General features: G+C 44.0%; 1 protein-coding gene across 2 annotated transcripts; it reads right to left on the reverse strand.

Annotated features, from left to right (window-relative positions):
• Window positions 1-2,723: 2,723 nt before the first annotated feature.
• LOC115146194 (kinesin-like protein KIF26A) lies at window positions 2,724-121,274 on the reverse strand. 2 transcript variants are annotated; one of them, XM_029688117.2, is made up of 16 exons: window positions 121,022-121,274; window positions 120,472-120,711; window positions 62,562-63,038; window positions 56,095-56,303; window positions 29,876-30,068; window positions 22,602-22,811; window positions 21,297-21,390; window positions 20,503-20,765; window positions 19,433-19,616; window positions 16,945-17,104; window positions 14,682-14,844; window positions 10,328-13,604; window positions 9,200-9,393; window positions 5,615-5,635; window positions 5,156-5,306; window positions 2,724-4,963 (listed from the first exon to the last, which is right to left on the reverse strand). In XM_029688117.2, the coding sequence occupies exons 1-16, from the start codon at window positions 121,079-121,081 to the stop codon at window positions 4,779-4,781; spliced, it is 6,081 nt and encodes a 2,026-aa protein (XP_029543977.2). In that variant the 5' UTR covers window positions 121,082-121,274; the 3' UTR covers window positions 2,724-4,778. The 2 variants fall into 2 exon arrangements, with proteins under 2 accessions (XP_029543977.2, XP_029543976.2); XM_029688116.2 differs by having other exon boundaries at window positions 5,615-5,638.
• Between the last annotated feature and the right edge of the window lie 7,860 nt (window positions 121,275-129,134).

Genomic DNA, 129,134 nt, shown 5'->3' on the forward strand with positions numbered 1-129,134 from the left:
CGGCGCAGGTCCTAATCCAGGCACTTGTCATCTCCCGTCTGGATTACTGCAACTCGCTGTTGGCTGGGCTCCCTGCCTGTGCCATTAAACCCCTACAACTCATCCAGAACGCCGCAGCCCGTCTGGTGTTCAACCTTCCCAAGTTCTCTCACGTCACCCCGCTCCTCCGCTCTCTCCACTGGCTTCCAGTTGAAGCTCGCATCCGCTACAAGACCATGGTGCTTGCCTACGGAGCTGTGAGGGGAACGGCACCTCAGTACCTCCAGGCTCTGATCAGGCCCTACACCCAAACAAGGGCACTGCGTTCATCCACCTCTGGCCTGCTCGCCTCCCTACCACTGAGGAAGTACAGTTCCCGCTCAGCCCAGTCAAAACTGTTCGCTGCTCTGGCCCCCCAATGGTGGAACAAACTCCCTCACGACGCCAGGACAGCGGAGTCAATCACCACCTTCCGGAGACACCTGAAACCCCACCTCTTTAAGGAATACCTAGGATAGGATAAAGTAATCCCTCTCACCCCCCTTAAAAGATTTAGATGCACTACTGTTCCACTGGATGTCATAAGGTGAATGCACCAATTTGTAAGTCGCTCTGGATAAGAGCGTCTGCTAAATGACTTAAATGTAAATGGTACTGGGTGGAGGCCGGCTAGTGATAAACTTTAACAGTCTGCTGGCCTGGAGATATAAGCTGTTAATCAATCAATCTCTCGGTCACAGCTTTGATGCACTTGTACTGTCTCTGCCTTCTAGATGGTAGCGGGGTGACTAGGCCTTGCCTCAAGTGGCTGACGTCCTTGATGAGCTTCTTGGTCTTACTGTGACACAGTGTGTTGTAGATGTCTTGGCAGGCAGTGTGCCTCCGATGATGCGTTGGGCTGACCGCACTACCCTCTGGAGAGCCCTACGGTTGCGGATGGTACAGTTGCTGTGAAACAGTCCGACAGAATGCTCTCGATGGTGCATCTGCAGAAGTTTGTGAGGGTCTTAGGGGCCAAGACACCGAGGATTTTGAACTTTTCGAACCTCTCTGTGGGTGGGAGCGTGCTCTCTCTGATGACTTTGGTTGTCCACAATCAGCTCTTTCGTTTTGTTGATGTTGAGGGAGAGGTTATTTTCCTGTCACCACACCGCCAGGGCTCTCACCTTCTCCCTGTAGGCTCATCGTTGTTGGTAATCAGGCTTACCACTGTTGTGTTGTCATATGGTGCCATATGGTCCCTCCCTGTAATATACTTATGCTAAAATGTGTATTCTATTCCACTGAGTTATTTACTTTATGTTTGTGTTTCCTTTATTATTTCTTATTGTTGTTGCATTGTCGAGAAGGAATCTGCAAGTAAGCATTTCGTTGGACGGTGTATCCCATGTGCATCCTGTACATATGACAAATAAAACTTGAAACATATGGTACTCATCACCAGGAATCTAATGTGCAAGAGAGTGGGGCACTTCTGTTCACCACTGAGAGCTCTGAGTTGGCCCTCCTTCCCTCTGAGTCAAAGAGCACCCAGACCCAGGGCGGGTAAAGGCAAAATGCACCCGTGGGTGGATTTGATTAAAAATACAACAACCAGCTTCTCCTGCCAGGCCACCAAATCATTCTACTACGCTTTTAATCCAATTAAATGAACAGGGAGGAAGCAAGATGGTATCACTCAGCATGGTGGACTTCAACATCTCCACTCATCTACGAAATATTGCACACCAGGAGACCTGGCATCACACGGAGTAGAAAACCATATTTGATAGAGGCATCATTAATCTTGCTGCACCTCTAATATCTATTTGATGGCTGCATATTTCATTCTTGTCAAACTCCCTCCCCAAAAACTTTTATTCTTCATAAATCATTTCACAAAAATGCTTACATATGCACCTGGGAGATGAATCATCACAAGCAGCTCTTTGGTAGCATTAATCAGATGGGGAAAACGTATCTGTGGGAACAGGTTGTTGTTAAATATCGCTGTACTGCTGTACTGTACTATCATACTGTACTGTCTTTGGTAAGGCCTTCATTACATTCTCCTCAATCTAACCCTTCTGCACTGTTCAACCAATCAAGTAAATATGGAGGAGTTAAGATGGAGTGAAATGGTCCCTTCACATCAACAGAATGGTGAAGTATGTGCAACAGCGCCTCTTCAACCTTAGGAGTATGAAGATATGCAGAAACTGCTTCTCCAATAGAAATCCCCAATCACGCTTTTAGGTGATGTCATGGTGACGTTGTCTAGCTAAACTCATGAGCAGAAACACGTCATTGACTTGAATCTAAAGGGGGGGATACCTAGTCAGTTGTAGAACTGAATGCCTTCAACTGAAATGTGTCTTCCGCATTTAACCCAACCCCTTCTGAATCAGAGAGGTGCCTTAATCTAGGTTGTGCATTTAGATTGCGAGAAAATGAACGACTAAGGAAGATGTTTCACTTCTCTCACTGACTTCTCTAACTCCAAACACCAGCCTGGTTTGCTTGGTCTTGCGATGTTGCGCCTCTGGGTTTAGAAAATCTGTGGTGTCGCCTTGTTATTAATTAAAGTCCAAAAGTAGAAGTTGCGTCACAGGCTCTCTTTTCCCCTGAAAACCGGAACATCCAGTTGTTTGGTAGAGGCTAGGATACCAATGAACAATAGGTCACGTGGTTTTGAATTATGTAGGCCAAACATAATGGTTTATTTCAAAAGAACCAACGAAAGAAAAATCATTCCAAGTCAGCTATAAGAAGAAAGACTTTATTCACAGAGAAAACTCAACACGAGCTGCCATATCATACATTTTTACACAGGGTCAGAAAATCCTTTACAAAACCAAAGACATTAGAAAATATGGGTTTTGATATGAAATATGACATACATCAACTTTCCTGAAAAAAATGTTTTAGTTTGCTAATAGTCATGAAACTAACCCAGCATGATCGAGAGCCAAAGATATTATAAAAATCAAAATGGTAAAAATGGAATAGAAATCATTCTTACAAATTAATAAAAAAAATCTCATGCAGCATCTTCAGAAAGGGCCTGAGGGTATATCTTTGTAAGAGGAAAGAAAACAAATGAATATTTTAGTTACATAAATCAAACACATCAAAATACAACCAAATCCAGTTTCTTACTCTAGATAACCAAAACCAGTTCATCTTCTTTGTCCACACCATTTTCAGAGAAGTGTTAAAACACAAACATTCTGGCAGCTACATACAGCTAGTTGATTGATTGTATTTGCCAAACAACGTCTAAATCTGATGGCGGCAATTTCTTCACTGCATGTAAACAAGGGACACTGTGGTTTCTCATGGCCTTTATTTAGGATACTGTCATCTTGGAGCCTATCCTAGTCTTTGATTGAGACATCCGGTTAAATTAGTAAAGAAAGTAGAAGGTTGGAGAGAAGTGCTATCTGTGTAATATGTGTAGCTTTGAAGCATAACTCACAGAGGGTTCTGAGTCATTGCAAACTGTCTGTGCTGTTGATCTTAGTGCTTTGTGGAGGTTAATCTTATAGTGGAAGTGAGAATGTTGGAATGCATAGAACCAAAGGCTTGGCACCACTTAAAAGAGCACACCACAAAATAGCCATAGAATGACCCTTGCTTGTGGCATCTCATCTATGCCCTTTTGTTTGTGTCAGTAGAACCCAGTAGAGGCCCATCTAGGGATAAAATAGGCGCACTGACGAGCACCTCTGTGCCTTGGGAATAATACTCAGCATGCTTCCCCATCGCTCTGGGGGTACAGGGAGGGTGACAGAGGTCTGTCAGGTTGACTCTGGACACCCCTAGCACAGAGCACTGGGGAGAGCCAACTGTCACACCCATGAATCATGGCGTACACACAGCCTGTTGGGAGCAGGTCCTGTATGTAGACCCCTCTGATTGATGTGTTCTGCCGTTGCCACATCTCCAATTAAATAAACAAGGGCAAACACATCTCCGCCCCACATACCACATACTTTCCTCTCCCCTTCTTCTACACCTCCACCATCACCCATCTCAGCACCTCCACTGGGGCCCCTTGTGATCAAGGCAACTGGAGGGAAGAAACATTTACTCAACCCTGCTAGCTTTCAGCTGGCAGTGGCTGAGTGATAACAGTAAATTGAGTCCTTGACAAGATAACACATACCTGTTTTAAAAGGTAGACGACTGAACCAGAAAGATAACATAAGGCGCAAGAGGCTGGATGAAGATGGGCAAAATGCTGACTGAGGTTGGTTTGAAACATGAGAAAAGGCCAAGTTTGGGAACGCAATAACATTAGCTTATTGCTCTTCTTTTTTGTCTTCTTTTTTTACCTAGAAATTATATTTTACACACAGCATAATCATATAAATACACTATACAATGCAATATAAAATAATTATTTCTTAAAAGGAATATGTTCAGGGTTTGCTTAGGTATGCTGGTTATGATACTAGCACCATACAAAAAATAATGACTCAAAATAAGTCGAGTGAAAAAGGCACTTCCGGGTCTCGTTGAATGACTCTTGGGTAAATGATGGCCTCTCTCCCATCATGCTGGAAAACAGAAACTGTTGTGTCTGTGCACATACTTAACTCCCATTCCAACATGAACATGTCCAGAACGAGGCACTGCAGATAAGTCGGTTCAGATCTCCTGTCTCCATGCAAAGACACCCAACCCGTTTGTCTCATCTTTTGTCTTTTTTGTTTTTCTTGTCACTTCATTCCAGCAATAACTATGAACTGGCTGCTACATTTCATAATTCTTCCTTTCTCACTTCCTTGATTCTCCATCTCTTCTTTTGCTCATTGTCAGACTTCCACTTCTCGCAGTCCCTCTTGAGTGTTGGGCGGTGATGCCACACTGATGTCGAAGCAGGTCACCATCATGACACGTGACTTGCATAGGTTGACACAGAACTCCAGCTCCTCTGTGACCTGACCCAGGGCCTGCAGGTACTCCTGGGACTCCTTGTCCAAATCCTGGTCCACCTCAACTGGAAGAGAAGAAACACGAGAGCAGACAGGTAAAGTCCTGGTCACACACAATCAACTGAAAACTGGAAGACAGAATCAAGTTAACTTTCAATAGGAAGATAACTTTCTATTTTTGTAGGGAATATGAATAATAAAAAGGTGTACATCTCCATATGCTCCAACCCTAGTAGAATAATGTAGCAGACACTCACACTCTCCTATCCACTTGCAAGGGTCCATCATCAGCAGGGTCTTGGTGTCCTCTAGCTCTTCCTTAAGTGCCTCATGTTTGACCTTCAGCTCCCTGATCTGCTGCTGCCGCCGCTCCAGAACCTTCAGCTTACTGTTGAAGTACAGCAGGCCCTGAGAGAGAGAGAGAGAGAGAGAGAGAGAGAGAGAGAGAGAGAGAGAGAGAAGTGAGTGACTGACAAACTGTTTGAAATAAAGAATAATAATAGTCATTCACGAGCATTGTTGTTGCTGCTGAACAATTGCAGGATATACAGACACAGTCGTGTGTATTACCATTTCCTGTCACAATAGAACAAACCTCATTTCAGATATGTGCATGCAACTCCAACAATCCCTTACTCCAAACCCTTACTCCAAACTATTCCCCAACTCCCATTAATGTATAATCAAGCCTCAGCCATCCAGCAAAATCAACATACCTTCTCAACATCCTGGAATGGCTGCTAAAGATGAGAAAAGAGAAGAAAATAAAATACATATTGTAAAAAATATACTTGTACTCTAGAGATAGTAATAATCTCACAGTTAGAACTCAAACAAATACAACACACAAACATGCATGAATATACAGAATCCTAAACCCTGTATACTGTATGTAGACAGAAAAAGCCATGTGCACACAAATAGACATCTGAGAATACAAGCACGGAAACCAGCCATGATGCACACATTGCATGGTATTCCAAAACTGGCCCGGGAACAGTGGGGGATGTGCGAGGCAAAGCACTTCATTACCAGCCATTCAGCCAGTGATGGTTGGGAAAGACAAATTGAAGATCATCTTTTCCTAATTGAAACTAAATCAAACCACCATCCAGCTGATTTAAAATCTCTTAACAAATTCCTGTCTGGCTGCCTCTAACTTGTGGGAGCAGTTAATGACCCGTGGCAAGTGGAGCCAGCCATAAAGAGCCATCAGGCAGCCAGGGATGGGCCATGGTGATGGCTGATAGGGTGTGGGGATGTAGAGGGGGGATGCACATTCATCACACATTCCTGGACTGCTCTTTCCACCACCACCACTCCATCCCCCTCTGTCAATCAGCACCAGCAGTGAGCCCCAGCGATCAGTCATATATAAAGCAATTAACGCCAGACAGTAATTGCCTCCTGATCTCTTCACATTCCTGGTCACACAGACACATACAACTTTGGGATTCACCATTGGCCAGAATAAAGATCAAACATCTCAGATGCATATTTTCACCTTGTTCTTTAATAAGAACCTGAGAAAGAGTGAGCTAAGACCTTCCCACGATGTCATGCCTATGGGCCCGACTCCACCAGGGGGCAAAGGGAGGTTTAACACTCTCAGTTAAAACTTGTGCCCCCTCAGTTTTAGTTGTATGTCCCGATATGAAAATATAAAAAATTATTGAGTGATAGGTATCTCCGCTGCGCTGTATCAGCACAGTGGACAGAGTGTGCCGCGGTGTGTGCAGGGGGGCTATGGAAAGCCACTCGGGCAGTTAGATATGACTCCTTTGGGTTTCCATAAAAAGCGGGGAAAACACTTTTCATCTGTGGTAGGCTAAGCGAATAACGTAATACGCCTCTACCTGTAATATTTGATTTTGATTTATACGGGCGTGGTCAAGTTCACTGTTGAAGCTGCCTCACTCAACTCTGCCTCACGCCCTACCATGACAGAGTTTAGTTAGCTTCTTAGCTAGCTGTTAAAAACATTAGTGTTATTAACCTTAGCCTATTTAGCTAGCTCACTGCCACGATGGATATCAGAAATTGCCTTCGCCAATGTACCCACACAAAGCCAAAGTGTAAAATAATTTTATTGGATGCTGTCAGTGGTGAAATGTCAGAACGATTCAGAGAACGCAACAGCCAATTGGTGGAGGCCTTGTGTGCCCTTGACCCAGAAAGCCATGACTTTCTAGATTGAAAAAGTTGAAGCCACTGCTAGATTTAATTAAAACCAGGCTGTATCACATCCGGCCGTGATTGGGAGCCCCATAGAGCGGTCCACAATTGGCACAGCGTCGTCTGGGTTTGGCCGGTGTAGGCCATCATTGTAAATAAGAATTTGTTCCTAACTGACTTGCCTAGTTAACCTTTTTGTGATAGGTGGCAGCATTTTCACTTTTGGATGAATAGTGTGCCCAGAGTGAAGTGCCTCCTACTCTGTCCCAGATGCTAATATATACATATTAGTATTAGTATTGGATAGAAAACACTCTGAAGTTTCTAAAACTGTTTGAATGATGTCTGTGAGTATAACAGAACTCATATGGCAGGTGAAAACCTGAGAAAAATCCAACTAGGAAGTGGGATATCTGAGGTTTGTAGTTTTTCAAAGCTTGGCCTATCGAATACACATTGAGATATGGAAGAGTTTGCACTTCCTAGGTCTTCCACTAGATGTCAACCGTCTTTAGAAACTGGTTTGAGGATTCTACTCTAAAGGAGGGGCTATGTCGCTCCCGACAGATTTACTTCACGTTCCAGTGCTTTTCTGAAGACAAAGGAATTCTCCGGTTGGAACATTATTGATGTTTTATGTTAAAAAACATCCTAAAGATTGATTCCATACATCGTTTGACATGTTTCTAAAGGACTGTAATGGAACTTGGAGTTTTTGTCTGGACGAAATGCTCGCGTCTCATGAAGATGGATTACTGGGCTGAACACGCTAACAACAAGTGGCTATTTGGACATAAATGATGGAACTTTATGGAACAAATCAGTCATTTATTGTCGAACTGGGATTCCTGGGAGTGCCTTCTGATGAAGATCATCGAAGGTAAGTGAATATTTATGGTGTTGTTTCTAACTTTGTTGATTCCAAAATGGCGGATATTCCTCTGGCTGTTTTGGGTTCTGAGCGCCGTTCTCAGATTATGCTTTTTCCGTAATAAAAAAAAAAATCTGACACAGCGGTTGCATTAAGGAGAAGTCTATCTTTAATTCTGTGAATAACACTTGTATCTTTTATCAATGTTTATTATGAGTATTTCTGCAAAATCACCGGATGTTTTGGAATCAACACATTACTGCACGTAACGCGTCAATGTAAACTGAGATTTTTGGATATAAATATGCACATTATCAAACAAAACATACAGTACATGTATTGTGTAACATGATGTCCTATCGCTTGCCAGTTGTGATGTTGGTGTCGCTCGCCAGTTTTTGCAGACTGAAATTGCCCGCTTGATATCCTGCAACGATTCTCTTGGCCTCTCTCCGCTATGCCGACCGTGCTTACAGGACTGACACATGGATTGACCTTCGGGGCGTTCACAGCTACATGCGAGAATTCATTTCCACTGAGCATAAACGTGTTCAGTCAGCACAGGAGAAGCATGCTACACCTGAGGAAAGCTCAACTAATCCAACTGACATTTGAGGGGGATCATACATGAAGATTTCGGGGAGAATGGAGTGATCGATTACTCAGGAAGTTCCACAGAGAATCAGCTGCAAACACTTCTGAAAAGGTAAGAACAATCTAGCTGGTTTAAAAAAAATCTAAATCTTGGTGGTATAGCCAGTGGTATCATTTCAGCAAAAACCTAGGGTATGAAATGGCAAAATGACTTCCTTAGACACCAGCATAGATTTTCAAAAGCCTCGCTTTAGCATGTAGGGTGCTGTCCATGGTGCCGATAGAGTGCAACAATTTGTCACTTCTTGGTCAAAAGCACTCTATGGTCTCTGTATTTGAATTTTTATGTTTATTATGGTATTGTGTGACATAAGCAGACTTTAATATAATTAAAATGCAAGAACCCCAAATAATTGTGCCCCCTCACCGATTTCCACTGCCCCCTTAGTCACTTTATCCTGGCGCTGGGTCTGCATGCCTGACGTAGCACATTCAGAATATTGCTGAGATCAATGTGACACATGCAGACTACTGCTGAGCTTGACATTGCTAAGCAGCATGTACTGTATGTAGTGATGAACTTAAACCTAATGACTAAAATAAGTGGAGTAACAGTATGGGGAGCTTGTATTACAGACAGTAAGCATGACCCTTCACTCACCTCAATCAGGTCCTCCTGTCGTCGCCTCTGGAGCCGTTCCACATCGTCGATCTCGTACACCTTGATCTCGAAGGGTTCCTTCAGTGGTCCTGACATGGGCGGGAGGTCCACCCACTGGCCAGCTGTGCCAGCCTTCTTCCCCAGTGACGAGGTGTCTGGCAGGGGGGCTGGGATGAGCCGCCTCCGCTGTAGCCCTGGAGAGACACAGACACAGACAGACAGGCACCTCAATTACTGCTGGAAATATACAATGGTAATATTTGCCAGGGCCGAGCTGTACAGCTCCATCTATTAGTAAATATGTATGAAGCTGAGACTGAGATGTAAAGAGATAGCAGGCTTTACACAGGCCTCCTGAGCGTGCTGTTGATTGCATATGTATAAGGCTTTCACCACTGTCTATTTTAAATCCCTACCAAACAATATGAATTTAAAAGATTGACTGCATAAATCTAAGAGAGCTGTAACAAGTGGCATTTTTTGCTGCTGTTCAAATGAGTTCAAAGTCATCTAATTTCTGCTGAATCAGAACGGTGACAAAACCAACTATAAGAATCACATTTTAAAAAGTTAGATTGATGAGGTACAAGATTTCCTGGGGGGTTTGGGGAAAGTGACAGTTTGTCCTTGATGTTGTTTGGATATTATGTGCTATACTTCTCTGGCATACTGCTTCATTCAGTAGATCTGTATAAATGTATTTCTTATTTCAGATGGGCACACCACTCAGTCTGCTTTCAGCATGACACATCTAGTTAAAGTCAACAGCAGTGAACCTTGACCCTTAACAACCCTTAACAAGAGATTGTCTAAGCTGATCTGCACAGCAATCAGGGGTATTTATAGACATGCTGTAAACAGTTAGGGCTTATGACCTCCATGAACAACCTTCTCCATTATTTAACAAGTGGACTGTTTGACATCACACAGTTGCTTGTAAATAACAACAAAGACGGGGCTTAAACAAGACAACTTGTAAAAGGACCTGAGTAATGCTTAGGATTTTATGGAACTTTCACATTTTTTAATGCCTCAATTAATTCCCAGACTAAACCTACAGTATGTTGTTGTTCAGGATATTATCAGATAGATCATGTATATTGATGTATACAGATTCAGAGCTATTACCATTGCGTTTCTTGGGGGATTTGGATGTCCTGGGGCGGCCTGAGGAGGACATTCCACTCTCACTCATTGAGTCGTGTGCAGAGGAGGCGCTACCTGTGGCCTCGCTGTCCCGGATCATGCTCTCATAACCACTGCTGCCCCCGCTGTGGTAGAAGAGGGCTGTGCGGCCCATAGCTGGGGGCAGCTCTCCACTCAGAACACTGCTATTGTCACTGCCATGGCCACTGCTGTAGCGCTGCGGCCTTCTGGGGGCTGTGATCTTACTGTAGGGGGAGGGCAGCATGGCCACGGGGGACTTGTCATCACTCAGGTTCACCCCACTGTCATTACCACTGTCAGAGTCCCCTGAGCCCCTCAGGTGTTTGCCTGATGTGCTGCCTGACGCCAGCTCACTGACCCGGCTGTTGGCTGCCCGCATAGCATGCTTGGTGCCCATGATGGTCCCCCGGCCAGGCTTGCTGCTGACGGCTGCCGTGGCTCGCGGGGCGGAGGTCTTGCCAGTCGGGGGAAGGTTGGCATTGGGGTTCCTGGTTGCTGGCGCTGCCAGGGACTTTGTGGAGGAGCTCAGGCCCTTAGAGTTGCTCGCTGACAACGAACGGTCCTTACTTCCATTGACCGCTCCTAACGCTCTGGGGTTAACACTACCTTTGACCTGCCCAGGTTTACCTAGAGCATCTGTAGCACAACATGGGGAAGTTGGGGATGTAGCAATGGGAGAGCTGGTTGAGTTTGGTACACCGAATCTGGGAATGGATCTGCTGGACTTGCTGCAGCCCAGGGTGGCTCCACTGTTTTCTCGACTGAGAGTGGGCTTGGAGCCCACCATGGACATGCTGTCACTCCTTTCCAGAGACATCTGACTGCCGTAATGCTGCCGACTAGCATCTCCTCTGGCCCTCAGACTGGATGTAGCTTTGGCCGGGGTGTAGTCACCTCTGAGGCTGGAGGTTTTGAGACTGTTAGAGTTTACTCTGCAGCGGATCTCTAGCTCATCCTCTGACACCGCCCCTCTGGTAAGTTTGGGCCTCCCTGCTTCACCGGACGCAGACTTTAAGGCACTTTGGGGCAGCAGAGGCCTGTTCTTCTGATCCAGACTGGACTTGCGCACTGGAGGTGGAGGAGGTGAGGTACCACCAGGTTTGGGGAGCATGCTCGCTTGCTGCCCATTTGCCTTTCCATTCTTCCCCAGAGAGGAGAACTTGAGAATGTTGGTTGTAGTGGTGATGTTCTGGGTTGTGGCCTTGGTCTCTGGGGAGACGTGGATGACAGGCACAGTGCCCAGAGTGGTGGCTCCTCGTCTGAGCTGAGGCATCTTGCTGGGGGGCTCCGCTTTCTTACTGATGGACTTCTCACAGCCGTCCACCACCCTCTGGGCTGAGGTTGAACCCTGCACCTTGGGTGGGCGAGATACACCATTGCTGTTGACAACACCAGCTTTGCGGCAGGGAATGCCACTTACTGGGGTTCTGGGGAGCTTGCTGGTGGCGCTGGAGTCTGGAAGCTGAGGTTCAGAGTGGTTGACGATGCGCTGCCAGGGGTCCTCCTGCTTGACTTCCTGTCTCTGTGGTTCACAACTGCTGCTACTACTATAGGCTATTAATGAGGTAGGTTTCACTTTCCTGGGAAGACTGGAGTGGACTATGTAAGGGCCCTGGGAGGTTTGGGAGGAGGAGCTGAGAGAGTTAACTTTAGCTGTTTTGGATGGGAATCTGAGGGATCCTTTGGTTGACTCGGGAGACATAGGGCATTTTGTCAGGGACAGTTTGCTAGATGCTGTGCTGTCACTGTCCAGATCAGAAAAGCTAAAGCCACTGTCGTTCAGGGAGTTCTTGGCATCCCTTCGGGATGATTCACAGTGGAACATACCCAGGGAATCCAGGTAGAAGGTGCCGTCTGGGCCGATGTGCTTCGTCTGTGGGAGGAAAACGTCTGCAGAGTGTACCCTTTTACTCTCCAGAGTACAGACGCTAACCTCGCTGAGCCAGGAGCTGATGGACGAGCCCCTGCTGCCCACACACACAAATGAGTCATCCTGTAAGGGGGTGAGCACCTCGATGTTGACCTCTGCACCCCCCACAGCAGATGTGTAGGCGTCAAACTCGTCGTTGATGCTGCTGATGATGCTGACTGGCCGGGAGCCGGAGGCAAGGGCCTGCAGGGAGCAGTCGCTGTTGAAGCTGATGATGCTGGAGGGCCGCCCGCTGTCTAAGATGCTGCCGATGGACAGCTCCTCCACCACAGTGAACACCAGCTCATCCTCTCCATTCAACTCCACAGGCTGCTGCAGGGTGACCGTAGCCCGGAGGATGTCCCTGTCCAGGCACCTCTCTCTCAGGGTGGAACGTAGCTGGCACACCTCTACAGTACCCCTGGTCTGGGTCCTATCAAGGAAAGGGTCCCCAGACTCCCCCTGCTTTCCAACCTGATGGCTCATTCCCACGGGGGGCATTCTAGTGGGGGACCTCTCCTCTGCCTCTCCGTTGCCCCTGCGTGAGTCTCTCTGCTGTGGGGGAGGGGGAGCAGGCTTGGGTAAGGGCTTCTTGTTGAAGTAAACCTTCTCCCGTACTACTGGCTCAGAGGATGGCACCATGGCCATACCCTGTTTGATTGGGCTTGCTCTGCTCTCTGATGTCATTACCTTCTCACCATCAGCACTTGTTCTACATATGCTCTGTGAAACCCCTCTGGAATGTTCCAGTTTAGACTTAGAAGGGCTGATATGGGGACTACTGGATGGAGGAGTGGCTACAGATTTAGGAGCAAGTTTAGGTGATATGTTCTCCTGGGAGGAGGAGGCTTTAGTTACAGTCTTTGGGGAAACAGAGCCAGGGCATTCCTTTGCTTTGCTGTCCACCTTGGGGCTGGCCTGACTTCCCCTGCCCTCTCCAACAAACGCTGTAGGCGCCTCGCTGCCGTCGATACACTCCAGGCGCTCCTGCAGCTCAGCAAACGTGTTGCACTTGAAGAAGTGATCCCTGTCCAGGGGACCCTCCTTCCCAGATCGCTTCCTGTTCAGGGAGGGGATGATGGGAACAAAGGTGGGGGGGCCCTCATTGTCACTTAGCTCCCGGTCTGAGATGGCGGCGCCCCCCGGCCCCACATAGATGACGGTGTCACAGGACTGTTCGCTGCTGGAGCAGTAGTCTGGGTCGCTGAGCAGGGAGGGCAGGTCTGGGTCCAGGGCCACCGTCCGGGGGTGGAAGGGTCTGAGGTGAGGTGGCCGACGGATCCTCCCCTCCTCACAGGAGCTCTCCCCTCCAGAGGAACTGGATGCATACTGCAACACAGAAACATACAGAGACTTACAAAACAGTGTATATAGGAAATGTGCTTAGCACATGAATGTGCTACATACTTAGACTTTCTGCATAATTCACATGTTCAAGACATAACATTATTACTTTAGGACTTATTGGAAAAGTCTATATAATTTTCTCCACCATTTTCCCATTTCCTGCTGTAGATTTACAGTTAATTCAATCGCATAATGAATTCACGGTGGAATACATCGTAAGGCAAATATAAATTACTTTAAAATTGCCAGTCAATACATTTAAAGGTTACATGTGAACATCAATAGACACACTGAAATTAATGTCAATAATATGAATCAGTGTCCGTAGAATGCATTATAATTACACCGAAGACAGATGCAAAATAAATACATGCTGTCATTACACCTAATTATCTGGAGTATATATTTCCCGAATCCGAGGGCATGCATTACACACATCCTTAGGCATTAGCGTTGGGATCAATTCTAATTGAAGGCAGTCAATTCAGGAAGTGATTTGAATTTAAAATCCCACATTCTTGTTTTGACATAAATAGCTTCTCCTTTTCAGTTAATTGAGAAGTCAGTAAAAATGTATGCTGATTTTTTTCAATCATTGAATTGGAATTTCAGTTTACTTCCTGAATTGACTGCCTTAAATTGAAATTGAGCCCAACCCTGTTAGGCAGCCCTATTGATGACATGATTATGTGTTGAGCAGGCAAGAAAAACTAACTCCGAATTATGGAATTAATAACCTTGCATTAAGAGAGGCCCTGATTAATTTCATACCATGGCCTTCAATATACAGTAAAGTGGGAATAGCTTTATCAAGATCTCAGTTACGAATAGGCTACTACATGAAATGGTGAACAGTGCAACTTCTGCTAATAAAGTCACTGTAATACACTCTAGAGATCACTAAATACTTATTATAACTGTGAAAATCTACGGCTTTCCCTCATCGAAACAGTTCCCCGAACATCGAAATATGCTACTGTTCAAATGGAGGATACCCATGTCTCTTAATCAATGTAAACAATGTATGATACTGAAAGCTCTGCAAGTCCAGACACAAACCTTGGACTTCTTCTTCCTCATGCGGTGGATGCGTGAGGCCAGCTGGATGGTGGTGAGGGAGTCAGTGTAGTTGGCAGGGGAGTCCGAGATGTGGGCGATCATTGTAGTTCTGCAGTTAATGTTCCCCAGCGACTCTCTCAGCAGCATCGTCAGTTTGCTGTCCCTGGAAATGATACGTTCACACACTATCATCATCATCATCGCTGCTCGGGAAACGCCAGGATGTTTCAGTGCCTTATATCAGTGTCGGTTTACATTCAACCACGGGTCTCTACGCCTTATATTAGTCTGGGTTGCCAGAGATTTTTTAAATATCGCATTTGGAACAACTGGTTCTTTGACTGTTTACAGTGCCTTGCGAAAGTATTCGGCCCCCTTGAACTTTGCGACCTTTTGCCACATTTCAGGCTTCAAACATAAAGATATAAAACTGTATTTTTTTGTGAAGAATCAACAACAAGTGGGACACAATCATGAAGTGGAACGACATTTATTGGATATTTCAAACTTTTTTAACAAATCAAAAACTGAAACATTGGGCGTGCAAAATTATTCAGCCCCTTTACTTTCAGTGCAGCAAACTCTCTCCAGAAGTTCAGTGAGGATCTCTGAATGATCCAATGTTGACCTAAATGACTAATGATGATAAATACAATCCACCTGTGTGTAATCAAGTCTCCGTATAAATGCACCTGCACTGTGATAGTCTCAGAGGTCCGTTAAAAGCGCAGAGAACATCATGAAGAACAAGGAACACACCAGGCAGGTCCGAGATACTGTTGTGAAGAAGTTTAAAGCCGGATTTGGATACAAAAAGATTTCCCAAGCTTTAAACATCCCAAGGAGCACTGTGCAAGCGATAATATTGAAATGGAAGGAGTATCAGACCACTGCAAATCTACCAAGACCTGGCCGTCCCTCTAAACTTTCAGCTCATACAAGGAGAAGACTGATCAGAGATGCAGCCAAGAGGCCCATGATCACTCTGGATGAACTGCAGAGATCTACAGCTGAGGTGGGAGACTCTGTCCATAGGACAACAATCAGTCGTATATTGCCCAAATCTGGCCTTTATGGAAGAGTGGCAAGAAGAAAGACATCCCTTAAAGATATCCATAAAAAGTGTAGTTTAAACATGTGGAAGAAGGTGCTCTGGTCAGATGAAACCAAAATTGAACTTTTTGGCAACAATGCAAAACGTTATGTTTGGTGTAAAAGCAACACAGCTCATCACCCTGAACACACCATCCCCACTGTCAAACATGGTGGTGGCAGCATCATGGTTTGGGCCTGCTTTTCTTCAGCAGGGACAGGGAAGATGGTTAAAATTGATGGGAAGATGGATGGAGCCAAATACAGGACCATTCTGGAAGAAAACCTGATGGAGTCTGCAAAAGACCTGAGACTGGGACGGAGATTTGTCTTCCAACAAGACAATGATCCAAAACATAAAGCAAAATCTACAATGGAATGGTTCAAAAATAAACATATCCAGGTGTTAGAATGGCCAAGTCAAAGTCCAGACCTGAATCCAATCGAGAATCTGTGGAAAGAACTGAAAACTGCTGTTCACAAATGCTCTCCATCCACCTCACTGAGCTCGAGCTGTTTTGCAAGGAGGAATGGGAAAAAATTTCAGTCTCTCGATGTGCAAAACTGATAGAGACATACCCCAAGCTGTAATCGCAGCAAAAGGTGGCGCTACAAAGTATTAACTTAAGGGGGCTGAATAATTTTGCACGCCCAATTTTTCAGTTTTGATTTGTTAAAAAAGTTTGAAATATCCAATAAATGTCGTTCCACTTCATGATTGTGTCCCACTTGTTGTTGATTCTTCACAAAAAAATACAGTTTTATATCTTTATGTTTGAAGCCTGAAATGTGGCAAAAGGTCGCAAAGTTCAAGGGGGCCGAATACCCGAGATAGGCACTGTATCTCGGGTTCTAAGCTGAACGCTCCTTTTACAGTATATTTCCTCCCGTTTTAGCTCGCTTTCCCCATTTCACACTTTGTCTGCACTGCATTCCCCAAATTAAACATTCTAGCTCTTCACCTCATTTCTGATTCCATAGTGTAGCAAACCACATAGCTAAGACTGAGATATTTCTTTAAGTATATAGCACGCTAGATAAACAAAGCCTTGATAGTCAAGTTAAATGTACTTGCAAAAACTTGTCTCAAACATTTTCATTACATGACTCGACTCCTTTGCATATGACATATTCAAGGTATAGATAGAAAGTTCAGTACTAGTTCCCCTACCTGTAAGGTACGTGCTTGGCTCCATTGGCTAAAGCCATGATAACGTTTCCCAGTGCAGTGAGAGACAGACACAGGCCTCCCCCTCCGTCTCGGCTCTTACTGAGGACCTTCTCACAGCTCCCCAAGTCTATGAGGTGCAGCCTGCTCCGTCCACCCGACACTGTAGATGACACAGGAGGAAGAGCCAGGTGAGGTTATATCTCAGCACAGACACAGTCAGACACTCCCTCTGAGGGTTTCCCACATGCTGCTGCTGCACCTTACAGGCAGAAGTGGAACAGTCCAGACCAGACCAGACATGGCAGTCTGATTTATTCATGAGTAAGCCTCTCGGTCTGAAGTGATTCAAAACTGGGCTGAGATTGTCTCAGTTTAACAGACAGGTAATAACGTTCCAGACACATAAAAGTATCTTGTTGTCACATACATACAAAGCAAAGGAGGACAATCACTGTATTTGGTACCTAAATAGTCATTGGAGAGGATGACTAGTTTGGTGGGCTCTGCAATGAAAGTAAAAGTATACATTGATTCAGTTTAGACAGAAGGGGAGCAGAATTTCTCAAAATGTTTTTCAGCAGAGGGTCAGCACATTGTAATTTAGGTCACTTATATTTTATTTCAGAATAAAATCTAATCAAATCAAATATAACAAGTGTAGACTTAACTGTGAAATGCTTGCTTACGAGACTTTACACAATAATTAAGCTATATACAGGGAGTACCAGTACCAGATCAATGTGCAGGGGTATGAGGTATTTGAGGTAGATATGTACATGAAGGCAGGGCAAAGTGACTAGGCAACCGGGTAGATAATAATAAGAGAAAAATAAAGAACAGAGTAGCAACAACATATGAGGAGTGTGAAAGTGTGTGTGTGTGTGTGTGTGTGTGTGTGTGTGTGTGTGTGTGTGTGTGTGTGTGTGTGTGTGTGTGTGTGTGTGTGTGTGTGTGTGTGTGTGTGTGTGTGTGTGTGTGTGTGTGTGCTGGTATGGGGTGGCAGGTAGCCTAGTGGTTAGAACGTTGGACTAGTAGCCGAAAGGTTGCAAGATGGAATCCCCGAGCTGACAATGTAAAAATATGTTGTTCTGCCCCTGAACAAGGCAGTTAACCCACTGTTCTTAGGCTGTCATTGAAAATAAGAATTTGTTCTCAACTATTTAAATAAAGGTCAAATAAAAAAAATTGTGTATGTAGTTTCTGTGTCAGTGTAGTGTGAGTGTGTACATATAGTCAGTGCAAGATATGTAGCGGTCTTGTGGGTAGTGCTGTTTCGGAGCTTGTTGGTTCGGTACTGTTTGGCAGACTGAACAGTCTTTGGCTTGGGTGGCTGGAGGCTTTGGCCATTTTTCGGGCCTTCCTCTGACCTGATATAGAGGTCTTGGATGGCAGGGAGCTCGGCCCCAATGATGTACTGGGCTGTCTGCATCACCCTGTGTAGCGCCATGCGATCGAGGGCGGTGCAGTTGCCATACCAAGCAGTGGTGCAGCCAGTCAAGATCCTCTCAATGTTGCAGCTGTCAAACTTTTTGAGGATCCGAAGTCCCATGACAAATCTTTTCAGCCTCCCGAGGGACTAGGCGGCAGCGGCGAACCATTAAACTCTTGTCAGCAAGACGTAGAAACTGTGTGCTTCAAATCCACGCTCTTGTTCCGCTAAGCGTAACCCATGAATGCAAGCAAGTCTATTTTTTTCACCCATCCATAAACATTCCAAAAGAGAGGCTGGAGGCTTGTTATCCATTCAGATTTATTTATATCCACCATCTAGCCCAGTGCAGTACAGTCTCCTATGGCTATGATGGTAATCTCTGACCTACCAGGTATCTATAGTACTACTATTCTCAGCAGCAGAACTGATGGGGGGAATTACATCTGCTAAGTAACACTATCATTAAGGCATAATAAAGTCATCATCGTTCAATTCTTGGTCATTTCTTTTACTCGATTAAGTCCGTCATCAGCCAGTGAAAACAAATGTTCTGTTCATGTGTAGCAATATGGTTCAGTGCATTCATCTCTGGAGGATGAATCGAGAAGGCCAGAGCATTTGTTGAATCGAATGATAAATAGTATAGTAGAATGATGAATGAAAATACGACACCATCACTGTCAAAAACACACAGAGTGACACTGGAGATCAGAGAGCGCCTCAAATCATGTAGTAATGATAGATATGCTTAGTGTAGAATGATAGTAGTGGTAGTAAAAGGGATTCCTAGTCAGTTGAGCAACTGAATGCATTCAACTGAAATGTGTCTTCCGCATTTAACCCAAACCCTCTGAATCATAGTGATGCATGAAGCTGCCTTAATTGACATCATCGGTGCCCGGGGTTGTTGTTGGGGGTTAACTGTCTTGCTCAAGAACAGAGCGTCAGATTTTTCCACCTTGCCGGCTTGGGGAATCGAACCAGCAACCTTTCGGTTACTGGTCTAACACTCTTAACTGCTAGACTACCTGTAGAAGTAGTAGCAGTTGTACTCACTGCCTCCCTTGCCGCTCTTCTCCATGCGGTACTGGTAGATATGCAGTGTGAACAGCATGTGAGAGTTGCGTCTCTCTTCCTCATCTGAGTCGGGCCTGCTGGTGCTGCGTGCTGCGATGGCCGCGTCCAGGAAGAAGGCTGCCTTCTCTGCTGTGGGGGCACGGAGCTCACTCTGGTTCTGGAGCTGAGGGGGGAAGAGAGAGACGAGGTAAGGGTAAGTAAAATAAAGAGAAGGAGAGAGTATGGGGTTAGAAAAAGAGTTGGAGGAATTGGAGGAAGGAAAGAGAAAGAGGAGAGAGAGAGAGACAGGATAGCCAGGTAATTGGACCTAGGCACACATTTCTTACCCATTAGATTGGGTCTTGGGGGCAATTAAAGAAACAGGTATGCACACAGAGGGAGGGGGATTATGGAAGGTAATGGAGGAGCAGGAGGCAGGGGCACTTCCCTCCACACGGATGTTGTGGTGGTGGTGGGGTATGGAGAGGGGGGAGTGGGGAATGGGAGGAAAGGGGGGGGGGGGGGTGTCTAGTAGGGGACCCACACCACGTGGTTGGAGGAGAAGCCTTGAGAAGCTTCACAGGACTCCAGGCAGCCTTTGAGGTCACGGTCCACACAGAGGGATGGGCTCTGGTCCACACAGAGCCCAAAAAAACAACATCTGACGGCAACACCTGTCAGTGCCTTCAAATCCCCCCCACTCCCCAATTAGTCCCATTGCTATCCAGAGGGCCAGAGCTAATGCAGGAGTAATAGATGCTCAAGCATGCTGACAGGGGAGTCAATAAAAAGGTATGAAGAAAGACAGCGATATTGTGGATGGCTTTGGTGAGAATATAGCGCAGGGATTATTGAGATAAGTAAGACAGGGAAATATGGGCTCAGAGTACACAGAGGAAAGACCTGAGATATGAAAGAAAACAGATCATCTTTGGGGTAGACAGAGGTAGGTAGTAGTGAGAATCAGAGCATTACACAGACACTAATATATACAAGACAGAGATAAATAGAGAGTGAGAACAAAGAAAGGGAGGAAAACAGACACGCATCTGGCCACCTTTTTCCCTCACCTGAGTGCCACAGATAGGGTCCTCACGCAGGTAGACCCCTGGGGACTGACCGTCCTGAACGCTTCCCGTGGACACCTCAGACAGAAGGTCCTTCAGCGCCTCGTCCTTCCCACAGATCTCCACGGCAGACACGCGGACAGAGAAGCGCGTGCCCGTCTTCTCCTTACGCTCGTTGATGAGCGTGAAGAGCCAGGAGATGGCGCAGGGCACGATGCCGAGGTTCTGGGTGGAGCTGTCTTTGCCAATCATAGTGAATGTCTTGCCTGAAGACGGAGGAGAGGGTGAGAGACGGCGGGGAAGGGGGATGGAGATATTAATATACAAGTCCTGTGCTGTTGGCAACAGCATGCTGCTAATTTCCCTTCGAAAAACTAAGAAACACTAGTAATACTGTCTGGAATGTGTAGAGGAGAGGAAAATGCATTACACCTGTTGATTGGGAATCTACTGTATCTCTAAGAACTTACGACGGGGGTGATTCAAGGAGCATTCCCTGGAGGATGAGCACAGTGGAGAAGAAAAGGGTGACTCAATTAGACTTTTCTCCCAGACTGGGTGAAGAGTCCAGGTCAATTACAGTGGTTTTAATTCAAGACTGTTCCCTGCAGCCTCTATATAGAAGTCTCCCTCCCTCCAGCCTCCACCATCTCCCACTGCCTTCTTTTCTCCTCAGACCACTCCACTGCGCCACTAATCCATTTGTGAATGTGGGCATCAAACCGATAAAGGGAGACTTTTCTTTGTCTAACAGTGTCCTTTTGCCCGATTTCAGTTGAGTAGCGGGGCTTGCTTACCAAGCTTGACATGCCCGAAGCAGAAGATGCAACCGTCCGCACCGTTCACCACAGACTGGATGACCTCAGACACTGTCCCTGAACACACCTCTGCCTGCAAGGAGAGAGGGAGAAAGAGAGATAGAGAGAGAGAGAGATGGAGTGGTTAAAGAGCGTATATCTGCCATTCCCCTTTTAGAATTGTGTACATTCCCACATAATAGGAATATCAAGTCATTGACAAACACATACACGTACAAAGAATTTTCGATTTGAGAATTCCAATTATTTCTACAAAAACATTATTCGAGCTATCAAACACAGGAGGGGCATCAGGAAGACAGGCTCTGATCACAGATTCAGAGGGCGGCGTCAAAAGGAACAAATGCTGCAAAGTGTGGCTCATCTTTACAATCTGTTTCACCACCATGGCTCCACTGGGGGTAGGCTTCTGCTGCAGACAGAGATCTCCTCCCATACATAACACAGATAACAAGGCCTCTTACTGCAGAACAGCTTTCTGTTACTGTTAGCCGCCAGCAGTGTGGTCCCAGCGGCACAATCTGGCAGCCTCGTCTCAGTCTGCCTTACTGGAGCAGAAGCAGGGCTATCAGCTCATATCAGCTGGCTTACTGTGGAGGAGATGTATCTGATGGAGGAAGCTCTGAACCTTACCCCCACTGTGGAGACACTGATCCATGCTGTAGACCCTGTAGCTACTGACTCTACCAATGCTTGATGAGATCCCTAATGGTTCAGCTTCTCAAACATAAAGATTGTACGCTCTATGGGGAGCAACACAAAGCTTGAGTCGATGGTTCATGTTCCCTTTTTAGTAGGTACTAACAGCATGTTACCTCACTGCTAGATCTCATCTCTTCAACAATCAGAAGACACTGAGTGATCAATGGAAATCTCAATGGTTTTGTTGAGAAATGTTTCTAAACAGACCTCTATGGAACATTTTTGTCTGGATGTTACATGTCCTCAATGTCTGACCCTTCCATTTTGATCTTAATTTGGGCATGGACTGGGAGAAGAGAGATTAGATATAACTGGACTATGAAAGGAGAGGTTAGATATAAGTGGACTGAATTAAATGAATTCCCCAGACTTAAAAGGGCCAGCTGTTGAGGCCCATAATGGGAAGAATGCCCCCAACCAAAGACAGGCATTTTTCTACTAAGCCCCCGGACCGCACCCAGCCAGCATGAAGATATCCTCCTACCCTTGAAAGAGTGCCCCCCTACACACACACACACACACACACACACACACACACACACACACACACACACACACACTCCTCAATTGCTTGGTCTTTACTTGAGAGGCATCCTGGGTAAACACTGCGTCGAAGGCGAAGATCTTTGGGACGGCCACGGTGGCTCTCCTGTGCCCTGAGTTGGCGCGGTCGTTGACCGAGGGGTCGTAAAGGGTTAGCTGCTTCTTCCTGGGGTCCACCTTCAGGAAGGACATGGACTCTGACGAATCAGGAGCCTCCAGGGATGGGCAGATACGCATCATCACTTTTACCTTCAACACGAGGAGAGAGGAGAGGAGAATAGAGGGACAGAGAGCAAAGAACATACATTTAAGCAAACATATGGTGAAAAAACACATTCATTAAACACAGATGAAGCGGGCACATAAAATATCTAACATGATACACACATAGAGCTACAGGGGACATAGCATGAATTTGTAGTGGGGAGAAAATGGACATCTTGAAATCACATGGCAACGCTGAATCTGGATAAACATAATTTCCATCAGGTCAACGATGATGGACACGACAGTGCCTGTTACCGTGGAGACAAAGGTTACCCCTGACAAATGGACCACCATTGCAAGTTAAGCTGCCACTCGTGGGTCAACACATGGGCCTAATGGTGTCAATGTAAGGATGATATTGTAAATCATAACAGTGAATGTAATATGGGCCCTTAATGACTGTGACTCTGAGCCGCCCACCATGCTCAGGGATTATCCAATCAGCAGGCTGCTCTCTGGACCAAGAGCAACTCTGCCTGCAGCTCTGCAACATGGGAACATATGGTCCCGCTTTCTCTCTCCCTCTCTTTCTATCTCTCTACGTCACTCTCTCAGGACAACTCTGAGATCTGTATTGTCTATACTTAGTCCCTAGATTCTGTGTCATTTCCGTTGTCACGGTACACCATGATCCTAACACAGTATGGTAAACAGGATGGTATATGTCACTGGTCATGTTTAACGTGTTCATTTACTACACCTCTACCATGACATGTCTCCTCCAGTCTAATGCTGAAACTATGTTATGGCCATGACATGTCACTTCTAGTCTAATGCTGAAACTATGTTATTTATGGCCATGGCACGACTCCTCTAGTCTAATGTTGTAACAATGTTATTTATGGCCATGGCACGACTCCTCTAGTCTAATGTTGTAACAATGTTATGCCCATGGCATGTCTCCTCTAGTCTAATGTTGTAACAATGTTATGGCCATGGCATGTCTCCTCTAGTCTAATGTTGTAACAATGTTATGGCCATGGCATGTCTCCTCTAGTCTAATATTGTAACAATGTTATGGCCATGACATGTCTCCTCTAGTCTAATGTTATAACTATGTTATGGCCATGACATGTCTCCTCTAGTCTAATGTTATAACTATGTTATGGCCATGACATGTCTCCTCTAGTCTAATATTATAACTATGTTATGGCCATGACATGTCTCCTCTAGTCTAATGTTATAACTACGCTATGGCCATGACATGTCTCCTCTAGTCTAATGTTATAACTATGTTATGGCCAAGACATGTCTCCTCTAGTCTAATGTTGTAACTATGTTATGGCCATGACATGTCTCCTCTAGTCTAATGTTATAACTACATTATGGCTATGACATGTCTCTTCTAGTCTAATGTTGAAACTATGTTATGGTCATGGCACGACTCCTCTAGTCTAATGTTGTAACAATGTTATGCCCATGGCATGTCTCCTCTAGTCTAATGTTGTAACAATGTTATGGCCATGGCATGTCTCCTCTAGTCTAATGTTGTAACAATGTTATGGCCATGACATGTCTCCTCTAGTCTAATGTTATAACTACGTTATGGCCATGACATGTCTCCTCTAGTCTAATGTTATAACTATGTTATGGCCATGACATGTCTCCTCTAGTCTAATGTTATAACTACGTTATGGCCATGACATGTCTCCTCTAGTCTAATGTTATAACTATGTTATGGCCAAGACATGTCTCCTCTAGTCTAATGTTGTAACTATGTTATGGCCATGACATGTCTCCTCTAGACTAATGTTATAACTATGTTATGGCCATGGCCTGTCTCCTCTAGTCTAATGTTATAACTACGTTATGGCCATGACATGTCTCCTCTAGTCTAATGTTATAACTATGTTATGGCCATGGCCTGTCTCCTCTAGTCTAATGTTATAACTATGTTATGGCCATGACATGTCTCCTCTAGTCTAATGTTATAACTATGTTATGGCCATGACATGTCTCCTCTAGTCTAATGTTATAACTACGTTATGGCCATGACATGTCTCCTCTAGTCTAATGTTATAACTATGTTATGGCCATGGCCTGTCTCCTCTAGTCTAATGTTGTAACTATGTTATGGCCATGACATGTCTCCTCTAGTCTAATGTTATAACTATGTTATGGCCATGGCCTGTCTCCTCTAGTCTAATGTTATAACTACGTTATGGCCATGACATGTCTCCTCTAGTCTAATGTTATAACTATGTTATGGCCATGACATGTCTCCTCTAGTCTAATGTTATAACTATGTTATGGCCATGACATGTCTCCTCTAGACTAATGTTATAACTATGTTATGGCCATGGCCTGTCTCCTCTAGTCTAATGTTATAACTACGTTATGGCCATGACATGTCTCCTCTAGTCTAATGTTATAACTATGTTATGGCCATGGCCTGTCTCCTCTAGTCTAATGTTATAACTATGTTATGGCCATGACATGTCTCCTCTAGTCTAATGTTATAACTATGTTATGGCCATGACATGTCTCCTCTAGTCTAATGTTATAACTACGTTATGGCCATGACATGTCTCCTCTAGTCTAATGTTATAACTATGTTATGGCCATGGCCTGTCTCCTCTAGTCTAATGTTGTAACTATGTTATGGCCATGACATGTCTCCTCTAGTCTAATGTTATAACTATGTTATGGCCATGGCCTGTCTCCTCTAGTCTAATGTTATAACTACGTTATGGCCATGACATGTCTCCTCTAGTCTAATGTTATAACTATGTTATGGCCAAGACATGTCTCCTCTAGTCTAATGTTGTAACTATGTTATGGCCATGACATGTCTCCTCTAGACTAATGTTATAACTATGTTATGGCCATGGCCTGTCTCCTCTAGTCTAATGTTATAACTACGTTATGGCCATGACATGTCTCCTCTAGTCTAATGTTATAACTATGTTATGGCCATGGCCTGTCTCCTCTAGTCTAATGTTATAACTATGTTATGGCCATGACATGTCTCCTCTAGTCTAATGTTATAACTATGTTATGGCCATGACATGTCTCCTCTAGTCTAATGTTATAACTATGTTATGGCCATGACATGTCTCCTCTAGTCTAATGTTATAACTATGTTATGGCCATGGCCTGTCTCCTCTAGTCTAATGTTGTAACTATGTTATGGCCATGACATGTCTCCTCTAGTCTAATGTTATAACTATGTTATGGCCATGACATGTCTCCTCTAGTCTAATGTTATAACTATGTTATGGCCATGGCCTGTCTCCTCTAGTCTAATGTTATAACTACGTTATGGCCATGACATGTCTCCTCTAGTCTAATGTTATAACTATGTTATGGCCATGACATGTCTCCTCTAGTCTAATGTTATAACTATGTTATGGCCATGACATGTCTCCTCTAGACTAATGTTATAACTATGTTATGGCCATGGCCTGTCTCCTCTAGTCTAATGTTATAACTACGTTATGGCCATGACATGTCTCCTCTAGTCTAATGTTATAACTATGTTATGGCCATGGCCTGTCTCCTCTAGTCTAATGTTATAACTATGTTATGGCCATGACATGTCTCCTCTAGTCTAATGTTATAACTACGTTATGGCCATGACATGTCTCCTCTAGTCTAATGTTATAACTATGTTATGGCCATGGCCTGTCTCCTCTAGTCTAATGTTGTAACTATGTTATGGCCATGACATGTCTCCTCTAGTCTAATGTTATAACTATGTTATGGCCATGGCCTGTCTCCTCTAGTCTAATGTTATAACTACGTTATGGCCATGACATGTCTCCTCTAGTCTAATGTTATAACTATGTTATGGCCATGACATGTCTCCTCTAGTCTAATGTTATAACTATGTTATGGCCAAGACATGTCTCCTCTAGTCTAATGTTATAACTATGTTATGGCCATGGCCTGTCTCCTCTAGTCTAATGTTGTAACTATGTTATGGCCATGACATGTCTCCTCTAGTCTAATGTTGTAACTATGTTATGGCCATGACTTGCAGAGCCATTCTGCCAGCTGTGTCTGATGGTACTTCCTGAACTGGAGAAAGTGGAGTAAGGTTTCATCTGCATGCACACCACGTTATATGCAAGCTGTGTGTGTGTGTGTGTTTTCATCTGTCATTCTTTCTGCCAAGCCTCCTCAAACACAATCACACCTTTTTTATTGAATGACAACTGCAACACCATTTATAAAGAACATGTAGGAGTGGATGGTTCTTCTGGTAAGAAAAACATCCTCATGTCAACATTTGATTGTGAAAACTCAACCTTGACTATCTTGTAGGATGACAGACAGGAGACATAAACATCTGTGTTGTCAGGAAGAGGAATGGATAGTGGTGTTTCTCCTCCCTGACAGCTCAGTGTGTGTAGGGTTTAGCATAGTGATAGTCAATCCACTAAACCAGTGCATCGGCAGACAGCTCAGTGTGTTTAGGATTTAGCATAGTGGTAGTCAATCCACTAAACCAGTGCATCGGCACGCTTCCCCTCCTCCTCCATGGTTACAAACAGCTCGAGCTTTAACAACCATGCATTGATAACAAATTAAATCTATGACAATAAAAATATATATATAAAAACGACGACGATGCCAGTGAGAGGCTGCGCGATATAAGACAGCCGATTACAACTCCAACTGTTCCCCCACCTCCCCTTTCTGCAAAGACAGCAAAACTGACACAGGGCTGGTCCTTTCATCCTCTGTGTGTCTCTCCTGTGCCATCCGTGCACACACAAAAGGCCCATTCTTCCCCTGGCTTGTTTATAAATATTGCCACAAATCCTGGCTCTAGCGTTAAGGAACAATGTGTGGTGGTGATCCCATTCTGCCGCAGAGGGAATTCCTCTCTGGCTTTCCGGCAGCTGAGTGCAAACTCTCTTTGTGCTCCATGGGGGGGCTCTTACCATGACTGACGTGTACATATGTTAAGCAAATGACATTTAAACAGGTTTCCATATATGACTGCTGAGCCTGGCCGGCCCACCAACCGGGCGGGGGAGCAATAGCTAATGTCTAGAGCTTCTATATTTACATTGGCAGAGATGTGATACCAGTGGCCGGTGTGGATCATCTGGAGCCTCTGCTGCATTTTAACACCTCGGGCCCCTCTGCTAATGGCCCTGTTCTCCTATGTCTTGATCCCACTAAGAAATCCATTAGCTGGGATTTTACCCCGGCAGCCACCTCTCCTCATGTCCAAACCCTCCACTTGACACATCACCTGGGTCCGCAATGACATCAACTACACATGGATGGACATGTGTGTCTTAAATAAATACATAACAAAACATCACCTATGCCTCTCAGTGTTTCAGTCAATTCTTGACCACAGAAAATGCATACTGTAGATTAGGGGGAAAGGAGCTGGGATGAATTGTCTACCGTAGACAAAAGAATGTTGGCAACTCAAATCGTGTTGGCTGTGGTTCCTCAAACATGCATTGTTTCACAGCAGTGAACTCTTGGTTGTCTGAACCAGGTGACTCCAAACTGCAGTAACTGTCTGAGACACAATGACAGAGATTGAGTTTCCCATAACAGCCGAGTTAATGAAGAGGTAACCTGAGGTTTTAAACACAGAACAATGCTGTAAACAAGCTCATTTTCCTTTTCAAAACAACCCTGTGGTTGTCACATACATCATGTCTAGCTCAGTAAAAGGTTTAGGGAGAGGAAGCTTGTTAATAATGCTGGTGTTTTATGAAGTGAGATTCACAATATGGAACCATTTCTCAATGGTGTGGAAATTTGGCAGAGTAAGCAACAACTTCCCAACCAGGTGGGACCTAATCTTGTTAGGGGACTTCTTCTGCTATGTAAATACAGGATCTCAGCCCAGCAAACAATACCCAATAAACCCTAGAGGAAGGGTGTGTTTATACAGCACTAACGCTATTGACAGACCAATCATCGCCATCCTGCTCGATTTCATCAAGAGGTTTATGGAACGCAGCTAGCAGGAATTGTATTTCACTTTTATTTAAACAGGGTGGGTCACCATCGAGACCAGGCTCTCATTTGCAAGGGAGCCCTGTGAACATGAACATACAATAAATAATATCAATACAATACATACACCAAGGATAATCAGAACAAACAACTCTCACATATCACCTCCCTTAAACTCCATCTAAACTGTCCAATGGAGACCAACGAGTCTAATTTCAAGGTGGCCTGAAGCCTATTCCATGAGCTGGGTGCATAAAACTAAAATCATTTCCCCCCCAGATCAGTGGACACCCGCAGGACTTCTAGAACCACGGGACCTCTAGAACCACGGGACCTCTAGAACCAGCCAGTCCAAAGAGTAGGTCTGAAAATGGTTCCAGTTGATACGTGAGCTGAGGTAGTGGAGAGTCTCTGAAGAACTGCTTTATATACAAAAAGTAGCCAATACTGGGCCCTTCTGGTAGTCAGAGATCCCAGCCAATAGAACTATAAAAAAATGCAGTGATGTGTAAGAACATTGGAATGAATATTGAAATATGCTGTTGTAATGTTTGCAAACGTTTAGCTTTTAAAGGGATACTGTGAGATTCTGTCATTGTTCTACTTACCCAGAGTCAGATGAACTTGTGGATACCATTTTTATGTCTCTGCATACAGTATGAAGGAAGTTAGCGGAACTTCCTTCAGGTACAGTAGCATTGCTACTATAACAGTAGACTTCCAGTCATTGAGCTAATGCTAGTTAGCATTGGTTCTCGAAACTATCGCTAATGTCCTTAATACTGCAAGAATAGACATAAAAATGGTATCCACAAGTTAATCTGACTCTAGGTAAGTGAATTGGATTTAAGTGTTGTGTTTTCTTTCCCTCACAAACTGTAGTCCATTCAGAGGGAGGAATGCGGCCATAACAAACTGAGTGAATTCATGACATTCCAGCAGGCTTATCTGTCTGCATCTGTATGGACTGGACCAGACGACTGGCTGTCTATGTACTAATGCGTTGCCACTGTGCATTCTCCCATTTAAATGTCACTCACTCATAAACATATGCGTGTGTGTTCATAATGTAGGCCTGTTTGCGTATACAAGCAATGCCTGTTGCTCTTTACCTTTCCCATCCCAGGGTTCTCCTTAACCTTTGAGACAGCGCGGAGCAGGCATGGCGGGGCGGAGGGTGGCGAGAGCTGCAGGATGCCGCTGAAGTTGGTGGGGTAGATGGAGGGCTCCTGGGCTCCAGGGTGCAGCAGGGAGGGAGGCTGGTGCTTCTTCCGCTTGGACGAGAGGTTCAGCTTCTGAGCTGCCCTGGGAGGAGCAAACACAAGAAGAGTTCAACCTGACTTCAAAAACATACACATTAGCGAGTCATTTGTATTGTGTTGGGCAGGAAGGACGATAAACTTCATAGGAGCCACCAGGCATTTATCTTTTTCATAGTGAGGTATCCAACAGAGAGAGGGCTGTATAATCATTCAGCTGATTGATTTAATGGTCAGGGTTGACATTTGTGAGGGTGTGCAGAGCCTTTAGAAGCCACACTGAGATTGTAGCGGAAAGGTCAACAAGCTCCTTTTTCTCTTTGCCAAAGTAAACAAAGTCGACAGGAGAAGGGCGCTGTGCCACCAATCCCAATGCTACCTCTCTTTCAACTCCCCACTCCCTACCTGTGGCCAAGGCTTTGTAAAATGCTCCAGTCCTCCACTTCAAAACAGTACAAACATAAAATTCTCAAATGCTTTAATTTCAGCACTGCAATTGCTAACGCACTGCTATGGAACTAAAGACACAATCAAGCCCAATTCCGCAGCAGGGCTTTGCAGGTTTCTACATACGACAAGCCGCCATGACAACTGTGTTATTAGTAGGTCAGCTGGTGGTTGTCATGGTGCTTATGTACACTAAATGAATTAATGTATCTTCTTCAAACAACACAGGAACAGGACAGGAACATGACAGGTAAGGATGGCTGGCACAATGTTGCCTTTTCAGGCTATGGAAATGTTTGTTCTCATTATATAATTGAAGTGATTGTGATAAGAAATGTTCTGCTATTTCATATGTTACTCAGGTATATAGGTGAAGCTTGTTAGGGGGACCATGAAAAACATGACTGGTCCCTAGATCCACCATTCACTGAGTCCCCTGATAGACAGACTTGGTGAGGAGAGTGAGAAATACAGTGGCTTGCGAAAGTATTCACCCGCCTTGGCATTTTTCCTATTTTGTTGCCTTACAACCTGGAATGAAAATTTGATTTACACAACATGCCTACCACTTTGAAAATGCAAAAAATAAATAAATTGCGAAACAAACAAGACATAAGACAAAAAATAGAAAACTTGAGCATGCATAACTATTCACGGCTCTTGGGGTATGTCTCTATAAGCTTGGCACATCTAGCCACTGGGATTTTTGCCCATTCTTCAAGGCAAAACTGCTCCAGCTCCTTCAAGTTGGATGGGTTCCGCTGGTGTACAGCAATCTTTAAGTCATACCACAGATTCTCAATTGGATTGACTTCTAGGCTTTGACTACGCCATTCCAAGACATTTAAATGTTTCCCCTTAAACCACTCGAGTGTTGCTTTAGCAGTATGTTTAGGGTAATTGTCCTGCTGGAAGGTGAACCTCCATCCCAGTCTCAAATCTCTGGAAGACTGAAACAGGTTTCTCTCAAGAATATCTCTGTATTTAGCACCATCCATCATTCCTTCAATTCTGAACAGTTTCCCAGTCTCTGCCGATGAAAAACATCCCCAAAGCATGATGCTGCCACCACCATGCTTCACTTTGGGGATGGTGTTCTTGGGGTGGTGAGAGGTGTTGGGTTTGCACCACACATAGCGTTTTCCTTGATGGCCAAAAAGCTCAAATTTTAGTCACATCTGACCAAAGTACCTTCTTCCATATTTTTTGGGAGTCTCCCACATGCCTTTTGGTGAACACCAAATGGGTTTTCTTATTTCTTTCTTTAAGCAATGGCTTTTTTCTGGCTACTCTTCCATAAAGCCTAGCTCTGTGGAGTGCATGGCTTAAAGTGGTCCTATGGACAGATACTCCAATCTCAGCTGTGGAGCTTTGCAGCTCCTTCAGGGTTATCTTTGGTCTCTTTGTTGCCTCTCTCTCTGATTAATGCCCTCCTTGCCTGGTCTGTGGGTTTTGGTGGGCTGCCCTCTCTTGGCAGGTTTGTTGGGATGCCATATTCTTTCTTTTAATAATGGATTTAATGGTGCTCCGTGGGATATAAAGTTACGGATATTTTTTGTAACCCAACCTTGATCTGTACTTCGCCACAACTTTGTCCCTGACCTGTTTGGAGAGCTCCTTGGTCTTCATGGTGCTACTTGCTTGGTGGTGCCCCTTGCTTGGTGGTGTTGCAGACTCTGGGGCCTTTCAGAACAGGTGTATATATACTGAGATCATGTGACAGATCATGTGACACTTAGATTGCACACAGGTGGATTCATTTAACTAATCACGTGACTTCTGGAGGTAATTTGTTGCACCAGATCTTATTTCAGGGCTTCATAGCAAAAGGGGTGAATACATATGCACGCACCACTTTAAAAAAAAATTCACTACACCAATTTCGACTATTTTGTGTATGTCCATTACATGAAATCCAAATAAAATCCATTTAAATTACAGGTTGTATTACAACAAAATAGGAAAACCGCCAAGGGGGATGAATACTTTTGCAAGGCACTGTAGATAGACCTCTCCTAGTACTGCGGGCTAGTTAGTCCATCTCGTTAAATGGTTGTCTTAACGCAGTTCCGCTGTTCTGGCATTTAGCATGCCTCTCAGGGTAAGATCCGACTGTGTGATGGGACTCTACATAAATCCACGGTCATCCTGTGTGTGCTCTCTCTCTCTCTCTCTCTCTCTCTCTCTCTTTCTCTCTCTTCTCTCACTCTCACTCTGTCTCTCTCTCTGTCTCTTCTCTCTCCCTCCCTCCCTCCCTCCCTCCCTCCCTCCCTCCCTCCCTCCCTCCCTCTCTCTATATATATATATATATATATACAAATATATATAAGTCTCTGTCACTATCTCTCACTCCCTCATTCTCTCTCTCACTCTCTCTCACTCTTTCCCCTCTCTCTCCCTCTCACTGTGTCCGTCTAACAGATAGGCCACAAGGCCAACAGAGCGAGACGCACACATTCCTTTTAGTCTAACTGCAATATTACCAGCTATGTAAATCTGTAACATTAAGCCACACTTATATGGCACTACTGTGTGTCAGTTACAACCACACCTCAACTTAAAAGTCAAGGTCAGAGTAAAGGAACATCTACAGGTAATTCATATGCACTGAACACTTTTCAGACAGACAGTTCAGAATTGGAGAGTCGCAAGGACAAAAAATGGTTGTCAACAAGAGGAACAGACAGAGAGAAATTAAGATGGAATGAGAGATGAAAAGAGGGAGGGCTACAGCAAGAGCGAGAAAGAGAGAGAGAACCTGTCCATCCACGTGTGTCTGTCTCAGCGAGAGACTGTTGCCTGAGAACCTAGCAGCCTGAGCTCATTAGTGCTGCTCTGGGCTCCGCCGGACAAGGTGGGCGGCTATCAAAATATACCCTCGTCTACCCCACTGGAGTGACAGCCCCACCCCTCCCCACCTCCCCAGTACAGCACAGCACGCCCCCTGCAGCGACATTCCAAGAGCACAATCAGGGAACACACCGCTGGCTGATGAAATTATTATTATATCCAAGAGGGCTACAGGAGGAGGCTCTCCCTAGGGACCAGTCTGTGTATGATAGCATGTGAGAAGGAAAGTGTGAGGGAGAAAATGAGATGGAATAGATGAATGTGAGATGAAGAAAAGGAAAGAAAAACTCAGCAATGCTCTCTCTCTCTCTCTGTGTGTGTGTGTGTGTTCGCTGCCCAAGACAAAGGCTCTCTCTCTCTCTCTCTCTCTCTCTCTCTCTCTCTCTCTCTCTCTCTCTCTCTCTCTCTCTCTCTCTCTCTCTCTCTCTCTCTCTCTCTCTCTCTCTCTCAGAGGTGCTGTCATAGAGATGAAAGGAATCTGCCAACATGATAAAGACACACGACAACAAACAGTGAACTACAATTAACATTTGGTTAGCATTCACAGGTTCCATTTTTTGCTTATTCCCCTGTCCCTCTAAGTGCCCATATGGCATCGCAGGGTATGCCTGTAACCTTGAGGGTTAAAACCAGTCACACAATGAGAAGAAAAGGCAATTTGAAAAGAGGGAAAGAGAAAGGTGAGAGAGAGAGCAGAGAGAGAGTCAGGGTTGGTTCTAATTCTGTTCCATCAGAACCACTCAATGGGTGATGAGCAATAACAGTGAGCGCTCGCCTCTGTAACAATGCACACACACCCTAATGGGGAAATGAATTGCTTGTCACATGGCTTTCCCTTTCTATTTTCTCTCTCTTTCTTTCTCACTCTCACCTTCCCAGTAAGAGGGAGCTGCCTGTGTGCGCTCAATGGAAAACGTAGAGGGAGGAGAGGCTCGGATTCCCTCACCCACTACAGCTTGCCCACCTGTTCATCACCCATCTCTGTACTAATGAAGCCGTTTCAGTACACACCTTGGGTCTGAATATCTGAATGCATCCTCACATACACCAAATACATTTCAGACAGTTTAGAGGATTATCAAGCAATACAGCACTGCAGGTAGGCAGTTAACAAGAAGCCTCAGTCCCTCTGACATTTTTTCATACATGGCAAATTAAGGTTTACTGAAGAGTAAATTGTCCAATAGTGCCTAAATACGATCTAATAAAATGGCAAGATAGTGCAAGAGATGGAGAGAAAGAGAGTACTTACAGCTCTTTCCAATCCATTATCTAATGAAAGTGCCCAAGTTCAACTTTAGGGTCCATGTCTCCATGTCCAGGGTTCTCTATTACTTTAGCATCAGAGACGCAGGGAGAGAGCAGAAAGAGGCGGGGCCGTCACTGACGGGGGCAAGGGGTGTCCCTTTTACCTCCGATCGCAATCACTGAGGTTTCCACTTGATTGCACAGCGGTTTGTAAGGAGCCAAGGGGACAGAGGAAGGGGAGAACCAACGTCATCATAGCGGACTGAGACAAATACAAGAGGGTTGAGAGGATGGGGTGGATAGCAGCAGTCCCAGTAAGGAGGTCCAGGGGGTCCAGACAGGTTCTCAGGATGGAGGGAGAGGAGGAAAGGAGGAGAAGAGGAGGTCAGAGTAGAGCGAAGCACCTCCTCCTCTGTACATATTCCAGTGAAACAAACGCCTGTTCTGTGTCCACACCTCTCCACAAACAAAAGTTCAGTCTCAGTTCAAAGATGCAATTTCTCCAACAGAGGCAGGCTCTCCAGCAGTCTGGCAAGACAGTCCTACTCAGATCTCTCTCTCTCTCTCTTTCACTCTCCTTTTCTGTCTTCTTCTCTTTCACTGCCTTTTCTCTTTTCATCCAATAGCCATTGGTTTGTGTTTATTTCTTCCCTCTTTTTCTCTCTCCCAGGTAATCCATGCTGTTACATCTCTGCCATGTGGCTGTAGCAGGGAGTCCTGATGGCTGTGTCCTTTCCTGTGCCCCGTGCCACAGGTTGAGGGAGGAGTGCTCGGCAGCAGGTATCAGTCAGAGACAGCCAGGAGGTGGAGAGAGAACCAGTGTTAGTCTAGGCTGGGAGGGGGGGATTGGGAATGGGGAGAACTCCTGTTCCGGCTTTCAATTCTGCTCCTTCTGCCGGAGAAATGCTGGTAGCTGTCCTGCCGTGTCTTTCTCTCCTCTCTCGCTCTCTCTTCTCAGCCCAGCCCCTTTTCCCTCCGACAGCCAGATGAGGTGTCAGTGTGCTACTGCTGGCTGCTCCCGGTCGCTCTCTCTGTCTCCACACACAGACACGCACACGCACACGCGCACACGTCGCATGAATACTTCATGCATAAAGGAACCCTCTCTTCTTTTGCTTCAAACAGATTAGGTTAGTATGCCTACAGCGCACACGTGTGTGTGTGTGTGTGTGTGTGTGTGTGTGTGTGTGTGTGTGTGTGTGTGTGTGTGTGTGTGTGTGTGTGTGTGTGTGTGTGTGTGTGTGTTGCATTTGTCTTTAACTGAGGATGTAATTAGTTAGTTGAGATAATGTAATTAATTGTAAGGAGTGACAGATAGATAAGAAGGGAGATACTTAAGTGTGTGAAGATGGATAGACCACTGAATCAGATGCTGGCTGAACGATGCTTTCACTCAATGGAAAGAGAGAGAGGAGGACACAGACAATGAACAGATGACAGGTAGAGAGGCAGATTTATTCAGGGCCGACAGAGACAGACAGTGCACTCACTCAGTGGTCTGGTCAAGGGTAAAAAGGGGAAAGCTTAGTGTGTGAGTGGGCGAAGCTAGTATGAAAGTAGCCTGTATTCCCACAACTGCCAATTTACCAGCAAGACTTTTAGCTCTCCTCTGGTCCTGTTTAATAGTCAGTCTGATTTCGACACCATTAGGGTGAGCAGAGTGGCTCTGCCATTGAGCAGACATATCCAGTGACTACAGATCTTTCCTTCTGACACACTGCCCCATATCTGAGGCTACAGTCAAGTGTGAGACACAAAACTATCTAGAATATATCATCTATAATACCCCCATAACGCATACAACAATTATTGTGCAGTGTCTTACATTGAGATAAATCCAATTCATTTCACATATGAAACCTTGTTGTTTTGGGCAGTGATAAGGCAAACCCCACCCACCCTTGGCCACCACCAACCTACAAATCCACAGACCGCCTTCAGACCAATACTGACAACGATCAATAACTGTAAGAACAACCTAATGTGGAAATTAGTCATTGTGACATGTTCACCCATTGGGATCACGCTTGGTGTGGTTTCAGTATAGGGAGTCACCATTGGGCCAAACTGTCCATCCAGCCCCTCAACGTCACCCTCTGCATAGACCCTTTGGACAGATAACTATTGCAATATATACATATACAGGGGCAAAAAAGTATTTAGTCAGCCACCAATTGTGCAAGTTCTCCCACTTAAAAAGATGAGAGAGGCCTGTAATTTTCATCATAGGTACACTTCAACTATGCCAGACAAAATGAGAAAAAAAATCCTGACAATCACATTGTAGGAATTTTAATGAATTTATTTGCAAATTATGGTGGAAAATAAGTATTTGGTCAATAACAAAAGTTTATCTCAATACTTTGTTATATACCCTATGTTGACAATGACAGAGGTCAAATGTTTTCTGTAAGTCTTCACAAGGTTTTCACACACTGTTGCTGGTATTTTGGCCCATTCCTCCATGCAAATCTCCTCTAGAGCAGTGATGTTTTGGGGCTGTTGCTGGGCAACACGGACTTTCAACTCCCTCCAAAGATTTTCTATGGGGTTGAGATCTGGAGACTGGCTACTCCAGGACCTTGAAATGCTTCTTACGAAGCCACTCCTTCATTGCCCGGGCGGTGTGTTTGGGATCATTGTCATGCTGAAAGACCCAGCCATGTTTCATCTTCAATGCCCTTGCTGATGGAAGGAGGTTTTCACTCAAAATCTCACTATACATGGCCCCATTCATTCTTTCCTTTACACGGATCAGTCGTCCTGGTCCCTTTGCAGAAAAACAGCCCCAAAGCATGATGTTTCCACCCCATGCTTCACAGTGGTGTTCTTTGGATGCAACTCAGCATTCTTTGTCCTCCAAACACGACGAGTTTAGTTTTTACCAAAAAGTGATATTTTGGTTTCATCTGACATTCTCCCAATCTTCTTCTGGATCATCCAAATGCTCTCTAGCAAACTTCAGACGGGCCTGGGCCCCAGATCGAGGGAGATTATCAGTGGTCTTGTATGTCTTCCATTTCCTAATAATTGCTCCCACAGTTGATTTCTTCAAACCAAGCTGCTTACCTATTGCAGATTCAATCTTCCCAGCCTGGTGCAGTTCTACAATTTTGTTTCTGGTGTCCTTTGACAGCTCTTTGGTCTTGGCCATATTGGAGTTTGGAGTGTGACTGTTTGAGGTTGTGGACAGGTGTCTTTTATACTGATAACAAGTTCAAACAGGTGCCTTTAATACAGGTAACGAGTGGAGGACAGAGGAGCATCTTAATGAAGAAGATACAGGTCTGTGAGAGCCAGAAATCTTGCTTGTTTGTAGGTGACCAAAAACTTATTTTCCACCATAATTTGCAAGTAAATTCATTAAAAATCCTACAGTGTGATTTTCTGGATTTTTTTCTCATTTTGTCTGTCATAGTTGAAGTGTGCCTATGATGAAAATTACGGGCCTCTCTCGTCTTTTTAAGTGGGAGAACTTGCACAATTGGTGGCTGACTAAATACTTTTTTGCCCCACTGTATATAAATGAGTCACGGTAAGATTAATGGAAGAGCAGCACTGGTATCAGAAATAAAGGCTCTGCTAGGCTTTTGTTAATGACAGAATGGACATCTATATTTGGGGCTGCCTGCAGGGGGGTGCCCTCCTGCTGTTTCACAGTTTGGCCTGTTGTCAATAATGTCCCTAGCCCCCTATTCAGGCTTTGTCAAATTAGCAAGATAAATTCCTCTGGACCGGAGAGTCATTAGCCGGCGCACCCATTAACTTGTTTGGGGAAATGTGTCTCTGTTCCTCAGCCCAGCACCATGGCTCTTTAGGTAACATGGCCTTTTCCAGCCTAATTACCATGTTGGCCCCATTTACCATCCTAGACATTGCCTTTCTCTAGTTCCCCCTCTTTTCTCCCCAGACAAGATAACGGTGCTTTGGCCATTCATGCAGGGATCAGATCACTGGGGCTGCTATCAGACTGCATTAGCCTCCCCGGCGTGGTTCTGCCTTCTCTGGTGATTAGCAGCAGCCAAGCTCCTGTCTGTCTGAATGAAGATGGAAGCTCTACGCCCCAGTCAGACTGTACATGTACAACACATTGATAACAACCACATCACAATGAACCTGGCTCAATGTAGAAGCAGACCTGCTGGAGTCTCTGCTGCTCTCAACAGGTGAGTCTGGAGGTGAAATGTTTATAGGTTTGTAATGAATGAAAGGAATGGCTAAAACATTGGCTTATGGGTAGCAAACAAAGAAGTTCCACATGTGTTCAGGATTGATTGCATGCATGTGTTAGTCAATCAGTAAAGGTGTGTTTTTAATTAAAGGAACAATCAATAGGATTTCCCCCGCTGGAGGGCATCTCCCTAGCCACCATAAGTGTGAGAGAAACATACTACTATGTGTGCTTTCTGATGGTGTCAAGTCTAGTTTCCTCAATATTATGAAAGGTGTACCGCAGGGGTCAGTATTGGGACATGTTCTCTTTACTATTTATATAAATAACATTGGTCTATGTATTAGATCTTGTAATATGAATTTGTATGCAGACAATACGGTCATGTATGACATTGCATTGACTGTTGACCCAGCTATGTTAGAGGCCAATCTGATTTAGTTGCATTACAGAAATCCCTAGTTGATTTAAAGCAAAATTAAACATTGTTCTCTAAAAATGTCTCAGATGGGCTACATATTCACTCATTGGATGGCTCGCTCATCGAACGGGTTCCCGCCTATAAATATCTGGTCGTTTGGATTGATAAAGATCGAATGTTTTAAAAGCTAAGATTTAAAGTGGACTACATTTTTTTTAAATTGATCTAGCCTCTCCCTAAACAGCAGGAAGCAGATTGTATAGTCAACTTTCCTGCCAATTCTTGACTATGGTGACACCATTTACCAGACTGCAGCAGCCACTACTTTTAAACCATTGGATGCCGTCTACCACAGCGCCCTTCGCTTTATTACAGGTGACAGTTTTAATATTCATCACTGCATCCTGTATCAGAAGGATGGCTGGACCTCACTTGAATCCCATAGATCACATTACTCCCTTCTTGTTAAGAAAAGCTCTGCTCTACAAGCTTCCAACATACTGTACTTCACTTTCCTGTTGTTATATAAAAATATGAGATACCAAACCCGTTCACAGGGTTGGTTAACTCTTGAGGTACCGCTTGTCTCCACAAAGTTAGGTAAATCCGCCTTTAGTTTAAAAGCACCACTGTTATGGACAGCCTTACAAAACAAATTACACCTGGATTCTCTGGTGACGATAGGGCAGTTTAAAACTATTTTGTTCAATGAGTTCTCTGAAGAGTGCAATTGTTTCAATTGACTATTAGAACTTGTCATAACCTGATGTAATGTATTTATAGCTGTCTTCTAGTTTTTTATATTTTGTTGTTGTATTGATTGAACTTTTGTCCTCAGGCCACCATTGCAAATGAGACACGTGTCTCAATTGGGCTCCCCTGATGAAATAAATACATGCATGTAGTATGAAGTCCTATGGACAGCTGACACAGTGGCTCACTGTAAAGGTGAAACAGAGGGTTTGTGAGGCTGCTGAATTAGATCATCACATCTGGGCACTAAAACAACGCCAATCGTCCACCTCTACAGAACACCGACAGTGTTGAGGACAACAACAGCTCGCCAAAATTAAACAACATCTGCATCTCTGCAGTGGCCTGGATGGCCAGAGAACCAGGTCACATCCAGACTGACCCAACAGACAGACCATCACTAAGCATTCCTCTGATTAAGCTGAGATGACATCGGGACAGGCTTTGCCAGGGGACTGGATATAGAGATGATGTCATAGTGTAGCCAGGGTCTGCCAGCAGACAGAGCACACCACTGCACAACGCCAAGATTTAGTATCAAGGTCATCAGGTTGATCATTAAAGAAGTCCTCCAGCAATTTGTTTAACTTTTACAGTTGAAAAGCGATATCCCAAGTATAAATACCATAAAGTACACACACTAAAGAGTAAGAAAGTATCTATTTTTTGCAAAATAGTGTTTTTTAGATACAACTGCGAAGTTCAAGGAGTAGGGCATTCGAGGAGTTGATCTGGTGGTAAGTCGTGATGTCATCGGCCTCCCCCTTGCTTGAGGATCAAATTAGAACCAAAGTATGTGCTATGTCATGACTTACCGTGACCACCTACTGAGATGTGACTTTTGTTAACTAAATCGGGTGTTAAATTAGTTGAAAGTTAAACTGGGGTGCCACATTAAGGACAGGCAAAACACTCACATACCTTAACAAGTATTTCACCACAGGGAATTGAGGTAGCTAGCTATAGCTCAGTGGACCAGAGACTTCATCTATTTCACCACAGGGAATTGAGGTAGCTAGCTATATCTCAGTGGACCAGAGACTTCATCTATTTCACCACAGGGAATTGAGGTAGCTAGCTATATCTCAGTGGACCAGAGACTTCATCTATTTCACCACAGGGAATTGAGGTAGCTAGCTATATCTCAGTGGACCAGAGACTTCATCTATTTCACCACAGGGAATTGAGGTAGCTAGCTATATCTCAGTGGACCAGAGACTTCATCTATTTCACCACAGGGAATTGAGGTAGCTAGCTATATCTCAGTGGACCAGAGACTTCATCTATTTCACCACAGGGAATTGAGGTAGCTAGCTATATCTCAGTGGACCAGAGACTTCATCTATTTCACCACAGGGAATTGAGGTAGCTAGCTATATCTCAGTGGACCAGAGACTTCATCTATTTCACCACAGGGAATTGAGGTAGCTAGCTATATCTCAGTGGACCAGAGACTTCATCTATTTCACCACAGGGAATCTTTGTTTCCACCGAGGGACAGTTTCTCCTGATGTATGTTGGGTGATGTGTAAATACATTCATTAGCCCCAACACTGACTACTTGTGGACTGCATAGAGTGGGCTCTTTAAATAACCTGAAGGGATGTGGGAAAATTGCTGCTTGTATAGTGTGGCGAGGGCTAGTGTTACCTGGGCCCCCATATGGATTGAGGGAAGGAAAGGGCACTGTTCATGTCCACTTCTCAAATTGGAGGCGGGAATGAAAAGGCTGACATGTGACAATGTGTCGCCATGGTTTAGTCTGGCCATGAACTCTGCCTCCTCTCTAGCTGGGATGTTAACGTCAGTGCAATCACGGCAGCTAAATTAAACTCATGCCTAAAACGGCAACTCATCAAAGAAAATTCACAGAATTTGTAAAATGTTCATTGAGGCCACAAACCTCTATTCTTATCTCTGTTTTTACACACTATCCCTATCTGTTCCTCTCTTGCATCAGGTTCCCTTAAACTAACCCTTCACTAACAACTCTAGATCATTACCTTCTTGGTCACTATAGAGGAGTGTGTGTCTCTCCAGTCGGCTTTCTGCAGAACATTAAAATGGAGGAGAAAACTAACAGGCTTATCTCACTGTCCATCAAATCTTATCAATTTGAAGCTTCTACCTCTTAACTGACCGCCTGCTTCCATCCCGCAGTCCATGTTTATGGTGGTCTAAAGGGATGGTTCTCTCTCCTAGGCTCGTCCACACAGCATCTGGGAGGATGTGGACAAATACCTCTAGGCTAGGACTTACTGAGTTTCTATAAAGCCTAACCAGAAATAGATAGATGAATCCCTGGCAGGCCAACCAGGCAGCTATGAATGTGATGTCCTGTTACCTGACCAATAACCTGTTTACCGCATCACAAAACCACATGTCTGGCCTTGTAGACAGAACACCAAATGGGGCATTATATGTGTGCTGACTGCAGACGTTATTGTGGATGTAGCGAAATATACAGACTGTTGGCACATATTGTTGCACGATAATGCTCAAATACCTTTCTTTTTTTTTGCTATCCCCTTTTGGTTGGGTAAAGCAGAAATGTGTAAAGAGAGAGAGAGAGAGGGAGAGAGAGAGGGGGAAAGAGAGAGATAGAGAGGGGAGAGAGAGAGGGGGGAGAGAGAGAGAGAGAGAGAGAGAGAGAGAGGGAGAGAGAGAGAGAGAGAGAGAGAGAGAGAGAGAGAGAGGGAGAGAGAGAGAGGGGTGAGAGGGGAAAAAGAGAGAGAGAGAGAGGGGGGGAGAGAGAGAGGGAGAGAGAGAGGCGGAGAGAGAGAGAGAGAGAGAGAGAGAGAGAGAGAGAGGAGAGGGAGATAGGAACAGGGGTTCAGCAGAAATAGGGGGCATAAGGAAAATACAGTGGGACAGAGGAATATGGTGTAAAAGCAGAGCAAGGTAAAGATGGGGAGGAGGGTAAATGATGGAGAGAACAGAGATGAAATAGGTGAGAGAGAACTAGATGGTAGAAAACAGACTGGGACCACAGGAGTGAGAGAGGAAGAATGAAGGAGATGTTATGTACGGTGTTCTGTATAGCCTGGTCCTGGTCCCTGAGTTGGCCCAGTGCCAGTGAGGGGCTGTCTGAGCGGAGGTAAATAGTGTTATGCCTGAGAAAGAAACAGAAAAATGATTTGGAATTGATTTATTTCCAAAGTGCACCAAGACGGGAATCCCCTGTTGACCTAAAATACATGAAACAGTTGGAGACTAAATGGAAAACATTGTAATTACAATGTCATTACTCCTGGTTCTGTGTTGCACTGGGCACAGGTAGACGTTGTCAGTTGCTTGTATCCACTGAGTCTTTTTTCAACTTTGTTTGACTTTATTCTAAATTTGAAGACACATTTTCCAGAATGTTTCAACAAATTCCTGTTGTCTAGGTCCTGGAGCCATTTTGTTGGATACTAGATCAAGGAGAAGAGGTTTATGCCAACAATGCTAAAAGAATCAATCCCAATGAATGTAGCATGAAACAGACTCTGGGATGCCAAGGTTAACCCCTTAGCGATGAGGGAGGGTGTGTTGATGGAACTGCAGCCAGGTTTCTATAAGCGATGTGTGAGCTGAAACTCCTCCCTGGTACAGCTTCCTGTGCCTGTGTGTTTCCCCCACTACCTATAAAGCATATAAAGTCTCCAGAAGTCAAGCCCAGAACTCACACATACCCAAACCCTAAGGTCCCCTCCTTCCCTCCCACTCAACCCCCATCCAATTGAGAGGCCAAGCACCCCTCTAGCCAAGCCATGGGCTTAAGGAGGGCTTAGGGTGGCCACAGGAGGGATTGGAGGAAGGTACAATATAATTCCATTTGCAGTTCGTTTTATTGTTTCCTAAATTGCCTCCTTAATGGCCTCTGCAAACATGTTGTGCTAATGTGGCCTCTCCGAGCATCTGCTTAAGCCCTGGTGAGACAGTCCAAGCAGAGGTCTTTAGCTCAACAGCCTTTATTTGTCAGTCAATGAGATAGAGGGACCAATTCAGGGCCTTGGAGGAGAGAGCTGAACCTCTTTACAGTGGAGTCAACAGGTCTTCATACAGTAGGACAATCTCTCTTCTACAGATTGACAATAGCGTATTTACTAAAGTCACACCAGGAGAGGAGAGAAGCTTGGGAGGAAAGGGAGAAAATACAGTCACCATGCTGATTTGATGTAAGCTGCTGAGTTTGGAGAACATAGTGTTTCCCCCCTGATTTGATGCAGCATGTGACAGACGATAATGAAGATATTCTCTCCTTCTCTCTGGGCTGTAGCATCCCCAGCCCTGCTGCTACTGACAGAGATTAAGAGCTACTTTCATCTCCTGCAGAATATTTCCCACACTGCTTCGCGGACGTTGTTCCCTGGTACTCCACCACACTGTTATGTCGTCTTCACAGGTCGTAGACTATGTGGAATAAAATGACACTCCCAACACTTCCTGAGCTGAATCTCACTCACCCACATCTTCGCTGTAAGCCTTAAGAGCACATTTTTACTCCGAGCAAAACTCCTGTAAAGAAAACGTTCTGTATTCACTCACATATCAGATCATGTGAAACATTCATTCAATACCAAAGAAGACAATAACGTCAAGCTGTCATTGGCTGATTGACATTTCACTATGTCTCCAATAATCAATTCCACTGACCAATGGAGAAAACATATCTGATGAGATCATGAGAGAGCAAGACATCTAATATTCATGTTGGATGCCTTTTCTATTGAAGACACTTGCTCATCTCCTTATTAATCAACATATCGGAGAGAGACAGAGAGTTCTCTTGCTCCACTTCTCTACATCATTAATCAGGGCCGGTCAGGGTAAGACACCAAGCAATTATTTATTCGCTCTCCTCCACGTCGAGACTATCACAACGACCAGTCCTGGTCGAGCCCCGCGTGCCGCTGGGAACATTTGGGAGAGATTAGTCAGCAAATCGAGGGGAGGGATTCAAACATTGATATACTGTAGGTGGCAGATTAAATTCTTCCTAAATCTGCCATCTATATCCTAGTCAATATGTACCCCTTGGAAAACATGAGGGATCCAACTCCAGTGAAATGGATTTGGGATTCCACAAGGGTAGAGGAATTCCTAGGTTCTGAACAAAGCTATTTTGAGAGGCTAAGGAGAGGTAGAGAAGGACTACAGAGCTGTACCAAACCAACACATGAGGCTAGAGATGTAGACATTTGTAAAAAAAGAGCCAGGGGTCAGTGACTTCTACAGTATTATTCAGGTTAATAAAAGGTTTACACTCACCCCCCCCCCCCACACACACACACACCTAAATCACACTCACAATGTCGCCTACTGACACACACATCCTCATACACACCTACACACACTCAAAGTCACATAGTCAGCTATGAAGCAGATTCTCACGTGCTGGGTCATGAACTGATTACACGCTATATAATCCACTACACCTAGACAGTCTGCATGGAGCCAGTGGCAGGCAGGCTGTAAACAGAAATACAAGATAAACCGTGTTCCCACAACTGTTTTTATGTGGATCCAATTTTAGATCCTTTACCAAGAATAAGAGACACTGTCCCATCTCTGGTTCAAAACTCCAACCATGACCAGTGTTACGCAACACAAAGAGGACCCTGTAGCAGAACAACAGTAGCGACCAGCCAAGGCAAGCTGAAAGAACAGCAAGTGATGTACGTAAGTGCATTCCCATAGTGGAGGTAGACAAACACAGTCAATACAATCCCTGTCCACCTTCGCTTTACTTGGTTTCCTCTCTGCAGAGAAGTATAATTCTCTTTACAGCTGTTTGTAAAGTCAGCCAGGCCCCAAGCCCCCGAGCCAGCTAGAGAAGCAGGAGGACAGTAGAGAGGTGTTGGTGGAGCAGTGGTAGAGCAATTCACTCTGTTCGTGATGATGAGGTAAAAGCTTAACTGCCTGACAATAGCTCTCTTGTTCTCTATCTAGAGAACTACAGTTTGGGGAAATCAACTCACACAGATTAGGCCTAAGCAGCTATTAATTATTCATATGTAGTGCAAGGCTGGGACCTGGGACAGACAGGGCTGACAGTGTGGAACAGGGGTCTGGAGGACACAGAAACACAGCAGCACACCGGAAGCCATCTTGTTTCTGCAGACTGAGGAAGTAAAGCCAGAGTGAGCTCATGGGATCAGGGATCACAGGGAGACAATAGGTCATAACATTCTTCAACGCATATTCCATGCAGGCAGCTACTGGTCAATTAACTTGTATTCTCCAGCTTTTCTCTCTTGTCTCCAGAACAATTATAATAGATTCACATGATACCTCTAACTGAGGGATGCCATAGAGATTTACACTGAAAACTAATTCCCAGATCCCTGTAGCCCACCAGGATTCCCATGTCCCTCCATTAGTGGCCTCATCGTCTGAATGAACGGTGAAGTCCTGGCTGGCCGTGGGCAGAGGAACAGCCTAGCAGGCCTGGTCAAGTACTGCCTAAATGCTGAGGCCACAGTCTGTCTCCTGCCCACACACCGTCAAACACAACCTGGCCTTTCAGATCATCACCAACAGCACACGAAGAGACAAAGACACTCTTATGTCAAGTGGCAGGCACACAGGATGTAGTGGGTAGTGGGTCTCCATTCGAACATTCTCTCGTTTCCCCCTGTGTGAAAGGGATCTGTCACAGCCTGTCGACTGCCTCCCCTGTCATACAGGGCTCTCTATGACCCAGTGTTAGCCATAACTCTGCCTTGAGTCAGCGTTTCAGCCTTTGTCTGTCAGCCCCCCTATGTGAGTGGGCCAGGCCAACCAGACTTACTGACTCAGGAGTTTAGGGGAAGTAGACATGGTGGTAGTCAGCGCCCTCCTCGGGGGTCTCTCTCCCTTCAAACAGCCAACTCACAGTGGACCCAGAGCACAGCCCTCGAGCTCCCTCTGTTCACCCCTACACCAGTCCTCTCTCTTGATGTGTTTACCATGCAGGGTGACAGCCACAACCTCCTCCACCATGGCCGTCACAACACCGGCCTTCACACAGACACCCAGGGGGCACAGCAGAGTCGCGCCAAGGGAAGGCAGAGCCAGTCTATACCACAGCAGTGGTAACGGGTGGTAGAGCTCCTCAGTGATGGTCTGATGAGGTGGCGCTATCTCCAGTGTGCAGCAGACTGTACTGCCCAGGACAGCCAGAGGAAGTACGACTGGCTTGAGAGGGAGTCTGTATTTGGGATACACTCGGGTTGTTTGAAGATGACCTAGCACCCTCAAATTTCCTCCAAGAAAACAAGAACCAAAACTATTTAAAGCTGCCAATACTAAATAAAACCTCAAATATGAATTAGCAAATGAGGGGATCTATCATCTGACATTATAACAGAAGGGGACTGGGGTTGAATCTGAGAGGTGGGTAGAGGTGTGGGCAATAGACAGGGGCTTGAGAAAGGGGTGGAAGGTGTGATATTGGGGTAGAAGGGATGTGGGTGATCCATCTGGTTGGTGCTAGACTGGGTGGTAGTAGTAGGCCCCTCAGGAGAGGAAGGGACCTACCTGCTGGTCTGCTTCAAATCCCAGAGGCGGTGGGTCTAGGCTGGATCTCCATCAACACCTCCCCACTGATGACGCTAGAAAGGGCCCTGATAGCTTTTCACACCTGGCCTTATCCGGAGGCTATAGGGCTAGAGTCCCTTCCCCAGGCTCAGCTGCTGCTGCTGCTACGGCTGCTCAGCTCTGCTCTTCACTGCCAGACATTAGCCCCAGCAGGCTGATAGCCTGATTATGACAGGAAAATACCAGCTGGTATTTTATCCGACAGTAAACAAAGAGACCAAAAGCATCCTCTACCAACCATCATCTACCAACTCTCCAGAGCTTCTATTGATCTATTTAGGGCCTTAGACGTGTTCAACAGCTAAGAATCAACAGATTCTATGTAAAAAAAAAAAACAAGGAAAAACAACAACAATACAACTAAAGGTTTGGATAAATGAATCCCTGCCAGTCAGGCAATGCTCAACACAGAAGCTAGCATTAACTATGCAGCTCCACTCCGCTTACTCTCTTCATAATAAAGCTGAGGCTTAACTTGCATTTCAACAGCGTTCTCTCCTGACTAAGCATTCTGCTCACTTTTTCCCATCTGTTGAAACATCCATCTCTGTGAAGCTCAGCAACCAAACCATTACCCTTTTACCATGGAATCAGGGATCACACAGAGCAACTCCACCACAACATCAACACTACACACGGACTGCAGCACTAACATGAGGAGCGCAAACACCCAAACACTGCAGCTGCATCGCCCATCTAAACTAAGATCTCCTCCAGCCCTGAGTTGGTATGTGTGTGACTTACTTGATTCCCATGGTGGTGGTGTGTCCGGTTCTCCCCTCCACAGGTCCTGACCTCCTCCTCCTGAAGCTGGCCGTCTGGAGCATCACCCCGAGCATGCTGACTGTGTGTGTGTGTGAGAGAGTGTGTGAGGCTCAGAACTCCACTCCCCTGCCTTCGTCCACTCAGTCTCTAAATCCCCTAGCCAGCAGGTCCAGCCCAGAGCAGAGTAAAGCCACTCTGCAACTCCACTCAGCATTAATCTGTCTGACAATTTATCCCTGACACAGATCTCCACTGTCACTCACAGCACAGCCGGACAAACACACTGCATTGCCCTTCTGCATTCGCCTTAACAGTATCTCCCTCTCTCTCCTGTGTCCTCTGTAGTCAAAGTGGAGTGTGGGTGTGAGTGGCCCATGTTACACTTCACCCCCACATCCCTGCCCCCAACACTTACCCCCACCACTACAACAACCCCAACCCCAAACCAACCCCCACCCACAACCTCACACAGGAAGAACACAAGGACATTAGCACACAAACACGCACGCACGCACACACACACACGCACACACACACACACACACACACACACACACACACACACACACACACACACACACACACACACACACACACACACACACACACACACACACACACACACACACACACACACACACACACACACACACACACACAGCATAAGAACAACTTCTAGAAACTTCTCTACAGCAACAATCACTTGATTATACTTTAATGAATTGTAGTTCGGGCCCACAGCTTTTAAGAGGAAGTTGTTGCAACAAAACTTTGATTAAGGTATTTGTATGGAGATCTTCTCATAGTTTGATTAGTGCATCAGGGCTGGAGATCCCAACGGCCAAACATGACCCATTTGTAAGTCAAACCAATACATTCACCATGGATCACAGGGAATCATGTCAAAAGGTGAAAGCACCAATTTGTAAGTCGCTCTGGATAAGAGCGTCTGCTAAATGACTTAAATGTAAATGTAAATGTAAATCATGTGTTCTGAGTACATCTACATATTTCTGCATGTTCATTGACCAGCTTTCATGTTAGTCATAAGGAGGCAAAACAGTTGTTTCTATGGTTACTTTCCACAGCCTCAGTAATGAAGCAGCACTTTACATTTCTGACACAAAGACCAGGCAGGTCTTGTCTGGGGAGAGGCTGGATTGTTCGACTGTAATTACAGGATAATGCCTTGCCTTCCCCAACCCACAATCACAGTGATTACAGCAGTACACACACACACTCACCTAGGCAGCAGCAGCTGCAGGGCCGCACAGGGCCGTAAAGACACTTCCTCCTGTGCTGACACTCCTCCAGGGCCACATTCCTAACAGCTGTTATCCCTGTTCCTCTGGCCGCTCTGCAAACCGCCTCTGCAGCAAACACTCCTCTTAGCTTTACGGTTTGCTCTCTGTTACTCAGAACAGCAAATGTAGTTCAGAGCATTGAGGAGAACTGCTCTGTGGTTAGTATTCCAGTTGCTTTCCCTCGCCCTCTCTCTTCCATTCCCCCTCTCTCTGTCTCTTTTTCTCCCTCCCTGCATGGGTCCTTAGGGATAGAAACACACCTCATTCCCAATCAGCAGGTATTAATGGAACAGAGGGATGAGCAGGGCGGTCAGTGCGGCAGCGGAGACACGTCATTTAGCTGAGCTGCCAGGGCCCCTGCTGTGAGCGGTGCCTGCTCTCATTACTGAACGCTGTGTCAATGGACTAATCACATGTCACAAAGCAATCAGTGTTCAGCACGCTAGTGAGCTGAATGAGCACTCCCTACTGCCCTCACTCTCTATACTGAGATACAAACACTGGCACGTGCGTGCGCGCACACGCACCCCCCCCCCACACACACACACACACACACACACACACAGACCACTCTGCTAGGACAGACCCTGACCTTTAACACCTACTGTCTTCAGGCTATTTTATTGGCCATCTCATTATTGATCCGGATCAATCTTTCTTTCAGTACACTCTGGTTGATAGGGCAAGAAGAAGGGTTGAATGGGGATTTGTAAAAGTGTAACACTAAACTACAGTGCCTTTGGAAAGTATTCAGACGCCTTGATTTTTTCCACATTTGGTTGCCTTCTTCTAAAATTGATTAAATAAATAGAAATCCTCAGCAATCTACACACAATACCCCATAATGACAAAGCAAAAACAGATTTTAAGAAATAGCTTATTTACATAAGCATTCAGACCCTTTGCTATGAGACTCGAAATTGAGCTCAGGTGCATCCTGATTCCATTGATCGTCCTTGAGATGTTTCTACAACATGATTGGAGTCCACCTGTGGTAAATTCAATTGATTGGACATGATTTGGAAAGACACACACCTGTCTATATAAGGCCCCACAGTTGACAGTGCATGTCAAAGCAAAAGCCATGATGTCGAAGGAATTGTCCATAGAGCTCCGAGACAGGATTGTGTCGAGGCATAGATCTGGGGAAGGGTACCAAAGAATGTCTGCAGCATTGAAATGGAAGAAGTTTGGAACCACCAAGACACTTCTTAGAGCTGGTCTCCCAGCCAAACTGAGCAATCGGGGGAAGGGCCTTGGCCAGGGAGGTGATCAAGAACCCGATGCTCACTCTGACAGAGCTCTAGAATTCCTCTGTGCATATGGAAGAATCTTCCAGAAGGACAACCAAATTTGCAACACTCCACCAATCAGGCCTTTATTGTAGAGTGGCCAGACGGAAGCCCCTTCTCAGTAAAGGGCACAACAGCCAACTTGGAGTTTGCCAAAAATGCACCTAAACACTCTCAGACCATGAGAAACAAGATTCTCTGGTCTGATGAAACCAATACTGAACTCTTTAGCCTGAATGCCAAGCGTCACATCTGGAGAAAACCTGTCACCATCCCTACGGTGAAGCATGGTGGTAACAACATCATGCTGTGGGGAAGTTTTTCAGTAGCAGGGACTGGGAGACTAGTCAGGATCGAGGCTAAGATGAACGGAGCAAAGTACAGGGAGATCGTTAATGAAAACCTGCTTCAGAACGCCCAGGACCTCGGACTGGGGCGAAGGTTCACCTTCCAACATGACAACAACCATAAGCACACAGTCAAGACAAAGCAGGTGTGGCTTCGGGACAAGTCTCTGAATGTACTTGAGTGGCCCAGCCAGAGCCCGGACTTAAAACAGATCGAACATCTTTGGAGAGACCTGAAAATAGCTGTGCAGCAATACTCCCCATCTAACCTGACAGAGCTTGAGAGGATCTGCAGAGAACAATTGGGAAACTCTCCAAATACATGTTTTTGCAGCTTGTAGCGTCATACCCAAGAAGACTCAAGGCTGTAATCGCTACCAAAGGTACTTCAACAAAGTCCTGAGTAAAGGCTCTGAATAATTATGTAAATGTCATATTTCCTTTTTTATTCCTTTTTGAATAAATTAGCAAAAAATTCAAATAACCAGTTTTTGCTTTGTCATTATGGGTATTGTGGGTAGATTGATGAGGGGAAAAAACAATTTAATACATTTTAGAATAAGGCTGTAACCTAACAAAATGTAGAGAAAGTCAAGGGGTCTGAATACTGAATACCGGTATTGATGTAGGGACTGGTTTGGGTTTTTACTTTACCTTCTATACCAGGATTAGAATTTTTGGTTTGTTAAATGTGATATTTTATTTATCTTTATTTAACAAGTCAGTTAAGAACTAATTCTTATTTTCAATGACGGCCTAGGAAGAGTGGGTAAACTGCCTGTTCAGGGGCAGAACAACAGATTTGTACCTTGTCAGCTCAGTGGTTTGAACTTGCAACCTTCCAGTTACAAGTCCAACGCTCTAACCACTAGGCTACCCTGCCGCCCCTGCCATGTGTAATGTCAATTTGTATAGTTTACTTCGCTACTTAAGTCATCTCTCTCCACTCTCTCTCTGTGCTACTTTCCACATAGTTAGTCACGCCCCCTGTCACTCAAGGAGCGCATTGGTTGTTCCTCAACGAGACACTTGCGTTCAGTCTGCATGGTCAATGCAGCACATGCAACAATGTTGCAACTTTTTTATTTTTACTTCACTACATTCCTAAAGAAAATTCTGTACTTTTTACTCCATACATTTTCCCTGACACCTAAAAGCACTCGTTACATTTTGAATGCTTAGCAGGACAGGAAAATGGTCCAATTCACACACTTATCCAGAGAACATCCTGGTCATCTACTGCCTCTGATCTGGAGGACTCACTAAACACACATGCTTCATTTGTAAATGATGTCTAAGTGTTGGTGTGCCCCTGGCTATCCTTAAATAAAACAAGAAAATGGTGCCATCTGGTTTGCTTAATATAAGGAATTTGAAATGATTTATACTTTTACTTTTGATACTTAAGTATATTTAAAACAAAATACGTTTAGACTTTTTCTCAGGTAGTATTTTACTGGGTGAATCACTTTCACTTTCGTCATTTTCTATTAACGTATCTTTAATTTTACTCAAGTATGACAATTGGGTACTTTTTCCATCACTGCAACTGAGTGAAGGAAATGTAGAACTGATAAAAGTGCTGAAATATGTTTTGGTTGAAGTTGAATTGAACAGTATAAAACAATCAACAAATTAGAAAAGGTAAAGCAGACATCCACCTCAAACTGGGCGTGAAACTGCATATAAACTCTTATTCCATAAATGAACTTGAAATGCTATCTGGCCATGAAATGAGTCCAGCCAAATGTGTGCGCTCAGCTACAACATTGGGGATTGAGGGGTGGCGGCTCGGAGCAAGGCCTAGCCAATCAGTCTTCCCAGAGGGCACTCCCTCAGGGTCCAGCTGAGACACACTACTACTCCATCAAAGTGAGGGAAAAAATAAAAGTTGACTTATCCAACACATTGGATAACTCTTATAACGTTTGAGCTGAAGCTCAACAAAAAAACAACCTCCGGCCTCTAGGTCACCAGGCTGCTAGTTATGGCGCACACCTGTCACCATCATTACGCACACCTGCTCATCATCAGACTCACCTGGACTCCATCACCTCCCTGATTACCTTCCCTATATATGTCACTCCCTTTGGTTCCTTCCCCAGGCGTTATTGTTTCTGTTCCGGTGTCAAGTCTGTGTGTTGTTTGTGTTTCTTGTTTTGCGGTTATTTATTAAAACACTCCCTCTCTGACCTTGCTTCCCGACTCTCAGTGCACATCGTTACAGACTCATTGATATCACCTAGAATGTATGTGTTGCCACCCTAGGATCACTCATTACTCATAAAACAAATGTAGAACTTTTGTTATTCAAAAACTAAAAATACAGTCATACCATACCGTCCAAATTTTTTTCTTTAAATACCGTGATATAATATTTTGGCCATATCCCCCAGCCCTAACTGTATGTGACGCATCTTTATTAGCTTTGACCAAAGCTTTCATTTCATTGAACATTACCTCTACGGTAATGTGAACATTTTATTTTTTACTGGCGCTATAAGACCCATTCTTCATGTGTCTGTAGAAAATAACTGATTTATGAACAAAAAATGAAAAAATGAAAGCTTAGGAGAAGAGGTTTGATGAGGAATCAGCAACTAGTAATGAAACGGTAGCAATAGTTCAGCTTCAATTGTTGAATTCATACTGAGGCACATTTCCTGTCTACATAATGACTAGAGACATTCAGAGGGGTTGGGTTAAATGTGGAAGACACATTTCAGTTGAAGGCATTCAGTACAACTGACTAGGTATTTACCTTTCCCATTATGGAGAGGGGACTCAACCTAAACCATTTTACCTGGGCAGAGAGTAGGGGAGCCACATGAGATAATGCTCCGTGGGAAAATTTTCCCAGCAGTTGACAAGAAGAGTAATGGTAGTTGGAGTTTATGGGTTACCAAATTAACATTTATAATAAAATGTTTTTTCAATGGAACAGACAAGTTTAAAATAATTTCAAATGCTTGATTTTTATTTATTTATCTGCACCAGAGGCAATCACTGAGAGGAACCAGTATTTTCTTTCATTCTCTTTCCCTCTCTCTCGTTCTTCTCTTTCTTCTCAGAATCTCCATAATTGCATTCTAACAAAAATGTAATCTGTGAGTTGAACAGCTTTCCTGAATGTCTGTGGAGCTACACTCCAGAGGGAAGCAGACACTGGTTATTCAGCTCAAATATCCTGCTCTCTGAGCACATTCACATGGATTTAACTCATTTTATCTTTGGAAGCCGCAAAAAGGAATATTAATTACAAATTAGTTTTCAATCAGCCTCAAAATGTGATTAGGCCTCAAAACGCTCATTTGGTCTTCAGATTTTTACATTGTTAGAGTAAAGATGAAGATGATGACGATGATGATTACATTCTAATAATGGAAGCAGTGGAGGTGCTTGTGGAGGCAACAGTTGCAGTAACTGAGGAAGTGGGTGTTCTTCCAGTCCAGCCCAGTGCATCCCCACCACCTAGCCGTCCCCCGTCCTCTCCTGTATCTGTATCTGTACCTGTGGAATGTGATGCTGTTTAAAGCTGACTGAGCCCTGTTATCACCATGCGTCTCCTCGCCAAGAAAAACAACGCACATTCTTGGCAGGGAAGTATCTCTGGGATGAAATGAAAGGAGGAACCCTTCAACGCTTACACCACCTCCCCTCCTATCCCACCAGGACGCAAATGAGGGGGAAAACAAGTCCCTCTCCCTTCTTTTCCCTCTGTTTCCCTCTGAGAGACACACACAACATGGCTGTTCAGCCTTCGCTTTTTGAGCCCGTGTCCAAAGAAAACAGTAGAAATAATAAATCACCTTCTGAAATTAACCCTGTCCATACCTAGGTCACAGCTCGCCGTTGTTCACGCTTGACCCACCGCCTCGCTCACAGGAAGTGACATGTACAGGAAGTGACACATTTAGAAGAGCATTTGGAATATCCTCCCTGCCAAAGGAGAGGCCCTACAGTCCCAGTCCTATTCTCTGACCCCGCTAAAGTTGACAAGAGGAGCTCATTTGAAGCATTTGGAGAGAAAGCTGAGCCATACTGTCACACTTCACAACGTCCCCCTCGCCTGTGTCCTCTGCCTCCCAGGGTGCAACACGCTAACAGCCCTATGCATCATCCTTACCAGCTTCCCCCAGTTTCCCTCAGGCTAACTTTCATTGGGGCACACAGCTCCTTGGGGAGTTGAGGCTGTACAGGGACGGTGAATGTACACACTGACCAACCTGCCTGAGAATCTACCAATGACATCCTTCTGCATTAGAGAAGCCATTGGAGAGCTGTCTGTACTCCCAGTGGAGGCATACATATCACCCAGAGCATTAGTGTTGCCACAGCCAAATGGAGCACTGAGTGTCTGCTTAGGCTGACTACATACACGGAGCAGTAGACACCTCATTGGGAATTTAGACAATAGCAAGACTGAATACAAGCTAAACTGCACGAGAGGCAAAACTGACTGACTTTAAATAGAGCCAAACAAAGAAAACACAGCTGTACATCAAAGAAGAACAAACTGCTTGAACCTAAGCCCTTTTGTGAGACATTATCCATTCATAGGCACTGGTGCCTTGATAAATGTTCACTCACTACATATTCCACACACTGTTCCAGCACAGCCTAAAATCATGCCATAATTCAACCATGGCAAGGACAACATCTTCATGGAATAGGACCACATCACGCTAGACTCTAGCTCAATAATGAACCATGACCTCATTGTGTGAAGACAAGTCACCACACAGATCCCTTCCACAGAAGCATGCCTTACAGAGGCAACCAACCAAACATGCCTTAAAGCCAACATGATACAGCACAACAGACCATAATCATCATCACTCTCAGCCCTGTGTCAGACTCTCTTCAGGTGTGATTTGAGTGAAAGGCGGGTTTTGTGTACTGTGGGGTTACCTGATGAAGAAGGAGGCTGCAGCGGATGCACTCTGAGTGGAGGTGGTTGTGGAGGTGTGGCCAGGGCCAGGGGGGGTGACGTCACACTGTCCCAGCTGGACGGAGCTCCTCTGTCGGCTGGGGGTCAGACTACAGTTGGAGCTGTGGACAGGGGCCTCCGAAGCAGGGACAGGAACATCCCTCTCTACGTCCCCCATCAGACCCTGTGCCTGCAAAGACACAGACCGAGAGAGACAGACAGAGAGACCGACAGAGAGAGACACAGAGAGTTAGCAATGAGTGGGCCTCAAGAGTTAACCACCACTGCTGGACCCCAACACCTCTCTTCCAGCCCATTTACTCCCTCTCTCCTCTCCTCCGCCACAGATGGGCAGGCAGCTGCTCTGGCAATCCCAGTAAACGGGTGTCAGTTATTCACCTCAGCAACAACTAACTCCCCACAGGATGGCAAGGGCGCTGGACTGGACTGTCCTAGACTGGACTAGACTGGACTGTACTAGACTGGACTGTACTAGACTGGACTGTACTAGACTGGACTGGACTGTACTAGACTGGACTGTACTAGACTGGACTGGACTGTTTGAGACTGGACTAGACTGGACTGTACTAGACTGGACTGTCCTAGACTGGACTAGACTGGACTGGACTAGACTGGACTGGACTAGGCTGGACTGTACTACACTGGACTGTCCTAGACTGGACTGGACTAGATTGGACTGGACTATACTGGACTGTCCTAGACTGGACTATACTGGACTGCCCTAGACTGGACTGGACTACACTGGACTGTCCTAGACTGGACTGGACTACACTGGACTGGACTACACTGGACTGTCCTAGACTGGACTAGACTAGAGACTGGACTGGACTAGACTGGACTGGACTGCTTAATTCTGGCAACACTAAGGAGGATGCACGGTGTGAATGATAATTAAGTGATAGCCAACATCTAATTACAGTTTAGCTGTTAAATCATTGGCCATATACATACATCAGCAGCTAATTTGGCATGTGTGAGCAGCTTTGTAACGCACAGCTTGATTTAAACAGGAAAATAAATATTTACTATCCAACAACAAAAGACATCTCCATATCTACACACAAACCATAAGCAGTGGAATACCATAGTAGACACAACCCTTTTCTCTGATAGGCCCATGATGACTACTGCTCTGTGAAGGTATGCTTAAGGTGCAGATGTAGAGGGGTAACAGAGCATAGCCTGTCTGCAGCGCTGCCTGCCAGCTGGGGTATGAGTCAGGAGCAGAAGGAAGCTGCCTCAGCCTGGTCCCAGGCCCCAGGGGTGGTAATGACTAGGGGTGATGAGGCAGGTCCCAGACTGCTCTCGGAGTGCTAGTCTGGGGGAAGGGGGCCAGAGAGTTGGTCCACTGATCACCCAGGCAGCCCATAATACACATCCCTGTTCCTACCAGGTGCACCATGACAACACAGGGTTAATCCTCACCCTAACCACGAGTATATCCAACTGTACAGTGATCAATGAAACTTGACAAGAACCAGTTTTGTGGGTCAGCCCAAAACAAATGGTGGAATTAAGCCTCTAGTTTTCATTTACATTTATCCTGGTGACACCTCCACACTGGGTAACCAGCAACCTGGAGTCAAACACGGCATGAGGCTTCACAGTATATCTTTTGTCAACGCTATCCAGTCCCTCTGTAAATGTACTTACTCAATGGTTGCCCTAGATTCATGTTTGGTAAAGTAAAATAACATAATTTACAATATTTGTATAAAGTGTTCTACCGGCGTGCGCCATCTATCAACGGAGGCTGACAGCTGATCTAGTTATATGACATAGCTGACATGCGAGTGCTATACATCAGTATGCAGGGGCATACATTCAGACATTCACAGGAACACAGGCACCTCCGGCAGTAGGGTTATATCTCAGCACAAGCACTGACACTATAAGCTTGTCATGATCACCACAATCAAATGTGGTTGTTTTGAATCCCAAGGGAATTGCTCATTGACTGTACCTCAGAGAGCATTAACCAGCTTGCCACTTCTGCTTATTAATAATCACATTGACTTATTTTGTTTAGATGCCAGACACCTGTGTTGTGTTGTTCCGGATATCCATGGAAATAAGTCTAATCATTGAACATGCTTATTTAGGCACTTTGGCTGTGTTGAAAGTCCAACATTGTGGTTGGTGGGTTGTGAGACAGCGAGGGCCTCTTGTACGTGTACATGTCAGGGTTATGATTTGTGAAGTGCGTGATGGAGAGACGAGGTGCAAACTGAAATGAGCCGAGCGTAGATTCTTCACACGCACCTGGCGGAGTGGAAAGACTCACGACAGCAGATCGGGTGTCCGTGACAGAACAGGAACTCAACCCATACCAGAGAGGTGTACCCATGTCACATCATCCAGAAAGACTGAAATACCTCACACACTTAGGCAGGATGTCTATCTGGACAGCTCATCCACAACCCTGTCATAGATTAAGCCAATTCTGGTGTCAGGTTTTAGAATAAAAATGGCAGCAGGTTTGAGGAGCCCATTGAGGGTAGAGTATGAGGGTGGCGGAGGGATGTTGTGGGGTGTAACCAGAATAAACAGCTCACTGTAACACACACAGACACCCATATGATTTTGAAAAACACATCATAATGCCTGTCAGGAGAGAGACTCAGGACTTAAGATCTTCAAGTAACCTCCTCTACAAGGCGGTAGGCCAGTAAGGCCACTGCTGTCCCTGGTTAAGGGCCCTGGTCAGGTAATTAGGCACTGACAGTGGTGCCATGTGTCCAGCGCCATTTACACTGAGTGTCAGTAATGAGGGGACCTACCACCCTTCAACGCCCAACCCCCTGGCACCCCGCACAGCCGATAGCTCCTGTTTCCCAGCAATGAGGGGGAGAAGAAGAGGCAGCATGATTTCAATACAGACTGTCTCGGGCCAGTGACTCCCTTCCCATCAGCATTCTAAAGAGCATTCGCTTCTCAGAGCCGGAGCCTAGTAGGGATCCCCGGTGACCTCTGATCCCACTGTCCCACAGGCCATTATTGCTGAGGTGAAATAAACCCTGCTAATCTGGGCCCATCCTGATCCAATGGCTTCAGCAACAACTACAAATGGTGGAGGAGGAGTGTATACAGTAGATGGATCACTGGGATGCACAACAATAAATCAATTTCTTTCTTGATTCTCCTTAAATGTTGCCCTAGAAAATGTTTTTTGACTGAACAGTATAGGATGGACTCATCAGAAAAGAGTTCAAATAGAAATGTGCCTCCTCTATCCTTCACGCTCTCTCTCTCCCTCCTCTATGCTTCACACTCTCTCTCTCTCCTCTATCCTTCACTCTCTCATTCCTCCTCTATGCTTCACTCTCTCCCTCCTCTATCCTTCACGCTCTCTCTCTCTCTCTCCTCTATCCTTCACACTCTCTCTCTCCTCTATGCTTCACTCACTCTCTCATTCCTCCTCTATTCTTCACTCTCTCTCTCCCTCCTCTATCCTTCACTCTCTCTCTCTCTCTCCTCTATCCCTCACTCTTTCATTCCTCCTCTATCCTTCACTCTCTCTCTCTCTCCTCTATCCCTCACTCTTTCATTCCTCCTCTATCCTTCACTCTCTCTATCTCTCTCCTCTATGCTTCACTCACTCTCTCCTCCTCTATCCTTCACTCTCTCCTCTATCCTTTACTCACTCTCTCCCTCCTCTATCCTCCACGCTCTCATTCCCTCCTCTATCCTTCATTCTCTCTCTCCCTCCTCTATCCATTCTCTCTCTCCCTCCTCTATCCTTCACTCACTCTCTCCCTCCTCTATCCTTCACTCACTCTTTCCCTCTATCCTTCACTCACTCTCTCCGTCCTCTATCCTTCACTCACTCTTTCCCTCTATCCTTCACTCACTCTCTCCGTCCTCTATCCTTCACTCAATCTCTCCCTCCTCTATCCTTCACTCACTCTCTCCGTTCTCTATCCTTCACTCTCTCTCTCCCTCCTCTATCCTTCTCTCTCTCTCTCTCGCTCGCTCTCTCTCTCTCTCTCTCTCTCTGCCATCATTCACTCTCTCTCTCCCTGTGTGGCCGGGGGCCATGCAGGCCCAGCTGTACTGTGGCAGACAGCAGCCCAGATGGTCCATTGGGCGTCCAGTGGGTACCAGACGTGTGAGAGGTCACACAGGGCCACTAGCGGCCAACAACACACTCTAAACCCCCAGGGTCAAGAGCACTCGGTTTTAGCAGATTAGCGTGCATTTGATTGTGGAGCAGAGGGCAAATCACAGATTTGTGTCAATCAATTAGTCATTTTATTGTGTCCACTGTTAAGTTCAGTATTCACTACTCACACTGTTGTCTGCACGGCTTAGAATGACGGAGTTGTTAATCTAACTAAATCCGACATCAGAGGTTAGAACTCATAAGTGTTAAATTATCAACTGAGGGGGGAATTCAACAACAGATGCTTTGATTTTGCTTCATCAGGTTTTTGGGAGACTGGAGTTCTCTAGCAGACCTTCCAGAGGACGGATGTGTTGTTTCCTCCATTTAACCCAAATATGACTCAGTCTCTCAGTGAGCCCATTGCCCCAGCTGTTAACTGTAGTGTAAATGAACACACATTTAATTCCAAGCCAGAGCCTTTTCACTGTGTGAAAGTTTCATGGTGTCCTATAATGGGCTGTGTGCTGGTAGACTAGATAGAGCCTTGAGGCTGGCACACATCACACCGAAAATGAATCTAGCGTTCGTCTGCCGAACACGCAATTTTATTTGTAAAATCGGTGAGCACACGGTTCACAAATTGCGTTCACGGGTGCTAAGTACTCCCGGCCAGCAAACGCTATTGGTGTGTCTGAGCAGTAAAGCCCTCGGAATAAGACACTCTGTAAGATTGCTGTCAAACAGGTGGCACCTATCTGACATTCTTTGTCTGCACTACAGAGCTCAACACTCGTCCCACAAAGTATTCAAGTGGGGAATTGTGAATTAAAGCACTTGCCTTTAGGGCACAGTGCAGCTCCATATCATCTATGGCCTGTGCGGGTTTTTGTCATTCTGAGGGATCTTGTTTTAATGAAAGAAATGGACTTTCTGCTGTTTGTATCATGGTATCCTGAAGGAACATGTGTCTCTGAGAAGGCCCAGGCCCAGCCGTGTGGCATTGTGCAAAGCTTCATCCTAGTTACCATCGGCTCTAATTGCTTTTAGACACATAGGAGAACACAAGTCAGTCTCTCTCCCTATATGCAAGGCCTTTTGATTTGCCCTAGATTGCACACATGCTGTTAAATGATTCTGGAAGCCTCACATAAACTGCCACTAAAAGCACTTGTTGACAGTTAAAGAGAAAAACCTGTTTGTAATCTTCAGAGTTCAGAATGAGGAATAACACTGACGGATTCCGTAATTGAGTGCAATTTTCGAGACAGCGATTTTCAATGCCATATTAAGTAGAAGCACCCAAAACAGAAATAAAATGGAGGAGCCACAAACAGCTTCTGATTGAGAACATAAAAATGACAGAAGTAGAAAATATTAGCAATTGACGACTGCTTTTTGCTCAGTGCTCTCAGACTCCCTAGTGTAGAATGCCACAGCAATGTATAAAAGACAGGTTAGAGGCTTGGTCCAGATGTCCCTCTCTCTCTCGTTGCAGGAAGAAAACTCTTCAATAAAAAGGACAACATCCCATAATGATAACCCTGGAATAAAGTATATTACAAGACATGGTGAAATGTCATGACTTCCGCTGAAGTCTGTCCCTCTCCTTGTTCAGGCGGCGTTCGGCGGTCGACGTCACCGGCTTTCTGGCCATCGCCGATCCACTTTTTATTTTCCATTTGTTTTTTCTTTGTCTTACACATCTGGTTTCAATCCTCCAATTACTTGTTCATTATTTAACCCTCTGTTCCCCCATGTTTGTTTGTGAGTAATTGTTTATTGTATTGCGGTCCGTATTTGTGGCCTTGTATTTATACGACGTGTATTGTGATATATTTGAGTAAAATTGCTTTCATTACTCATATCTGCTGTCCTGCGCCTGACTCATCTCACCAGCTACACACAGGCGCTTTACAGGAATATGTCTGTATGGAGCAATATACTTTAGTATGCCTGAGACAGGATTTACAGCAAGATTGTAAGGTGGTCATTGGTTCAGTACATTAGTCTTGGTCTCCCCAATTAGCCAGTACCACCCAGGAGCCATGACTCCTGAGGAATGAGAGGTCACCTCTCCTGCAGAGTTCTGAGGCCCAGGGTCTGAGTGAGATTCTTCTCATTTCTCTAAAGGTCTGAGATGTAATCATTCCATTGTCAGACTTTGTTCACTCAAAGTTCTCAAGCCAAGGTTCACAAATAACTTTGAAAACAACATTGACAAGAGTAACAAGATGTCTATACAAAATATTCCTAGATGTGCTTTGCCATAGTGTATCTGTATCAATAGTGATAATGATGAGTTTTGAAGGTCTGAATACATACTGGGCTGGGCTGAGGGAGGAAGTTGTTGACTCTGGAGATGCTCCACATGCCCTCAAGGTACTGCTGGGCCTGGATGGTGACCGATCCCAGGGTCCCAGTCAGCTGCCCTCCCCCCACCGTCACCTGGACACTGGTCTTGGGCCCAGCAGAGACAGAAGAGCCCTGCGGACAGTCCTGCCCCCTGTGCCAACTCTCCCTCAGGGGCAGAATGGTGTGGGCTTGGGCATGGGCTTTGGAAGGCTGCCTCACTTGGGCATTGGAGGAGGAGAGTGTCAGTTTATGAGGTTGCCCAGAGAGGGTGGTGGAGGGCAGAGCAGGCATGTCATGGCTCAGGGTCAGGGCCGCGTGCGGGGCGCCTACTGTCTGCAGGGCCTCCTGCCTCAGCTGGTGGAGAGGCGTAGAACACACCTGACAGCAGCCCTCATGGCTCCCAGGCACTTGGAGCTGGTCGAATAGGAAGGCTGCGTAGCCAGGGTCCTGTAGAGGAAATAAAGAGAGATACTTAACATGGTCCCATTCAGAAAAAAACATGGTAGACTACGTCATATCTCCATATCAGTGTGATTGGGAGGTTTCCTTGATGTTGTTAATATTTTCCAGGTGTTTTCCAGTGGCTGTTGGTGTGGTCCCTCCCGGAGGCTGCCCTTGTGATCCTAGCTCTACCGCCCTCCCTCCCTGCCTCCCTCCCTGCCTGCCTGCCTGCCTCCCTCCCTCCATCCCTCCCTCCCTCCCTCCCTCCCTGCCTGCCTGCCTGCCTGCCCCCCTCCCTGCCCCTGCCTGCCTGCCTGCCTGCCTGCCTCCCTCCCTCCCTCCCTCCCTCCCTGCCTGCCTGCCTGCCTGCCTCCCTGCCTGCCTGCCTGCCTGCCTGCCTCCCTGCCTGCCCCTGCCTGCCTCCCTCCCTCCCTCCCTCCCTCCCTCCCTCCCTGCCCTGCCCCTGCCCCTGCCTGCCCTAACCACATTCACATCCTCCCCCTAGGAACTCAGTTTTGTTTGGAGCTGCTCTGCCTGCAACCAGAGACAGCAGATTATGTTGCTGGGTGATGTGCCTGCCTGGGCCTTGGACCCAAGTCAAACAAACAGGGGCAAATCAGAAGAGGTAACCAAAAAGGGAGTTTGAGGGATTAGTGGGAGAGACTCCAACAAATCAAAGTCTGTGCATTCCTTTGGAACACCAACTCAGCCAGACTCTTCTCCAACTTTCTCCAAGGCTGCTTAAGGCCACAGAACCTGAATAAGGGTTTTGCACTGCATCAAATTAGAGAAGGAAACCAGTGGAGGTTTGTCCTTTCCCTCTGCCTGTTAAAATACTTCCTGGAGTGTCCCTCACAGTTGGGTGGGAAGGGAGTTGTGGGGGTTTAGAGAGGGAACCACAAAATAAAATAACAGCTGAGCCGATCCTAGGAGCTCAGAGCGTGCTATTTACATATTATGATAGTCAGTGTGAAAACATACGATAAGACGCCCAGCGTGAAAAAATAATCTTCTCCTGACAGCTAGAGGCTCATAGAGTCTCTGACGATCACTCACATCACCCAGCCTTTCACTAGTGATTACAAGTCACGTCATCGTTGCTTTTCCTCATCATGCAAGTGAAGTTCTAACACCCCTTTTTTTAAATTATTATTATAATTATTATAATTATTATTATGTTGTTGTTGTTGACCCCTTTTTCTCCCCAATGTCATGATATCCAATTGGTAGTTACACTCTCAAATACTCTGTGTATATAGACATAAACGCAGACACCCACACACAGATGCGTACACACACACACACACACACACACACACACACAAACACACACAGTCCCAGTCTCTGAAGGGGTATAAAGGCTCGGTAACCTCCCACCCATTGGAGTGGAGCTCTAGGACAGAAGCCCACAGATACATATTGTTTATGAGGCCTCTGTCCCAGTGAACCTCTGTGGTGATCAGGAGGAGTGAGACGGCCTGGCCAAACAACAATCCACTGCTTTTAATGCAGTGCTACTTAATACAGCAGGTCCAATATAACAGTCTCCATAGAGACACAACCCGTAGCCTTTAAATCTCCTCCCTCCGAAGGCAAGTCAATACAGAGACTTTTAGGTGACCTCTATCTTAGAGCCCCTATCCTTATACCTACAGTATAAATGGGTATCATTACAGAGAGAATACAAACTGACCAGTTTCTCTATCCTTATGTGTATATTGCACTTCACATCCTTTTATAAGGGCCGGGACGATACCAGTATCACAACGTTTTTTCCATGGCAAAAATGAAAACACAAAGCAGACCAAACTCTTTTTAAAAACCTGCTGTATGTCAAATATTGTGTCCTATAGCTTAGAAAATAAATACATGTGACTCTGGATGCTTCTAACATTAAGCATGAAACACACTGAGAATCTCACAGCCGATAGACTGATGGCTGATGGTACTTATCACAGTGGGAGGCCGTTCCTTCTCTTGCTAAGTCAAAAGCGGTACCTGCTGCGTGCCGACCCGATAGCGACAAACCTGCCGTTTCTATTTGTAGAATCGCAATGTTCCTCAGTGGCCAACAACTTCACTTTGAGCCTATCAGAGAGCACGGGAGAGCCAACCCATTTTTTTTTTTTAATAGAGGGCATTTTCTACGTAAATCCACAGATGAGCCAGTCACACTTCATATGAAATGTAGGCTATGGGATGGTAACTAGCTAATTGTAAATATGCAACGCACACAACCCTAAATACTTCCTCCAAGCTAGCTAACCACTTTAGCTAGTATTGACATTATAATTAAATCACAATGGATTAGCTAGTTCCAATGAAACAGCTGGCTGTATTAGCTGCCAAATTAGTGCAGTGTTCCTAGCTAGCTCGCTATGTTGTGCTAACTAGGGGATATGCTAATGTTAGCTAGCTAAACATTTGGCTATTGGCTGGCACTGGCAGTATGGGATAATCATCTTGCTAGGTAGTTATCTAGCTGTGACCATCTGTGACCAACAAGGGCTTTCTAAAAAATTGCAACATTTGCGCACATAGCTTGGAATCTAGACCATAAGCAATACGCATGGATATGCATTACTAAACAACGCTACATACACGTTCTGGTTTGGAGTATTTTAACAAGGCTGAGTGGCTGACGACTTCCAAGGTCTTTGCTGTGTGAACACAAAAGAGATTGACTGCCAACACTGTTAAGGGGTGCAAAGTACTGTCGGCAGGAAAACGTTTGACAATTCTACAGGTGTGTCTGAGATTTAGGGCTGTTTTCCTAAAGTGAAATCTGCTTCATGTTTTGTTTACTTGTCACGATACTAACGAGTATTGCGATACTTACCATCTCAGGATGGTTAGTTGGTGATTGAAGATATCCCTCTAGTGGTGTGGGGGCTGTGCTTTGGCAAAGTGGGTGGGGTTATATCCTTCCTGTTTGGCCCTGTCCGGGGGTATCATCGGATGGGGCCACAGTGTCTCCTGACCCCTCCTGTCTCAGCCTCCAGTATTTATGCTGAGGTAGTTTATGTGTCGGGGGGCTAGGGTCAGTTTGTTATATCTGGAGTACTTCTCCTGTCTTATCCGGTGTCCTGTGTGAATTTAAGTATGCTCTCTCTAATTCTCTCTTTCTCTCGGAGGACCTGAGCCTTAGGACCATGCCTCAGGACTACCTGGCCTGATGACTCCTTGCTGTCCCCAGTCCACCTGGCCATGCTGCTGCTCCAGTTTCAACTGTTCTGCCTGCGGCTATGGAATCCTGACTTGTTCACCGGACGTACTACCTGTCCCAGACTTGCTGTTTTCAACTCTCTAGAGACATCAGGAGTGGTAGAGATAATCTTAATGATCGGCTATGAAAAGCCAACTGACATTTACTCCTGAGGTGCTGACTTGCTGCACCCTCGACAACTACTGTGATTATTATTATTTGACCATGCTGGTCATTTATGAACATTTGAACATCTTGGCCATGTTCTGTTATAATCTCCACCCGGCACAGCCAGAAGAGGACTGTCCACCCCTCATAGCCTGGTTTCTCTCTAGGGAGTTTTTCCTAGCCACCGTGCTTCAACACCTGCATTGCTTGCTGTTTGTGATTTTAGGCTGGGTTTCTGTACAGCACTTTGAGATATCAGCTGATGTACGAAGGGCTATATAAATACATTTGATTTGATACTGGTATTGTCCCGGCCCAGCTCTTTCTAACTAACAGCCAAGCAAGGGCAGGGGACATCATCATCTTAATTTCGTCCCTGAGTCTCTAAGCAGTGTAAGGAGTCCCGATATCTCACTGATCTACCTACAGTACTGATCCAGCCCTCATGATGAGAGAGATAGATCACCAAGCAGATTATCTAGAGAGAGGACCACACAGCACATAGGCCTGCCCAAGGAGAGGCAGCTGCTCAGATTGGCCCTGGGCAGGACACGACTGTGCTGGTCCTCTTCCAATATGGATTTTCATGGGATAAAATGGGTTTAATACTATATACTTAGTGATATACTCTGATAAATGATTAATTACATGATAGTGACACTATTGGCAATGCATAGCTAGTATGTAAAGCTGGGATAGTTGGGATAACTAGCTCCTTCTGTAGATCATCCTACAGCTCTTATCATAGTGTTGGGTGGGGTTATGTTGGCTAATGCAGGATATGTTAGCTACAATTATCCTCTTAGGAGGATTTAGGAGAAAATTCACATGAACATGCATTTATGTAAAGAGGCTTAAAATGTAAACACCATTGAGCTTTGGAGAAAGACACTGATACCTATGAGGGATCTAATGTGAAGGCATTCTATTTCAACCCAGGTCTGTGACAAATCAGGGGAGCAATCAGAGAGAGAGAGAGAGAGAGAGAGAGAGCGGGGATAACATATCACCACGGACACGCTTCAGTCTAGAAAACGGTTGTGTGTAGTCATAATCAGAGTAACCCACCCTGGTTTCTTTGGCTCCACACCCCTCACCCTCCCACCAAGCCAACCCTATCCCACCTCGGGGCATGACTATATGTAATAAATCAATTCCTCTTTCCTTCTCTCTCTCCCATACATCCTATACCTTCCTCCCTCCATGTATTGTTAGGTGTTGATTTAGGAGTGCCAATAAAACCAGCCACAAAGCTCAGCCCACCTGCTATTCTGGAGGTTCTGGAGGTTAGCGAGTGAGTTTCCCTTGTAAAGCTGTCTGTCTGTGAGCATTATGCTCTGGGGAAGAGTGAGCTAGAGGTCAAGGGTAGGAAGTGGATCATGGTGATGCTGATGGTGATGATGATGGTTATGATAGTGGAGATGATGATGCTAGCCCATCTTTGAGGTGGAGAGTCTGAAGGGCAGATAATATGTGATTATCTCCACATCAGGTATGAGGAAAGCAGGCCGTAAATCAAAAATAGGCATGACCTTGACTCTCTGTCTGTCTGTTGTTTTAAGATTCCTTAAAGGATTTCAGCCTGAACTGCAGCCTGTCAAAACTCTCCGAAATGCACACCTCAAAAATGAATGCTGTCTGTAGGAAGCGGTTTCCAATTTCTGTTTCCTAGGTGATATCTGATTCCGATGTACAGATAACAAAATTGGATTGTATAGGAAGTTGCAAGATGTTTTTATCACAAACCGATGACCCAAGGAAGTTGTGTAATTCATAATGTGGAATACATGAGACATGACATACTGTACTATGCATGTATTGAGGCCTGATGCGTTTATTTTATTATCCATGTGATCTATTGCTGACAGGTCCAAGTGAGTGTAAAAAATAGTCCAGTTTGAGAGCTGCATCAACACAATACAAGTGTTCCATCCATTGAGAGGGACATGAAGGCCTGAGCGTCTTCGACCATTGTTGGGTACATGTGGAAGACTACTAGGCTTCAGAGCACAAGCACTCCAGAAAGAGAGTGAGCATGAGTTAGGGACATGGATAGAGAGAGAGGGAGGCAGGTTGAGGTTGTGCCCCTTGCCTGGCGGCTTGTGGGTCATTGTGTTGGTTTACTGCCTGTCAACGAGGATCTTTATTAAACTCTGGGGACGAATTAAGTCAGATGCTGTGGCCTTATTATGGAAAATAGGCCAGCATGCAATGGAAAAGAAGTGCATACGTTTGCCGTCTGATGAAATTCAGCCATAGATCGGCCGACCGGATACAGAAAGCCGAACCATGACTTACTTAAATAAGGAAGCGGTCATAGCGATTTCATATGCATGAGGCCCCTTGTCAGACTAAAGACTTTCAGACACGCTCCATTAAAAGTAGAACACTCTTGGAAACGATATTTTATATTCCATTGAGTTGCGGAGCGCCTGTCAGATGGGGAGCAGTGACCTTCACCACAGAGCAGGTCTCTATGTTGTGGTGGCCATTCAGTTAAAGGAAGCAAGAGGCAGTACAGCCACAGCACACCCAAAAGTAGACTTCATAAGATTCAATTGTGCAATCTCCTGTTCCTTCCTTCTTTCTTCCAGTTTTCTCCTACACTATTGTACAGGGAAACTTTCCCCCGATGACTCAGTAGGTCAACAAAGTGCTGTCTTTCCACACTAGAGCCCATTCACAACAGTATTATTGCTGTTAACACAATAGAATACGGCAGAGTTTTTCATACTTCCTATAACGGCGTATAAAACCAACAGGACCACACAACAACACAGCTGCTTCATCTAACACCTTTTAAAAACTGGAAATCCTCCCTTCTCTTATTTCTCCATAAGGACAGCTTAAGAAAGTCTGAGCCGTATCTGTTGACTTGTTCTCTGACACCTTTGGCCCTGTCAGTAGTACTGTCCCAGTGTGTTTCAATGGGACTAGGCCCCAATAAACCACAGGAGCCTACAGACAGATCCCACAGTGAGGACGAGAGCTGCCAACAGGCCTACTTTCCCACAGGTAGCCTGGGCTCTCCCTGACAGCCAGGCCAGAGAAAAATGAGCATAGCTGCAGGCCTGCCCTGGGTGACCAAAGGCCATTAAGACAGATTACATTCCCAGGGTAAAAGGACCACATCTAGCGGTAATCCCTCCCCTTCATGCCCTCAACTCTCTTACCCCTCAGCCATCCCGTGGAGCAGCAGTGGGCTGGACAGCCTCAGCAGAACCGTAGATCTAATTTGACTTCAGTTAATGCTGAACCACCAGTAGAAGCAGAGGACAACAGATCATTAAGTTTAACCACCCAGGTCCTGTGCTGTGGAGCTAGAGAAGACAATGAGTCAGGATCTCACACTAGCATGCTGTTTACCTCTATGGAAACGTCTCCTGTGCCACACAAATTGGGAGGGTCATCAAACCACATCAAATAGATGCTCACTGCTGCCTGCCTGTCTGTGTGTAGCACACGGAACACTTTCCCAAGTATAAACTCTGTATTAGCAACAGCATTGGAGTTGTGTTATTTGTCTGCATGACAAAATAAGAACATAATTCCAGAGATAGAATATCCTTAATTCACACCTGACTAAACAAAATAACTAAGTTCTCAGTTGAAGTAGCTTATTAACATCGCTACAGTACTCTAAACTGCCATATTTTCATGATTCATGATGATATCTGGACCCCATTGCCCCAAAAATCAGTCTTCTCACAAAATCACCTGTAGTGTCGAATGGTTTGGCCTACAAATGTTTTGCTCTACGACCCCCAAAAGCGTCTGAAGTCGGTACAGCTGATCTGCTAACTTCTGTCTGTAGTGTCTGAACAGTTTGGGCTACACACTAATATGACCCCTCCGTGGAAAGGTGAGACTCATGAACACGTACATGTTTTGCTCTAGGATGCCCACAGGCCTCACAAGAGTCGTCTGAAGGTCCCCCGGTACCAGTTGAAAAAGGAATTGAAGTACAGTATATATGGAGACTGTTTGGTGCCAAAAATAAAGGGGTTCAATTCTCAAAGTATGTTTCCTGACCGTTCTTATATCTCCCCGAAATAGGACAGACACTTCAGAACAAACTTCCTTTCCATTTGTTTGGGGACTATCTGTTATTCCATGTAGTGAATCTGTTATTCAATGCGTTTGTATGGGCTAATAGCAGTAAGGCCCAAAAATTATCATTCTTAAAATTCAAAATCAAATAGTTAAATGATCTTTGGCCTGACCTTCTTAAAACATTCCATATAACTTAGTAGAACCCCCTCCCAGCAGGCAGAGGTGTTATTTTACTGTTCTAATTGTGTTGGTAACCAGTTTATAATATCAATAAGGCACCTTGGGGGTTTGGGGTATATGGCCAACATACCACGACTAATGGCTGTATGCAAGCACTCTGCGTTGCGTCGTGCATAAGGACAAACCTTAGCCATGGTATATTGCTTAATTAGCGCTGTGCAAACATTCATTTACCTGTGCTTTTCAGATGACAGCGGGGGGACTTTTTGAGTTGATTTATCCCTCATGTACTTTGATGTTGTTGTGAGCATAAGAAGACTGCAGCTTGCGCTGAACTTTCTCAAGGCGCTTCTGCACTCTGCATTGGAGGGGTAGGTCATCGTGCAGTGCAACCTATTGACTGGGGTGTTTTGGGAACCTAAGACGCAAAAGACCCACTGACTCAAGGCCTATACAAACGAGTCTACTTACTTAGTACTCAGAATCGATTCTACCTGTCATACTGTGTCTGGAAGAAACATCATGTAGCAGGATGGGTCTACAAAAACAATTTATGGCTGTTTTGACATTTTTCCAACATCAAGCCTAAACTTCAAGGCAAATGGAAGCACTGACAGTTATTAAAATGAAGACAAATATGTCAAGCTATTAGTTCCTGCCTGCTGTGCAATTAAAATAAAAAAATGATTTCACATTTATTTAACCAGGTAGGCCAGTTGAGAACAAGTTCTCATTTACAACTGCGACCTGGCCAAGATAAAGGAAAGCAGTGCGACACAAACAACAACACAGAGTTACACATGGAATAAACAAACATACAGTCAACAACACAATAGAGAAAAAGTATATATACAGTGTGTGCAAATGAGGTAAGATAAGGGAGGTAAGGCAAAAAATAGGCCATAGTGGCGAAATAATGATGATTTAGCAATTAAACACTGGAGTGATAGATGTGCAAGTAGAGATACTGGGGTGCAAAGGAGAAAAAATATATAAATAACAGTATGGGGATGAGGGAGTTGGATGGGCTATTTACAGATGGGCTATGTACAGGTGCAGTGATCTGTGAGCTGCTCTGACAGCTGGTGCTCAATTAGTGCGGAGATCCCGGTAAAATCGGAGCGCGCCACATTCAAAATACAAAATCGTAATATTAAACATTCATGAAAATACAAGTGTCATCCATGATTCTTTAGCTTAGAATCTTGGTAATCGAATTGCGTTGTCAGATTTCAAAAAGGCTTTACGGCGAAGCATAGCATTCGATTGTCTGAGGACAGCGCCTCATATTAGCATATTTTCCAAACCAGCCAGGGGTCACGAAATAACAAATAACGATAAAATAAATCACTTACTTTGAAGATCTGTTTGCAATCCCAAGGGTCCCAGCTTCACAATGAATGGTTGTTTTGTTCAATAAAGTCCGTCTTTATATCCCAAAAACGGTGTTTAGTTGGCGCCATTGAATTCAATAATCCAGTCCTTCAATATGCACACAAAGGATTCCAAAAAGTTACCAGCAAAGTTTGTCCAAATGAGTCAAACAATAATATTTTTGATCAATCCTCAGGTTGTCTAATATCTAAATAAATGATAATATTTCAGACGAAGATTACTATGTTCAATAGCAAAGGAAAAGAATGAAGAGCGTGCCCACGTTCACGGGCGCAAAAAAAGCAACCAAAACAAGCCTAAAACCTTGTATAAAGACTGTTGACATCTACTGGAATCCATAGGGACTGCAATCTGGGAGGCGGAAATTAGATCTTTCAATAGAAGAAGTCATTCGGAGCTCCAATTTTTTTTCCGGGATCGATTTTCTTCAGGTTTTTGCCTGCTATATCAGTTCTGTTATACTCACAGACATTACTTTAACCGTTTTAGAAACATCACAGGTGTTTTATATCCAATTCTACCAATTACATGCACATCTTAGCTTCTGAGCCTGAGTAACAGGCAGTTTACTTTGGGCACGTCAGACAGGCGGAAATTCAGGAAACTAGCCTTACTCGCAGAGAGGTTAAAGTTAGTGAGGGAGATATGGGTCTCCAGCTTCAGTGATTTTGCAATTCGTTCCAGTCATTGGCAGCAGAGAACTGGAAGGAAAGGCGGCCAAAGTAGGAATTGGCTTTGGGGGCGACCAGTGAAGTATACCTGCTGGACCGCAGCACCCACCCGTGGGTGGGGCTTTGGTAACAAAATGAATGACACTGTGATAGACTGCATCCAATTTGCTGAGTAGAGTGTTGGAGGCTATTTTGTAAATGACATCGCCGAAGTCAAGGATCGGCAGGATGGTCAATTTTACGAGGGTATGTCTGGCAGCAATGAGTGAAGGATGCTTTGTTGTGAAATCGGAATCCGATTCTAGATTTAATTTTGGATTGGAGATGCTTAATGTGAGTCTGGAAGGAGAGTTTACAGTCTAACCAGACACCTAGCTATTTGTAGTTGTCCACATATTCTAAGTCAGAACCGTCCAGAGTAGTGATGCTGGACGTGTGGGCAGCGATCGGTTGAAGAGCATGCATTTAGTTTTACTTGCATTTAAGAGCAGTTGGAGGCCACGGAAGGAGAGTTGTATGGCATTGAAGCTCATCTGGAGGTTAGTTAACACAGTGTCCCAAGAAGGGCCAGAAGAATACAGAATGGTGTCGTCTGTGTAGAGGTGGATCAAAGAATCACCAGCGGCAAGAGTGACATCATTGATGTATACAGAGAAAAGAGTCAGCCCGAGAATTGAACCCTGTGGCACCCCCATAGAGATTGCCAGAGGTCCGGACAACAGGCCCCCCGACTTGACACACTGAACTCTGTCTTAGAAGTAGTTGGTGAACCAAGCGGGGCTTTCATTTGAGAAGCCAAGGCTGTTGAGTCTGCCGATAAGAATGTGGTTATTGACAGAGTCGAAAGCCTTGACCAGGTTGATGAATAGAGCTTCACAATATTGTCTCTTATCGATGGAGGTTATGATATTGTTTAGGACCTTGAGCGTGGCTGAAGTGCACCCATGACCAGCTCGGAAACCAGATTGCATAGCGTAGAAGATATGGTGGGATTCGAAATGGTCGGTGATCTGTTTGTTAACTTGGCTTTCGAAGCAGTGTTAACATGCATCAAACCAATGCATTTACGGTTACAGAAGTCAACAAATGAGAGGGCCTGGGGAATGGGAGTGGAGGTAGGCACTGCAGGGCCTGGATTAACCTCTACATCACCAGAGGAGCAGAGGAGGAGTAGGATAAGGGTACGGCCAAGGGCTATAAGAACTGGTCGTCTAGTATGTTCGGGACAGAGGGTAAAAGGAGCAGGTTTCTCGGAGCGGTAGATTAGATTCAGTGCATAATGTACAGACAAAGGTATGGTAGTATGTGAATGCAGTTGAGGTAAACCTCAACATTGAGTGACGATGAGAGAGGTATTGTCTCTAGAGACATGAATTAAACCAGGTGAGGTCGCCTGTGGGAGGTGGGACAAGAGGGTTAGCTGAGGCATATTGAGCAGGGCTGGAGGCTCTACAGTGAAATAAGACAATAATCACTAACCAAAACAGCAAGGCATATTGACATTAGGGAAAGGCATGCATAGCTGAGTGATCATAGGGTCCAATGAGTAGCTGGATGGAGACACAACAACTCAGACAGCTAGCAGGCCGGGGCTAGCAGGCTAGCAGAATGGCCTTAGAGGGACATCGCGACGGAAGAAGTCTGTTGTAGCCCCCTCGTGTGATTACGTCGGCAGACCAGTCACGATGAATCAGCAGGGGTCCGTGTAATAAAAGGGTCCAGGCCAATTGGTGGGAAAATAGGTATAGTAGCCAAAGAAATTGACTGATGGACCACTTCATCTAACAGTCCGGTATGCTCTAGACAGCTAGCAGGCCGCAGCTAGCAGGCTAGCAGGCTAGCAGATGGGCATTCAGGGGACGTCGCGACGAAGGAGCCTGTTGAAAGAAAACCCTCGGGCGGATTACGTCGGTAGTCCAGTCGCGATGGATCGGCGGGGCTCCATATCGGCAATAAAAATGGTCCAGGCCAATTGGAAAAATAGGTATTGTAGCCCAAGGAGTGGCTGATGGACCTCTTCAGCTATCTGGGAGATGGGCCAGGCATAGGCTAGCTCCAGGCTGATTGGTGCTTGCTTCGGGACAGGGACGTTAGCCAGGAGAAGCCAATCGAATAGCAGCTAGCTAGCTGCCATGATCCAGGTGAAGAAGTTCAGAGCTTGCGGTAGGAATCCAGTGATATGGAGAAAAGGGAGTCCGATAAGCTCTGGGTTGAAACACGCTGTACAGACTGGCAGGAGTTGTCCTAGCTAAAGGTTAGCTGATGACCGCTAGCAGTGGCTAGCTGACTACTAGCTAGTAGCTAGTTAGCTGGCTAGTTAGCTGGCTACCACATTGAGTGAGGCGGGTTGCAGGAGAGTATGTTGAAGTTGGGGTTAAGAACGATATAAAAAATTACATGCGAAGAAAAAAGATATAAAAAGATATATACAGTATAAAGATATATACACAGGACATGACAAGACGAAGACAAAAGATGCCTGACTGCTACGCCATCTTGGAATGGATGTATGAGTGCAGTATTTTTATGACTGTTATGTGCAGTGTTTATACTGAACAAAAATATTAACGCAACATGCAACAATTTCAACGATTTTACTGAGTTACATTTCATATAAGGAAATCAGACAATTTAAATAAATAAATTAGGCCCTTATCTATGGATTTCACATGACTGGGCAGGGGAGCAGCCATGGGTGGGCCTGGGAGCACATAGGCCCACCCACTTGGGGAGCCAGGCCCAGCCAATCAGAATGAGTTTTTCCCCACAAAATAGCTTTTTTACAGACAGAAATACTCCTCAGTTTCATCAACGGTCCGAGTGGCTGGTCTCAGACGATCCCGCGGGTAAAGAAGCCGGATGTGGAAGTCCTGGGCTGGCGTGGTTACACGTGGTCTGCAGTTGTGAGCCTGGTTGAACAAATTCTCCAAAACGATGTTGGATGCGGCTTAACATAAAATTCTCTGCCAACAGTTCTGGTGGACAGTCCTGCAGTGAGCTTGTCAATTGCACCCTCCCTTAACATTTGAGAGATTGTGTTGTGTGACAAAACTGCACATTCTAAAGTGGCCTTTAATTGTCCCCAGCACAAGGTGAACCTGTGAAATGATCAATCAGCATTTTGTTTAATCAGCATTTTGTGCAAAAATAAGCTTTTTGTGCATATGGAACATTTCTGGGATGTTTTATTTCAGCTCATGAAACCAATCCTTTACATGTTGCATTTATATTTTAGTTCAGTATAGTTATAGATAATGCTACAGCAGTGGTCACCAACCTGGTCGATCTTCAAAACATTCCCAGTCGATCATCAAATATCTCTGATGAAAAGCCAATGATAAAGGCTTTTTTTATTGTATTCATGTTGCACTGTTGGCAATAGGTGCACTGGATTCAGACACACCAGCCCAGGACTTCTCATATTGTTTGTTTGAAGAGACAAACAATGACTACCCGGCGGACCAGGAGATCTGTGGCTAAATCGAGTGTGCCTATTGCACTGGCCAAACGGATAGCTCAAAACACCAACAGCTTCCACAACTCCGGCCTCAGCAAAGTTTTATACTAGCCTAAGTGACATTTTATGACTTTTATAACCATGACCACAGAGAGAGACTGTCAAAGAACAAGTACGTTTTTATTCAGCACTGTCAACACCGTTTTTATTCAACACTATTACAAAACATAAAACGTACTTCTCCCTACTTCCACTTACGCTGCAGCTGCAATGAATGAGTGGCCAGGTGTATCGATAGTCCTGCGTTTTAATGTCGAGGAATATTTCCCTTTCTCTGGTCATAGAAAAACATGAATTTGTGCATGAGGCAGATGAGGTGCGACTCCAGCTTCGCCATCAGGTGGAAGATGTTGTCCCCTCTCTCTGAACAGTCTCACAGGAGGAAACGAAGGAGAGTGTAGGGACCATGAGAGGCGTAGCTGCTGCTGCTCTCACCCTCCCACTGCTGAGACTAATGCGGTGTTCAAAACAACTGGGAACTCGGAAATCTCAGACATACAACTTCAGTGCATTCAAAACAACTGGGAACTCTAAAAAATAATAGTTTTGACCAGTCATCCAACTCGGAATTCCAAGTCGGAAACTTTAGCGTCTTTTCTAGAGCTCGGAGTTTCCAATCTGAAGATCACTGACGTCATGATTTTACCTCGTTTTACCCCCAAGTTCACAGTTGTCTTGAAAGCAACATGACCATTAGATGCAGGTACCATCAGTCCAGTAAAATTTAAAAAACAATTACTTGCAAATTATTTACAATAATGCTCAGCTGTGTCTTGCAAGTGCTACACCAACTGATCTATTTTATTATCAAAGCTCGAGTTTTGAAATATATTATGGTCTGAGAGGAACAATGTTGCCAGGCATTTTTGCCAATATGCTGTGATAATTTATTAGGCCTACTGCACAAACCTCCTTCCTACAGAACTGTTTTTAATAGGTTAATGTTTTTTTTTTAAAGAAGTCACATTTAAAAAATATTCTGAGTGGTAGATCTTGGCTTGCTTTTTGACTGCGGAAGTGATCTTGACTCAGAAAAGGTTGATGACCACAGTGCTACAGTGTGTGTGTAATATGCTATGTATAATTTGACATATGCAAGAAGAAGCCTATTACACTACTTTTACAGTGCCACTCCCTTTCCATGATTTATACAACCAGACGCCACTCTCTATCAAACACTCAACCATAGATAGATGCTATGGGTCAAGTAGGGTGCATGAATTAATGGACCTCTGTCAAACAAGCGGCCTGCAATCAAATTATCTCATATAATGATATTGTATGTCACAACTAGCTTTCGGACACAAGACTCCCAATGTCGTGTCTCAAAGCTAGTGACAACTCCATATGGCTGGCCCATTTGTCATTGTCACTCATGTTACCAAAGATTAAACACAATAGGGTTCTAGCTAACTTTCATAGTAACTTTGTCATGTCTGTGATTACAAGAACACGCAGCGCCTGATATGAATCACTGTACAGCTGTAAAGGTGGGAGGGATGGGTGGAAATAAGAGGGTGAGTGACTGAACCTTGTTGTGTGTGTGTGTGTGTGTGTGTGTGTGTGTGTGTGTGTGTGTGTGTGTGTGTGTGTGTGTGTGTGTGTGTGTGTGTGTGTGTCCGTTTACACCACACCCATCCATCACTCCAACCTTTCGCCACTTGGCCAGTTAATTACCTCTTCTTGTTCACTCATGCACACAAAGAAAACAAGCACCTTTCAGACTGTTTGGGCAGATTTCATCCATCCCTCTCCCATTTAATGTCTCTCTCTCCCGCAGAGACCTAAGCCAGCCATCAGCACTCTGTTTTTACTCCAGATCAGTCAATCTGTCATCAGCTGGGCTAGGCTATAGGCTAGGCTGGAGAGCTGGGGAACAGTGGATACAGGCTAGACTCCCCTGTAAGAGAGTGAATGATTTAATCAACTGACATCTTCATCAAGGACATCACATCAGTGGACACTACTAGAATTACTACTATCATTCACGACTAAATGTAATATTTAGTTTAAGATTGTGAGGAGTCTTGTGTTTGGTTAAACAAGTCAGACTTTCTCTAGGTCTATAGTCCATAGAGTAAAATTCTGTTTCCCTGACCAGTAGTATACATGATCTAGCAGGGGTGGGCAACTCCAGTCCTCGGGGGCCTGATTGGTGTCACACTTTTTCTCCATCCCTAGCAAACACAGCTGATTAATCAAACTGCATTCTAAACTGAAGATCATGATTAGGTGATTATTGGAGTCAGGTGTGTTAGCTGGAGCTGGGGCAAAACTGTGACACCAATCAGGACCTCGAGGGGCTGGAATTGCCCACCCTGAGATTGTAGAGTGAGGAGACACATGAGATGTGTGAGGTCAGACCACAGCAACTGCTCTACAGCAAAGTCAGAAATGCATCTATGATCTATGATATGTGTCATGTACCTCTCTATTTCACAAGTGCAGCAGTACACACACAGCAAGTATGATTCAATATATATGTTTTTCTCTTATACCAGAGATCTTCTACTCTGTTGCCTGTGGCCAATCTGGAAGAGACCAAGCAGCAGTAGCGGCAGCAGCACTCCCACTGCTCTCTCCCACTAGGGAGACAAAGTGAGTGTATTTATGCATGCTGCTCACCAGCTACTCAGCACTTCTAATTAGAATACCTGATTTACCACTCTTGGAAACTCTCCAGATAGTTCTCATTTTTGTAATAGGTTTACTGAAACAAACAAAAAGAAATCATGACAAATTCAGCAGGCAAACTGGAGAACCAGGTGTTGTTTTAAGCACTGCAGGTATTGGGGAGAAGGAGGAGGAGAAGGAGATGGTATTGGGAAGGTGGTTAGAGCCCCCAGGGTCAGTCCAGGAGCACCCTACTAATGAGAGCTGTACTGGTTGGAGTTCTACACACTGGAAGGCCCTTGTCAAAGAACCAGTCCAACTCCATCCTGCCCCTGGAATAACATCTCTCTCTCTCATCTGTTGCTCTTCCTCTCCACCCATTCAGTTTTGAGTCTGTCAGAAACCTGCCTCTCATAGACGTGCTGTGTCTCAGGGAGCAGGAGGTTAGAGGAGAGAAACTAAATGTTGGCAGAGGATCATGTCTGCTCCCACAACAAAATGTCTGTCAGATCGGTCTGATAGCTTTCATGGTTTGGTATGGATAGTTTGGCTACAGCTGGGAAGCGGAAGGCCTTGTCCCCTGACTTAGTATCAAGGGAAACCAACTGGAGTGACATTATGAGATGTTTTATGCAGTAGCAAGTGGGCTCTCATAGCTGTGCATTAACTTTATATATTTATGTTCGAAGTCATAAACTGGGCTTGTAACGAGACCTATTACTGTACATGAGGAGAACCCACTCCAGACCTTTCAGTGCAGAGGAGGATGCTGATACAACAGTTATAGCTGAAGTGGCTCCAGCACAGTGTTTCATTTTCTACCTAATCTTTACAGAGTAATAACAGCCAGCTGCCTCTCCTCTGTGTGAATTGTCTCACTCAAGTCCCATTCCATTACAGCCATTGAGAGTTTGGAGGTTTGTGAATCTGTTAATTGTTCATTTGGGTGGCAAAACATTATCTCCAAGTAAGATTCTCCTAGACAAACTAACTTAAGAACACAAGATGATGATGTAACCTGTCTAAATGACATTCGCCCTGTAACACTCACATCTATAACCATGAAGTGCTTTGAAAGGCTGGTCATAGCTCACATCAACACTACCATCCAAGACACCCTGGACCCACCTGTTCACCCACAACTCTGTGGACGTGCATGACTCCAACACCATCATTACGTTTTCTGATGAAATAACCGCGCTAGCGCTGATCACAGACGATCAGGGAGGAGGTCAAAGACCTGGCAGCATAGTCTACAGGATAGGTCTTTAGTAGAGCAAGTCGAGAGCTTCAAGTTCATTGGTGTCCACATCACTAAGGATCGATCATGGTCCACACCAGAGTAAGTGAGCGGAGTTGAGCGGTTGGAAATCTCACTTGCCCACTGCTCCTGGACGCTCCACATCCATTCCAACCACTACGCGCTCACAGGAGAAAAGCTGCCGCTCCAAATTTGCTCCATTCACTATAATCACAATTGAACCAACACCCATCTATTTTGTGACTACCTGGACCTACCATTTGGTTTTGAAGTATTGAAACCAAACCATATGATTTGAATGAAAAGTATTTGAATAAAATGGGAAGGTGAATGTAAGAAGCGCACATCATTTCAAATAGGCCACATGTCATATTAAACAGCATATAAACACTCTAAATAGGTCAGGAGCCAGACGGGGAGTTAATAATACATCATTATTATCAGCTCCACATTTGCAGAGACACTGGGGATCCTAAACACCCTTTTGGCCAATCTTGCCAGGCTGGGCAGAGATGCAGAGTTGTTTTTTATTATTTTTCTATAGGTAGGTCTAAAGGTTTCTGCGCAAAACGACCCAATCAAAAAGGAAAGCTCCTTGAATGTGGGAATATGCCAGGCCTTATAGATAATAGAATAAAAATGAACGAAATGTTTAAGAGATTTGATTTTTTGTTTATAAATACTTTGCTACAATGACACTCTTAGTTATCTACCCACCAAATTACCTTTTTTTAGCATGTGCATGTAGTAAGTACACCATCATGCTTTTGAGATACATGTTTTTCAGATTCCACTATGGGGTGGCAGGTAGCCTAGTGGTTAGAGTGTTGGGCCAGTAACTGAAAGGTTGTTAGATTGAATCCCCGAGCTGACAAGGTAAAAATCTGTCGTTTTGCCCCTGAACAAGGCGGGTAACCAACTATTCCTAGGCCGACATTGTAAATAAGAATTTGGAATCTCAGGATCCACACATATCAACACAGTCATGAAGAGTGCAAGACAACGCCTCTCCCCCCTCAGGAGGTATGGGCCGTCAGATCCTCAAAAAGTTCTACCGATGCACCATTGAGAGAATCTTGACTGGCAGCATCACTGCTTGGTATGGCAACTGCTTGGCATCCGACCGCAAGGTGCTACAGAGGGTAGTGTGTACGGCCCACTACATCACTGGGGCCGAGCTCCCTGCCACCCAGAACCTCTATACCAGGCGTTGTCAGAAGAATGTCAATGACTCCGGCCATCCAAGCCATAGACTAATCTCTCTGCTACCGCATGGCAAGAGGTACCAATGCACAAAATCTGGATACAACAGGACCCTGAACAGCTTTCACCCCCAAGCCATAAGAATGCTAATTAGTTAGATAAATAGTTAACCAAACATGTACCCGGACTATCTACATGAACCCTTTTTGCACTAACTTATTTTGACTCATCACATACCCTGCAGCTACTGTTCATTATCTATCATGTTGCCTAGTCACTTTACTCCATGTTATATGTACATATTAACCTCAATTATCCCGTACCCATGCACGTCGACTCGGTACTAGTACCTTGTGTATATAGCCAAGTTATCGTAACTCACTGTGTACTTATTATTACTTTTATTGCTACCTGTTATTACTTTTTTAGTATTTATTTCTCTCTGCATTGTTGGAAGGGCCCGTAAGTAAGCATTTCACTGTTAGTCCACACTCTGATGATGAGCAAATCTGCAATCACATTTTTAGTAATTTATCCAGTGACTTAAGAGTAGTGAGTGCAAACATTTTCGGACTGGTCCCCCATGGGAATCAAACCACCACTCTGGTGTTGCACACGCCATGCTATACCAACGGTGCCACACAGAAGCATCACAAAAATGAATCAGCAGCAGCACAGGTCCTTACGGCTGGTAATCCACAGAAAAGCTCTCTGAAACCCCCTGAGATGGCAAACTACAGCTGCAGCCAGTAGGAGACTGACTCTGAAAGGAAAAGGTTAATTTTTGAATAAAAATGCAAATACAGAGAGGAAAATATTAAAACAGAGGTAATTGCATGAGATTTCTCCATAGCATTATGGAGAACTTTGTCTCGTCTTAATCAACACATCGGCATGAACAGAATTCATAATGTACTGGCGAGTTTTGCAACAAGAACAACCAGACTACTAAACCTCCTTTGTCTTTGAAAAACAACATGAATGATTTCATTGAAACCGTTGTGACTGTCAGAAAAAAATCCCCAACCAAATATTTCTATGTACTTGTCAGAATAAAGCTGTATGCAACTGATGACAAGGTGAAATGTTGAATACACATAATTACGCTCTCCACTCCCCTGGTGTAATGGACAGTACAGTAATTATGCTGGCATATTGCCAGTGTGTCTTATTATTGACACATTTGGCCCTGTCCTGTACTCTGCTCTACTGTCCTGTGTGCACTGTACTATAAAGCACTGCATCTCTTCGAGCTGTGCTGAGCTGCCCTGCTCCATTCCAGGCTGTCTCCACAGAGCTGGTGTGTGAGCAGAACAATAGAACAGACAGTGGAAAGTGCAGCACAGGTTAGCATGCAGGAACACTGAGGCCTGGTATAGAAGGAAATACCAATTTAACCATGAAACAAAATTGTATAACCATTCTAATAATGGATTCTAATAGAATGCAATTATCATTAATAATTTGAGCATTTAGCATCAATTTAGACTTCTCAGTCAGGAAATGACATTTTAATTAAAAGTTGCAGTCGATTTGGCAGAACTTGACTTGAATTGGAGGCATGTTAATGGTGAGAGAGTATTGACAGGAAAAATCTCCAGACAAAGTGTACTGTGGCTTACCAGGACTGGTTGTTTTCTCCTGGCTAATTGAGATGTCTAGACATACAATTGAATCTCTGTAAGATAAAGGGATAAGGGGAAAGGCAGAACACCATCTATCTGGGATGGAAACAGGACTACTAATCCACTTAATGATTGTAAAGACTTTTCTTTCTTTTTCCCAGTGAATACTACGCTTATCAAGGGTGTTTACAATGGCCATTTCACCACTTTGTCTGCTAGAACCAATGGAATACTGCAAGTGGCTGTGTAGCCCACAATAAAAACCAATGAGCTACTTCCACCATTTCACTTTGCATTCAAATGAGTTGGGGGTGGCCTGGTGAGTTGTTGTGAGACCAAATTGGTACTGAAGAGAAAGGAATAAGGGATTTTTGCTAAATGTGCATTATATGTTTTACAGGCTCATTCATGGGACATTAATTCAGGTGACAAAATTCCTCTCTAGTGAGGATTAGCTAGGTATATAATACACGAGAGCGGAAAAAAAGGCAGGTCAGTTTGCTGAAGCTTTAGACTATCCAGCTGTGTGAGCGAGCCGGTAATGTACATGTGCTTAAAGGCACTGACAAATCACTGCCACAGTAGAGCAACAGTAACCAACAGCACCAGACTGGCCTTCAGTCTGCACAACCAATAACACAGGGAAAAGAGTTACAATACAACTCCTATTATCATGGCACAGATGTAAATATTAGCAGATAAAAGCATCTGCATATGAATGAATGGGGTTGGGAGAGGGGTGTGGAGTTTTCATCAGGTTTTAGTTGACTAGATTCTGCTGTTCCCTTCCCTCCAGATCTGTCTGTTCACATCGCCTGTCAGAACAGAGCCTGTAGGAGTCAGGGATCAGGGAGTGCAGGTCAGGCTGGCATTAACACGGCGAGAGCAATGAGAGAAGCAGACTGGATGCCCTCTGCTTAGTCCTGCAGGTTCACAGCTGCTTTGTGTATGCATGGCCTTGCCACCACAGCAGGAAAATGGAATATGGCAGATGACGTGAAAATAGAAAGTCGGGCGAAAACACTTTCCCGCAGAATGATTTCAATTTCTTGCTCAAAGGTACAGTGGCATTTGTCTGGGCCTTCCGTCTACACAACCCCCCGGGCCTTATACTGATGTAAGGATTTTAGTCCATTTAAGAGCATGAGTAATAGAGCAGAGAAATAACAATCCTCACTACAAGAGGAGAGCATCACAGTCATCTGCAGCCTAAATGCTTAGTGCCGCAGTGCAAAATATCTATTATACTGTACATTTATGACAGTGGAGAACAGCTGCATTTAGCATAATGTCAGGGGTTTCTGGGAATATGCATTTCAAAGATTCCCATTTTATGCATTATGTTTGAGTGGGAAATGTGAGTGCAGTGCTATTATGTCATGCCAAATCACATACTACATCAATGTCTCCTGCTCTAAGAACATGAAAATGAGCCTGGAAATGGTTCAATAGTACCACACACACACACACACACACACACACACACACACACACACACACACACACACACACACATAAAGATGAAAGATGAAAATGGCGCTGATAGAGAGGGCAGCCGTGCTTCTGGCCCCTAGGCAACTTTGCAGTATTTAGTTTTTTTATGTGTTATTTCTTACATTATTAAACCAGAACATTTTTTGTGTTATTACATACAGCCGGGAATAACTTTTGGATATATCAGAGTGGCGGTAACTCACCAGCACTACCAGCATTACGACCAGGAATACGACTTTCCCGAATCGGATCCTTTGTTCATACCCCCCAGAGCAATTGAACTGTTTTCAGAGGCTGACCCAAAACATAGCCGGCGGAGAAGAGGCACTCAGAGTGGACTTCTAGTTCGACTCAGGAGGCGCACACACCACCCATCGCTTCCCGAGTATATTACTCGCTAATGTTCAGTCTCTGGAGAATAAAGTTGATGAGTTGAGGGCGAGAATTTCCTTCCAGAGAGACATCAGGGATTGTAACATACTCTGTTTCACGGAAACATGGCTCTCTCGGGATTTACTATCGGAGTTCGTACAGCCAGTTGGGTACTCAGTTAATCGCGTAGACAGGAATAAATATCAAAGGGCGGGGTTGTATGTTTCATGATTAACTACTCATTGTGTGATTGTGATAACATACAGGAACTAAAGTCCTTTTGTTCACCCGACCTAGAATACCTCACAATCAAATGCCGGCCGTATTGCCTCACAAGAGAATTCTCTTCAATTCTTGTCACAGCCGTGTATATTCCCCCTCAAACCGATAACACGATGGCCCTCAAAGAACTTCACTGAACTTTATGCAAACTGGAAACCACATATCCTGAGGCCACATTTATTGTAGCTGGGGATTTTAACAAACCAAATTTGAGGAAAGTGCTACCGAAGTACTACAGTCGAACACATCGACTGTAGTACTTGCGACCACTTGACCACTGCACCGCCAACTTCCGGGATGCCTACAAGGCCCTCCCCTGCCCTCCATTCTGCATATCTGATCATGACTCCATGACTCCTCCCGTCCTATAGGCAGAAACTCAAACAGGAAGTACCCGTGGTAAGGAATATTCAACGCTGGTCTGACCAATCGCAGTCAGTCCACGCTTCAAGATTGCTTTGATCACGCAGACAGGATATGTTCTGGGAAACCTCAGAGAATAACACTGACGAATATACTGATACGGTGACTGAGTTTATCAGGAAGTGCATAGGAGATGTTGTAGCAGGGTCTACAGACAATCACGGACTACAAAAAGAAAACCAGTAACGTTGCGGACACCAACGTCTTGCTTCCAGACAAGCTAAACACCTTCTTCACCCGCTTTGAGGATAACACAGTCCCACCGACGTGGCCTGCTACCAAGGACTATTGGCTCTCCTTTTCCGTGGCTGACGTGAGTAAGACATTTAAGCACCCTCGCAAGGCTGCCAGCCCAGATGGCATCCCTAGCCGAGTCCTCAGAGCATGCGCAGACAAGCTGGCTATTGTGTTTACAGACATATTCGATCTCTCCTTATCCAAGACTGCTGTCCCCACATGCTTCAATATGGCCACCATTATTCCTGTACCCAAGAAAGCAAAGGTAACTGAACTAAATGACTTTTGCCCCTTAGCACACACTGTTATCATGAAGTGCTTTGAGAGACTAGTCAAGGATCATACCTGATACCCTAGATCCACTTCAATTTGCTTACTGCCCCAATATATCCACTGCCCCTATCCCATCTGGATAAGAGGAATACCTATGTACGAATGCTGTTCATAGCTCAACACCATAGTACGCTCCAAGCTCATCATTAAGCTCGAGGCCCTGGGTCTGAACCACGCCCTGTGCAGCTGGGTCCTGGACTTCCTGACGGGCTGCCCCCAGGTGGTGAAGGTAGGAAACAACACCTTCACAACACCTCCACTCCCACAAGTGTGCATGATCAGCCCCTACTCCCTGTTCACCCATGACTGTGTGGCCACGCACACCCCCAACTCAATCATCAAGTTTGCAGACGACACAACAGTAGTAGGCTTGATTACCAACAATGATAAGACAGCCTACAGGGAGGAGGTTAGGGCTCTGGGAGTGAGGTGCCAGGAAAATAACCTCTCACTCAACGTCAGCAAAACAAAGGAAATGATTGCGGACTACAGGAAACAGCAGAGGGAGCACTCCCCTATCCACATCGACGGGACTGCAGTGGAGAAGGTGGAAACCGTCAAGTTCCTCGGCATACACATCACTGACAAACTGAAATGGTCCACCCGCAGACAGTGTGGTGAATAAGGCACAACAGCGCCTCTTCAACCTCAGGAGGCTTAAGAAATTTGACTTGGCACCTAAAACCCTCACAAACTTTACAGATGCACAATTGAGAGCATCCTTTCGGGCTGTATCACCGCCTGGTACGGCAACTGCACCACCAGCAATGGCAGGGCTTTCCAGACGCAACGCATCCCCGGGGGCAAACTACCTGACTCCAGGACACCTACAGAACCCGATGTTACAGGAAGGCCAAAAATATCATCAAGGACAACAACCACCTGAACCACTGCCTGTTCACCCAGCTATCATCCAGAAGGTGAGGTCAGTACAAGTTCATCAAAGCTGGGACCAGGAAACTGAAAAACAGATTCTATCTCAAGGCCATCAGACTTAAATAACTAGTACATTAGAGGCTGCTGCCTATATACATTGACTTGAAATCACTGGCCACTTTAATAAATGGAACACTATTCACTTTAATAATGTTGACATATTTTGCATTACTCATCTCATTTCTATACACTGTATTCAATTCTATTCTACTGTATCTTAGTCTAAGCAGCTCTGACATTGCTCATCCAATATTTATATATTGTTAATCCCATTCCTTTACTTAGATTTGTGTGTATTGTGTATATTGTTGTGAAATTCTTAAATATTACTTGCTAGATATTACTGCACTGGTGGAGCTAGAAACACAAGCATTTAGCTACACCTGCAATAACATCTGCTAAACATGTGTGTGTGACCAATAAAATGTGATTTGATTAGGTTCAAAGATGCAGAAGCACGCTCTGTCCGTGCTCTGGATTTGATTGTGGGGTCAAAGGTCACTTAATTGTGTGACTCCTGGAGGTCAGAATCACAGTGCCATTCTGCCTTAGCTGTAGAACACCACCTTAAGGTCTGTTAGGAAGACACTGAACTATGACCTCTCTGCTGATGACATCGACCTCAGTCAGCAAACACGGGCCACGTCTTAATCTGGGTAAGGAGCAGATCACTGATACCTGCAAGTTTACACCGGGCTGATGGGGCTCTCTGTGATGTATTCTTCTCTGGTCGTGTTCTCAGTTAGTTATAAAAATATGAAGGCTGAAACACAAACACCTTATTCCATCTCATCTCAGCCAGTCTCATCAGTGGCCCTCTATGGCTAGCCCATGACCAGCAACTCTCTCCAGACTGACTCAGAGCTGCAGGACAGACAGCTATATATCTCTAAATATGCTGAAATTGCTCCACTCTACCTATCTGTAACAGCCAAGAATTTCGGTCAACCTGTCACCTAAATAAGCAGGTACACAGGCTGCTGGGAGGACGTAGGACACAACGACAGGGCCGTTTGCTGCAATCTGAACAATCTAACAATGACATTCTTGAGTAATCAGCCTTTTAAAGAACTATAAATAACCTTCCACAGGAATACCTTTCAGCCATTCTGGCTGGCTCCTAAACCCTAATCTGGAGCAGAGGCAGAGCAGGAGTCAATATTTAGCCAGCTCTCTAATCAGCTGTTTGTGCAGCATACCTGTTCATGCCTTCTCATTAACCCATATGGGTGCAGATGCTGTGCCATGACCCTCCATAGCATCAGCTCTGACTCTGCTGCCTGCACCACATTGCTAGTTTAGCTCACGCTGGAATGCACACTCTTAGTGGTTTATTTGATGGCATTATAAAAGCAAATCTCCCACCGGACACTAGGTGTGAGCAGAGGAGTTGTCTTCCTGTTCTAACTATTAACAAATAGGTGTGATGCATTGAATACGATAATATAATAAGACCATTCCCTACATTGTGGAAAACGTTTTGTGTTTGAAGTTCAGGGGATCATCCTGAAAAGTAGAGTCCCGTTTAAAAAAATGATTAACGTAATGCCAGCAGTGACTTCCTTTCCTAAACAGAGGCTGAAATCACATGAGGCTGGCCACCCACTCTGGCTATAATTGGAGGATGATTACACTCATCTACCCGTGTCTGCTTTACTGAAGGGACAATTCGCTCAAAACTGTGTCAACAGCTGGGAAAAGGATTGCTCCCTGTGTGTGTTTTGTGAAAGTGATAAAAACAACGTGGTGGAGTATCCCGCTGTGGGTAACGCCCTTTACAGGCTTGTTTTCTCAGCTAGGAGGGTCACTGTCGGGGAGGCCTGCTGGACATCCAGCCAACACACATCAAGGCAGTACTTTCTTATCCTCCATCTCGCCTCTGTCATTTCCTGTTTTGACAGGAAGCCGGAGATGATAGCACATCGACACAAACAGAGAGATTACCTCCGACCCACGGCAGCAGCTGTCCTCAAGTGGCCGTACCAGGGTAGGACATCTCAATCAATAGGGGAGTACACACACACACACACACTAACACATATACACAATTACACACAAACATTGAAACACACAAATATTCAAAAACATACACACAAATGTTTAACCTCCTGCACACACGCCTTCCACTTGTTTTCATCTGCATACCCTAGATGACTTTTCAGTTTTTTTTAGCACAACACTAATACAGTCGTGTGCATGCAAAACACATCCCTCCAGCCTCCCAGCGGTTTGTCAGAGGAACAAGGCACAGACAAACCACTGGGTAATAAAACAGACCTCAAAGTCATGGAAGCAACAGAAGAGGAGATAGATGAAAGCAAGTGTGGTCTGTCAATATAGGGACCCTAAGGACAAATTTGGGGGGGGGTCAGCGATGGAGCAATGTCAATATCTGGCTGGGGCTGAAAGGAGAGCTTTGAAGGCCAAGGGAGGTGTGGACGGGTTCTGTCTCTTGTCTGACTCCGGGCCTCTTTTTGGAATGTGTGTCTTTCATGTTCTCAGGAAGCCCCTGGCGGTGAGACACAACAAGAAGAGGGACGGGGGTGTTAGGGGGGCCTTTGTTGACGGTGAGAGAGCCACAAAAGGACGGGACACTTGACTGCCCTCTCTTATCTCCCCCTCCCCTTGTTTATGAGCTAATTAACCATTGATCAGCTCTATTTCCCCAACACCCCCTCTCTCCTTCTACTCATACCACCATAAGTACCACCATAAGCATGACTTTCATTCCTTTTCGCCCCCTCTATAACATAACACCCCCTTTAGAACAGCTTTCAGTGACTGTGTGGTGCTCTACCCTCTACAGCTCACTATTTCTGCTTTTTGACTGTAGCACCAGTTACACTAGTATATACCCCCTTGTGTTACACTAGTATATACCCCCTCGTGTAACACTAGTATTTACCCCCTATTGTTACACTAGTATATACCCCCTCGTGTAACACTAGTATTTACCCCCTATTGTTACACTAGTATATACCCCCTCGTGTTACACTAGTATATACCCCAATGTGTTACAGTAGTATATACCCCCTCGTGTAACACTAGTATATACCCCCTCGTGTAACACTAGTATATACCCCCTCGTGTAACACTAGTATATACCCCCTTGTGGTACACTAGTATATACCCCCTCGTGTAACACTAGTATATAACCCCTTGTGTAACACTGGTATATACCCCCTCGTGTTACACTGGTATATACCCCCTTGTGTTACACTAGTATATACCCCCTTGTGTTACACTAGGGAAATTGTGTTTCCATAGCTAAAGCAGGGCTGACAAGTGAGGTCTTCTGAAGAGCAGAATCAACAATCTCTGCATAATCAAAACAATTGCTTTGTGAGGTGTTAAAGTTAATTGTTATGTAAAGGCCAGCTGAAAAGTACCAGTGGCCTGGTTTTGGCCCCAAGTGAGAGCAGGTCCTCAGGAGCCATGGCCCACATAGATGGAAACAGAAAAGTCTGAGCCTTTTGGGTAAAACACTGGGGTAAACCCTATATAGAAATCCGTGATTGGGAGTCCCATAGGGCGGCACACAATTGGCCCAGGGTCGTCCGGGTTTGGCCGGAGTAGGCCATCATTGTAAATAAACATTTGTTCTTAACTGACCTGCCTGGTTAAATAAAGGTTATGTTTAAAAAATATATATTAAATGAACTGCCGGGGATATTTATCTAATGCAATATTATGTAGATTACCCTGCAAAGCATGTAAAAAATCAAATGTAGCCTAAAGATATAGATACAGTGGGGAGAACAAGTATTTGATACACTGCCAATTTTGCAGGTTTTCTTACTTACAAAGCATGTAGAGGTCTGTAATTTTTTATCATAGGTACACTTCAACTGTGAGAGACGGGATCTAAAACAAAAATCCAGAAAATCACATTGTATGATTTTTAAGTAATTATGCATGCGTTTCATTGCATGACGTAAGTATTTGATACATCAGAAAAGCGGAACTTAATATTTGGTACAGAAACCTTTGTTTGCAATTACAGAGATCATACGTTTCCTGTAGTTCTTGACCAGGTTTGCACACACTGCAGCAGGGATTTTGGCCCACTCATCCATACAGACCTTCTCCAGATCTTTCAGGTTTCAGAGCTGTCGCTGGGCAATACGGACTTTCAGCTCCCTCCAAAGATTTTTTATTGTGTTCAGGTCTGGAGACTGGCTAGGCCACTCCAGGACCTTGAGATGCTTCTTACGGAGCCACTCCTTAGTTGCCCTGGCTGTGTGTTTCGGGTCGTTGTCATGCTGGAAGACCCAGCCACGACCCATCTTCAATGCTCTTACTGAGGAAAGGAGGTTGTTGGCCAAGATCTCACGATACATGGCCCCATCCATCCTCCCCTCAATACGGTGCAGTCGTCTTGTACCCTTTGCAGAAAAGCATCTCCAAATAATGATGTTTCCACCTCCATGCTTCACGGTTGGGATGGTGTTCTTGGGGTTGTACTCATCCTTCTTCCTACACACACGGCAAGTGGAGTTTAGACCAAAAAGCTCTATTTTTGTCTCATCAGACCACATGACCTTCTCACATTCCTCCTCTGGATCATCCAGATGGTCATTGGCAAACTTCAGACGGGCCTGGACATGCGTTGGCTTGAGCAGGGGGGCCTTGCGTGCGCTGCAGGATTTTAATCCATGACGGCGTAGTGTGTTACTTATGGTTTTCTTTGAGACTGTGGTCCCAGCTCTCTTCAGGTCATTGACCAGGTCCTGCCGTGTAGTTCCGGGCTGATCCCTCACCTTCCTCATGATCATTGATGCCCTACGAGGTGAGATCTTGTATGGAGCCCCAGACTGAGGGTGATTGACCGTCATCTTGAACTTCATCCATTTTCTAATAATTGCGCCAACAGTTGTTACCTTCTCACCAAGCTGCTTGCCTATAGTCCTGTAGCCCATCCCAGCCTTGTGCAGGTCTACAATTTTATTCCTGATGTCCTTACACAGCTCTCTGGTCTTGGCCATTGTGGAGAGGTTGGAGTCTGTTTGATTGAGTGTGTGGACAGGTGTCTTTTATACAGGTAACGAGTTCCAACAGGTGCAGTTAATACAGGTAATGAGTGGAGAACAGGAGGGCTTCTTAATGAAAAACTAACAGGTCTGTGAGAGCCGGAATTCTTACTGGTTGGTAGGTGATCAAATACTTATGTCATGCAATAAAATGCAAATGAATTAGTTAAAAATCATACAATGTGATTTTTTGTTTTTTGTTTTAGATTCCGTTTCTCACAGTTGAAGTGTACCTATGATAAAATTTACAGACCTCTACATGCTTTGTAAGTAGGAAAACCTGCAAAAACAGCAGTGTATCAAATACTTGTTCTCCCCACTGTATATAGAGAGTAAGAGAACATGACATAGATCAAAAAGATAGAGACAGAAAGAGAGGGCTCATATTCACACATACACAGTTCAAATCCAGTTCAAATGTGATATCATGTCTTAAGTGACCCAAAGTCTTTTATTGGGAGTTCAAGTCTGCCCCTGTCTGACCCCACTATAGGACATGGGGCCCCACCAGCCTCCCAGGAACAAAGACATGAAGGCATGATGGCTCCGTGTTAGACACAGAGGGGTCACTGGACGGTCAGTGAAGAGGACAACGTCTCAGCTGCAGGATTTCCTGACATACTGTGTAGTGTCTCTGATCGTGGAGACTGATCGATGGCCTGAAAGTCATGTTGGTGCAACATACTACTCTGAGGTAGAGTAGGAACTGGATGTTGTGTCCCTGTTAAAGAGACCCGGAGCTACATAGCTGAGGACAGGGGTGTTCTAAAACAGAAACAAGGACCCACAGAGTGAAGGAAATATTGACCTGTTTAGGAAGGAGGCCAGAGGTCAGATCATGTCCAGGAACACAGAAAGGAAAAGAAAAGACAAAGTTAGTGAAGCACAATAAATGGTTTCATAATCAGTTGAAGTTCTAACCTTGTATGAGGACTCACAGGTATCCCTTTAAATCTATTCAGAGCAAATCAACTGAAACATAATTAAAATTGACAACACAATACTGTGGCCTGAAAGGCTACTAAGGTCCAGTCAAAGAACAGCATTGCTAGGTATGACTAAGGCCTCCCTTGGAAACCAGAGCAATAGTTGGATGCCAAACTGAAGCTGACGCAACTAGTAAAACACTGCGTAAATAAACGACGCAGTTAAGCTTGACCACATAACAGTTTTATGGTCCGCTGGTTGTCTGGACTTGTGGTGGACATTACAAGATGTCCCTGGTTTGTATAGGATCTGTTTCCCACCACAGGCTCCAGGGCTCCAGGCACAGATGACTCAGAGAGGGGAGGTGGGCGGGAGGCTGCCCAGGGTCAGGGTCTATGGCCAGGCAGGACACAAACTATTTCAGATCATCATCCACCACCCCCACCCCCACCTACCACTCCATCCCCCTCCCAGCAGTAAAGTTGCGCAGGAATCCATGAAGGCCACAGGCACAGGTGTACTCCCCAAGAGCTTCCCTCCCCTCTCACTGTGCATCTGAAGAGGGGAAGGATGTCCATGTTGCACAGACACGTTCAAAGGCATTCCAGCTATGTTATGTTGGATGCATACATTTAGAGTGGTAAAAAAAGGAGTCCAAACAAATTCTCTGCAGTACACGAAACACCATGGCATGGGAAGTTCCATAGCAAGCATACGTCTAAAGATAATAAGACAGCTAGCCTTAGCCTTACTTGCCAGGCAAGTAGGTTCAATGTGAGAATACAGTGTTTGGCAAAATGCTATCAGAAACAACTTAACGGCCACTGATACCAACTCCAAAATATGCTCAGAGTAATATCTGCAGGCTAATTCATGACATCCCGTTAGAGACAGAGGCTATTATCATGGCGTAGTATAAAAACAGTATGGAGATAAGCAGGGAGAGGCACCTAAACCAGGGAGGGAGTGATGGTGATGAGGAATCAGCAGAGAGACTCTCAAAGCCAACGCCAATGGCCACTCTGGAGAGAGCAACTTACAAGCTTGGCTGCTACAGAGAGCTAAAAATAAGGCCATTAACACCCACGCACACACAGCTTGAGAGTGGGGAGTGGGACGGCTCTTGACTGAAGGGCCGGATGGTGTGTGCTGAGTCTGAGTTCCCAGGCTACAGGGAGAGGGGAATGAGGAGTAACTGGATGGCTTTTATTGTTTGTGGTGAATTGATAGTAAACGTTGAGGAAGGGAGCAGATTGGGACTCATAAAGAGACAGAGAGGTGTGAGTTTAAGTGCCCAGCACAGAGAAGGGATGACATAGGGCTCTTCAGGAGAAGCATGTGAAGACAGAGTGACATCATAAACCAGCCTCACTGTAACAGAGGGGATGAATAAAGAATCCTCCTCATTTATGTGTTAGTTACAGAGTCACAGTGAAGGGTTTGAGTGTATGTGTGTGTGTGTGTGTGTGTGTTTTGTTCACAGCTTCCTAGTCACCTTGGTACTGTATGTCAGTGAGTGAGTGTCTGCCTGTCCTCTGATGTTACACCCCCCCCCACACACACACTGGTACATAATCCAGCCAACCATTCTCTGAGCTAATGACAGACTTTGATTATCTCAAGTACATTCCACTCTCTCCTACTCCCTCTCAAACTCTGCCAAGCAATAATGTTACCCCACCCAGTGCTCTGTATAAGGTTCATCTGAGGATTCCTCATCATACAAAAAACATTCTGTCAACCAAGAAACCCCTGGCACAACCCTTAGCAATTCCATGACAGGTGACTGATAAACAGGGATAATGAGGAGGATTTATCAGGTTTATTTCTTACTATCAAAGTCCAAGGCACATCTTTCAAACACCTTCTGTGCCAATAGGAAGCTATTGTTCAGGATAAAGTGTTTAGAGAAGCAATCATATTGTGATGTTATCAGTCATCTTCATCAGTAATCTAAGGAGACTAGGGGAGACATAACAAAGTTGTCAAAAATAAAGACGTTAACGTTTGCATAACAGCATGGTCGCTAAGGAGGGAGGGAGACTTATCAGCTCTTTATGATACAGTTAATCTCCTGTTTGTGTAAGCAAAGAAACACAATCTCTCGCTGAATATCCCGGTCAGTAAAACAACGATAAGGCAGTCTAGTCTTGGCAGCTCTGGAAACGGTCCAGAGACTCCATAGCTACACTTGCCAGGGCAGCAGTAGTCAAGCATGACATTTGTAAAAATACATTCATATAACAACTAAGGAGATAGCATCTGATGAAAATCCATTTAACTGTGCAGCCAGAGTTGCTCTCTTCACAGTTCTCTCGTTCCAATAATTCAGCTTCAGTTTCTCAGTGTAATGGTGACCTTGCTTTCATTGTGAGGAGTGCAATGTCATTGTCTTCAATGGAGGCTTTTTCCAGGGCAGAATTTCTGCAGTAATTTCACTACTAACTGAGAAGACATATCCTGTAGATATTCAAACAATGGGCCAGATTCAGAAAAAGCTAAATATATACTGTATATACAGTTGAAGTTGGAAGTTTACATACACTTAGGTTGGAGTCATTAAAACTCGTTTTTCAACCACTCCACAAATTTCTTGTTAACAAACTATAGTTTTGGCAAATCGGTTAGGACATCTACTTTGTGCATGACACAAGTCCTTTTTCCAACAATTGTTTACAGACAGATTATTCACTTAGAATTCACTGCATCATAATTCCAGTGGGTTAGAAGTTTATGTACACTAAGTTGACTGTGCCATTAAACAGCTTGGAAAGATCCAGAAAATGATGTCATGGTTTTAGAAGCTTCTGATAGGCTAATGACAGGCAAATTGACATCTTTGAGTCAATTGGAGATGTAACTGTGGAGGTATTTCAAGACCTACCTCAAACTCAGTGCCTCTTTGAATGACATGATGGGAAAATCAAAAGAAATCAGCCAAGACCTCAGGAAAAAAAAATTGTAGACCTCCACAAGTCTGGTTTATCCTTGGGAGCAATTTCCAAACGCCTGAAGGTACCACGTTCATCTGTAACAATAGTATGCAAGTATAAACACCATGGGAACATGCAGCCGTCATACTGCTCAGGAAGGAGACGCATTCTGTCTCCTAGAGATGAACGTACTTTGGTGCAAAAACTGCAAATCAATTCCAGAACAACAGCAAAGGACCTTGTGAAGATGCTGGAGGAAACAGGTACAAAAGTATCTATATCCACAGTAAAAAGAGTCCTACAGTGGGGAGAACAAGTATTTGATACACTGCCGATTTTGCAGGCTTTCCTACTTACAAAGCATGTAGAGGTCTGTAGCTTTTATCAAAGGTACACTTCAACTGTGAGAGACGGAATCTAAAACAAAAATCCAGAAAATCACATTGTATGATTTTTAAGTCATTCATTTGCATTTTATTGCATGACATAAGTATTTGATACATCAGAAAAGCATAACTTAATATTTGGTACAGAAACCTTTGTTTGCAATTACAGAGATCATACGTTTCCTGTAGTTCTTGACCAGGTTTGCACACACTGCAGCAGGGATTTTGGCCCACTCCTCCATACAGACCTTCTCCAGATCCTTTAGGTTTCGGGGCTGTCGCAGGGCAATACGGACTTTCAGCTCCCTCCAAAGATGTTCTATTGGGTTCAGGTCTGGAGACTGGCTAGGCCACTCCAGGACCTTGAGATGCTTCTTACGGAGCCACTCCTTAGTTGCCCTGGCTGTGTGTTTCGGGTCGTTGTCATGCTGGAAGACACAGCCACGACCCATCTTCAATGCTCTTACTGAGGAAAGAAGGTTGTTGGCCAAGATCTCGCGATACATGGCCCCATCCATCCTCCCCTCAATACGGTGCAGTCGTCCTGTCCCCTTTGCAGAAAAGCATCCCCAAAGAATGATGTTTCCACCTCCATGCTTCACGGTTGGGATGGTGTTCTTGGGGTTGTACTCATCCTTCTTCCTACACACACGGCGAGTGGAGTTTAGACCAAAAAGCTCTATTTTTGTCTCATTAGACCACATGACCTTCCCCCATTCCTCCTCTGGATCATCCAGATGGTCATTGGCAAACTTCAGAAGGGCCTGGACATGCGTTGGCCTGAGTAGGGGGACCTTGCATGCGCTGCAGGATTTTAATCCATGGCGGCATAGTGTGTTACTAATGGTTTTCTTTGAGACTGTGGTCCCAGCTCTCTTCAGGTCATTGACCAGGTCCTGCCGTGTAGTTCTGGGCTGATCCCTCAACTTCCTCATAATCATTGATGCCCCACGAGGTAAGATCTTGCATGGAGCCCCAGACCGAGGGTGATTGACCGTCATCTTGAACTTCTTCCATTTTCTAATAATTGCGCCAACAGTTGTTGCCTTCTCACCAAGCTGCTTTCCTATTGTCCTGTAGCCCATCCCAGCCTTGTGCAGGTCTACAATTATATCCCTGATATCCTTACACAGCTCTCTGGTCTTGGCCATTGTGGAGAGGTTGGAGTCTGTTTGATTGAGTGTGTGGACAGGTGTCTTTTATACAGGTAACGAGTTCCAACAGGTGCAGTTAATACAGGTAATGAGTGGAGAACAGGAGGGCTTCTTAATGAAAAACTAACAGGTCTGTGAGAGCCGGAATTCTTACTGGTTGGTAGGTGATCAAATACTTATGTCATGCAATAAAATGCAAATGAATTAGTTAAAAATCATACAATGTGATTTTTTGTTTTTTGTTTTAGATTCCGTCTCACAGTTGAAGTGAACCTATGATAAAAAATTACAGACCTCTACATGCTTTGTAAGCAAAATCGGCAGTGTATCAAATACTTGTTCTCCCCACTGTATATCGACATAACCTGAAAGGCTGATCAGCAAGGAAGAAGCCACTGCTTCAAAACCACCATAAAAAAGCCAGACTACGGTTTGCAACTGCACATGGGGACAAAGATCATACTTTTTGGAGAAGTGTCCTCTGGTCTGATGAAACTGTTTGGCCATAATGACCATCGCTATGTTTGGAGGAAAAAGATTCTTGCAAGCCGAAGAACACCATCCCAACCGTGAAGCACGGGGGTGGCAGCATCATGTTGTGGGGATGCTTTGCTGCAGGAGGTACTGGTGCACTACACAAAGTAGATGGCATCATGAGGATGGAAAATTATGTGGCTATGTTGAAGCAACATCTCAAGACATCAGTCAGGAAGTTAAAGCCTGGTTGCAAATGGGTCTTCCAAATGGACAATAACCCAAAGCATACTTCCAAAGTTGTGGCAAAAATGCTTAAGGACAACAATGCCAAGGTATTGGAGTGGCCATCATAAAGCCCTGACCTCAATCCCATAGAAAATTTGTGGGCAGAACTGAAAAAGCGTGTGAGAACAAGGAGGCTTACAAACCTGACTCAGTTACACCAGCTCTGTCAGGAGGAATGGGCAAAAATTCACCCAACTTATTGTGGGAAGCTTGTGGAAGCCTACCCGAAACATTTGACCCTAGATAAATAATTTGAAGACAATGCTACCAAATACTAATTGAGTGTATGTAAACTACTGACCCACTGGGAATGTGATGAAAGAAATAAAAGTTGAAATAAATAATTCTCTCTATTATTATTCTGACATTTCAGATACTTAAAATAAAGTGGTGATCCTAACTGACCTAAGGCAGGGAATTTTTACTAGGATTAAATATCAGGAATTGTGAAAAACTGAGTTTAAATGTATTTGGCTTAGGTGTATGTAAACTTCCGACTTCAACTGTAAATATTCAAGTCAATGTAATCACGGTTGCCATAGAGATAACGACACAATAAAACCACCCCATCAAACCTGAATTGATTACTAATAGAGCAGCATTAACGTCTGACCTGATGTTATGGACCTGAGAAGCACAGGGAAACACTGTCCTGAGCCTGATCAGGTATTTAGCATTCAGTGTTTCATACCAAGACCAGACCTAGTCTAGTCTATTGGGAGTAATGATCAGTTCCCCACCAGCAGAGAGGTGGTGTTTGTCTCGTGTCTATCAGAAGTAGTCAGTTTGACTGCTGCTGGAGTAATCCAGGCCCTGTGAGTAGCCCTCTCCAGAGTCCTAATTACACTGCAAGGGCAAAGTGCCAGACAGAATCTCTCTCTCTCTCTCTCCCTCTCAATTCAATTTAAGGGCTTTATTGTCCTGGGAAACACAAGTGAACTAAATACTTAAACAAAAGTGAAAAACATTTTTTTAAATGTAGAGTAAACATTACACTCACATAAATTCCAAAAGAATAAAGACATATGTCATATTATGAGACATAAATATTATGTGCTAATAAATACAGTTGGGCAAGAAAGTATTTGGTCAGCCACCAATTGTGCAAGTTCTCCCACTTAAAAAGATGAGAGAGGCCTGTAATTTTCATCATAGGTACACTTCAACTATGACAGACAAAATGAGAAAAAAAATCCCAAAAATCACATTGTAGGATTGTTAATGAATTTATTTGCAAATTATGGTGGAAAATAAGTATTTGGTCACCTACAAACAAGCAAGATTTCTGGCTCTCACAGACCTGTAACTTCATCTTTAAGAGGCTCCTCTGTCCTCCACTCGTTACCTGTATTAATGGCACCTGTTTGAACTTGTTATCAGTATAAAAGACACCTGTCCACAACCTCGAACAGTCACACTCCAAACTCCAGTATGGCCAAGACCAAAGAGCTGTCAAAGGACACCAGAAACAAAATTGTAGACCTGCACCAGGCTGGGAAGACTGAATCTACAATAGGTAAGCAGCTTGGTTTGAAGAAATCAACTGTGGGAGCAATTATTAGGAAATGGAAGACATACAAGACCACTGATAATCTCCTTCGATCTGGGGCTCCACGCAAGATCTCACCCCGTGGGGTCAAAATGATCACAAGAACGGTGAGCAAAAATCCCAGAACCACACGGGGGGACCTAGTTTTAGTGATTCACCATAGTGAAGGAGTAGGCTCAGGCTTTCTGGGTCTCTATGTTTTCGGTTGGATAGGTTTCTCAATTTCATTGTTAGATTTTTGCATTCGTCATCAAACCATTTGTCATTGCTGTTAATTTTCTTCTGTTTTCTGTTTGAATTTTTTTATTTAATAGGGAAGCTAAGAGGTCAAATGTAATGTTTAGATTTTTTACACCTTCACTATTACAGTGGAACGTTTTGTCCAGGAAGATGATTGAGTATTGCTCTGTTCAAGTAGATTGTGATTTTGCTGTGATCTGATTGGGGTGTCAGTGGGCTGACTGTGAACCCGCTGAGAGACTCTGGGTTGAGGTTACTGATAAAGTAATCTACAGTACTACTGCCAAGAGATGAGCTATAATTGTACCTGCCATAGGAGTCCCCTCGAAGTCTACCATTGATTATGTACATACCCAGCGTGCGACAGAGCTGCAGGAGTTGTGACCCATTTTTGTTGGTTATGTTGTCATAGTTGTGCCAAGGGGGGCATATGGGGGAGGGAATGCTGTCACCTCCAAGTAGGTGTTTTTCCCCCTGTTTGCTGAGGATGTAAGTTTCTTGGCCAGTTCTGGCATTTAGGTCACGTACATGTCCCTGGGCCTAGAAATGATTGATTTCCCCCTCCAGGATGGAGAAGCTGTCTTCATTAAAGTATGGGGATTCTAGTGGGGGGATATACAGTTGAAGTCGGAAGTTTACATACACTTAGGTTGGAGACATTAAAACTAGTTTTTCAACCGCTCCACAAATTTCTTGTTAACAAACTATAGTTTTGGCATCTACTTTGTGCATGACACAAGCCATTTTTTCAACAATTGTTTACAGACAGATTATTTCACTTATAATTCTCTGTATCACAATTCCAGTGGGTCAGAAGTTTACATACACTAAGTTGACTGTGCCTTTAAACAGCTTGGAACATTCCAGAAAATGATGTCATGGGTTTAGAAGCTTCTGATTGGCTAATTACATAATTTGAGTCAATTGGAGGTGTACCTGTGGATCTATTTCAAGGCCTACCTTCAAACTCAGTGCCTCTTTGCTTGACATCTTGGGGAAATTTGGCTAAGGTGTATAAAAACTTCTGACTTCAACTGTAGGTAGCGCACAGGAGGACATTTTCTCTGTTGAGATCATTTCCTTTTGAATTTCTAGCCAAATGTAAAATGTTCCTGTTTTGATTAATTTTATTGAGTGAGTTAGGTCTGCACTGTACCAAATTAGCTTTAGTTTGGTGGATGGGACTACCAGCTCTCTGTAACCTAGACGGCCACCAGTGGGTCCATCTCCTCTATACCATGTTTCTTGTAGGATGACTGTTTGTATTTCTGATTTCTTTGGTGAAGTCCAGGTTCCTGCTCTTTAGGTGAAAGGCAGATGACCTCAGGCCTTGGATATTCCAGGATGAGATAGTGAAGGCTTTGTGTTCCATAAAGTATCTGTGTATCTCTCTCTCTATCTGTGTATCTCTCTCTCTCTCTCTCTCACGGAGCAGGATGCACAACAATGAAGAGAGCAGCAGAGTGAATTATGATTGGCATTTTCACACAGTACAGATTTATGATACGCAACCACCATCACACACCACAAATGCACACACACACACAGTCACATGCACTTACAACAGGTAAACCTTGCCAAACAGGAATATGAGCCAGTGAGACAAAGAGGGGGGAGCCATGCCCCTCGCAAACACACCAATGTTTGTTGTGCGGAGGGGAGCCTTGCCATTCCCAGAAAGGCTGGACTTGGAGGTTGCTGAATGCAGATCCATCTTGGCAAGGATGCACAGCGCTGGTGGTCTCTTTCAGCACATTGCTATAAGGCTGGTGATTTGTCAACTGTCACAAGGCCTGTTATTAACTTACTGCACTTCTCTGAGAATAACACTGGAAATGTAGTTCAACAATTATTTCTCCTACACTCTGAATCAGTTCCAGAGATGTGCTCCTGACAGCCAGGCTATTGTAAATCTCAGTTCATTATGTCATATGGAACCCAGCAGCAGGGCAACCTGAAAGCACACAACAATCTATGTCTCCCTCTCACACACGCACACACACACACACACACACAGAGGTTGCCTCTGCCAGGATGCTGAAACTTGGTCGCAAGTGAATCTTCCAGCAAGACAATAACCCCAAGCACACATCAAAATCTACAAAAAATTGTTGGCCCATTGAAAACCTGTGGTTTGAATTGAAGAGGGCAGTCCATAAGTGCAGATGAAAGAAATCAAGGATATGGAAGGATTCTGTATGGAGGAATGGATCCCTCCCAATGTCTTCTACAAATGCAAAAAAAAAACATTTTAGAAAAAGGCTCAGTGTCGTTATCTTCGCAAGGGGATTCTGCTGGAGTATTGAAAACAGGGAATCCAATCATTTTGATCCCTATCATTTATTTTAAATGTTTTATTACTTGTTAAACAAAATCTATTTTATTCGTATAAAATAATATATTATTTTCATTTTTGGAGCATACAATATACTTTAGTATTTATTATTTATTTTATACAGTATTTCTTGCTTATATTTATCAAAGGATCCAATAATTCCGTACCCCATTATATGTTGGCCTATGTAATAGTTTATGTGTTGGGGGGCTAGGGTCAGTCTGTTATATCTGGAGTATTTCTCCTGTCTTATCCGGTGTCCTGTGTGCTTTCTCTAATTCTCTCTCTCTCTTTTTCTCTCTTTTTCTCTTTCTTTCTGTATTTCTTTCTTTCTTTGTCTTTCTCTCTCTCGGAGGACCTGAGCCCTAGGACCATGCCTCAGGACTACCTGGCCTGATGACTCCTTGCTGTCCCCAGTCCACCTGGTCGTGCTACTGCTCCAGTTTCAACTGTTCTGCCTGCAGCTATGGAACACTGACCTGTTCACCGGACGTGCTACCTTTCCCAGACCTGCTGTTTTCAACTCTCTAGAGACAGCATTAGCGGTAGAGATACTCTGAATGATCGGCTATGAAAAGCCAACTGGCATTTACTCCTGAGGTGCTGACTTGTTGCACCCTCTACAACCACTGTGATTATTATTATTTGATCTATGAACATTTGAAAATCTTGGCCATGTTCTGTTATAACCTCTACCCGGCACAGCCAGAAGAGGACTGGCCACCCCTCATAGTCTTGTTCCTCTCTAGGTTTTTTCCTAGGTTCTGGCCTTTCTAGGGAGTTTTTCCTAGCCACCACGCTTCTACGCCTGCATTGCTTGCTGTTTGGGGTTTTAGGCTGGGTTTCTGTACAGCACTTTGTGACATCAGCTGATGTAAGAAGGGCTTTATAAATAACTTTGATTGATTTGATGTATGCAGGCCAATCAACCAAAGTCCCCCTCGAAGGTTGTTTCCTGTGGCACCACCCTTCAGCGGACAGCCGTTTCCTCTTGTTGTTGCCAGACAGGAATAGAATCCGGAGGGGCGGGATCGGGGGGAGACCAACACATATTGCTCTCTCTCTCAACCACATGCTGTCCTGATTACAGATGTACACAATCACCGTCTATTACACACTACAAATGTGACTCGTTTCAGGGAACTAGGCGTATGTCGAACATCACTACTTCACAGGAGAGGAATTTGAATGAAAACATTTTGAATGGAACACTTGAACTTTCATGTGCCTTATTAACAAACGTGTATGCTGTCTGTAAATACGAATACAATTGTTAAATTACGAGCCTAGTTGGTTTAGCCACGGAAAAAGCGAGGAACCTTCCCGCTAGCCATGTTTGGCTGAGATAATGAATAGGCTGGAAATCCCGAGAGTTGAGTTCGGATTGGTCTGCCATGTAGCATACTTCTGTCTATAACATGAGCTGCTCAGTATGTGTTGGTAATAGTTTCTATCGCAGCTTTTTTTGAAAGATATCACAAAGAACTGCATAAGTGTTGCTAATGCGCTCTACTTTCTGGAGGACCAAGTTTGAAATCAGTGGAATGCCCGATGGAAGCAGAGTATGATAGTTAAGGAGAAAATTCTGGCGTTTGATTGCAAATATGCGGAGGGAGTCAAAGAGAGAACACACAGAAGGTTGTTGTATAAAACACCTGTCTCTGGATTACAGTTGAAGTCGGAAGTTTACATACACTTAGGTTGGATTCATTAAAACTTGTTTTTCAACTACTCCACAAATTTCTTGTTAACAAACTATAGTTTTGGCAAGTCGGTTAGGACATCTACTTTGTGCATGACACAAGTCATTTTTCCAACAATTGGTTACAGACATATTATTTAACTTATAATTCAATGTATCACAATTCCAGTGGGTCAGAAGTTTACACATAATAAGTTGACTGTGCCATTAAACAGCTTGGAAAAATCCAGAAAATGATGTCATGGCTTCAGAAGCTTCTGATAGGCTAATTTGAGTCAATTGGAGGTGTACCTGTGGATGTATTTCAAGGCCTACCTTCAATCTCAGTGCCTCTTTGCTTGGCATCATGGGAAAATCTAAAGAAATCAGCCAAGAAAAGGAAGGAGACGTGTTCTGTCTCTTAGAGATTAACGTACTTTGGTGCGAAAAGTGCAATCCCAGAACAACAGCAAAGGACCTTGTGAAGATGCTGGAGGAAACTGGTACAAAAGTATCTATATCCACAGTAAAACAAGTCCTATATTGACATAACCAGAGTGGCCGCTCAGCAAGGAAGAAGCCACTGCTCCAAAACTGCCATAAGAATGCCAAACTACGGTTTGCAACTGCACATGGGGACAAAGATGGTACTTTTTGGAGAAATGTCCTCTGGTCTGATGAAACAAAAATATAACTGTTTGGCCATAATGACCATCGTTATGTTTGGAGGGAAAAGGGGGAGGCTTGCAAGCCGAAGAACACATCCCAACCGTGAAGCATGGGGATGGCAGCATCATGTTGTGGGGGTGCTTTGCTGCAGGAGGGACTGGTGCACTTCACAAAATAGATGGTATTATGAGGCAGGATAATTATGTGGATATATTGAAGCAACATCTCAAGACATCAGTCAGGAAGTTAAAGCTTGGTAGCGAATGGGTCTTCCAAATGGACAATGACCCCAAGCATACTTCCAAAGTTGTGGCAAAATGGCTTAAGGACAACAAAGTCAAGGTATTGGAGTGCCCATTACAAAGCCCTGACCTCAATCCCATAGAACATTTGTGGGCAGAACTGAAAAAGCGTGTGCGAGCAAGGAGGCCTACAAACCTGACTCAGTTACACCAGCTCTGTCGGGAGGAATGGGCCAAAATTCACCCAACTTATTGTGGGAAGCTTGTGGGAGGCTACCTAAAATGTTTGACCCTAGTTAAACAATTTAAAGCCAATGCTACCAAATACTAATTGAGTGTATGTAAACTACTGTGATGAAAGAAATAAAAGCTGAAATAAATAATTCTCTCTACTATTATTCTGACATTTCACATTCTTAAATTAAATTGGTGGTCCCAACTGACCTAAGACAGTGAATTTTTACTAGGATTAAATGTCAGCAATTGTGAAAAACTAAGTTTAAATGTATTTGGCTAAAGTGTATATAACCTTCCGACTTCAACGGTACATCTTCAAACTGAGGGCAACCATTGCATCCGTGGCAGAGAGAGAGAAGCGTTCATCCATGTATATGGGTAAGAGAGTGTAGCTATCTACATTGTCAGATATTATATGTTTCTAATTTAGTCAGAAAGTAATTTCATTGCAAGTTAAAGCGTAGTGTTAGCTAGCCAGCTAACATTAGATGGCTGGCTCGCTAGCTAACATTACGTATATGATCTGTGTAGTAATATTATTCGTATCTCAGAGCCATTTGCATTGCTAGTTATAGCTCTAGCTAACATTACGTATATCATTTACATTACATTTAAGTCATTTAGCAGACGCTCTTATCCAGAGCGACTTACAAATTGGTGCGTTCACCTTAAGACATCCAGTGGAACAGCCACTTTACAATAGTGCATCTAAATCTTTTAAGGGGGGTGAGAAGGATTACTTTATCCTATCCTAGGTATTCCTGAAAGAGGTGGGGTTTCAGGTGTCTCCGGAAGGTGGTGATTGACTCCGCTGTCCTGGCGTCGTGAGGGAGGTATATGATCTGTGTAGTAATATTATTCGTATCTCAGAGCCATTTGCATTGCTAGTTATAGCTCTAGCTAACATTGAACCTAGATGGTTAGCTTTAGCTACAGATTCATACAGGGTAGTAATGTTATGAGTTAGGATTATGGTTCATTGTTTAGCTAGCTAGCTAGTAACCAGTTCATTGTACCATTTACACCTTCTGTATCCTGTGCATGAGAAAAATCAACTGTTTTAATTATTTAATTTTGTATAGTGTGTGTTTACCAGAGAATAAGAAGAACAATATGATCTGCACCAAAGTCAAATTAGGATATAACATTAGGCCAACGAGACAGTGTCCAAGTTACGCAATTCTCTGGTAGAATTCCCCGCTTATATTTCATCACACTCACAACTGTAAAATATTTTCTGTAATTAAGTTTGCATTAACTTGTAAATAATGGTCTTGTTGTGAGTTTATTTTCCTTCAATAATGAATACAAATTAGCTAAAGTTAAGATGTTGTCAGCTATATGATATGGTCATTAACTGACCTTACCATTAGCTAGCCAGTTAACAAGATACAAGAAACAAATCAAACATTGTTTAGAAAGTTGTTTTTAGTTGCCTGGTTTGCTAGATTGACATTATTTAAACGGATGGGTTTATTGGTGTTAAAATACACCACCGGGCTGCTGATGTCATGCAGCCTGTCATTTTGTGTTTATTCTCTTTCATAACGACAACAACAAGTTTGAAGTTGGACGACAATGGAATGTTCATGATGTCACTGCGACAACTGTCTACTGACATGTCGATAAACGTAGTATGAACCAGCCTTCAGTCTTGAAATCTTTGGTCGTTTAGTACACTACCATACTCACTCTGTTTAGCACATGGCCTCAAATGTGAATCCTTAAAGAGATGGGTGGGGCTAAGTGTGAACGATGCTGAATGGGTGTAGACAAAGAAGAGCTCTCCAGTAGATGTACCAAACATTCAAGGGCCATTTTCTCAAAAGTGGTGTTACAAGTTGATCAACTTTCAAAGCATAATTACTTTCCCATTGTTCCTCAACTGTAGCGCATGATACTAGTGTATGATACACCATTTTCTAGCTCTGAGTCTCTACTTTAATCCAATGTAAAAAACACAATTTCACATTTTTCTACGTATGACCGAATCAAGCCGGTCGGTCACAATTGTGGTCATCTGTTGTGCAGACAACCATCCAGGAAAATAAACAATCAAATGGTTAAATAAAGGTTAAATAAAATGTAAATAAATACAAAAACGCACAGTACATCAATGAGGTTTTAATGAGGTGACCAGGTAAAGAAAATAGCAAAGCAAGAGGAAAACAAAAGAGTCTCTGAATGCAGAGACAGAGTGTGATGAGACTGTCCTCTGCTCCAGCTCTGTACTGCTGACTGAGCCACACAGACACAGATTGATGCCTGTGTTCCCTACACTGGTTAACATCAGAATATTGCTCTGCAGTTTAACACTGCACACATGCCATAAAGCACAGCAGCACCGCCTAGCCAGCCTCAGGGTGGACATGGAGGAGGAGGCAGCCCAGCCCGCAGTCTACTCCCTCTCTCCCTCAGCAGGCTCTGCAGGGTGGGACCTTACGCCTACACCTTCACCCCCATCCCGGACCGGTTACAACCAAACCAACAAACTCCTGAGGATCCATAGCTCATATGATTACTAACTAACAAAATGACGTATGAACCTACTTTTGTCTTGAATGTGGTTATGCTCTGCATTTACCTTTCAGCTCAGGTTTTATGACATCGCACAATCCTCCCCCAGTGTTTTCAGTAAGTACATGACATAGTCAGTTAAAAAGTTCAAAGTAGCCAGCCAGGGAGTTCTGGGTTCCATTTTCGTGTCCTCTGGTACATTCTAATGCCTTGATTCCATCTGAAATACACAGCTAAATTATTGAATACGTTAACGACTTTAACTCCCAGATTGGTCAAATGAGTTGTGGTATTTTGTAGAAAGACATAACTTTACAATTAAAATGACTAAAAATGTATCGATTCAGTGTGTTGCTAGTTGTTTTGGATATAGTCTAGGCCTAGGCCTATATGATCAGGACCATTTCCTAAGTAAAATAAACTCTTGAGATTAAAGTTCTATTTACAGTTTTGGATTGGATTGGCACAATGATTTTTGTTCTTCAAATTATGTATGTCATTGGCTCTGCTGCTGTGGATACTAAGGATAATCAATCAATCAATCTCTTCAGATACTTTACTTTCTTGGTTTGGATGCATGGTGAGCACTGACCCTGACCCTGACCCTGTCAACTCAACATGGAAGAGGCAGATGAGAAGTGAATTAAGGTTTTATAAGCTCTGAAATGTCACCCTGGGCTACAAAGGTGGTGATGCAAATACTGAAAGTTTGTACCTAGCCTGGACATACAGGCACACACACACACACAATTGATAAATACACATTAACACAGACATAAACAGATGGATAAGCAAATACAAGGACATACAAACAGATATAGCACGGTTAAGTAAATTCCTTTTTCACCGTACTTCAGAAAAAAAAACGTGTGACAATTACTTGGCTGAAATCAAAGTAACCCTTTTTAAACCGTTTTTAACATCTTCAGCTGAAAGAAATCCATGAAGGTGAGAAATTGCATGACAATGTTACAAATACAGTGCATGCACATTCTCAAGTCAACCATTGACCAAGCAATCTCACACACCTGTACATGGGTACTTTGGCTTTTATTTGACCAGGGCCTGGTTTCCCGATTGCGATGGAAATTAGGCTTAGAAGTGTTTAACGATGCATCTTTCCTTCAACGGCCGAAGATGTAATATGCTTTTCCCAAAACACTACGCAGAGAGAACGGTCAGTAAGTGAGTCATTGGAACTGATAGGATCAAAAGGAAAAGGGAGCGCTGCACCCGGATCAGCTTTCTCAATTCAAATCTTTCCTTAACATTAGAATTATTTGACAATACTTCATTGAGCACATGTTAGGCTACCAGTGGTGACCTGTCATTCAGGGCAGGTGGGGCTTTATTGAGCCACACATTTTTAGCAAAAAGTAATAATAATATTAATTAAAAATAAATGTTGGGCTTGCCTATTTTACATGTAAATTTTAGCATTAATACAAGCCACATATCAGTTTGCAAACAATAAAAATATATAGATATATCATCAAAAAAAAGAAGATATATCATTGAGTTAATAAAGCCGCATACAAACATGGTCTTTTTTTGTTTTCTTGAGTAAGGCAGCTCCAAAAAATGCAGGTGTTTCAGCCTAGCTCAGTGCTTTCTGAGGTGGTGGGGCAAGCCAGCAGAAAATACGGAGTGCTGCGCCGTGATTGGCTCAGTGTTCTGTCACTCATGGGGACACTACGTCACGGTCAAGTCTAAGGGTAGAGCTAGAAAATTCTAGCGCCCTGGGTGCTGCCATAGAGTTACATTAGAAGTGCCCATCCAAGAAGGTTCAAGGTCATTGGCCACAGATGAAATGAAGTCAAATCACATTAGCTTTGATTGGACTAATCATGTCAACATCATACTTTCAAAATCTTAGCTAGCAGTAAATCATCATGAATTAAGTCAATAATCTACTGGCAAATCCTTTTAAATCCTTATCATATGAAGAGAAATAATGAAGAGAAATTATTGATAAAATGTATCGGTGCTCATCGGCCATTGGACATAAACATTACACAACAAGTTGGAAATTGCAAATTCAACAATGAGTGGTTTGGAAGGAATCAGTGACAGTGTCTAACTACAAGCATTGCAAAGTAATCACCAGCTTGCTATTCAGTGGAGTGGCTGTGTGGTCCCAAATCTGGGATTAAAGGGCTCTTTTCCAAGTTTGAAATGATAAACATTCAACATTGGCCATGCTGTCAATGAAGCATGATTTGTGCCGTGCTCAAAACTTGACTTCAGTGAGTTCAAGACAAATGGGAAGTCGGGAATAAACGAGCTCCGACTTGGAAAATACGTTTTGAAAGGTCATCCAACTTGGAATTTTAAATCTGGCCTATTTCTAGAGCTACAACCTGAAGATCAATGACGTCATTATGATTTGGCTTTGTTTTTTTCAGAGTTCCCAGTTGTTTTGAAAGCACCATAAATCCAGAAAATGCCAGACTTTGATGACAAAATTTGCCCACAAAGGACCGCCGCGCCACCTTCCTGTTCAAGTGAGCACAGCCCAACAAGGTAAGTCCAAAAATGTCTTGTATGCTGCTGCATAAATTATGTAATATGCTAGCGAGATATGTATACCGTAGCTAAGAAAGTAATACTAAGTGCATTTTGCGTAGTAAGATGTTAGTAGCCGATGTGCCTCACCCTAATAATTTGGTCCATTTACCCCTCTTAATTTCACCTACTGTTCTGACTTGGTGGTGTACATGTAGCCTATAACCTGTTTAAGAGAAATGTAATCATTGAATATTGTAAGAGCTTTCTTTGTTTGCTTATATTCCCCACTTTATTTATCCTACGGTTCTGACTTGGTGTACAGGGAGGACCATATAATAACTGCCCATGTTCTGAATTCTGTCACTGTACATTTCAAAAGTGCTAAACAAATAGTTATATTCACTACGTCCATCCTAGCTCGCTCATTGATGTCTTAATCAAAATTACGGATTGCCTCTTATCGTCCCCTTATGCCATAGTTTGTACATCTCAATTGTCATTAGAAGCCACATTTGTTTAAACAAGTCAGCCATACCAGCTACTGTATGTTTTTTCAAAAGGCAGTAAATGAGGCTGAATGAACTGTTTTGCTGTCAGACAGTGCTCCGCTGATAGCCAGGTGTATTTATTTCATTTTTTTCCTTTAACATTGTAGCAGTGGTAAGATGTTGGGACTTCATGTAGCCCTAAACAGTTTGTGGGCACCGTTTGTCACTGTCACGTCCTGACCTTAGTTCCTTTCTTATGTCTCTATTTTGGTTTGGTCAGGGCGTGAGTTGGGGTGGGAATTCTATGTTTTGTTCTATGTGTTGTATTTCTATGTGTTTGGCCTGGTATGGTTCCCAATCAGAGGCAGCTGTCAATCGTTGTCTCTGATTGAGAAACATACTTAGGTAGCCTGTGTTTGTGGGATATTATTTTGTGTTTGTGCCTGTGCACCACGTAGTCACGTTTCGTTGTTTGTTTATTGATTTATTGTTTTTGCTTTAAGTTTCACTTTTTGAAATAAACATGTGGAACTCAACCTCCGTTGCGCCTTGGTCCCGTTCTTACGACAACCGTGACAATGGTGGAGTCCACTTTCCTTAAAGGACATGTAGCACAAGATTAGAGTTCTATCCTGTCTATATATAAATACAAACTGTCGAGAAACTAGGCCTACCTGTTCATCGTCTGCTCTTACACATATCAATGTAGTTATTCATTATCAGCTTGTAAGCAAATAGCAGGCCTGTTCAGTCATTGTCTGCAAACACCAATAAAACACTTCATTCACCACCTCCACAATGCCCGCTCCATTCCACCACATAGCTACAGACACTGCCCTGGGGCAGTAAACCTGCTTTCCCTGTGGTCAGAGGTCAGAGGATAAGAGAGAGGTGAGATCTGCCTGCCACTGACCCTTAAACCGCTGCAAGGCTTCCTCTGTTAATCATTCTGGGTAATCATTGCAGTTTGTGAAGTCCACTCTGAATTCATATTCTTATATCTTAGTATATACTATAAGTGCCTATGTGGGGGTGTAGGCTATGGTGCTTGTTTGACTGACCTGTACCCTTGTTGCAGTCATAACACAATACCTACTTATCTCTTCTAGCCATCAGAACAACCCTACATAAACTCACACTGGCCCTGGCTGTACAAAAAACAAAGACATACAGTACACACACACACACACACACACACACACACACACACACACACACACACACACACACACACACACACACAATGGAAGCGACTGGAATCGAAAATATTTCAAACAATAAATATATTGGTCAACTTACAATGCTCTTACATTGAACACAGTGAGAATAGAAACAAAGTAGAAGTGAAACGTGAAGGAATGTTTCTAAAGGACATTGTTTGTACAGTGTCCATCATCAACTATAAACTTTGCTTGACAAGGAGCTTCAGGGATGCAAGCTTTGAAAGCAGAGTGTCGATACACCAGCTTGTATACCTAACAAACAATGGTTTTCCTTCCCTGAGCCCTTTTTTCTCTTTCAAGGTTTGGGTGATAGTCAGAGATATGGAGGGAGGATACTCATTTCAACCACCATATCAAGTAACTGTCAGCATGTCTAGACCAGGGGTTTCAGATGCTGTTGCCTGGTCATCGCTGAGGAATTAAAGCCCTTCTGGGTCACAATACCGCCGGGCTTTAGGGCCTTTAGAAACCCAATGGCCCATTGTGGTCACCGACAGCTCCTTAACTTTTCATGAGATGGCTGACAGTGCAGACAAAACAAACCTTCCTCCTCCCAATCCATCACATGGCACGGCCAAAATATTGAGTAACCCTTTCAGGGCAGAAACCATCTGAAGGAGTGTAGGAGGGGGGTATTGTTCATTATGTGCAGGTGGATCTGAGCCAGGTGTACAGGTATTGTCTTTCTATAGGCATGTTGAATGTTGACAGATCCTCTGATTACGGGAGAGGGGTAATTAGTGCTTTGAACATGAGGTTAGCCTTTAAGTGACCATCTTTCCCCCGATTATACCTTACCTTGCCTTCATGTCCAGCCACATGAAATATAGTGTAATGTCTGCTGTAGTCATCCAAACTGTCTGCCATTTACCATTGAAGAGTCTTGTTAGTTTTTAATGATATGAATCAAATACTGTACATTAACCAGTTGAATGATTGGGGGTGAGAATCAATTCTGCAGAACCTCAGTGTCTCCACTTCAGCTGCCTCTTAAGCAACGCCCGTTCTTCTGTAATGCTCTTCTGTCTAACAATGTCTAGTTAATGTGTGTCCAAGTCACTGTATTTTACTTTAGAGCAGGGTCTTACCTCAAGGACAAAACTCCATCATGACAGAGTTAAGCTTTAGTATTACTCTAAATTGAGACTTGACATATTGTATTAAGATTAGTAGGTATTACGTGATTGGCTTTATTAAGTGAGCTGGAGTGTAATGTATGATGTCCGACAAAGCACATGCCAGCTATAAATATTAAAACAAAAGATGTTGGCGACACGGGAAGGGCTCCTCTGAAAATGAGACAGGTACTTAAAGGTACGGCAAGAGTGAAAAAATATTAATTGCTGTCACTGGTTGTGCAAACTGCAGCAGACCATAAAGAAAATAATCTGTCACCTTCATTGTTCTAATGCTGACCCTGCGTTTCCCTCGACAACACCTCACAACACAGCAGCAGCCGTCTCCCTCCCAGCCCAGCTGTAGTGTATGCTGGCTGCTGCTACTCTGAGCTCCTTCAGGTTGACACTGAGCCAGTGGCCCAGAATATAGAGACACTAGTGAGAACAGGAGCTCTTCAAGTTCCCCAATGACTCACAACAACGTTAGACTGACCTGATAGGGTTCTTTGAAAGACAAACAGGATAACACGAAAGCCACCTCTGAGGCAGTTCACTGTGTCTATGTATTTCCCAGTGAAGTTACCCAAGCCAGTCCCTGCCTAGGGATTCAGCATAACACATCCATTCAACCCAAACTGTCTTCCTTGAATTCATATATTGGTTGTTACTGCTACTGTACTCAAAATATTAGTCTACTGGAAGTCGGGGTGTCTGGGGGGGGGGGTATAGGGGGCAGGCTGACTTCATCACAAAAATGGGACAGCAGGAGGATAGGGCAAGGAGGGGGGAGCCCTCACATAAACAGCCTCCGCTCTCACATGACAGGTACAGCAGAACTCTGTAGCTCTGATGCCAGGAGCACCAATAACCCAGTACAGCAATCTTTCCACCACACATCACCTGGCCCTCTTCCACCAAAGGAAATCTGTAAAAGCCATCCATCCACGACCACATCCAGTCCAGAGCCTCCAGGTTGGCAGCACAGGCCCAACAGGTCAATGGAACCCTTTCTCCTGCAGCTGGAGAAATTGATATCATGAGGCAAGCACAATAAGAGCACCATGCCTTGACTGTTTACCACCTTAAAATTAGGGACCTATTTAGCCATCAACATGTGTATAATAGGAGAAGGAAGGGGCAGCCCCCATCCCACCCTCCAACCCCTCCACACCTGGAGAGGACCACACAGGTAACTGAGAGAGGACTCAGTTCCCATGGAGAAGGACTGGCAGGTGGGATAGTGTATGTCTGTTTGGGGAGGGAGAAAATACCTGATACTTCAATATATAGAGATCTGATATGATTTAGGCCACCCCGCATAGAGACTAGACCACACATACAGAGGAAAGTTTTTCCCCGTCCCGTATCTCCCTGTTCCCATAAGACATTAGGTGTTGAGGGGATTCAGAGGAGGCTGGAGGGTTTGTAATCCAAGATAAGCATGAGACCGTCATTTAACAGCGGCGGGAATTGTGGGGCGAGCCATACAGGAACACTTTCAATGCGTGGTGAAGGTCAATTGGGACTTAACTTCCTCCTCTGACTCTGCCACTTGCTTATTTTCTCCCTCCTTGCCCCCCTCTCTCTCCCCGACAACATAATAAAGAGATAAGCATTGTTTAGCAAAACAATGAGACACTTCCAAAGAACTTTCGGTCTCAGACGATGAGTTTTTACATCCATAAACAGCTTGTGGCCGTGAGCAGAGAAATAAAAGACTTCACAGGAAGACTGGGACATTATAATTGAAGTCATTACCCCACAGCCTCTCATGACTCCAGTATCTACAGAGGAGAAGGACTTGATATGTATTACCTCTACACCCAACCAGAGGACAAAATAATAAGGTGTGTTGGTAAGGGGAGTTATAGCCACAGCTTTTGCGGTGACCGTATTATCGCCAGTCTGGCGGACACGAGTCATGAAGGCAGTCAAATTTGACATGACTGTTTCATCATGGTAATTAGGCTTCTCCAAGCTCTGATGGTCATTTGTAGCCTACCAAACTTACTAACTGTCTGGTACTCTGCACTCTATTGTCCCTCTAATCACTAAGAGATCAATGCAAACATATTTTAAAATCTAATCAAGCACTTTGTTTACCTTTATTTAACTAGGGAAGTCAGTTAAGAACAAATTCTTGTTTTCGAGGTTAACTGCTTTGTTCAGGGTCAGAATGACATATTTTTTACCTCGTCAGCTCGGGGATTTGATCTGGCAACTTTTCAGTTACTAGTCCAACGCTCTAACCACTAGGATACCTGCCACCCCATGAGAGCCCATGAGCTCATGTCGCAACATTTCTATAGGCTATGCAATTGCGTGAGAAAACAGAGTGATGGCCGCTAATAAAAATATGAGGATCCCATCAGCTTTTTATAGGCTAGGCCTATTATATTTATTTCTCAACTTTCCTAATATTAAGCACATTGCTTATATTTACAACAGGAGTACAACCTACCAGGCTGGCATGAAAATAAACCATGGGAAAAGAGTCCTCCATTTGCTATTTAAGTGCATAGATGACATGTATTTGTTTCCGCTGCCCCCGTTTCGATACAGGTGCATGATAATGGTCCATTCGAAATCAAAACAAAAGTCACACATTTGATTTAGTTCATGTAAAGACAAGATTAAATCAAGAATAGTCTGATGGGTGACAATATTATCCTATCACTTGTGAATTATATTTATTTGACCTTTATTTTACCAGGTTGGCCAGTTGAGAACAAGTTCTCATTTACAACTCTGACCTGGCCAAGATAAAGCAAAGCAGTGCGACAAAAACAACAACACAGAGTTACACAAACAAACGTAGAGTCAATAACACAAAATAAAAATCTATGTACAGTGTGTACAAATGTAGAAGAGTATGGAGGTAGGCGATAAATAGGCCCTAGAGACTAAAATAATTACAATTTAGCATTAATACTGCAGTGATAGATATGCAGATGATGATGTGCAAGTAGAGATACTGGGGTGCAAAAGAGCAAGATGGTAATAATAATAATAATATAATATTATTATTATAATTATAATTATAATTATATTATAATATTATGGGGATGAGGTAGTCGGGTGTGCTATTTACAGATTGGCTGTGCGCAGGTACAGTGATCGGTAAGCTGCTCAGACAGCTGATGCTTAAAGTTAGAGGGAGATATAAGACTCCAGCTTCAGAGATTTTGCAATTCGTTCCAGTCATTGGCAGCAGAGAACTGGAAGGAAAGGTGGCCAAAGTAAGTGTTGGCTTTGGGGATGTCCAGTGCAATGTACCTGCTGGAGCGCGTGCTATGGGTGGGTGTTGCTATGGTGACCAGTGAGCTGAGATAAGGCGGGGCTGTCACACCCTGACCTTAGAGAGCCTTTTTATCTCTCTATTTGGTTTGGTCAGGGTGTGATTTGGGTGGGCATTCTATGTTCTTTATTTATATGTTTTTTGTTAGCTCTGTGTAGCCTTCAGAACATGACGTTCGTTGTTATTTTGTTGTTTTGTTTGGTGTTTGGACTAATTAAAGAATCATGAACACGTACCACGCTGCACCTTGGTCCACTTCTTCCGACGAGCGTTGCAGGGGCTTTACCTAGCAAAGATGACCTGGAGCCAGTGGGTTTGGCAACGGATATGTAGTGAGGGCCAGCCAACGAGAGCATACAGGTTGCAGTGGTGGGTGGTATATGGGCTTTGGTGATTAAATGGATGGCACTGTGATAGACTACATCCAGTTTGCTGAGTAGAGTGTTGGAGGCTATTTTGTAAATGACATCGCCGAAGTCAAGGATCGGTAGGATAGTCAGTTTTACGAGGGTATGTTTGGCGGAATGAGTAAAGGAGGTTTTTTTGCGAAATATGAAGCCGATTCTAGATTTAATTTTGGATTGGAGATGCTTAATGTGAGTCTGGAAGGAGAGTTTACACTCCAACCAGACACCTAGGTATTTGTAGTTGTCCACATTTTCTAGGTCAGAACCGTCCAGAGTAGTGATGCTAGTCGGGCGGGAGGGTGCAGGCAGCAATCGGTTGAAGAGCATGCACTTAGTTTTACTAGCATTTAAAAGCAGTTGGAGGCCGTGGAAGGAGTGTATGGCATTGAAGCTCGTTTGGAGGTGTTAGCACAGTGTCCAAAAAGGGCCAGATGTATAAAGAATGGTGCCATCTGCGTATAGGTGGATCAGAGAATCACCAGCAGCTAGAGCGACATCATTGATATATACAGAGAAAAGAGTTGGCCCAAGGATTGAACCCTGTGGCACCCCCATAGAGACTGCCAGAGGTCCGGACAACAGGTCCTCCGATTTGACATACTGAACTCTATCTGAGAAGTAGTTGGTGAACCAGGCGAGGCAGTCATTTGAGAAGCCAAGGCTGCTGAGTCTGACAATAAGAATGTGGTGATTGACAGAGTCGAAAGCCTTGGCCAGGTCGATGAAGATGGCTGCACAATACTGTCTTTTATCGTTGGCGTTTATGATATCGTTTAGGACCTTGAGCGTGGCTGAGGTGCACCCATGACCAGCTCGGAAACCAGATTGCATAGCGGCAAAGGTACGGTGCGATTCGAAATGGCCGGTGATCTGTTTATTAACTTGGCTTTCGAAGGTTTAAAAAGGCAGGGCAGGATGGATATAGGTCTATAACAGTTTGGGTCAAGAGCGTCTCCCCCTTTGAAGAGGGGGATAACTGCAGCAGCTTTCCGATCTTTGGGGATCTCAGATGACACGAAATGTAGGTTGAATAGGCTACAAATAGGGGTTGCAACAATTCTCATAGTTGCACACTTCATGTAGAACAGCCCATAGGCCTACATGTTTTAATAAGGTTTGTATCAGAACTAAAGTGGCCAAATAATTTCTTAAAATTAAGCACATTAATCCGTTTTACAAGGGGTGTAGAGCCTAACTGACATATATAAGCAGCACCTGAGTTTCAAGTTTGGGGGAAGATAATTTACACCATAAAAATGCACCTTTATAATTAAAGCATTACATGCATAATTGCATTTGTTGTCAATTTTGATAATGGTGTTTTCCGCTAATGGAACATTTGCGCCTACTACCATGTGTGCAATGCTGCACTTATAATGAGAAGAAATAGCTTATCTCTCACGATCGTCTAAAGAATTAACGGACTAAGGCGCAGAGTACGTAGAGTTCCACATGTTAAATAAATGAAACTCACCAAAACAATACAGAACAAACGAAGCGTGAAGTAAATGCAGTGCTCAACAGTAACTACACAAAAACAAGATCCCACAAAACACAGTGGGGGAAATGGCTGCCTAAATATGATCCCCAATCAGAGACAATGATAAACAGCTGTCTCTGATTGGGAACCATACCATGCCAACATAGACATACAATAACCTAGATGACCCACCCTAGTCACACCCCGACCTAACCAACATAGAGAATAAAAGGCTCTCTATGGTCAGGGTTTGACATTATCAACATTTATGGTACACATTCTGATCTGTTGCATCAGCCACATTTCATAAAAAAGTATTTTTTTATGCTAGTAGTTGTATTCATTTGGGATCTATCTCATCCTACAACTGTCCCGGACTGTTTGGAATATTTGTTTATCACACAGAATAGAATAGGTCGACTTTTGTACTATGGGGATAGCAGATTGACATAGGCTAGTGCTTTTGCTCTTTGTTAGGCATAATCATCTTGTTGGCTGACGAAAAGTAAATGTGGACAGTTCTTCCAAAATCTTCAATATGCACCTCGGAATTTAATAAGGATGCATGCAGTTGCGCGGTGCCTGTATATAGCCTCACTAATGTTATTTTTCACTGTCTTTTTACTGTTGTTTTTATTTCTTTACTTCTCTATTGTTCACCTAATACCTATTTTTTTACTTTAAAAAAATCACACTGTTGGTTAGGGCCTGTAAGTAAGCATTTCACTGTAATGTAATCATTCAAATCCAGACAGAAAACATTTACACAAGAAGCAACCTAATATCACACAGCCAACTCTAATCATTTAGTAAGTACACCATTCTGCGATTCTGACTGTTAAACATCGCACAGTGTTCAACACAATGGATCTTTATGTCATCATTTGATCTCATCAGTCAACGCCAATTTTTTCTAAAGTAATCTGGTATCATTTCATTTCAACCATGTTGTATTCGGCGCACGTGACAAATAAACTTTGATTTGATTTGATGTGTCTGACTTATAGCCTGTGAGAAGACCCGATCACGTGACAGAGAGCCATGTGAGTGAGAGATTGCGCAGCACACTCAGGGAGAAGGGCACAATGCAGTACTCCTGGCCGCAAAAGGCATGGATTATTTTAGGGTGCATTACGGCCAACAAGGGGATGCCTCCGTGACATTTGCGGCATTATCAAGTGCTTGTCAAATTGTGAATGAGAGACTATTGGAGTGTGTACAGCCTGCACAAATACAAAGCAGAGCTCATGTCTTTCAAGGGATTTCTTTCAAATCATCATTAGAGTCTCATCATGCAGCCTTACAATGTATTAAAAATCTAAACAACGTTTGTAGAACAACTAAAGTTACACTAACAACTCTAAATTAAGCATATAGGAGTACCTATTTCTTTGTTAACTGCTCAACACTGAAATAGACTACATTTTCTTCATAGCGTGCTTCTTTAGACCAGTCTAAAATAAATAATGAATTTATTGTGAAGGTGTAGGTTATATTACATAGATATATTCAACTTTTTTAAATGGCTTGTAGGCTATATGTGGAAGCCAGGAGATGATAAATGTGTTTATTAATTAACGGTCAATCACTGTGAGACAGACAGTTATTTGCTTGACAATCAACACAGCCCTAGCCACAGCTACTGCATGCTGGGAATACAGAGCTCACAAGTCTTACAGCCATGTCTCACCCTGCCGTTGTGTACCCATCGCACTGGACTATATCATAGGCAAATGGGCAGTGGGTACAAACGTAAAACCATCAGAGAAGTACCCATCAGTGATGAAGAGCACAAAGCAAAGCTGGAGCATGGGTCATGACTCATGACATAGTCAGAAACCTGCAGAATCACACTGCATGCCTACAGCTATCTACACTGGGAGGAGGGTGGAAGCACGCTTTATTCTGAGCATGCCATCTGTGCCCCTATATCACCTGCAGTACATGAGTGGAACCAAGGCAGCCTGTCCCTGTTACGCCAACAGAGCATGAGGTGAACAAACACACACTGATCTCCCATTACCACATGCCTCATAATAAACGTAAGACCCACCTCACTGGACTCATTACAAGAGGGGGGAGGAAAGAAGAGGTTATTACCATGTCATTGCAATATTCACAAAAATAAACCAAGAGCACAGATCAGCAGAGTCATGGTGGTGTCAATTCAGGTTCATCAACTGTAGGGAGCCTTGGTGTAAAATTGATGAAAAGTATTACTTTGCATTACTGGTCAAATACAACCAGCCTTGAGACTCAAAGTAAAGTTAAACATATATTCACAAACCTTTAGTGAACTTGGGTCTGCCAAGACCAGCGCTTGCCTCTTCAGCTCAGTCACATTAATTTGACATTGTTGGCAAAAGCTTCCTTTGCCGTCCCTTCTCTCTGACTCGGAGACGGTCACCGACCCAGCGCCCTCGGGTGGTGGCCGGCTGTTACACCGCGCATACTCGGATGAGTGAAGAATTTTCCTGGTATTCAGATCAAGAGGGAACGGCGACTCTCCGCTGGGACAACCCTCCACCTTCGTCAGGAGAGAAACGCAAGTCAGTTCAAATAGATTCATTGATTTCTATGTAGGAAAATACAATGGATTCAAACTTGTAGACGCACAACCACAGGTGTGGAAGCCTAACGTTACTTGTCTGGAGTTGTTTGTTGAATGCCTTGACAAACTGCATGAATGTCAATATGAATAGGTAAACATTACCAATCTGCAGAGGTAGGCTAAATGCGATCCAAAACAAAAGGGTGTGCTGCGACAGGTGTTATTGTAAATCGGAACCGAACACTAACTGTATGTGTAAAACACTTTATATGACTAAAACACTTACAGTAAACCTGCAGTTGTCAGGGTCCCGTCCATGAGTTGCATTTCCCCGAAATGAGTTCATTCTCCTTGGTCTGGGTATACCTACTAGACGTAGTTCTCACATACACTCAACTGCGAAGTTGTAAATTGAAGTGTCAGTCCCTACACACTTGTGACGAAAGCAAACCCGTCTGCTAGCTACCACTTCTGTAGAGAGTAGACTAATAACCATGGTTGTGTGCTGCACTGGATCAGTCCCATGACAATACAATCAATACGAGTGAAGTGAAGTTTTGGTCCTGAGTGCGCACGGTGGGCGGGAATTAACTCTTTTAAATGGGTGGGGTTCACGAGACAACTTTTGGGAAACTTTTTGGCGCATGATTTGTCACTTAAAAAACCGTAGGTTCATGGATCAGACATGGTAGTTCAATGTGTGATAGTTGTATTATGTTTGTAGGTTATTAGGCTAGATATTTATAAAGCTGAACTTGCCCATTGTAATTACTGCTTTTATCAATGTATTGCAGTAGTTTCAAGTTGTATTAGTCGTATGTACAGGATACACATGGAATACAGTACACCATCTAACGAAATGCTTACTTGCAGGTTCCGTATCGAGAATGGAACAATAAGACATAATAAAATATAAGATATATGAACATAAAGTAAATGGCTCAGTAGAATATAATAAACATTTTAGCATAATACAGAAAAGCACAAATTATAGTTCAATATTTAGACATCTATCAGAGAAAGGGGGGATTGGGGTGCAAGTGTTTAAATTGTGCAGTATAAGCAATATATTGTAAATAAGAGTCTGGTAGTAGCAACCATTGTGATGTGTGTGTAGCATGAATGCTACATGTCTTCCTGCGCTGCAGACGGCTGTATCGGTTCCCTTATACAGGAGCAGTAAATGCCCAGTGCACTTCTTTTGTTGATATTTTGTTTCCTACACTGCAGAGGGAAACATCGGTCCGTTAATGCAGGCAAGGCTGCCCCGCTAATTGGGCAGGATTAGGCGGCCGCCTATGGCAGCAGATTGAAGAGGTTGGACTTTTCTGAGCCTAACTGACCAAGACACACCTCCAACAACACATAATTATACACATAAAACAATGAGAATTTCTCTCAGCCAGTGGTATATGGGCTTTTTAGGTGAGTGCTGATTCCGCCCTGTGATAAGAAGTGCCCACTTTGGCTTATGCAGGGACCAAAATATTATGTTTCCATTCCCAGCGCCTCTCCAGGGTGCTGTGTGGAGAATCATCGCTGCACGCTCCACCAACGTTCAGTCAAAAAAGTAATCTAACATAGGGTGTGGTGTGTATTGGTAAAATGGGACACTTTCGTTTTCTATCTTCATAACTCTACTACACTATACAATATAAAACATATATAAATGTTAAAACCAGGATGGGTGACTCTTCTTCAAACACAAATTGTGCCGAGACCAAATATTTCCAGTCAATACTGGCAAATTGGGACACTCAATTCTTTATTGTAAAGAAGTATAAATTAGAGAGTACATGAGTCATTTCAATATTTGAACTAGAAACTTAAACGAATCATACAAATTAAATGTAGTCAAACACGTTTTATGTATTTTTGTGGAACATTATTATTATATTCATATTCATTATCATCATATTTGATGGTGTAGCCCAGATGTAATTGTATAGCCTGTAAATAAAATAAAGTTAACTTAATCTAGACCTGCATTTCATAACCCCCAAAATATTTGTTCTGCATTAAAATGGCAGAGAAGAGTGTCCCAGTTTGACAGTAGGCTATTGGCATACTGGGACACCATCAACATGTCAATGTTCTAAAAAGGTGAAGAAAAAACCCCCATTTACAGTCATTTTGATTTACAATTAAATTAATCCATTCCATTTAAAAGTCTGGAAATTACGTATTTTAGACATCTTTTCAACATAATGTTGCTTACTGGGACTATTCTAGTTGTGCGGACTGACAATATTATTTTCTCGCAATGGTCAGGACCAGCCCTGAATACAGGAGTAGTAAAGGACCAGTGCATTACTTTTGGGAGAGAACATTTTTCCCCGCGCTGCAGACAGCTGTATTGGTGCGCTAATGCAGGAGTTGTAAAGGCCCAGTGCACTACTTTTGTGGCAAATATATTTTTTATTAGTGAGTGATAGTGAGTGAGTGAGTGAGTGAGTGAGTGAGTGAGTGAGTGAGTGAGTGAGTGAGTGAGTGAGTGAGTGAGTGAGTGAGTGAGTGAGTGAGTGAGTGAGTGAGTGCATGTGTGCAAAGGTGCAGAGAGCAAGTGCAGGTGGTCAGTCCACTTCAAGTGTTCAACAGTTTTATGGCTTGTGGATAGACCTCCTACATAGCATGACAGTAGGGAAATGACTGAGTTATTTCTATAGCCTAATGACATTATTATTTGAAATATTCATAGTGATTCTAGTTTATTGTAGTCAATGGCTGTATCCTGTTCTCACACAAGCAGACACATTTTTAGACATTGTTTCACAGACAAGTCAATGGGCACAGTACAGAGCCTCACCTACTGAGCTTTACAGCCAATGCTTCCCGTTCTTGCTACTTTGGCGCCATCCTTTGGTAAATACACAGATTGCAGGACGGATTTCCCAAAATAAGGGCCATGTTTAATATTTAATTAAAAAACTTTAAATATTTCATGTTGATGATGTAAGCGACAGCGGCTTCGTGCTTCATTGTGAGGATCCCTTCTACCCTCACATGACCCAGTTGGAGCCCTTTGTCTGTCTGTCTGTCTGTCTGTCTGTCTGTGTCGTCGACTGGGTTGAGTGGGTTCACGCTTGGCAGCGCAACTGGTAGCAAATTATAGGCGTCCTTATGGGGTTAACATAATGAGGTCAATTTAATACTGCTAAACGTTAATTTTGCGATTACACATGAAACAAAACATAAGCTATTCACCCAAAAAGGCAAATACAAAATTGACTCAGAATATTTTGTCATAAATAAGAAAATTATGTTTTTATCTGAAACTATGGCCAATCAAGTCTGTCATTGTGGTCAATGATTTTGAGTCTTAATTTTTGGCTGTCACTGCTCGGTGCCTTCTGAACAGAGCCCACAGCGAATGAGCGCCGCGATTACAGTAGCCACATTGCTTATTAAAGCAATGAGTGTTTGGGACCACAAAGCACCATCCACCCTGCTACTCTCTTCTGTTTTTGAAATTATTTTGAAGAAGAGAATCCCAACCAGCGATCACGCTATGGAGTTGGCATTGTTGATGAGGCGCATCGGACAATCAGGGGAGCTGTTCATGGTGCTGAAATACCTGACGCCAGTCAAGTTAAGATGTACAGGGTCCGACACAATTGACTTTGTGGTTTAGGCTACCTGTAAATCCAGGCTTGTAGCGTTACTGATGACTTTGTCTATCAATTTACCTATTTATAATCATTATAATGTTCCAGGTAGTTGGGGTGTGTATTAGGTTACATTTCATGTTTGTGTATGTTACAGTTATTTGGAGAGCAATCACTCACCTTTGCTTTTCTCCTCAGAAGATGACTGGTAAATCCAAATATGATATCAGAGTCCACGAAGAATGTTCCCAGATCTATGAGACTGGGGTTGGGCTTGTCCGCTCCAGAGGAGCCCGAGGAGTTTGGTAAAGCCATGAGGGAAAAGTGCGTAATATTCCACACCCCGGGTTACCGAATTGACATCTATATTTGTCTATTCATTTCCATTTCAGGATATATTTTCATAGACCCCAAAACATAGCATGATTTCAAATCAAAAGCTATTCCGGACATCCAACAATGACTCAGAGAGAGCTCACTGTCTCTCCATGACCACTCCACTCAATGCCCAACAATTGCGGCGTGTGCGCAAATATATATTTCCCGTGCATGGCCAGCAGTCCAGCAAGACAATAAACCAATACAATCCATCCGTAATCGATACCTTTATATCCACAGGTATAGAAATGTTTTACCCATCCTTGGACTCATGCCTGGTCTTTCAGCTCGTAGGTCTCGGAACGAAATCACATGTGGCTAAGGAGGACCACCTTTTGCAGTCCCACACCCACACCCCCTCTCCCTCTTTCCTCCTCTCTCGCTCGCTCGCTCACTCACTCACTCACTCACTCGCCCAGTCGCGCAATTCCCCTGTCAGTCAGCGGTTTGCTGCGCTTACTGCGGACTTGCTAGAGGCTCCACCATTAATTTATCAACGCAAACACGCACGAGAGACCTGCGCAATCCAACAGCTTCGCAATGAGCCGGTTTGAGATCTTTGATGAACCAAAACTTGTGCCATGACCCAATTTAAACTTAGTTGGATCCTCTCGTTTTTTTGAATGAAACTATTTTGCAGGGAAAACCCTGAGTTGATCAGTGCAGTGCACACAGAGTCTGCTTTTGCGTTCAGGTGTCTGTGTAACTAAGGGCTATTCATCACGAGGCTAATATATGTAGGCTGTTGGCTTAGCTGCCTTCCAGTTCCAGATCAAATGTTAATATGTAAAAAAAAAACTTTGAAAGACAATAATGTCTTATTTTCAAAGCATTATCAAATACAGAGCCGTTTTAACTGGAATTTCAAAGTAGATCGTGTATATTTTGTATGCTTTGAAAGCTGAACAGAGGACATTAGGCTATTCTCTAAATAAAACATCTTATCTGGGGTGCACAGAAGACCTTGTATTAGATAAGCAGCCAGTCATTACCGCCATAAACTCACTGGTTCCCGACGCCCTTTGAAGATGTATCTTTAAAGCTTCTGTATAGTTTGGTGGGTGTGAATGTTTTCAATTTATTTTAAGATTGTATTTCATCATTATTATGCCAGCGCAGAATACAATTCGATACACAATTATGTGTGCTCGTGGTTAGGTTTACTCAAATGTAAGAATGGGGTAGTCTATATTATTCAACCTTTATTTATTCAGGTGTGTCTCTTGAGATAATTATTATTATTTTTAAATAAAAACGATTTAGAAGCCAGATTAACTTGAGGGATATCAAGGTGGTTTAAATGATGCAGTTGGCATATTAGGGTTGTGGGTTGCCCATAATAAACTCTAAATGTGACCTAGTTATGCACATTTCCCACTTCACCACAAACAAACGCTCAACCAAGAAAACACTAATACGCACAGACACAACCACAGCCTAGACATGTTAACTAGAAGGATTCACTAAAGCTTCAGAAGACCAATAATTACTCTCCGTAGTAAAGATGATTTACCATGTCCGACCGCCACCCAGTTCCCCACTGGAGAAGGTTTGTGTCACCCTGGGCCGCTGATGAAATCCCAAGGACCACATCCCATGGGACTACTACCCCTACATCTGTTGCCCTAGAGCATGTAGGGAAATCACTCTGGCATATCATTAATACTGATCAATATCTCATCCAACTTGATAACCTTCGCAGTACACAGGGCTTCATGAGAACCATTTACCGAATATTGGTCATGTTGTTGGCGTGGTGCTGAGAAAGCAGGAAAGAAATCTGCGTCTTGGATGCAGAGAATAATCTTTGGAATGCGCATTAATGAATGATTCATACACCAACACAAAAAAACCTAACGTTATTCCGATATAAACATTGGTATCATTATTCCTAGTGGTGTAAAATGTAATTATTTTAGTCGAGGATATTTTGTTACCAATAGCCTGTTCATTGTACTTTCCTTCTGAAACAACAAAGATGTTTATCCTTCACCGGAAAATGTGTCAAACTGTCTGGAATCCAATTTGCCCCACCTCGGACAGCGACCATGCCCAAGGCGCTGTTTGTCTGGACTTCAGAAACAGTTGGACACAACGAGGCTATTGACATTAATAACACAAGGGGGCACGCGAGAGCGAGCGAGAGACAGAGCGACATTATGTATTTCCCACAGATCACACAGACCCACAAAGACTTTGAAAATAAATCCGACATTGATAAACTCCCATATCTGTTGGGGGAAATTACACAATGTGCAATCACAGAAGCAAGATGTGTGGCCCCTTGCCATGAGAAAAGTCCATCCAGTAGACCTCAAACAACATTGTAAATACCACCTATGTTAATCTGTTTATTTATCTTCCCCCACTTTTCATACAACTAGTTGCACATTGCTAAAACACTGTACATAGCTGATGATATAATACTTGAAATGTCTAGCTTTTTAAAACCTGTTTACTGTTACTGTTCAAATTGTTTTTTGTTGTTGTTTTTAAATTGGTTTCTTTTCACTTTTGTTTGTTTATTTCACTTGCTTTGGCAAAGTCAACATGTGTTTTCGGTGCCAATAAAGCCCATTTGACTTGTATTGAGTGAGAGAGAGACAGAGAGAGAAAGAGAGTGGGAGCGAGAGAGAGAGACAGAGAGAGAAAGAGAGGGAGGGAAAGAGAGAGATAGAAAGATGCTCATATATCAAACAAGGTTCATACACAGGTAAACATAGCTGTACAAATGTAGGCTGCAGTGTTGTAAAATTAAAACAAGTTTCTCAAAACTTCTGGCATCTTTGATTAAGCTATGCTAAAGACATGGTGTGAAATCTGTCTAATCCACTCTTCTTAAATAACAATCTAATCATCTTAGGCTATACTCAAGGATTCATGGTACTCAGTGTAGGCCACCTCATCTATTGACTTGGAAGTATTTGTCCACCAGATCAAGTGGTCCTAAACATTTCACAATTTTGGCAAAGAACTGTTGAACTGTTAAGAACCACTCCACCAGAGAGACCAAACTACAAGGAGGCGTCACTTCAGGTGGTCCAACCTGGCATAAAGAGCACTGTCTGCAACAGACAAAGATTTTTGTTCAGGTTAAAGCCATCAATGTAGGCCTAAAATACACCACCAGTACTTCATATTTTTAGAGCAGTTTGAAAATAAATGTCTTACATTTTAGTCAGGGCCACTTACAAGAGCAATTAGACTTAAGTGTCTTGCCTTGACAGATTAACATAGGCTACTGTAGAAGGCCCTAAGCTAAATAGGCATATTTTTACAAAAGTTATCTTACCGTTAGTGGAGGTTTCATCTGAGCCATCCATGCCTTTGCTGTGATTTCAGTGAGCAGCAGCTCTTTATATTGTGTGAACCTACCCCCAAAACACTATCTTTTCATTCAGCGAGGAACGAAGGACATGCAGGTCTGACTGGCTGAGCTGGGTTCCACCTGCAACCTGTGCTGTACAACATACAGCCGCCCTGATGACGACGCCAAGTGTAGTCACTCACTCTCTGCACATTGCTGGAAATGTTCTGAAGTATCAACTCTGTACCAAACAAAGAATGATAGTCGTTGCTAAATATTTATCTGATGGGTATACACACATGCCTATTATAGTACATAGTCTAATGAACTAATACAGCTAGATTAAATACTGCATGGATGGCAACATAATATAGGCAAACACTAGGCAGCATACTTTTGGGGGGGGTCTTGGGTTGATTAACTTTTTGAGGCGCAATAGAACTGTCGTCTTTAATTATGATTCTTTATCCATATTCATAGATTATTCAAACATCTCAAATTGTCATCACACACACTTCTCCCCTATTCTGTTCCAACAGGGGGAGGTTCTTACCAGTCTATGGCTCTGTGTGTAGTTTACATGAGTGTGGTGCAGCTCCAACCCCTTATTATTCACATTGATCTCCTTGGGAGAATGCAGGGATTTCAGCTAGGTAATGAAAATGACCTCCAATAACAGAGGACAAACACTCCAATTCATATGAAAAAGCATCAGATAGGTAGTTATTGAAAGATGTTTTAGACTTCATCTGAGAATGCATTGTGTGAGAGCCTGACGTTCCCCATGTTTATGTCAAAATACAGGTTTCAATGCTGCCTACAAAGTATTTTATTGAAGTACATGTTCTATAAATTAAGTGCATGACATTCACCAGCTCTCATGGCAACTTCTCAACCTCTTACAGCAATAAAGCAGCAGGCACAGAAACTACTGGTGACAGAACTAAAACAGAACAACGGGCTGTTCTGTGAAGGGAGTAGTACACAGCGTTGTACGAGATCAGTTTCTTGGCAATTTCTCGCATGGAATAGCCTTCATTTCTCAGAACAAGAATAGACTGAGTTTCAGAGGAAAGTTCTTTGTTTCTGGCCATTTTGAGCCTGTAATC

This window comes from Oncorhynchus nerka, linkage group LG18, assembly GCF_034236695.1.
Source record: "Oncorhynchus nerka isolate Pitt River linkage group LG18, Oner_Uvic_2.0, whole genome shotgun sequence".
Taxonomy (NCBI): Eukaryota; Metazoa; Chordata; class Actinopteri; order Salmoniformes; family Salmonidae; genus Oncorhynchus; species Oncorhynchus nerka.

Coding starts and splice junctions, on each gene's coding strand:
- LOC115146194 (XM_029688116.2), bottom strand. CDS start 121,081: ATGAACTCATTTCGGGGAAATGCAACTCATGGACGGGACCCTGACAAC. Junction 56,304..62,561: donor TCCTCCCTCAGCCCAGCCCA/GTATGTATTCAG, acceptor GTGTCTTTGCAG/GCACAGGGTCTGATGGGGGA. Junction 13,605..14,681: donor TGAGGAAGAAGAAGTCCAAG/GTTTGTGTCTGG, acceptor TCTGTGTTGCAG/TATGCATCCAGTTCCTCTGG.